Here is a 137,708-nt window from a genome sequence, read left to right on the forward strand (position 1 = left end):
AAGCGATTCTGTGCAACAATGGGAACTCTTCTCCTTCCCAGGCACAGAGAAGGTGCTAGCAGGGAATTCTCTGCCTGCCTTTCCCCAGTGCTCTGCAAGCTCTCCAGGGCAACAGCAAATGTGGGGCTCTGTGCTTTCTTTCGTTCTGAACAAGTTTTAGTGTTTTCAGCGGAAAAGCGATTCTGCGCAACATTGGGAACACTTCTCCTTCCCAGGCACAGAGAAGGTGCTAGCAGGTAATTCTCTGCCTGCCTTTCCCCAGTGCTCTGCAAGCTCTCCAGGGCAACAGCAAATGTGGGGCTCTGTGCTTTCTTTCGTTCTGAACAAGTTTTAGTGTTTTCTGCAGCGACGCAAATACGATTCTGCGCAACAATGGGAACACTTCTCCTTCCCAGGCACAGAGAAGGTGCTAGCAGGGAATTCTCTGCCTGCCTTTCCCCAGTGCTCTGCAAGCTCTCCAGGGCAACAGCAAATGTGGGGCTCTGTGCTTTCTTTCGTTCTGAACAAGTGTTAGTGTTTTCAGCGGAAAAGCAATTCTGCGCAACAATGGGAACACTTCTCCTTCCCAGGCACAGAGAAGGTGCTAGCAGGGAATTCTCTGCCTGCCTTTCCCCAGTGCTCTGCAAGCTCTCCAGGGCAACAGCAAATGTGGGGCTCTGTGCTTTCTTTCGTTCTGAAAAAGTGTTATTTTTTTTCTGCGGAAAAGCGATTCTGTGCAACAATGGGAACTCTTCTGCTTCCCAGGCACAGAGAAGGTGCTAGCAGGGAATTCTCTGCCTGCCTTTCCCCAGTGCTCTGCAAGCTCTCCAGGGCAACAGCAAATGTGGGGCTCTGTGCTTTCTTTCGTTCTGAACAAGTTTTAGTGTTTTCAGCGGAAAAGCGATTCTGCGCAACATTGGGAACACTTCTCCTTCCCAGGCACAGAGAAGGTGCTAGCAGGGAATTCTCTGCCTGCCTTTCCCCAGTGCTCTGCAAGCTCTCCAGGGCAACAGCAAATGTGGGGCTCTGTGCTTTCTTTCGTTCTGAACAAGTTTTAGTGTTTTCTGCAGCGACGCAAATACGATTCTGCGCAACAATGGGAACACTTCTCCTTCCCAGGCACAGAGAAGGTGCTAGCAGGGAATTCTCTGCCTGCCTTTCCCCAGTGCTCTGCAAGCTCTCCAGGGCAACAGCAAATGTGGGGCTCTGTGCTTTCTTTCGTTCTGAACAAGTGTTAGTGTTTTCAGCGGAAAAGCAATTCTGCGCAACAATGGGAACACTTCTCCTTCCCAGGCACAGAGAATGTGCTAGCAGGGAATTCTCTGCCTGCCTTTCCCCAGTGCTCTGCAAGCTCTCCAGGGCAACAGCAAATGTGGGGCTCTGTGCTTTCTTTCGTTCTGAACAAGTGTTAGTGTTTTCAGCGGAAAAGCAATTCTGCGCAACATTGGGAACACTTCTCCTTCCCAGGCACAGAGAAGGTGCTAGCAGGGAATTCTCTGCCTGCCTTTCCCCAGTGCTCTGCAAGCTCTCCAGGGCAACAGCAAATGTGGGGCTCTGTGCTTTCTTTCGTTCTGAACAAGTTTTAGTGTTTTCTGCAGCGACGCAAATACGATTCTGCGCAACAATGGGAACACTTCTCCTTCCCAGGCACAGAGAAGGTGCTAGCAGGGAATTCTCTGCCTGCCTTTCCCCAGTGCTCTGCAAGCTCTCCAGGGCAACAGCAAATGTGGGGCTCTGTGCTTTCTTTTGTTCTGAACAAGTGTTAGTGTTTTCTGCGGAAAAGCGATTCTGCGCAACATTGGGAACACTTCTCCTTCCCAGGCACAGAGAAGGTGCTAGCAGGGAATTCTCTGCCTGCCTTTCCCCAGTGCTCTGCAAGCTCTCCAGGGCAACAGCAAATGTGGGGCTCTGTGCTTTCTTTCGTTCTGAACAAGTGTTAGTGTTTTCAGCGGAAAAGCAATTCTGCGCAACAATGGGAACACTTCTCCTTCCCAGGCACAGAGAAGGTGCTAGCAGGGAATTCTCTGCCTGCCTTTCCCCAGTGCTCTGCAAGCTCTCCAGGGCAACAGCAAATGTGGGGCTCTGTGCTTTCTTTCGTTCTGAACAAGTTTTAGTGTTTTCTGCAGCGACGCAAATACGATTCTGCGCAACATTGGGAACACTTCTCCTTCCCAGGCACAGAGAAGGTGCTAGCAGGGAATTCTCTACCTGCCTTTAACCAGTGCTCTGCAAGCTCTCCAGGGCAACAGCAAATGTGGGTCTCTGTGCTTTCTTTCGTTCTGAAAAAGTGTTAGTGTTTTCTGGAGAGAAGCGATTCTGCGCAACAATGGGAACACTTCTCCTTCCCAGGCACAGAGAAGGTGCTAGCAGGGAATTCTCTGCCTGCCTTTCCCCAGTGCTCTGCAAGCTCTCCAGGGCAACAGCAAATGTGGGGCTCTGTGCTTTCTTTCGTTCTGAACAAGTTTTAGTGTTTTCAGCGGAAAAGCGATTCTGCGCAACATTGGGAACACTTCTCCTTCCCAGGCACAGAGAAGGTGCTAGCAGGGAATTCTCTGCCTGCCTTTCCCCAGTGCTCTGCAAGCTCTCCAGGGCAACAGCAAATGTGGGGCTCTGTGCTTTCTTTCGTTCTGAACAAGTTTTAGTGTTTTCTGCAGCGACGCAAATACGATTCTGCGCAACAATGGGAACACATCTCCTTCCCAGGCACAGAGAAGGTGCTAGCAGGGAATTCTCTGCCTGCCTTTCCCCAGTGCTCTGCAAGCTCTCCAGGGCAACAGCAAATGTGGGGCTCTGTGCTTTCTTTCGTTCTGAACAAGTGTTAGTGTTTTCAGCGGAAAAGCAATTCTGCGCAACAATGGGAACACTTCTCCTTCCCAGGCACAGAGAAGGTGCTAGCAGGGAATTCTCTGCCTGCCTTTCCCCAGTGCTCTGCAAGCTCTCCAGGGCAACAGCAAATGTGGGGCTCTGTGCTTTCTTTCGTTCTGAACAAGTTTTAGTGTTTTCAGCGGAAAAGCGATTCTGCGCAACATTGTGATCACTTCTCCTTTCCAGGCTCAGAGAAGGTGCTAGCAGGGAATTCTCTGCCTGCCTTTCCCCAGTGCTCTGCAAGCTCTCCAGGGCAACAGCAAATGTGGGGCTCTGTGCTTTCTTTCGTTCTGAACAAGTGTTAGTGTTTTCAGCGGAAAAGCCATTCTGCGCAACAATGGGAACACTTCTCCTTCCCAGGCACAGAGAAGGTGCTAGCAGGGAATTCTCTGCCTGCCTTTCCCCAGTGCTCTGCAAGCTCTCCAGGGCAACAGCAAATGTGGGGCTCTGTGCTTTCTTTCGTTCTGAACAAGTGTTAGTGTTTTCAGCGGAAAAGCAATTCTGCGCAACAATGGGAACACTTCTCCTTCCCAGGCACAGAGAAGGTGCTAGCAGGGAATTCTCTGCCTGCCTTTCCCCAGTGCTCTGCAAGCTCTCCAGGGCAACAGCAAATGTGGGGCTCTGTGCTTTCTTTCGTTCTGAACAAGTTTTAGTGTTTTCTGCAGCGACGCAAATACGATTCTGCGCAACATTGGGAACACTTCTCCTTCCCAGGCACAGAGAAGGTGCTAGCAGGGAATTCTCTACCTGCCTTTAACCAGTGCTCTGCAAGCTCTCCAGGGCAACAGCAAATGTGGGTCTCTGTGCTTTCTTTCGTTCTGAAAAAGTGTTAGTGTTTTCTGGAGAGAAGCGATTCTGCGCAACAATGGGAACACTTCTCCTTCCCAGGCACAGAGAAGGTGCTAGCAGGGAATTCTCTGCCTGCCTTTCCCCAGTGCTCTGCAAGCTCTCCAGGGCAACAGCAAATGTGGGGCTCTGTGCTTTCTTTCGTTCTGAACAAGTTTTAGTGTTTTCAGCGGAAAAGCGATTCTGCGCAACATTGGGAACACTTCTCCTTCCCAGGCACAGAGAAGGTGCTAGCAGGGAATTCTCTGCCTGCCTTTCCCCAGTGCTCTGCAAGCTCTCCAGGGCAACAGCAAATGTGGGGCTCTGTGCTTTCTTTCGTTCTGAACAAGTTTTAGTGTTTTCTGCAGCGACGCAAATACGATTCTGCGCAACAATGGGAACACATCTCCTTCCCAGGCACAGAGAAGGTGCTAGCAGGGAATTCTCTGCCTGCCTTTCCCCAGTGCTCTGCAAGCTCTCCAGGGCAACAGCAAATGTGGGGCTCTGTGCTTTCTTTCGTTCTGAACAAGTGTTAGTGTTTTCAGCGGAAAAGCAATTCTGCGCAACAATGGGAACACTTCTCCTTCCCAGGCACAGAGAAGGTGCTAGCAGGGAATTCTCTGCCTGCCTTTCCCCAGTGCTCTGCAAGCTCTCCAGGGCAACAGCAAATGTGGGGCTCTGTGCTTTCTTTCGTTCTGAACAAGTTTTAGTGTTTTCAGCGGAAAAGCGATTCTGCGCAACATTGTGATCACTTCTCCTTTCCAGGCTCAGAGAAGGTGCTAGCAGGGAATTCTCTGCCTGCCTTTCCCCAGTGCTCTGCAAGCTCTCCAGGGCAACAGCAAATGTGGGGCTCTGTGCTTTCTTTCGTTCTGAACAAGTGTTAGTGTTTTCAGCGGAAAAGCCATTCTGCGCAACAATGGGAACACTTCTCCTTCCCAGGCACAGAGAAGGTGCTAGCAGGGAATTCTCTGCCTGCCTTTCCCCAGTGCTCTGCAAGCTCTCCAGGGCAACAGCAAATGTGGGGCTCTGTGCTTTCTTTCGTTCTGAACAAGTGTTAGTGTTTTCAGCGGAAAAGCAATTCTGCGCAACAATGGGAACACTTCTCCTTCCCAGGCACAGAGAAGGTGCTAGCAGGGAATTCTCTGCCTGCCTTTCCCCAGTGCTCTGCAAGCTCTCCAGGGCAACAGCAAATGTGGGGCTCTGTGCTTTCTTTCGTTCTGAACAAGTTTTAGTGTTTTCTGCAGCGACGCAAATACGATTCTGCGCAACATTGGGAACACTTCTCCTTCCCAGGCACAGAGAAGGTGCTAGCAGGGAATTCTCTACCTGCCTTTAACCAGTGCTCTGCAAGCTCTCCAGGGCAACAGCAAATGTGGGTCTCTGTGCTTTCTTTCGTTCTGAAAAAGTGTTAGTGTTTTCTGGAGAGAAGCGATTCTGCGCAACAATGGGAACACTTCTCCTTCCCAGGCACAGAGAAGGTGCTAGCAGGGAATTCTCTGCCTGCCTTTCCCCAGTGCTCTGCAAGCTCTCCAGGGCAACAGCAAATGTGGGGCTCTGTGCTTTCTTTCGTTCTGAACAAGTTTTAGTGTTTTCAGCGGAAAAGCGATTCTGCGCAACATTGGGAACACTTCTCCTTCCCAGGCACAGAGAAGGTGCTAGCAGGGAATTCTCTGCCTGCCTTTCCCCAGTGCTCTGCAAGCTCTCCAGGGCAACAGCAAATGTGGGGCTCTGTGCTTTCTTTCGTTCTGAACAAGTTTTAGTGTTTTCTGCAGCGACGCAAATACGATTCTGCGCAACAATGGGAACACATCTCCTTCCCAGGCACAGAGAAGGTGCTAGCAGGGAATTCTCTGCCTGCCTTTCCCCAGTGCTCTGCAAGCTCTCCAGGGCAACAGCAAATGTGGGGCTCTGTGCTTTCTTTCGTTCTGAACAAGTGTTAGTGTTTTCAGCGGAAAAGCAATTCTGCGCAACAATGGGAACACTTCTCCTTCCCAGGCACAGAGAAGGTGCTAGCAGGGAATTCTCTGCCTGCCTTTCCCCAGTGCTCTGCAAGCTCTCCAGGGCAACAGCAAATGTGGGGCTCTGTGCTTTCTTTCGTTCTGAACAAGTTTTAGTGTTTTCTGCAGCGACGCAAATACGATTCTGCGCAACAATGGGAACACTTCTCCTTCCCAGGCACAGAGAAGGTGCTAGCAGGGAATTCTCTGCCTGCCTTTCCCCAGTGCTCTGCAAGCTCTCCAGGGCAACAGCAAATGTGGGGCTCTGTGCTTTCTTTTGTTCTGAACAAGTGTTAGTGTTTTCTGCGGAAAAGCGATTCTGCGCAACATTGGGAACACTTCTCCTTCCCAGGCACAGAGAAGGTGCTAGCAGGGAATTCTCTGCCTGCCTTTCCCCAGTGCTCTGCAAGCTCTCCAGGGCAACAGCAAATGTGGGGCTCTGTGCTTTCTTTCGTTCTGAACAAGTTTTAGTGTTTTCTGCAGCGACGCAAATACGATTCTGCGCAACAATGGGAACACTTCTCCTTCCCAGGCACAGAGAAGGTGCTAGCAGGGAATTCTCTGCCTGCCTTTCCCCAGTGCTCTGCAAGCTCTCCAGGGCAACAGCAAATGTGGGGCTCTGTGCTTTCTTTCGTTCTGAAAAAGTGTTAGTGTTTTCTGGAGAGAAGCGATTCTGCGCAACAATGGGAACACATCTCCTTCCCAGGCACAGAGAAGGTGCTAGCAGGGAATTCTCTGCCTGCCTTTCCCCAGTGCTCTGCAAGCTCTCCAGGGCAACAGCAAATGTGGGGCTCTGTGCTTTCTTTCGTTCTGAAAAAGTGTTATTTTTTTTCTGCGGAAAAGCGATTCTGTGCAACAATGGGAACACTTCTCCTTCCCAGGCACAGAGAAGGTGCTAGCAGGGAATTCTCTGCCTGCCTTTCCCCAGTGCTCTGCAAGCTCTCCAGGGCAACAGCAAATGTGGGGCTCTGTGCTTTCTTTCATTCTGAACAAGTGTTAGTGTTTTCTGCAGCGACGCAAATGCCATTCTGCGCAACAATGGGAACACTTCTCCTTCCCAGGCACAGAGAAGGTGCTAGCAGGGAATTCTCTGCCTGCCTTTCCCCAGTGCTCTGCAAGCTCTCCAGGGCAACAGCAAATGTGGGGCTCTGTGCTTTCTTTCGTTCTGAACAAGTTTTAGTGTTTTCTGCAGCGACGCAAATACGATTCTGCGCAACAATGGGAACACTTCTCCTTCCCAGGCACAGAGAAGGTGCTAGCAGGGAATTCTCCACCTGCCTTTAACCAGTGCTCTGCAAGCTCTCCAGGGCAACAGCAAATGTGGGGCTCTGTGCTTTCTTTCGTTCTGAAAAAGTATTAGTGTTTTCTGGAGAGAAGCGATTCTGCGCAACAATGGGAACACTTCTCCTTCCCAGGCACAGAGAAGGTGCTAGCAGGGAATTCTCTGCCTGCCTTTCCCCAGTGCTCTGCAAGCTCTCCAGGGCAACAGCAAATGTGGGGCTCTGTGCTTTCTTTCGTTCTGAAAAAGTGTTAGTGTTTTCAGCGGAAAAGCGATTCTGCGCAACAATGGGAACACATCTCCTTCCCAGGCACAGAGAAGGTGCTAGCAGGGAATTCTCTGCCTGCCTTTCCCCAGTGCTCTGGAAGCTCTCCAGGGCAACAGCAAATGTGGGGCTCTGTGCTTTCTTTCGTTCTGAAAAAGTGTTATTTTTTTTCTGCGGAAAAGCGATTCTGTGCAACAATGGGAACTCTTCTGCTTCCCAGGCACAGAGAAGGTGCTAGCAGGGAATTCTCTGCCTGCCTTTCCCCAGTGCTCTGCAAGCTCTCCAGGGCAACAGCAAATGTGGGGCTCTGTGCTTTCTTTCGTTCTGAACAAGTTTTAGTGTTTTCAGCGGAAAAGCGATTCTGCGCAACATTGGGAACACTTCTCCTTCCCAGGCACAGAGAAGGTGCTAGCAGGTAATTCTCTGCCTGCCTTTCCCCAGTGCTCTGCAAGCTCTCCAGGGCAACAGCAAATGTGGGGCTCTGTGCTTTCTTTCGTTCTGAACAAGTTTTAGTGTTTTCTGCAGCGACGCAAATACGATTCTGCGCAACAATGGGAACACTTCTCCTTCCCAGGCACAGAGAAGGTGCTAGCAGGGAATTCTCTGCCTGCCTTTCCCCAGTGCTCTGCAAGCTCTCCAGGGCAACAGCAAATGTGGGGCTCTGTGCTTTCTTTCGTTCTGAACAAGTGTTAGTGTTTTCAGCGGAAAAGCAATTCTGCGCAACAATGGGAACACTTCTCCTTCCCAGGCACAGAGAAGGTGCTAGCAGGGAATTCTCTGCCTGCCTTTCCCCAGTGCTCTGCAAGCTCTCCAGGGCAACAGCAAATGTGGGGCTCTGTGCTTTCTTTCGTTCTGAAAAAGTGTTATTTTTTTTCTGCGGAAAAGCGATTCTGTGCAACAATGGGAACTCTTCTGCTTCCCAGGCACAGAGAAGGTGCTAGCAGGGAATTCTCTGCCTGCCTTTCCCCAGTGCTCTGCAAGCTCTCCAGGGCAACAGCAAATGTGGGGCTCTGTGCTTTCTTTCGTTCTGAAAAAGTGTTAGTGTTTTCAGCGGAAAAGCGATTCTGCGCAACAATGGGAACACATCTCCTTCCCAGGCACAGAGAAGGTGCTAGCAGGGAATTCTCTGCCTGCCTTTCCCCAGTGCTCTGGAAGCTCTCCAGGGCAACAGCAAATGTGGGGCTCTGTGCTTTCTTTCGTTCTGAACAAGTTTTAGTGTTTTCTGCAGCGACGCAAATACGATTCTGCGCAACAATGGGAACACTTCTCCTTCCCAGGCACAGAGAAGGTGCTAGCAGGGAATTCTCTGCCTGCCTTTCCCCAGTGCTCTGCAAGCTCTCCAGGGCAACAGCAAATGTGGGGCTCTGTGCTTTCTTTCGTTCTGAACAAGTGTTAGTGTTTTCAGCGGAAAAGCAATTCTGCGCAACAATGGGAACACTTCTCCTTCCCAGGCACAGAGAAGGTGCTAGCAGGGAATTCTCTGCCTGCCTTTCCCCAGTGCTCTGCAAGCTCTCCAGGGCAACAGCAAATGTGGGGCTCTGTGCTTTCTTTCGTTCTGAACAAGTGTTAGTGTTTTCAGCGGAAAAGCAATTCTGTGCAACATTGGGAACACTTCTCCTTCCCAGGCACAGAGAAGGTGCTAGCAGGGAATTCTCTGCCTGCCTTTCCCCAGTGCTCTGCAAGCTCTCCAGGGCAACAGCAAATGTGGGGCTCTGTGCTTTCTTTCGTTCTGAACAAGTTTTAGTGTTTTCTGCAGCGACGCAAATACGATTCTGCGCAACAATGGGAACACTTCTCCTTCCCAGGCACAGAGAAGGTGCTAGCAGGGAATTCTCTGCCTGCCATTCCCCAGTGCTCTGCAAGCTCTCCAGGGCAACAGCAAATGTGGGGCTCTGTGCTTTCTTTCGTTCTGAACAAGTTTTAGTGTTTTCTGCGGAAAAGCGATTCTGCGCAACATTGGGAACACTTCTCCTTCCCAGGCACAGAGAAGGTGCTAGCAGGGAATTCTCTGCCTGCCTTTCCCCAGTGCTCTGCAAGCTCTCCAGGGCAACAGCAAATGTGGGGCTCTGTGCTTTCTTTCGTTCTGAACAAGTTTTAGTGTTTTCTGCAGCGACGCAAATACGATTCTGCGCAACAATGGGAACACTTCTCCTTCCCAGGCACAGAGAAGGTGCTAGCAGGGAATTCTCTGCCTGCCTTTCCCCAGTGCTCTGCAAGCTCTCCAGGGCAACAGCAAATGTGGGGCTCTGTGCTTTCTTTCGTTCTGAAAAAGTGTTAGTGTTTTCTGGAGAGAAGCGATTCTGCGCAACAATGGGAACACTTCTACTTCCCAGGCACAGAGAAGGTGCTAGCAGGGAATTCTCTGCCTGCCTTTCCCCAGTGCTCTGCAAGCTCTCCAGGGCAACAGCAAATGTGGGGCTCTGTGCTTTCTTTCGTTCTGAAAAAGTGTTAGTGTTTTCAGCGGAAAAGCGATTCTGCGCAACAATGGGAACACATCTCCTTCCCAGGCACAGAGAAGGTGCTAGCAGGGAATTCTCTGCCTGCCTTTCCCCAGTGCTCTGCAAGCTCTCCAGGGCAACAGCAAATGTGGGGCTCTGTGCTTTCTTTCTTTCTGAAAAAGTGTTAGTGTTTTGAGTGGAAAAGCGATTCTGCGCAACATTGGGAACACTTCTCCTTCCCAGGCACAGAGAAGGTGCTAGCAGGGAATTCTCTGCCTGCCTTTCCCCAGTGCTCTGCAAGCTCTCCAGGGCAACAGTAAATGTGGGGCTCTGTGCTTTCTTTCGTTCTGAACAAGTTTTAGTGTTTTCTGCAGCGACGCAAATACGATTCTGCGCAACATTGGGAACACTTCTCCTTCCCAGGCACAGAGAAGGTGCTAGCAGGGAATTCTCTACCTGCCTTTAACCAGTGCTCTGCAAGCTCTCCAGGGCAACAGCAAATGTGGGGCTCTGTGCTTCCTTTCGTTCTGAAAAAGTGTTAGTGTTTTCTGGAGAGAAGCGATTCTGCGCAACAATGGGAACACTTCTCCTTCCCAGGCACAGAGAAGGTGCTAGCAGGGAATTCTCTGCCTGCCTTTCCCCAGTGCTCTGCAAGCTCTCCAGGGCAACAGCAAATGTGGGGCTCTGTGCTTTCTTTCGTTCTGAAAAAGTGTTATTTTTTTTCTGCGGAAAAGCGATTCTGTGCAATAATGGGAACTCTTCTGCTTCCCAGGCACAGAGAAGGTGCTAGCAGGGAATTCTCTGCCTGCCTTTCCCCAGTGCTCTGCAAGCTCTCCAGGGCAACAGCAAATGTGGGGCTCTGTGCTTTCTTTCGTTCTGAACAAGTTTTAGTGTTTTCAGCGGAAAAGCGATTCTGCGCAACATTGGGAACACTTCTCCTTCCCAGGCACAGAGAAGGTGCTAGCAGGGAATTCTCTGCCTGCCTTTCCCCAGTGCTCTGCAAGCTCTCCAGGGCAACAGCAAATGTGGGGCTCTGTGCTTTCTTTCGTTCTGAACAAGTTTTAGTGTTTTCTGCAGCGACGCAAATACGATTCTGCGCAACATTGGGAACACTTCTCCTTCCCAGGCACAGAGAAGGTGCTAGCAGGGAATTCTCTACCTGCCTTTAACCAGTGCTCTGCAAGCTCTCCAGGGCAACAGCAAATGTGGGGCTCTGTGCTTTCTTTCGTTCTGAAAAAGTGTTAGTGTTTTCTGGAGAGAAGCGATTCTGCGCAACAATGGGAACACTTCTCCTTCCCAGGCACAGAGAAGGTGCTAGCAGGGAATTCTCTGCCTGCCTTTCCCCAGTGCTCTGCAAGCTCTCCAGGGCAACAGAAAATGTGGGGCTCTGTGCTTTCTTTCGTTCTGAAAAAGTGTTAGTGTTTTCAGCGGAAAAGCGATTCTGCGCAACAATGGGAACACATCTCCTTCCCAGGCACAGAGAAGGTGCTAGCAGGGAATTCTCTGCCTGCCTTTCCCCAGTGCTCTGCAAGCTCTCCAGGGCAACAGCAAATGTGGGGCTCTGTGCTTTCTTTCGTTCTGAACAAGTGTTATTTTTTTTCTGCGGAAAAGCGATTCTGTGCAACAATGGGAACTCTTCTGCTTCCCAGGCACAGAGAAGGTGCTAGCAGGGAATTCTCTGCCTGCCTTTCCCCAGTGCTCTGCAAGCTCTCCAGGGCAACAGCAAATGTGGGGCTCTGTGCTTTCTTTCATTCTGAAAAAGTGTTAGTGTTTTCTGCAGCGACGCAAATACATTCTGCGCAACAATGGGAACACTTCTCCTTCCCAGGCACAGAGAAGGTGCTAGCAGGGAATTCTCTGCCTGCCTTTCCCCAGTGCTCTGCAAGCTCTCCAGGGCAACAGCAAATGTGGGGCTCTGTGCTTTCTTTCGTTCTGAAAAAGTGTTAGTGTTTTCTGCGGAAAAGCGATTCTGCGCAACATTGGGAACACTTCTCCTTCCCAGGCACAGAGAAGGTGCTAGCAGGGAATTCTCTGCCTGCCTTTCCCCAGTGCTCTGCAAGCTCTCCAGGGCAACAGCAAATGTGGGGCTCTGTGCTTTCTTTCGTTCTGAACAAGTTTTAGTGTTTTCTGCAGCGACGCAAATACGATTCTGCGCAACAATGGGAACACTTCTCCTTCCCAGGCACAGAGAAGGTGCTAGCAGGGAATTCTCTGCCTGCCTTTCCCCAGTGCTCTGCAAGCTCTCCAGGGCAACAGCAAATGTGGGGCTCTGTGCTTTCTTTTGTTCTGAACAAGTGTTAGTGTTTTCTGCGGAAAAGCGATTCTGCGCAACATTGGGAACACTTCTCCTTCCCAGGCACAGAGAAGGTGCTAGCAGGGAATTCTCTGCCTGCCTTTCCCCAGTGCTCTGCAAGCTCTCCAGGGCAACAGCAAATGTGGGGCTCTGTGCTTTCTTTCGTTCTGAACAAGTTTTAGTGTTTTCTGCAGCGACGCAAATACGATTCTGCGCAACAATGGGAACACTTCTCCTTCCCAGGCACAGAGAAGGTGCTAGCAGGGAATTCTCTGCCTGCCTTTCCCCAGTGCTCTGCAAGCTCTCCAGGGCAACAGCAAATGTGGGGCTCTGTGCTTTCTTTCGTTCTGAAAAAGTGTTAGTGTTTTCTGGAGAGAAGCGATTCTGCGCAACAATGGGAACACTTCTACTTCCCAGGCACAGAGAAGGTGCTAGCAGGGAATTCTCTGCCTGCCTTTCCCCAGTGCTCTGCAAGCTCTCCAGGGCAACAGCAAATGTGGGGCTCTGTGCTTTCTTTCGTTCTGAAAAAGTGTTAGTGTTTTCAGCGGAAAAGCGATTCTGCGCAACAATGGGAACACATCTCCTTCCCAGGCACAGAGAAGGTGCTAGCAGGGAATTCTCTGCCTGCCTTTCCCCAGTGCTCTGCAAGCTCTCCAGGGCAACAGCAAATGTGGGGCTCTGTGCTTTCTTTCATTCTGAAAAAGTGTTAGTGTTTTCTGCAGCGACGCAAATACATTCTGCGCAACAATGGGAACACTTCTCCTTCCCAGGCACAGAGAAGGTGCTAGCAGGGAATTCTCTGCCTGCCTTTCCCCAGTGCTCTGCAAGCTCTCCAGGGCAACAGCAAATGTGGGGCTCTGTGCTTTCTTTCTTTCTGAAAAAGTGTTAGTGTTTTGACTGGAAAAGCGATTCTGCGCAACATTGGGAACACTTCTCCTTCCCAGGCACAGAGAAGGTGCTAGCAGGGAATTCTCTGCCTGCCTTTCCCCAGTGCTCTGCAAGCTCTCCAGGGCAACAGTAAATGTGGGGCTCTGTGCTTTCTTTCGTTCTGAACAAGTTTTAGTGTTTTCTGCAGCGACGCAAATACGATTCTGCGCAACATTGGGAACACTTCTCCTTCCCAGGCACAGAGAAGGTGCTAGCAGGGAATTCTCTACCTGCCTTTAACCAGTGCTCTGCAAGCTCTCCAGGGCAACAGCAAATGTGGGGCTCTGTGCTTCCTTTCGTTCTGAAAAAGTGTTAGTGTTTTCTGGAGAGAAGCGATTCTGCGCAACAATGGGAACACTTCTCCTTCCCAGGCACAGAGAAGGTGCTAGCAGGGAATTCTCTGCCTGCCTTTCCCCAGTGCTCTGCAAGCTCTCCAGGGCAACAGCAAATGTGGGGCTCTGTGCTTTCTTTCGTTCTGAAAAAGTGTTATTTTTTTTCTGCGGAAAAGCGATTCTGTGCAATAATGGGAACTCTTCTGCTTCCCAGGCACAGAGAAGGTGCTAGCAGGGAATTCTCTGCCTGCCTTTCCCCAGTGCTCTGCAAGCTCTCCAGGGCAACAGCAAATGTGGGGCTCTGTGCTTTCTTTCGTTCTGAACAAGTTTTAGTGTTTTCAGCGGAAAAGCGATTCTGCGCAACATTGGGAACACTTCTCCTTCCCAGGCACAGAGAAGGTGCTAGCAGGGAATTCTCTGCCTGCCTTTCCCCAGTGCTCTGCAAGCTCTCCAGGGCAACAGCAAATGTGGGGCTCTGTGCTTTCTTTCGTTCTGAACAAGTTTTAGTGTTTTCTGCAGCGACGCAAATACGATTCTGCGCAACATTGGGAACACTTCTCCTTCCCAGGCACAGAGAAGGTGCTAGCAGGGAATTCTCTACCTGCCTTTAACCAGTGCTCTGCAAGCTCTCCAGGGCAACAGCAAATGTGGGGCTCTGTGCTTTCTTTCGTTCTGAAAAAGTGTTAGTGTTTTCTGGAGAGAAGCGATTCTGCGCAACAATGGGAACACTTCTCCTTCCCAGGCACAGAGAAGGTGCTAGCAGGGAATTCTCTGCCTGCCTTTCCCCAGTGCTCTGCAAGCTCTCCAGGGCAACAGCAAATGTGGGGCTCTGTGCTTTCTTTCGTTCTGAAAAAGTGTTAGTGTTTTCAGCGGAAAAGCGATTCTGCGCAACAATGGGAACACTTCTCCTTCCCAGGCACAGAGAAGGTGCTAGCAGGGAATTCTCTGCCTGCCTTTCCCCAGTGCTCTGCAAGCTCTCCAGGGCAACAGCAAATGTGGGGCTCTGTGCTTTCTTTCGTTCTGAAAAAGTGTTATTTTTTTTCTGCGGAAAAGCGATTCTGTGCAACAATGGGAACTCTTCTGCTTCCCAGGCACAGAGAAGGTGCTAGCAGGGAATTCTCTGCCTGCCTTTCCCCAGTGCTCTGCAAGCTCTCCAGGGCAACAGCAAATGTGGGGCTCTGTGCTTTCTTTCATTCTGAAAAAGTGTTAGTGTTTTCTGCAGCGACGCAAATACATTCTGCGCAACAATGGGAACACTTCTCCTTCCCAGGCACAGAGAAGGTGCTAGCAGGGAATTCTCTGCCTGCCTTTCCCCAGTGCTCTGCAAGCTCTCCAGGGCAACAGCAAATGTGGGGCTCTGTGCTTTCTTTCTTTCTGAAAAAGTGTTAGTGTTTTGAGTGGAAAAGCGATTCTGCGCAACATTGGGAACACTTCTCCTTCCCAGGCACAGAGAAAGTGCTAGCAGGGAATTCTCTGCCTGCCTTTCCCCAGTGCTCTGCAAGCTCTCCAGGGCAACAGTAAATGTGGGGCTCTGTGCTTTCTTTCGTTCTGAACAAGTTTTAGTGTTTTCTGCAGCGACGCAAATACGATTCTGCGCAACATTGGGAACACTTCTCCTTCCCAGGCACAGAGAAGGTGCTAGCAGGGAATTCTCTACCTGCCTTTAACCAGTGCTCTGCAAGCTCTCCAGGGCAACAGCAAATGTGGGGCTCTGTGCTTTCTTTCGTTCTGAAAAAGTGTTAGTGTTTTCTGGAGAGAAGCGATTCTGCGCAACAATGGGAACACTTCTCCTTCCCAGGCACAGAGAAGGTGCTAGCAGGGAATTCTCTGCCTGCCTTTCCCCAGTGCTCTGCAAGCTCTCCAGGGCAACAGCAAATGTGGGGCTCTGTGCTTTCTTTCGTTCTGAAAAAGTGTTATTTTTTTTCTGCGGAAAAGCGATTCTGTGCAACAATGGGAACTCTTCTGCTTCCCAGGCACAGAGAAGGTGCTAGCAGGGAATTCTCTGCCTGCCTTTCCCCAGTGCTCTGCAAGCTCTCCAGGGCAACAGCAAATGTGGGGCTCTGTGCTTTCTTTCGTTCTGAACAAGTTTTAGTGTTTTCAGCGGAAAAGCAATTCTGCGCAACATTGGGAACACTTCTCCTTCCCAGGCACAGAGAAGGTGCTAGCAGGGAATTCTCTGCCTGCCTTTCCCCAGTGCTCTGCAAGCTCTCCAGGGCAACAGCAAATGTGGGGCTCTGTGCTTTCTTTCGTTCTGAACAAGTTTTAGTGTTTTCTGCAGCGACGCAAATACGATTCTGCGCAACATTGGGAACACTTCTCCTTCCCAGGCACAGAGAAGGTGCTAGCAGGGAATTCTCTACCTGCCTTTAACCAGTGCTCTGCAAGCTCTCCAGGGCAACAGCAAATGTGGGGCTCTGTGCTTTCTTTCGTTCTGAAAAAGTGTTAGTGTTTTCTGGAGAGAAGCGATTCTGCGCAACAATGGGAACACTTCTACTTCCCAGGCACAGAGAAGGTGCTAGCAGGGAATTCTCTGCCTGCCTTTCCCCAGTGCTCTGCAAGCTCTCCAGGGCAACAGAAAATGTGGGGCTCTGTGCTTTCTTTCGTTCTGAAAAAGTGTTAGTGTTTTCAGCGGAAAAGCGATTCTGCGCAACAATGGGAACACATCTCCTTCCCAGGCACAGAGAAGGTGCTAGCAGGGAATTCTCTGCCTGCCTTTCCCCAGTGCTCTGCAAGCTCTCCAGGGCAACAGCAAATGTGGGGCTCTGTGCTTTCTTTCGTTCTGAAAAAGTGTTATTTTTTTTCTGCGGAAAAGCGATTCTGTGCAACAATGGGAACTCTTCTGCTTCCCAGGCACAGAGAAGGTGCTAGCAGGGAATTCTCTGCCTGCCTTTCCCCAGTGCTCTGCAAGCTCTCCAGGGCAACAGCAAATGTGGGGCTCTGTGCTTTCTTTCATTCTGAAAAAGTGTTAGTGTTTTCTGCAGCGACGCAAATACATTCTGCGCAACATTGGGAACACTTCTCCTTCCCAGGCACAGAGAAGGTGCTAGCAGGGAATTCTCTGCCTGCCTTTCCCCAGTGCTCTGCAAGCTCTCCAGGGCAACAGCAAATGTGGGGCTCTGTGCTTTCTTTCTTTCTGAAAAAGTGTTAGTGTTTTGAGTGGAAAAGCGATTCTGCGCAACATTGGGAACACTTCTCCTTCCCAGGCACAGAGAAAGTGCTAGCAGGGAATTCTCTGCCTGCCTTTCCCCAGTGCTCTGCAAGCTCTCCAGGGCAACAGTAAATGTGGGGCTCTGTGCTTTCTTTCGTTCTGAACAAGTTTTAGTGTTTTCTGCAGCGACGCAAATACGATTCTGCGCAACATTGGGAACACTTCTCCTTCCCAGGCACAGAGAAGGTGCTAGCAGGGAATTCTCTACCTGCCTTTAACCAGTGCTCTGCAAGCTCTCCAGGGCAACAGCAAATGTGGGGCTCTGTGCTTTCTTTCGTTCTGAAAAAGTGTTAGTGTTTTCTGGAGAGAAGCGATTCTGCGCAACAATGGGAACACTTCTCCTTCCCAGGCACAGAGAAGGTGCTAGCAGGGAATTCTCTGCCTGCCTTTCCCCAGTGCTCTGCAAGCTCTCCAGGGCAACAGCAAATGTGGGGCTCTGTGCTTTCTTTCGTTCTGAAAAAGTGTTATTTTTTTTCTGCGGAAAAGCGATTCTGTGCAACAATGGGAACTCTTCTGCTTCCCAGGCACAGAGAAGGTGCTAGCAGGGAATTCTCTGCCTGCCTTTCCCCAGTGCTCTGCAAGCTCTCCAGGGCAACAGCAAATGTGGGGCTCTGTGCTTTCTTTCGTTCTGAACAAGTTTTAGTGTTTTAAGCGGAAAAGCGATTCTGCGCAACATTGGGAACACTTCTCCTTCCCAGGCACAGAGAAGGTGCTAGCAGGGAATTCTCTGCCTGCCTTTCCCCAGTGCTCTGCAAGCTCTCCAGGGCAACAGCAAATGTGGGGCTCTGTGCTTTCTTTCGTTCTGAACAAGTTTTAGTGTTTTCTGCAGCGACGCAAATACGATTCTGCGCAACATTGGGAACACTTCTCCTTCCCAGGCACAGAGAAGGTGCTAGCAGGGAATTCTCTACCTGCCTTTAACCAGTGCTCTGCAAGCTCTCCAGGGCAACAGCAAATGTGGGGCTCTGTGCTTTCTTTCGTTCTGAAAAAGTGTTAGTGTTTTCTGGAGAGAAGCGATTCTGCGCAACAATGGGAACACTTCTCCTTCCCAGGCACAGAGAAGGTGCTAGCAGGGAATTCTCTGCCTGCCTTTCCCCAGTGCTCTGCAAGCTCTCCAGGGCAACAGCAAATGTGGGGCTCTGTGCTTTCTTTCGTTCTGAACAAGTTTTAGTGTTTTCAGCGGAAAAGCGATTCTGCGCAACATTGGGAACACTTCTCCTTCCCAGGCACAGAGAAGGTGCTAGCAGGGAATTCTCTGCCTGCCTTTCCCCAGTGCTCTGCAAGCTCTCCAGGGCAACAGCAAATGTGGGGCTCTGTGCTTTCTTTCGTTCTGAACAAGTTTTAGTGTTTTCTGCAGCGACGCAAATACGATTCTGCGCAACAATGGGAACACATCTCCTTCCCAGGCACAGAGAAGGTGCTAGCAGGGAATTCTCTGCCTGCCTTTCCCCAGTGCTCTGCAAGCTCTCCAGGGCAACAGCAAATGTGGGGCTCTGTGCTTTCTTTCGTTCTGAACAAGTGTTAGTGTTTTCAGCGGAAAAGCAATTCTGCGCAACAATGGGAACACTTCTCCTTCCCAGGCACAGAGAAGGTGCTAGCAGGGAATTCTCTGCCTGCCTTTCCCCAGTGCTCTGCAAGCTCTCCAGGGCAACAGCAAATGTGGGGCTCTGTGCTTTCTTTCGTTCTGAACAAGTTTTAGTGTTTTCTGCAGCGACGCAAATACGATTCTGCGCAACAATGGGAACACTTCTCCTTCCCAGGCACAGAGAAGGTGCTAGCAGGGAATTCTCTGCCTGCCTTTCCCCAGTGCTCTGCAAGCTCTCCAGGGCAACAGCAAATGTGGGGCTCTGTGCTTTCTTTTGTTCTGAACAAGTGTTAGTGTTTTCTGCGGAAAAGCGATTCTGCGCAACATTGGGAACACTTCTCCTTCCCAGGCACAGAGAAGGTGCTAGCAGGGAATTCTCTGCCTGCCTTTCCCCAGTGCTCTGCAAGCTCTCCAGGGCAACAGCAAATGTGGGGCTCTGTGCTTTCTTTCGTTCTGAACAAGTTTTAGTGTTTTCTGCAGCGACGCAAATACGATTCTGCGCAACAATGGGAACACTTCTCCTTCCCAGGCACAGAGAAGGTGCTAGCAGGGAATTCTCTGCCTGCCTTTCCCCAGTGCTCTGCAAGCTCTCCAGGGCAACAGCAAATGTGGGGCTCTGTGCTTTCTTTCGTTCTGAAAAAGTGTTAGTGTTTTCTGGAGAGAAGCGATTCTGCGCAACAATGGGAACACTTCTACTTCCCAGGCACAGAGAAGGTGCTAGCAGGGAATTCTCTGCCTGCCTTTCCCCAGTGCTCTGCAAGCTCTCCAGGGCAACAGCAAATGTGGGGCTCTGTGCTTTCTTTCGTTCTGAAAAAGTGTTAGTGTTTTCAGCGGAAAAGCGATTCTGCGCAACAATGGGAACACATCTCCTTCCCAGGCACAGAGAAGGTGCTAGCAGGGAATTCTCTGCCTGCCTTTCCCCAGTGCTCTGCAAGCTCTCCAGGGCAACAGCAAATGTGGGGCTCTGTGCTTTCTTTCGTTCTGAAAAAGTGTTATTTTTTTTCTGCGGAAAAGCGATTCTGTGCAACAATGGGAACACTTCTCCTTCCCAGGCACAGAGAAGGTGCTAGCAGGGAATTCTCTGCCTGCCTTTCCCCAGTGCTCTGCAAGCTCTCCAGGGCAACAGCAAATGTGGGGCTCTGTGCTTTCTTTCATTCTGAACAAGTGTTAGTGTTTTCTGCAGCGACGCAAATGCCATTCTGCGCAACAATGGGAACACTTCTCCTTCCCAGGCACAGAGAAGGTGCTAGCAGGGAATTCTCTGCCTGCCTTTCCCCAGTGCTCTGCAAGCTCTCCAGGGCAACAGAAAATGTGGGGCTCTGTGCTTTCTTTCGTTCTGAACAAGTTTTAGTGTTTTCTGCAGCGACGCAAATACGATTCTGCGCAACATTGGGAACACTTCTCCTTCCCAGGCACAGAGAAGGTGCTAGCAGGGAATTCTCCACCTGCCTTTAACCAGTGCTCTGCAAGCTCTCCAGGGCAACAGCAAATGTGGGGCTCTGTGCTTTCTTTCGTTCTGAAAAAGTATTAGTGTTTTCTGGAGAGAAGCGATTCTGCGCAACAATGGGAACACTTCTCCTTCCCAGGCACAGAGAAGGTGCTAGCAGGGAATTCTCTGCCTGCCTTTCCCCAGTGCTCTGCAAGCTCTCCAGGGCAACAGCAAATGTGGGGCTCTGTGCTTTCTTTCGTTCTGAAAAAGTGTTAGTGTTTTCAGCGGAAAAGCGATTCTGCGCAACAATGGGAACACATCTCCTTCCCAGGCACAGAGAAGGTGCTAGCAGGGAATTCTCTGCCTGCCTTTCCCCAGTGCTCTGGAAGCTCTCCAGGGCAACAGCAAATGTGGGGCTCTGTGCTTTCTTTCATTCTGAAAAAGTGTTATTTTTTTTCTGCGGAAAAGCGATTCTGTGCAACAATGGGAACTCTTCTGCTTCCCAGGCACAGAGAAGGTGCTAGCAGGGAATTCTCTGCCTGCCTTTCCCCAGTGCTCTGCAAGCTCTCCAGGGCAACAGCAAATGTGGGGCTCTGTGCTTTCTTTCGTTCTGAACAAGTTTTAGTGTTTTCAGCGGAAAAGCGATTCTGCGCAACATTGGGAACACTTCTCCTTCCCAGGCACAGAGAAGGTGCTAGCAGGTAATTCTCTGCCTGCCTTTCCCCAGTGCTCTGCAAGCTCTCCAGGGCAACAGCAAATGTGGGGCTCTGTGCTTTCTTTCGTTCTGAACAAGTTTTAGTGTTTTCTGCAGCGACGCAAATACGATTCTGCGCAACAATGGGAACACTTCTCCTTCCCAGGCACAGAGAAGGTGCTAGCAGGGAATTCTCTGCCTGCCTTTCCCCAGTGCTCTGCAAGCTCTCCAGGGCAACAGCAAATGTGGGGCTCTGTGCTTTCTTTCGTTCTGAACAAGTTTTAGTGTTTTCAGCGGAAAAGCAATTCTGCGCAACAATGGGAACACTTCTCCTTCCCAGGCACAGAGAAGGTGCTAGCAGGGAATTCTCTGCCTGCCTTTCCCCAGTGCTCTGCAAGCTCTCCAGGGCAACAGCAAATGTGGGGCTCTGTGCTTTCTTTCGTTCTGAACAAGTGTTAGTGTTTTCAGCGGAAAAGCAATTCTGCGCAACATTGGGAACACTTCTCCTTCCCAGGCACAGAGAAGGTGCTAGCAGGGAATTCTCTGCCTGCCTTTCCCCAGTGCTCTGCAAGCTCTCCAGGGCAACAGCAAATGTGGGGCTCTGTGCTTTCTTTCGTTCTGAACAAGTTTTAGTGTTTTCTGCAGCGACGCAAATACGATTCTGCGCAACAATGGGAACACTTCTCCTTCCCAGGCACAGAGAAGGTGCTAGCAGGGAATTCTCTGCCTGCCTTTCCCCAGTGCTCTGCAAGCTCTCCAGGGCAACAGCAAATGTGGGGCTCTGTGCTTTCTTTTGTTCTGAACAAGTGTTAGTGTTTTCTGCGGAAAAGCGATTCTGCGCAACATTGGGAACACTTCTCCTTCCCAGGCACAGAGAAGGTGCTAGCAGGGAATTCTCTGCCTGCCTTTCCCCAGTGCTCTGCAAGCTCTCCAGGGCAACAGCAAATGTGGGGCTCTGTGCTTTCTTTCGTTCTGAACAAGTTTTAGTGTTTTCTGCAGCGACGCAAATACGATTCTGCGCAACAATGGGAACACTTCTCCTTCCCAGGCACAGAGAAGGTGCTAGCAGGGAATTCTCTGCCTGCCTTTCCCCAGTGCTCTGCAAGCTCTCCAGGGCAACAGCAAATGTGGGGCTCTGTGCTTTCTTTCGTTCTGAAAAAGTGTTAGTGTTTTCTGGAGAGAAGCGATTCTGCGCAACAATGGGAACACTTCTACTTCCCAGGCACAGAGAAGGTGCTAGCAGGGAATTCTCTGCCTGCCTTTCCCCAGTGCTCTGCAAGCTCTCCAGGGCAACAGCAAATGTGGGGCTCTGTGCTTTCTTTCGTTCTGAAAAAGTGTTAGTGTTTTCAGCGGAAAAGCGATTCTGCGCAACAATGGGAACACATCTCCTTCCCAGGCACAGAGAAGGTGCTAGCAGGGAATTCTCTGCCTGCCTTTCCCCAGTGCTCTGCAAGCTCTCCAGGGCAACAGCAAATGTGGGGCTCTGTGCTTTCTTTCATTCTGAAAAAGTGTTAGTGTTTTCTGCAGCGACGCAAATACATTCTGTGCAACAATGGGAACACTTCTCCTTCCCAGGCACAGAGAAGGTGCTAGCAGGGAATTCTCTGCCTGCCTTTCCCCAGTGCTCTGCAAGCTCTCCAGGGCAACAGCAAATGTGGGGCTCTGTGCTTTCTTTCTTTCTGAAAAAGTGTTAGTGTTTTGAGTGGAAAAGCGATTCTGCGCAACATTGGGAACACTTCTCCTTCCCAGGCACAGAGAAAGTGCTAGCAGGGAATTCTCTGCCTGCCTTTCCCCAGTGCTCTGCAAGCTCTCCAGGGCAACAGTAAATGTGGGGCTCTGTGCTTTCTTTCGTTCTGAACAAGTTTTAGTGTTTTCTGCAGCGACGCAAATACGATTCTGCGCAACATTGGGAACACTTCTCCTTCCCAGGCACAGAGAAGGTGCTAGCAGGGAATTCTCTGCCTGCCTTTCCCCAGTGCTCTGCAAGCTCTCCAGGGCAACAGAAAATGTGGGGCTCTGTGCTTTCTTTCGTTCTGAAAAAGTGTTAGTGTTTTCAGCGGAAAAGCGATTCTGCGCAACAATGGGAACACATCTCCTTCCCAGGCACAGAGAAGGTGCTAGCAGGGAATTCTCTGCCTGCCTTTCCCCAGTGCTCTGCAAGCTCTCCAGGGCAACAGCAAATGTGGGGCTCTGTGCTTTCTTTCGTTCTGAAAAAGTGTTATTTTTTTTCTGCGGAAAAGCGATTCTGTGCAACAATGGGAACTCTTCTGCTTCCCAGGCACAGAGAAGGTGCTAGCAGGGAATTCTCTGCCTGCCTTTCCCCAGTGCTCTGCAAGCTCTCCAGGGCAACAGCAAATGTGGGGCTCTGTGCTTTCTTTCGTTCTGAACAAGTTTTAGTGTTTTCAGCGGAAAAGCGATTCTGCGCAACATTGGGAACACTTCTCCTTCCCAGGCACAGAGAAGGTGCTAGCAGGGAATTCTCTGCCTGCCTTTCCCCAGTGCTCTGCAAGCTCTCCAGGGCAACAGCAAATGTGGGGCTCTGTGCTTTCTTTCGTTCTGAACAAGTTTTAGTGTTTTCTGCAGCGACGCAAATACGATTCTGCGCAACATTGGGAACACTTCTCCTTCCCAGGCACAGAGAAGGTGCTAGCAGGGAATTCTCTGCCTGCCTTTCCCCAGTGCTCTGCAAGCTCTCCAGGGCAACAGAAAATGTGGGGCTCTGTGCTTTCTTTCGTTCTGAAAAAGTGTTAGTGTTTTCAGCGGAAAAGCGATTCTGCGCAACAATGGGAACACATCTCCTTCCCAGGCACAGAGAAGGTGCTAGCAGGGAATTCTCTGCCTGCCTTTCCCCAGTGCTCTGCAAGCTCTCCAGGGCAACAGCAAATGTGGGGCTCTGTGCTTTCTTTCGTTCTGAACAAGTGTTATTTTTTTTCTGCGGAAAAGCGATTCTGTGCAACAATGGGAACTCTTCTGCTTCCCAGGCACAGAGAAGGTGCTAGCAGGGAATTCTCTGCCTGCCTTTCCCCAGTGCTCTGCAAGCTCTCCAGGGCAACAGCAAATGTGGGGCTCTGTGCTTTCTTTCATTCTGAAAAAGTGTTAGTGTTTTCTGCAGCGACGCAAATACATTCTGCGCAACAATGGGAACACTTCTCCTTCCCAGGCACAGAGAAGGTGCTAGCAGGGAATTCTCTGCCTGCCTTTCCCCAGTGCTCTGCAAGCTCTCCAGGGCAACAGCAAATGTGGGGCTCTGTGCTTTCTTTCTTTCTGAAAAAGTGTTAGTGTTTTGAGTGGAAAAGCGATTCTGCGCAACATTGGGAACACTTCTCCTTCCCAGGCACAGAGAAAGTGCTAGCAGGGAATTCTCTGCCTGCCTTTCCCCAGTGCTCTGCAAGCTCTCCAGGGCAACAGTAAATGTGGGGCTCTGTGCTTTCTTTCGTTCTGAACAAGTTTTAGTGTTTTCTGCAGCGACGCAAATACGATTCTGCGCAACATTGGGAACACGTCTCCTTCCCAGGCACAGAGAAGGTGCTAGCAGGGAATTCTCTACCTGCCTTTAACCAGTGCTCTGCAAGCTCTCCAGGGCAACAGCAAATGTGGGGCTCTGTGCTTTCTTTCGTTCTGAAAAAGTGTTAGTGTTTTCTGGAGAGAAGCGATTCTGCGCAACAATGGGAACACTTCTCCTTCCCAGGCACAGAGAAGGTGCTAGCAGGGAATTCTCTGCCTGCCTTTCCCCAGTGCTCTGCAAGCTCTCCAGGGCAACAGCAAATGTGGGGCTCTGTGCTTTCTTTCGTTCTGAAAAAGTGTTATTTTTTTTCTGCGGAAAAGCGATTCTGTGCAACAATGGGAACTCTTCTGCTTCCCAGGCACAGAGAAGGTGCTAGCAGGGAATTCTCTGCCTGCCTTTCCCCAGTGCTCTGCAAGCTCTCCAGGGCAACAGCAAATGTGGGGCTCTGTGCTTTCTTTCGTTCTGAACAAGTTTTAGTGTTTTCAGCGGAAAAGCAATTCTGCGCAACATTGGGAACACTTCTCCTTCCCAGGCACAGAGAAGGTGCTAGCAGGGAATTCTCTGCCTGCCTTTCCCCAGTGCTCTGCAAGCTCTCCAGGGCAACAGCAAATGTGGGGCTCTGTGCTTTCTTTCGTTCTGAACAAGTTTTAGTGTTTTCTGCAGCGACGCAAATACGATTCTGCGCAACATTGGGAACACTTCTCCTTCCCAGGCACAGAGAAGGTGCTAGCAGGGAATTCTCTACCTGCCTTTAACCAGTGCTCTGCAAGCTCTCCAGGGCAACAGCAAATGTGGGGCTCTGTGCTTTCTTTCGTTCTGAAAAAGTGTTAGTGTTTTCTGGAGAGAAGCGATTCTGCGCAACAATGGGAACACTTCTCCTTCCCAGGCACAGAGAAGGTGCTAGCAGGGAATTCTCTGCCTGCCTTTCCCCAGTGCTCTGCAAGCTCTCCAGGGCAACAGAAAATGTGGGGCTCTGTGCTTTCTTTCGTTCTGAAAAAGTGTTAGTGTTTTCAGCGGAAAAGCGATTCTGCGCAACAATGGGAACACATCTCCTTCCCAGGCACAGAGAAGGTGCTAGCAGGGAATTCTCTGCCTGCCTTTCCCCAGTGCTCTGCAAGCTCTCCAGGGCAACAGCAAATGTGGGGCTCTGTGCTTTCTTTCGTTCTGAAAAAGTGTTATTTTTTTTCTGCGGAAAAGCGATTCTGTGCAACAATGGGAACTCTTCTGCTTCCCAGGCACAGAGAAGGTGCTAGCAGGGAATTCTCTGCCTGCCTTTCCCCAGTGCTCTGCAAGCTCTCCAGGGCAACAGCAAATGTGGGGCTCTGTGCTTTCTTTCATTCTGAAAAAGTGTTAGTGTTTTCTGCAGCGACGCAAATACATTCTGCGCAACAATGGGAACACTTCTCCTTCCCAGGCACAGAGAAGGTGCTAGCAGGGAATTCTCTGCCTGCCTTTCCCCAGTGCTCTGCAAGCTCTCCAGGGCAACAGCAAATGTGGGGCTCTGTGCTTTCTTTCTTTCTGAAAAAGTGTTAGTGTTTTGAGTGGAAAAGCGATTCTGCGCAACATTGGGAACACTTCTCCTTCCCAGGCACAGAGAAAGTGCTAGCAGGGAATTCTCTGCCTGCCTTTCCCCAGTGCTCTGCAAGCTCTCCAGGGCAACAGTAAATGTGGGGCTCTGTGCTTTCTTTCGTTCTGAACAAGTTTTAGTGTTTTCTGCAGCGACGCAAATACGATTCTGCGCAACATTGGGAACACTTCTCCTTCCCAGGCACAGAGAAGGTGCTAGCAGGGAATTCTCTACCTGCCTTTAACCAGTGCTCTGCAAGCTCTCCAGGGCAACAGCAAATGTGGGGCTCTGTGCTTTCTTTCGTTCTGAAAAAGTGTTAGTGTTTTCTGGAGAGAAGCGATTCTGCGCAACAATGGGAACACTTCTCCTTCCCAGGCACAGAGAAGGTGCTAGCAGGGAATTCTCTGCCTGCCTTTCCCCAGTGCTCTGCAAGCTCTCCAGGGCAACAGCAAATGTGGGGCTCTGTGCTTTCTTTCGTTCTGAAAAAGTGTTATTTTTTTTCTGCGGAAAAGCGATTCTGTGCAACAATGGGAACTCTTCTGCTTCCCAGGCACAGAGAAGGTGCTAGCAGGGAATTCTCTGCCTGCCTTTCCCCAGTGCTCTGCAAGCTCTCCAGGGCAACAGCAAATGTGGGGCTCTGTGCTTTCTTTCGTTCTGAACAAGTTTTAGTGTTTTCAGCGGAAAAGCGATTCTGCGCAACATTGGGAACACTTCTCCTTCCCAGGCACAGAGAAGGTGCTAGCAGGGAATTCTCTGCCTGCCTTTCCCCAGTGCTCTGCAAGCTCTCCAGGGCAACAGCAAATGTGGGGCTCTGTGCTTTCTTTCGTTCTGAACAAGTTTTAGTGTTTTCTGCAGCGACGCAAATACGATTCTGCGCAACAATGGGAACACTTCTCCTTCCCAGGCACAGAGAAGGTGCTAGCAGGGAATTCTCTGCCTGCCTTTCCCCAGTGCTCTGCAAGCTCTCCAGGGCAACAGCAAATGTGGGGCTCTGTGCTTTCTTTCGTTCTGAAAAAGTGTTAGTGTTTTCTGGAGAGAAGCGATTCTGCGCAACAATGGGAACACTTCTCCTTCCCAGGCACAGAGAAGGTGCTAGCAGGGAATTCTCTGCCTGCCTTTCCCCAGTGCTCTGCAAGCTCTCCAGGGCAACAGCAAATGTGGGGCTCTGTGCTTTCTTTCGTTCTGAAAAAGTGTTAGTGTTTTCAGCGGAAAAGCGATTCTGCGCAACAATGGGAACACATCTCCTTCCCAGGCACAGAGAAGGTGCTAGCAGGGAATTCTCTGCCTGCCTTTCCCCAGTGCTCTGCAAGCTCTCCAGGGCAACAGCAAATGTGGGGCTCTGTGCTTTCTTTCGTTCTGAAAAAGTGTTATTTTTTTTCTGCGGAAAAGCGATTCTGTGCAACAATGGGAACACTTCTCCTTCCCAGGCACAGAGAAGGTGCTAGCAGGGAATTCTCTGCCTGCCTTTCCCCAGTGCTCTGCAAGCTCTCCAGGGCAACAGCAAATGTGGGGCTCTGTGCTTTCTTTCATTCTGAACAAGTGTTAGTGTTTTCTGCAGCGACGCAAATGCCATTCTGCGCAACAATGGGAACACTTCTCCTTCCCAGGCACAGAGAAGGTGCTAGCAGGGAATTCTCTGCCTGCCTTTCCCCAGTGCTCTGCAAGCTCTCCAGGGCAACAGAAAATGTGGGGCTCTGTGCTTTCTTTCGTTCTGAACAAGTTTTAGTGTTTTCTGCAGCGACGCAAATACGATTCTGCGCAACATTGGGAACACTTCTCCTTCCCAGGCACAGAGAAGGTGCTAGCAGGGAATTCTCCACCTGCCTTTAACCAGTGCTCTGCAAGCTCTCCAGGGCAACAGCAAATGTGGGGCTCTGTGCTTTCTTTCGTTCTGAAAAAGTATTAGTGTTTTCTGGAGAGAAGCGATTCTGCGCAACAATGGGAACACTTCTCCTTCCCAGGCACAGAGAAGGTGCTAGCAGGGAATTCTCTGCCTGCCTTTCCCCAGTGCTCTGCAAGCTCTCCAGGGCAACAGCAAATGTGGGGCTCTGTGCTTTCTTTCGTTCTGAAAAAGTGTTAGTGTTTTCAGCGGAAAAGCGATTCTGCGCAACAATGGGAACACATCTCCTTCCCAGGCACAGAGAAGGTGCTAGCAGGGAATTCTCTGCCTGCCTTTCCCCAGTGCTCTGCAAGCTCTCCAGGGCAACAGCAAATGTGGGGCTCTGTGCTTTCTTTCGTTCTGAAAAAGTGTTATTTTTTTTCTGCGGAAAAGCGATTCTGTGCAACAATGGGAACTCTTCTGCTTCCCAGGCACAGAGAAGGTGCTAGCAGGGAATTCTCTGCCTGCCTTTCCCCAGTGCTCTGCAAGCTCTCCAGGGCAACAGCAAATGTGGGGCTCTGTGCTTTCTTTCGTTCTGAACAAGTTTTAGTGTTTTCAGCGGAAAAGCGATTCTGCGCAACATTGGGAACACTTCTCCTTCCCAGGCACAGAGAAGGTGCTAGCAGGGAATTCTCTGCCTGCCTTTCCCCAGTGCTCTGCAAGCTCTCCAGGGCAACAGCAAATGTGGGGCTCTGTGCTTTCTTTCGTTCTGAACAAGTTTTAGTGTTTTCTGCAGCGACGCAAATACGATTCTGCGCAACAATGGGAACACTTCTCCTTCCCAGGCACAGAGAAGGTGCTAGCAGGGAATTCTCTGCCTGCCTTTCCCCAGTGCTCTGCAAGCTCTCCAGGGCAACAGCAAATGTGGGGCTCTGTGCTTTCTTTCGTTCTGAACAAGTGTTAGTGTTTTCAGCGGAAAAGCAATTCTGTGCAACAATGGGAACACTTCTCCTTCCCAGGCACAGAGAAGGTGCTAGCAGGGAATTCTCTGCCTGCCTTTCCCCAGTGCTCTGCAAGCTCTCCAGGGCAACAGCAAATGTGGGGCTCTGTGCTTTCTTTCGTTCTGAACAAGTGTTAGTGTTTTCAGCGGAAAAGCAATTCTGCGCAACATTGGGAACACTTCTCCTTCCCAGGCACAGAGAAGGTGCTAGCAGGGAATTCTCTGCCTGCCTTTCCCCAGTGCTCTGCAAGCTCTCCAGGGCAACAGCAAATGTGGGGCTCTGTGCTTTCTTTCGTTCTGAACAAGTTTTAGTGTTTTCTGCAGCGACGCAAATACGATTCTGCGCAACAATGGGAACACTTCTCCTTCCCAGGCACAGAGAAGGTGCTAGCAGGGAATTCTCTGCCTGCCTTTCCCCAGTGCTCTGCAAGCTCTCCAGGGCAACAGCAAATGTGGGGCTCTGTGCTTTCTTTTGTTCTGAACAAGTGTTAGTGTTTTCTGCGGAAAAGCGATTCTGCGCAACATTGGGAACACTTCTCCTTCCCAGGCACAGAGAAGGTGCTAGCAGGGAATTCTCTGCCTGCCTTTCCCCAGTGCTCTGCAAGCTCTCCAGGGCAACAGCAAATGTGGGGCTCTGTGCTTTCTTTCGTTCTGAACAAGTTTTAGTGTTTTCTGCAGCGACGCAAATACGATTCTGCGCAACAATGGGAACACTTCTCCTTCCCAGGCACAGAGAAGGTGCTAGCAGGGAATTCTCTGCCTGCCTTTCCCCAGTGCTCTGCAAGCTCTCCAGGGCAACAGCAAATGTGGGGCTCTGTGCTTTCTTTCGTTCTGAACAAGTGTTAGTGTTTTCTGGAGAGAAGCGATTCTGCGCAACAATGGGAACATTTCTACTTCCCAGGCACAGAGAAGGTGCTAGCAGGGAATTCTCTGCCTGCCTTTCCCCAGTGCTCTGCAAGCTCTCCAGGGCAACAGCAAATGTGGGGCTCTGTGCTTTCTTTCGTTCTGAAAAAGTGTTATTTTTTTTCTGCGGAAAAGCGATTCTGTGCAACAATGGGAACTCTTCTGCTTCCCAGGCACAGAGAAGGTGCTAGCAGGGAATTCTCTGCCTGCCTTTCCCCAGTGCTCTGCAAGCTCTCCAGGGCAACAGCAAATGTGGGGCTCTGTGCTTTCTTTCATTCTGAAAAAGTGTTAGTGTTTTCTGCAGCGACGCAAATACATTCTGCGCAACAATGGGAACACTTCTCCTTCCCAGGCACAGAGAAGGTGCTAGCAGGGAATTCTCTGCCTGCCTTTCCCCAGTGCTCTGCAAGCTCTCCAGGGCAACAGCAAATGTGGGGCTCTGTGCTTTCTTTCTTTCTGAAAAAGTGTTAGTGTTTTGAGTGGAAAAGCGATTCTGCGCAACATTGGGAACACTTCTCCTTCCCAGGCACAGAGAAAGTGCTAGCAGGGAATTCTCTGCCTGCCTTTCCCCAGTGCTCTGCAAGCTCTCCAGGGCAACAGTAAATGTGGGGCTCTGTGCTTTCTTTCGTTCTGAACAAGTTTTAGTGTTTTCTGCAGCGACGCAAATACGATTCTGCGCAACATTGGGAACACTTCTCCTTCCCAGGCACAGAGAAGGTGCTAGCAGGGAATTCTCTACCTGCCTTTAACCAGTGCTCTGCAAGCTCTCCAGGGCAACAGCAAATGTGGGGCTCTGTGCTTTCTTTCGTTCTGAAAAAGTGTTAGTGTTTTCTGGAGAGAAGCGATTCTGCGCAACAATGGGAACACTTCTCCTTCCCAGGCACAGAGAAGGTGCTAGCAGGGAATTCTCTGCCTGCCTTTCCCCAGTGCTCTGCAAGCTCTCCAGGGCAACAGCAAATGTGGGGCTCTGTGCTTTCTTTCGTTCTGAAAAAGTGTTATTTTTTTTCTGCGGAAAAGCGATTCTGTGCAACAATGGGAACTCTTCTGCTTCCCAGGCACAGAGAAGGTGCTAGCAGGGAATTCTCTGCCTGCCTTTCCCCAGTGCTCTGCAAGCTCTCCAGGGCAACAGCAAATGTGGGGCTCTGTGCTTTCTTTCGTTCTGAACAAGTTTTAGTGTTTTCAGCGGAAAAGCGATTCTGCGCAACATTGGGAACACTTCTCCTTCCCAGGCACAGAGAAGGTGCTAGCAGGGAATTCTCTGCCTGCCTTTCCCCAGTGCTCTGCAAGCTCTCCAGGGCAACAGCAAATGTGGGGCTCTGTGCTTTCTTTCGTTCTGAACAAGTTTTAGTGTTTTCTGCAGCGACGCAAATACGATTCTGCGCAACATTGGGAACACTTCTCCTTCCCAGGCACAGAGAAGGTGCTAGCAGGGAATTCTCTACCTGCCTTTAACCAGTGCTCTGCAAGCTCTCCAGGGCAACAGCAAATGTGGGGCTCTGTGCTTTCTTTCGTTCTGAAAAAGTGTTAGTGTTTTCTGGAGAGAAGCGATTCTGCGCAACAATGGGAACACTTCTCCTTCCCAGGCACAGAGAAGGTGCTAGCAGGGAATTCTCTGCCTGCCTTTCCCCAGTGCTCTGCAAGCTCTCCAGGGCAACAGCAAATGTGGGGCTCTGTGCTTTCTTTCGTTCTGAAAAAGTGTTAGTGTTTTCAGCGGAAAAGCGATTCTGCGCAACAATGGGAACACATCTCCTTCCCAGGCACAGAGAAGGTGCTAGCAGGGAATTCTCTGCCTGCCTTTCCCCAGTGCTCTGCAAGCTCTCCAGGGCAACAGCAAATGTGGGGCTCTGTGCTTTCTTTCGTTCTGAAAAAGTGTTATTTTTTTCTGCGGAAAAGCGATTCTGTGCAACAATGGGAACTCTTCTGCTTCCCAGGCACAGAGAAGGTGCTAGCAGGGAATTCTCTGCCTGCCTTTCCCCAGTGCTCTGCAAGCTCTCCAGGGCAACAGCAAATGTGGGGCTCTGTGCTTTCTTTCGTTCTGAACAAGTTTTAGTGTTTTCAGCGGAAAAGCGATTTTGCGCAACATTAGGAACACTTCTCCTTCCCAGGCACAGAGAAGGTGCTAGCAGGGAATTCTCTGCCTGCCTTTCCCCAGTGCTCTGCAAGCTCTCCAGGGCAACAGCAAATGTGGGGCTCTGTGCTTTCTTTCGTTCTGAAAAAGTGTTAGTGTTTTCTGCAGCGACGCAAATACGATTCTGCGCAACATTGGGAACACTTCTCCTTCCCAGGCACAGAGAAGGTGCTAGCAGGGAATTCTCTACCTGCCTTTAACCAGTGCTCTGCAAGCTCTCCAGGGCAACAGCAAATGTGGGGCTCTGTGCTTTCTTTCGTTCTGAAAAAGTGTTAGTGTTTTCTGGAGAGAAGCGATTCTGCGCAACAATGGGAACACTTCTCCTTCCCAGGCACAGAGAAGGTGCTAGCAGGGAATTCTCTGCCTGCCTTTCCCCAGTGCTCTGCAAGCTCTCCAGGGCAACAGCAAATGTGGGGCTCTGTGCTTTCTTTCGTTCTGAAAAAGTGTTAGTGTTTTCAGCGGAAAAGCGATTCTGCGCAACAATGGGAACACATCTCCTTCCCAGGCACAGAGAAGGTGCTAGCAGGGAATTCTCTGCCTGCCTTTCCCCAGTGCTCTGCAAGCTCTCCAGGGCAACAGCAAATGTGGGGCTCTGTGCTTTCTTTCGTTCTGAAAAAGTGTTATTTTTTTTCTGCGGAAAAGCGATTCTGTGCAACAATGGGAACACTTCTGCTTCCCAGGCACAGAGAAGGTGCTAGCAGGGAATTCTCTGCCTGCCTTTCCCCAGTGCTCTGCAAGCTCTCCAGGGAAACAGCAAATGTGGGGCTCTGTGCTTTCTTTCATTCTGAAAAAGTGTTAGTGTTTTCTGCAGCGACGCAAATGCCATTCTGCGCAACAATGTGAACACTTCTCCTTCCCAGGCACAGAGAAGGTGCTAGCAGGGAATTCTCTACCTGCCTTTAACCAGTGCTCTGCAAGCTCTCCAGGGCAACAGCAAATGTGGGGCTCTGTGCTTTCTTTCGTTCTGAACAAGTGTTAGTGTTTTCTGGAGAGAAGCGATTCTGCGCAACAATGGGAACACTTCTCCTTCCCAGGCACAGAGAAGGTGCTAGCAGGGAATTCTCTGCCTGCCTTTCCCCAGTGCTCTGCAAGCTCTCCAGGGCAACAGCAAATGTGGGGCTCTGTGCTTTCTTTCGTTCTGAAAAAGTGTTAGTGTTTTCAGCGGAAAAGCGATTCTGCGCAACAATGGGAACACATCTCCTTCCCAGGCACAGAGAAGGTGCTAGCAGGGAATTCTCTGCCTGCCTTTCCCCAGTGCTCTGCAAGCTCTCTAGGGCAACAGAAAATGTGGGGCTCTGTGCTTTCTTTCGTTCTGAAAAAGTGTTATTTTTTTTCTGCGGAAAAGCGATTCTGTGCAACAATGGGAATTCTTCTGCTTCCCAGGCACAGAGAAGGTGCTAGCAGGGAATTATCTGCCTGCCTTTCCCCAGTGCTCTGCAAGCTCTCCAGGGCAACAGAAAATGTGGGGCTCTGTGCTTTCTTTCGTTCTGAACAAGTTTTAGTGTTTTCAGCGGAAAAGCGATTCTGCGCAACATTGGGAACACTTCTCCTTCCCAGGCACAGAGAAGGTGCTAGCAGGGAATTCTCTGCCTGCCTTTCCCCAGTGCTCTGCAAGCTCTCCAGGGCAACAGCAAATGTGGGGCTCTGTGCTTTCTTTCGTTCTGAACAAGTTTTAGTGTTTTCTGCAGCGACGCAAATACGATTCTGCGCAACAATGCGAACACTTCTCCTTCCCAGGCACAGAGAAGTTGCTAGAAGGAAATTCTCTGCCTGCCTTTCCCCAGTGCTCTGCAAGCTCTCCAGGGCAACAGCAAATGTGGGGCTCTGTGCTTTCTTTCGTTCTGAACAAGTTTTAGTGTTTTCTGCAGCGACGCAAATACGATTCTGCGCAACAATGGGAACACTTCTCCTTCCCAGGCACAGAGAAGGTGCTAGCAGGGAATTCTCTGCCTGCCTTTCCCCAGTGCTCTGCAAGCTCTCCAGGGCAACAGCAAATGTGGGGCTCTGTGCTTTCTTTTGTTCTGAAAAAGTGTTAGTGTTTTCAGCGGAAAAGCCATTCTGCGCAACATTGGGAACACTTCTCCTTCCCAGGCACAGAGAAGGTGCTAGCAGGGAATTCTCTGCCTGCCTTTCCCCAGTGCTCTGCAAGCTCTCCAGGGAAACAGCAAATGTGGGGCTCTGTGCTTTCTTTCGTTCTGAACAAGTTTTAGTGTTTTCTGCAGCGACGCAAATACGATTCTGCGCAACAATGGGAACACTTCTCCTTCCCAGGCACAGAGAAGGTGCTAGCAGGGAATTCTCTGCCTGCCTTTCCCCAGTGCTCTGCAAGCTCTCCAGGGCAACAGCAAATGTGGGGCTCTGTGCTTTCTTTCGTTCTGAAAAAGTGTTAGTGTTTTCTGGAGAGAAGCGATTCTGCGCAACAATGGGAACACTTCTCCTTCCCAGGCACAGAGAAGGTGCTAGCAGGGAATTCTCTGCCTGCCTTTCCCCAGTGCTCTGCAAGCTCTCCAGCGCAACAGCAAATGTGGGGCTCTGTGCTTTCTTTCGTTCTGAACAAGTGTTAGTGTTTTCAGCGGAAAAGCAATTCTGCGCAACAATGGGAACACTTCTCCTTCGCAGGCACAGAGAAGGTGCTAGCAGGGAATTCTCTGCCTGCCTTTCCCCAGTGCTCTGCAAGCTCTCCAGGGCAACAGCAAATGTGGGGCTCTGTGCTTTCTTTCGTTCTGAACAAGTTTTAGTGTTTTCTGCAGCGACGCAAATACGATTGTGCGCAACAATGGGAACACTTCTCCTTCCCAGGCACAGAGAAGGTGCTAGCAGGGAATTCTCTACCTGCCTTTCCCCAGTGCTCTGCAAGCTCTCCAGGGCAACAGCAAATGTGGGGCTCTGTGCTTTCTTTTGTTCTGAACAAGTGTTAGTGTTTTCTGCGGAAAAGCGATTCTGCGCAACAATGGGAACACTTCTCCTTCCCAGGCACAGAGAAGGTGCTAGCAGGGAATTCTCTGCCTGCCTTTCCCCAGTGCTCTGCAAGCTCTCCAGGGCAACAGCAAATGTGGGGCTCTGTGCTTTCTTTCGTTCTGAAAAAGTGTTAGTGTTTTCAGCGGAAAAGCGATTCTGCGCAACATTGGGAACACTTCTCCTTCCCAGGCACAGAGAAGGTGCTAGCAGGGAATTCTCTGCCTGCCTTTCCCCAGTGCTCTGCAAGCTCTCCAGGGCAACAGCAAATGTGGGGCTCTGTGCTTTCTTTCGTTCTGAACAAGTTTTAGTGTTTTCTGCAGCGACGCAAATACGATTCTGCGCAACAATGGGAACACTTCTCCTTCCCAGGCACAGAGAAGGTGCTAGCAGGGAATTCTCTGCCTGCCTTTCCCCAGTGCTCTGCAAGCTCTCCAGGGCAACAGCAAATGTGGCGCTCTGTGCTTTCTTTCGTTCTGAACAAGTGTTAGTGTTTTCAGCGGAAAAGCCATTCTGCGCAACAATGGGAACACTTCTCCTTCCCAGGCACAGAGAAGGTGCTAGCAGGGAATTCTCTGCCTGCCTTTCCCCAGTGCTCTGCAAGCTCTCCAGGGCAACAGCAAATGTGGGGCTCTGTGCTTTCTTTCGTTCTGAACAAGTTTTAGTGTTTTCAGCGGAAAAGCAATTCTGCGCAACAATGGGAACACTTCTCCTTCCCAGGCACAGAGAAGGTGCTAGCAGGGAATTCTCTGCCTGCCTTTCCCCAGTGCTCTGCAAGCTCTCCAGGGCAACAGCAAATGTGGGGCTCTGTGCTTTCTTTCGTTCTGAACAAGTTTTAGTGTTTTCTGCAGCGACGCAAATACGATTCTGCGCAACATTGGGAACACTTCTCCTTCCCAGGCACAGAGAAGGTGCTAGCAGGGAATTCTCTACCTGCCTTTAACCAGTGCTCTGCAAGCTCTCCAGGGCAACAGCAAATGTGGGTCTCTGTGCTTTCTTTCGTTCTGAAAAAGTGTTAGTGTTTTCTGGAGAGAAGCGATTCTGCGCAACAATGGGAACACTTCTCCTTCCCAGGCACAGAGAAGGTGCTAGCAGGGAATTCTCTGCCTGCCTTTCCCCAGTGCTCTGCAAGCTCTCCAGGGCAACAGCAAATGTGGGGCTCTGTGCTTTCTTTCGTTCTGAAAAAGTGTTAGTGTTTTCAGCGGAAAAGCGATTCTGCGCAACAATGGGAACACTTCTCCTTCCCAGGCACAGAGAAGGTGCTAGCAGGGAATTCTCTGCCTGCCTTTCCCCAGTGCTCTGCAAGCTCTCCAGGGCAACAGCAAATGTGGGGCTCTGTGCTTTCTTTCGTTCTGAAAAAGTGTTATTTTTTTTCTGCGGAAAAGCGATTCTGTGCAACAATGGGAACTCTTCTGCTTCCCAGGCACAGAGAAGGTGCTAGCAGGGAATTCTCTGCCTGCCTTTCCCCAGTGCTCTGCAAGCTCTCCAGGGCAACAGCAAATGTGGGGCTCTGTGTTTCTTTCGTTCTGAACAAGTTTTAGTGTTTTCAGCGGAAAAGCGATTCTGCGCAACATTGGGAACACTTCTCCTTCCCAGGCACAGAGAAGGTGCTAGCAGGGAATTCTCTGCCTGCCTTTCCCCAGTGCTCTGCAAGCTCTCCAGGGCAACAGCAAATGTGGGGCTCTGTGCTTTCTTTCGTTCTGAACAAGTTTTAGTGTTTTCTGCAGCGACGCAAATACGATTCTGCGCAACAATGGGAACACTTCTCCTTCCCAGGCACAGAGAAGGTGCTAGCAGGGAATTCTCTGCCTGCCTTTCCCCAGTGCTCTGCAAGCTCTCCAGGGCAACAGCAAATGTGGGGCTCTGTGCTTTCTTTCGTTCTGAACAAGTTTTAGTGTTTTCAGCGGAAAAGCAATTCTGCGCAACAATGGGAACACTTCTCCTTCCCAGGCACAGAGAAGGTGCTAGCAGGGAATTCTCTGCCTGCCTTTCCCCAGTGCTCTGCAAGCTCTCCAGGGCAACAGCAAATGTGGGGCTCTGTGCTTTCTTTCGTTCTGAACAAGTGTTAGTGTTTTCAGCGGAAAAGCAATTCTGCGCAACAATGGGAACACTTCTCCTTCCCAGGCACAGAGAAGGTGCTAGCAGGGAATTCTCTGCCTGCCTTTCCCCAGTGCTCTGCAAGCTCTCCAGGGCAACAGCAAATGTGGGGCTCTGTGCTTTCTTTCGTTCTGAACAAGTTTTAGTGTTTTCTGCAGCGACGCAAATACGATTCTGCGCAACAATGGGAACACTTCTCCTTCCCAGGCACAGAGAAGGTGCTAGCAGGGAATTCTCTGCCTGCCTTTCCCCAGTGCTCTGCAAGCTCTCCAGGGCAACAGCAAATGTGGGGCTCTGTGCTTTCTTTTGTTCTGAACAAGTGTTAGTGTTTTCTGCGGAAAAGCGATTCTGCGCAACATTGGGAACACTTCTCCTTCCCAGGCACAGAGAAGGTGCTAGCAGGGAATTCTCTGCCTGCCTTTCCCCAGTGCTCTGCAAGCTCTCCAGGGCAACAGCAAATGTGGGGCTCTGTGCTTTCTTTCGTTCTGAACAAGTTTTAGTGTTTTCTGCAGCGACGCAAATACGATTCTGCGCAACAATGGGAACACTTCTCCTTCCCAGGCACAGAGAAGGTGCTAGCAGGGAATTCTCTGCCTGCCTTTCCCCAGTGCTCTGCAAGCTCTCCAGGGCAACAGCAAATGTGGGGCTCTGTGCTTTCTTTCGTTCTGAAAAAGTGTTAGTGTTTTCTGGAGAGAAGCGATTCTGCGCAACAATGGGAACACTTCTACTTCCCAGGCACAGAGAAGGTGCTAGCAGGGAATTCTCTGCCTGCCTTTCCCCAGTGCTCTGCAAGCTCTCCAGGGCAACAGCAAATGTGGGGCTCTGTGCTTTCTTTCGTTCTGAAAAAGTGTTAGTGTTTTCAGCGGAAAAGCGATTCTGCGCAACAATGGGAACACATCTCCTTCCCAGGCACAGAGAAGGTGCTAGCAGGGAATTCTCTGCCTGCCTTTCCCCAGTGCTCTGCAAGCTCTCCAGGGCAACAGCAAATGTGGGGCTCTGTGCTTTCTTTCGTTCTGAAAAAGTGTTATTTTTTTTCTGCGGAAAAGCGATTCTGTGCAACAATGGGAACACTTCTCCTTCCCAGGCACAGAGAAGGTGCTAGCAGGGAATTCTCTGCCTGCCTTTCCCCAGTGCTCTGCAAGCTCTCCAGGGCAACAGAAAATGTGGGGCTCTGTGCTTTCTTTCGTTCTGAACAAGTTTTAGTGTTTTCTGCAGCGACGCAAATACGATTCTGCGCAACATTGGGAACACTTCTCCTTCCCAGGCACAGAGAAGGTGCTAGCAGGGAATTCTCTACCTGCCTTTAACCAGTGCTCTGCAAGCTCTCCAGGGCAACAGCAAATGTGGGGCTCTGTGCTTTCTTTCGTTCTGAAAAAGTGTTAGTGTTTTCTGGAGAGAAGCGATTCTGCGCAACAATGGGAACACTTCTCCTTCCCAGGCACAGAGAAGGTGCTAGCAGGGAATTCTCTGCCTGCCTTTCCCCAGTGCTCTGCAAGCTCTCCAGGGCAACAGCAAATGTGGGGCTCTGTGCTTTCTTTCGTTCTGAAAAAGTGTTATTTTTTTTCTGCGGAAAAGCGATTCTGTGCAACAATGGGAACTCTTCTGCTTCCCAGGCACAGAGAAGGTGCTAGCAGGGAATTCTCTGCCTGCCTTTCCCCAGTGCTCTGCAAGCTCTCCAGGGCAACAGCAAATGTGGGGCTCTGTGCTTTCTTTCGTTCTGAACAAGTTTTAGTGTTTTCAGCGGAAAAGCGATTCTGCGCAACATTGGGAACACTTCTCCTTCCCAGGCACAGAGAAGGTGCTAGCAGGGAATTCTCTGCCTGCCTTTCCCCAGTGCTCTGCAAGCTCTCCAGGGCAACAGCAAATGTGGGGCTCTGTGCTTTCTTTCGTTCTGAACAAGTTTTAGTGTTTTCTGCAGCGACGCAAATACGATTCTGCGCAACATTGGGAACACTTCTCCTTCCCAGGCACAGAGAAGGTGCTAGCATGGAATTCTCTACCTGCCTTTAACCAGTGCTCTGCAAGCTCTCCAGGGCAACAGCAAATGTGGGGCTCTGTGCTTTCTTTCGTTCTGAAAAAGTGTTAGTGTTTTCTGGAGAGAAGCGATTCTGCGCAACAATGGGAACACTTCTCCTTCCCAGGCACAGAGAAGGTGCTAGCAGGGAATTCTCTGCCTGCCTTTCTCCAGTGCTCTGCAAGCTCTCCAGGGCAACAGCAAATGTGGGGCTCTGTGCTTTCTTTCGTTCTGAAAAAGTGTTAGTGTTTTCAGCGGAAAAGCGATTCTGCGCAACAATGGGAACACATCTCCTTCCCAGGCACAGAGAAGGTGCTAGCAGGGAATTCTCTGCCTGCCTTTCCCCAGTGCTCTGCAAGCTCTCCAGGGCAACAGCAAATGTGGGGCTCTGTGCTTTCTTTCATTCTGAACAAGTTTTAGTGTTTTCAGCGGAAAAGCGATTCTGCGCAACATTGGGAACACTTCTCCTTCCCAGGCACAGAGAAGGTGCTAGCAGGGAATTCTCTGCCTGCCTTTCCCCAGTGCTCTGCAAGCTCTCCAGGGCAACAGCAAATGTGGGGCTCTGTGCTTTCTTTCGTTCTGAAAAAGTGTTAGTGTTTTCTGCAGCGACGCAAATACGATTCTGCGCAACATTGGGAACACTTCTCCTTCCCAGGCACAGAGAAGGTGCTAGCAGGGAATTCTCTACCTGCCTTTAACCAGTGCTCTGCAAGCTCTCCAGGGCAACAGCAAATGTGGGGCTCTGTGCTTTCTTTCGTTCTGAAAAAGTGTTAGTGTTTTCTGGAGAGAAGCGATTCTGCGCAACAATGGGAACACTTCTCCTTCCCAGGCACAGAGAAGGTGCTAGCAGGGAATTCTCTGCCTGCCTTTCCCCAGTGCTCTGCAAGCTCTCCAGGGCAACAGCAAATGTGGGGCTCTGTGCTTTCTTTCGTTCTGAAAAAGTGTTAGTGTTTTCAGCGGAAAAGCGATTCTGCGCAACAATGGGAACACATCTCCTTCCCAGGCACAGAGAAGGTGCTAGCAGGGAATTCTCTGCCTGCCTTTCCCCAGTGCTCTGCAAGCTCTCCAGGGCAACAGCAAATGTGGGGCTCTGTGCTTTCTTTCGTTCTGAAAAAGTGTTATTTTTTTTCTGCGGAAAAGCGATTCTGTGCAACAATGGGAACTCTTCTGCTTCCCAGGCACAGAGAAGGTGCTAGCAGGGAATTCTCTGCCTGCCTTTCCCCAGTGCTCTGCAAGCTCTCCAGGGCAACAGCAAATGTGGGGCTCTGTGCTTTCTTTCGTTCTGAACAAGTTTTAGTGTTTTCAGCGGAAAAGCGATTCTGCGCAACATTGGGAACACTTCTCCTTCCCAGGCACAGAGAAGGTGCTAGCAGGGAATTCTCTGCCTGCCTTTCCCAGTGCTCTGCAAGCTCTCCAGGGCAACAGCAAATGTGGGGCTCTGTGCTTTCTTTCGTTCTGAACAAGTTTTAGTGTTTTCTGCAGCGACGCAAATACGATTCTGCGCAACAATGGGAACACTTCTCCTTCCCAGGCACAGAGAAGGTGCTAGCAGGGAATTCTCTGCCTGCCTTTCCCCAGTGCTCTGCAAGCTCTCCAGGGCAACAGCAAATGTGGGGCTCTGTGCTTTCTTTCGTTCTGAACAAGTGTTAGTGTTTTCTGCAGCGACGCAAATACGATTCTGCGCAACATTGGGAACACTTCTCCTTCCCAGGCACAGAGAAGGTGCTAGCAGGGAATTCTCTGCCTGCCTTTAACCAGTGCTCTGCAAGCTCTCCAGGACAACATAGAATCTGGGGCTCTGTGCTTTCTTTCGTTCTGAACAAGTTGTAGTGTTTTGTGGAGAGAAGCGATTCTGCGCAACAATGGGAACACTTCTCCTTTCCAGGCTCAGAGAAGGTACTACCAGGGAATTCTCTGCCTTCCTCTCCCCAGTGCTCTGCAAGCTCTCCAGGGCAACAGCAAATGTGGGGCTCTGTGCTTTCTTTCATTCTGAAAAAGTGTTAGTGTTTTCTGCAGCGACGCAAATGCCATTCTGCGCAACAATGGGAACACTTCTCCTTCCCAGGCACAGAGAAGGTGCTAGCAGGGAATTCTCTGCCTGCCTTTCCCCAGTGCTCTGCAAGCTCTCCAGGGCAACAGCAAATGTGGGGCTCTGTGCTTTCTTTCGTTCTGAAAAAGTTTTAGTGTTTTCAGCGGAAAAGCCATTCTGCGCAACAATGGGAACACTTCTCCTTCCCAGGCACAGAGAAGGTGCTAGCAGGGAATTCTCTGCCTGCCTTTCCCCAGTGCTCTGCAAGCTCTCCAGGGCAACAGCAAATGTGGGGCTCTGTGCTTTTTTTCGTTCTGAACATGTTTTAGTGTTTTCTGCAGCGACGCAAATATGATTCTGCGCAACAATGGGAACACTTCTGCTTCCCAGGCACAGAGAAGGTGCTAGCAGGGAATTCTCTGCCTGCCTTTCCCCAGTGCTCTGCAAGCTCTCCAGGGCAACAGCAAATGTGGGGCTCTGTGCTTTCTTTCGTTCTGAACAAGTGTTAGTGTTTTCAGCGGAAAAGCGATTCTGCGCAACATTGGGAACACTTCTACTTCCCAGGCACAGAGAAGGTGCTAGCAGGGAATTCTCTGCCTGCCTTTCCCCAGTGCTCTGCAAGCTCTCCAGGGCAACAGCAAATGTGGGGCTCTGTGCTTTCTTTCATTCTGAACAAGTTTTAGTGTTTTCTGCAGCGACGCAAATGCCATTCTGCGCAACAATGGGAACACTTCTCCTTCCCAGGCACAGAGAAGGTGCTAGCAGGAAATTCTCTGCCTGCCTTTCCCCAGTGCTCTGCAAGCTCTCCAGGGAAATAGCAAATGTGGGGCTCTGTGCTTTGTTTCGTTCTGAACAAGTTGTAGTGTTTTGTGGAGAGAAGCGATTCTGCGCAACAATGGGAACACTTCTCCTTTCCAGGCTCAGAGAAGGTAGTACCAGGGAATTCTCTGCCTTCCTCTCCCCAGTGCTCTGCAAGCTCTCCAGGGCAACAGCAAATGTGGGGCTCTGTGCTTTCTTTCGTTCTGAAAAAGTGTTAGTGTTTTCTGCAGCGACGCAAATGCCATTCTGCGCAACAATGTAAACACTTCTCCTTCCCAGGCACAGAGAAGGTGCTAGCAGGGAATTCTCTACCTGCCTTTCCCCAGTGCTCTGCAAGCTCTCCAGGGCAACAGCAAATGTGGGGCTCTGTGCTTTCTTTCGTTCTGAACAAGTGTTAGTGTTTTCAGCGGAAAAGCAATTCTGCGCAACAATGGGAACACTTCTCCTTCCCAGGCACAGAGAAGGTGCTAGCAGGGAATTCTCTGCCTGCCTTTCCCCAGTGCTCTGCAAGCTCTCCAGGGAAACAGCAAATGTGGGGCTCTGTGCTTTCTTTCGTTCTGAACAAGTTTTAGTGTTTTCTGCAGCGACGCAAATACGATTCTGCGCAACAATGGGAACACTTCTCCTTCCCAGGCACAGAGAAGGTGCTAGCAGGGAATTCTCTGCCTGCCTTTCCCCAGTGCTCTGCAAGCTCTCCAGGGCAACAGCAAATGTGGGGCTCTGTGCTTTCTTTCGTTCTGAAAAAGTGTTATTTTTTTTCTGCGGAAAAGCGATTCTGTGCAACAATGGGAACACTTCTGCTTCCCAGGCACAGAGAAGGTGCTAGCAGGGAATTCTCTACCTGCCTTTAACCAGTGCTCTGCAAGCTCTCCAGGGCAACAGCAAATGTGGGGCTCTGTGCTTTCTTTCGTTCTGAACAAGTTTTAGTGTTTTCTGCAGCGACGCAAATACGATTCTGCGCAACAATGGGAACACTTCTCCTTCCCAGGCACAGAGAAGGTGCTAGCAGGGAATTCTCTGCCTGCCTTTCCCCAGTGCTCTGCAAGCTCTCCAGGGCAACAGCAAATGTGGGGCTCTGTGCTTTCTTTCGTTCTGAAAAAGTGTTAGTGTTTTCAGCGGAAAAGCCATTCTGCGCAACAATGGGAACACTTCTCCTTCCCAGGCACAGAGAAGGTGCTAGCAGGGAATTCTCTGCCTGCCTTTCCCCAGTGCTCTGCAAGCTCTCCAGGGCAACAGCAAATGTGGGGCTCTGTGCTTTCTTTCGTTCTGAACAAGTTTTAGTGTTTTCTGCAGCGACGCAAATACGATTCTGCGCAACAATGGGAACACTTCTGTTTCCCAGGCACAGAGAAGGTGCTAGCAGGGAATTCTCTGCCTGCCTTTCCCCAGTGCTCTGCAAGCTCTCCAGGGCAACAGCAAATGTGGGGCTCTGTGCTTTCTTTCGTTCTGAAAAAGTGTTAGTGTTTTCTGGAGAGAAGCGATTCTGCGCAACAATGGGAACACTTCTCCTTCCCAGGCACAGAGAAGGTGCTAGCAGGGAATTCTCTGCCTGCCTTTCCCCAGTGCTCTGCAAGCTCTCCAGGGCAACAGCAAATGTGGGGCTCTGTGCTTTCTTTCGTTCTGAAAAAGTTTTAGTGTTTTCAGCGGAAAAGCCATTCTGCGCAACAATGGGAACACTTCTCCTTCCCAGGCACAGAGAAGGTGCTAGCAGGGAATTCTCTGCCTGCCTTTCCCCAGTGCTCTGCAAGCTCTCCAGGGCAACAGCAAATGTGGGGCTCTGTGCTTTTTTTCGTTCTGAACATGTTTTAGTGTTTTCTGCAGCGACGCAAATACGATTCTGCGCAACAATGGGAACACTTCTGCTTCCCAGGCACAGAGAAGGTGCTAGCAGGGAATTCTCTGCCTGCCTTTCCCCAGTGCTCTGCAAGCTCTCCAGGGCAACAGCAAATGTGGGGCTCTGTGCTTTCTTTCGTTCTGAACAAGTGTTAGTGTTTTCAGCGGAAAAGCGATTCTGCGCAACATTGGGAACACTTCTACTTCCCAGGCACAGAGAAGGTGCTAGCAGGGAATTCTCTGCCTGCCTTTCCCCAGTGCTCTGCAAGCTCTCCAGGGCAACAGCAAATGTGGGGCTCTGTGCTTTCTTTCATTCTGAACAAGTTTTAGTGTTTTCTGCAGCGACGCAAATGCCATTCTGCGCAACAATGGGAACACTTCTCCTTCCCAGGCACAGAGAAGGTGCTAGCAGGAAATTCTCTGCCTGCCTTTCCCCAGTGCTCTGCAAGCTCTCCAGGGAAATAGCAAATGTGGGGCTCTGTGCTTTGTTTCGTTCTGAACAAGTTGTAGTGTTTTGTGGAGAGAAGCGATTCTGCGCAACAATGGGAACACTTCTCCTTTCCAGGCTCAGAGAAGGTAGTACCAGGGAATTCTCTGCCTTCCTCTCCCCAGTGCTCTGCAAGCTCTCCAGGGCAACAGCAAATGTGGGGCTCTGTGCTTTCTTTCGTTCTTAAAAAAGTGTTAGTGTTTTCTGCAGCGACGCAAATGCCATTCTGCGCAACAATGTAAACACTTCTCCTTCCCAGGCACAGAGAAGGTGCTAGCAGGGAATTCTCTACCTGCCTTTAACCAGTGGTCTGCAAGCTCTCCAGGGCAACAGCAAATGTGGGGCTCTGTGCTTTCTTTCGTTCTGAACAAGTGTTAGTGTTTTCAGCGGAAAAGCAATTCTGCGCAACAATGGGAACACTTCGCCTTCCCAGGCACAGAGAAGGTGCTAGCAGGGAATTCTCTGCCTGCCTTTCCCCAGTGCTCTGCAAGCTCTCCAGGGAAACAGCAAATGTGGGGCTCTGTGCTTTCTTTCGTTCTGAACAAGTTTTAGTGTTTTCTGCAGCGACGCAAATACGATTCTGCGCGACAATGTGAACACTTCTCCTTCCCAGGCACAGAGAAGGTGCTAGCAGGGAATTCTCTGCCTGCCTTTCCCCAGTGCTCTGCAAGCTCTCCAGGGCAACAGCAAATGTGGGGCTCTGTGCTTTCTTTCGTTCTGAAAAAGTGTTATTTTTTTTCTGCGGAAAAGCGATTCTGTGCAACAATGGGAACACTTCTGCTTCCCAGGCACAGAGAAGGTGCTAGCAGGGAATTCTCTGCCTGCCTTTCCCCAGTGCTCTGCAAGCTCTCCAGGGCAACAGCAAATGTGGGGCTCTGTGCTTTCTTTCGTTCTGAAAAAGTGTTAGTGTTTTCTGCAGCGACGCAAATACGATTCTGCGCAACAATGGGAACACTTCTCCTTCCCAGGCACAGAGAAGGTGCTAGCAGGGAATTCTCTGCCTGCCTTTCCCCAGTGCTCTGCAAGCTCTCCAGGGAAACAGCAAATGTGGGGCTCTGTGCTTTCTTTTGTTCTGAAAAAGTGTTAGTGTTTTCTGCGGAAAAGCGATTCTGCGCAACATTGGGAACACTTCTCCTTCCCAGGCACAGAGAAGGTGCTAGCAGGGAATTCTCTGCCTGCCTTTCCCCAGTGCTCTGCAAGCTCTCCAGGGCAACAGCAAATGTGGGGCTCTGTGCTTTCTTTCGTTCTGAACAAGTTTTAGTGTTTTCTGCAGCGACGCAAATACGATTCTGCGCAACAATGGGAACACTTCTCCTTCCCAGGCACAGAGAAGGTGCTAGCAGGGAATTCTCTGCCTGCCTTTCCCCAGTGCTCTGCAAGCTCTCCAGGGCAACAGCAAATGTGGGGCTCTGTGCTTTCTTTCGTTCTGAACAAGTTTTAGTGTTTTCTGCAGCGACGCAAATACGATTCTGCGCAACAATGGGAACACTTCTCCTTCCCAGGCACAGAGAAGGTGCTAGCAGGGAATTCTCTGCCTGCCTTTCCCCAGTGCTCTGCAAGCTCTCCAGGGCAACAGCAAATGTGGGGCTCTGTGCTTTCTTTCGTTCTGAAAAAGTGTTAGTGTTTTCTGGAGAGAAGCGATTCTGCGCAACAATGGGAACACTTCTCCTTCCCAGGCACAGAGAAGGTGCTAGCAGGGAATTCTCTGCCTGCCTTTCCCCAGTGCTCTGCAAGCTCTCCAGGGCAACAGCAAATGTGGGGCTCTGTGCTTTCTTTCGTTCTGAAAAAGTGTTATTTTTTTTCTGCGGAAAAGCGATTCTGTGCAACAATGGGAACTCTTCTGCTTCCCAGGCACAGAGAAGGTGCTAGCAGGGAATTCTCTGCCTGCCTTTCCCCAGTGCTCTGCAAGCTCTCCAGGGCAACAGCAAATGTGGGGCTCTGTGCTTTCTTTCGTTCTGAACAAGTTTTAGTGTTTTCTGCAGCGACGCAAATACGATTCTGCGCAACAATGGGAACACTTCTACTTCCCAGGCACAGAGAAGGTGCTAGCAGGGAATTCTCTGCCTGCCTTTCCCCAGTGCTCTGCAAGCTCTCCAGGGCAACAGCAAATGTGGGGCTCTGTGCTTTCTTTTGTTCTGAAAAAGTGTTAGTGTTTTCTGCGGAAAAGCGATTCTGCGCAACATTGGGAACACTTCTCCTTCCCAGGCACAGAGAAGGTGCTAGCAGGGAATTCTTTGCCTGCCTTTCCCCAGTGCTCTGCAAGCTCTCCAGGGCAACAGCAAATGTGGGGCTCTGTGCTTTCTTTCGTTCTGAACAAGTTTTAGTGTTTTCTGCAGCGACGCAAATACGATTCTGCGCAACAATGGGAACACTTCTCCTTCCCAGGCACAGAGAAGGTGCTAGCAGGGAATTCTCTGCCTGCCTTTCCCCAGTGCTCTGCAAGCTCTCCAGGGAAACAGCAAATGTGGGGCTCTGTGCTTTCTTTTGTTCTGAAAAAGTGTTAGTGTTTTCTGCGGAAAAGCGATTCTGCGCAACATTGGGAACACTTCTCCTTCCCAGGCACAGAGAAGGTGCTAGCAGGGAATTCTCTGCCTGCCTTTCCCCAGTGCTCTGCAAGCTCTCCAGGGCAACAGCAAATGTGGGGCTCTGTGCTTTCTTTCGTTCTGAACAAGTTTTAGTGTTTTCTGCAGCGACGCAAATACGATTCTGCGCAACAATGGGAACACTTCTCCTTCCCAGGCACAGAGAAGGTGCTAGCAGGGAATTCTCTGCCTGCCTTTCCCCAGTGCTCTGCAAGCTCTCCAGGGCAACAGCAAATGTGGGGCTCTGTGCTTTCTTTCGTTCTGAACAAGTTTTAGTGTTTTCTGCAGCGACGCAAATACGATTCTGCGCAACAATGCGAACACTTCTCCTTCCCAGGCACAGAGAAGGTGCTAGCAGGGAATTCTCTGCCTGCCTTTCCCCAGTGCTCTGCAAGCTCTCCAGGGCAACAGCAAATGTGGGGCTCTGTGCTTTCTTTCGTTCTGAAAAAGTGTTAGTGTTTTCTGGAGAGAAGCGATTCTGCGCAACAATGGGAACACTTCTCCTTCCCAGGCACAGAGAAGGTGCTAGCAGGGAATTCTCTGCCTGCCTTTCCCCAGTGCTCTGCAAGCTCTCCAGGGAAACAGCAAATGTGGGGCTCTGTGCTTTCTTTCGTTCTGAAAAAGTGTTATTTTTTTTCTGCGGAAAAGCGATTCTGTGCAACAATGGGAACACTTCTGCTTCCCAGGCACAGAGAAGGTGCTAGCAGGGAATTCTCTGCCTGCCTTTCCCCAGTGCTCTGCAAGCTCTCCAGGGCAACAGCAAATGTGGGGCTCTGTGCTTTCTTTCGTTCTGAACAAGTTTTAGTGTTTTCTGCAGCGACGCAAATACGATTCTGCGCAACATTGGGAACACTTCTACTTCCCAGGCACAGAGAAGGTGCTAGCAGGGAATTCTCTGCCTGCCTTTCCCCAGTGCTCTGCAAGCTCTCCAGGGCAACAGCAAATGTGGGGCTCTGTGCTTTCTTTTGTTCTGAAAAAGTGTTAGTGTTTTCTGCGGAAAAGCGATTCTGCGCAACATTGGGAACACTTCTCCTTCCCAGGCACAGAGAAGGTGCTAGCAGGGAATTCTTTGCCTGCCTTTCCCCAGTGCTCTGCAAGCTCTCCAGGGCAACAGCAAATGTGGGGCTCTGTGCTTTCTTTCGTTCTGAACAAGTTTTAGTGTTTTCTGCAGCGACGCAAATACGATTCTGCGCAACAATGGGAACACTTCTCCTTCCCAGGCACAGAGAAGGTGCTAGCAGGAAATTCTCTGCCTGCCTTTCCCCAGTGCTCTGCAAGCTCTCCAGGGAAATAGCAAATGTGGGGCTCTGTGCTTTGTTTCGTTCTGAACAAGTTGTAGTGTTTTGTGGAGAGAAGCGATTCTGCGCAACAATGGGAACACTTCTCCTTTCCAGGCTCAGAGAAGGTAGTACCAGGGAATTCTCTGCCTTCCTCTCCCCAGTGCTCTGCAAGCTCTCCAGGGCAACAGCAAATGTGGGGCTCTGTGCTTTCTTTCGTTCTGAAAAAGTGTTAGTGTTTTCTGCAGCGACGCAAATGCCATTCTGCGCAACAATGTAAACACTTCTCCTTCCCAGGCACAGAGAAGGTGCTAGCAGGGAATTCTCTACCTGCCTTTAACCAGTGGTCTGCAAGCTCTCCAGGGCAACAGCAAATGTGGGGCTCTGTGCTTTCTTTCGTTCTGAACAAGTGTTAGTGTTTTCAGCGGAAAAGCAATTCTGCGCAACAATGGGAACACTTCGCCTTCCCAGGCACAGAGAAGGTGCTAGCAGGGAATTCTCTGCCTGCCTTTCCCCAGTGCTCTGCAAGCTCTCCAGGGAAACAGCAAATGTGGGGCTCTGTGCTTTCTTTCGTTCTGAACAAGTTTTAGTGTTTTCTGCAGCGACGCAAATACGATTCTGCGCAACAATGTGAACACTTCTCCTTCCCAGGCACAGAGAAGGTGCTAGCAGGGAATTCTCTGCCTGCCTTTCCCCAGTGCTCTGCAAGCTCTCCAGGGCAACAGAAAATGTGGGGCTCTGTGCTTTCTTTCGTTCTGAAAAAGTGTTATTTTTTTTCTGCGGAAAAGCGATTCTGTGCAACAATGGGAACACTTCTGCTTCCCAGGCACAGAGAAGGTGCTAGCAGGGAATTCTCTGCCTGCCTTTCCCCAGTGCTCTGCAAGCTCTCCAGGGCAACAGAAAATGTGGGGCTCTGTGCTTTCTTTCGTTCTGAAAAAGTGTTATTTTTTTTCTGCGGAAAAGCGATTCTGTGCAACAATGGGAACACTTCTGCTTCCCAGGCACAGAGAAGGTGCTAGCAGGGAATTCTCTGCCTGCCTTTCCCCAGTGCTCTGCAAGCTCTCCAGGGCAACAGCAAATGTGGGGCTCTGTGCTTTCTTTCGTTCTGAAAAAGTGTTAGTGTTTTCTGCAGCGACGCAAATACGATTCTGCGCAACAATGGGAACACTTCTACTTCCCAGGCACAGAGAAGGTGCTAGCAGGGAATTCTCTGCCTGCCTTTCCCCAGTGCTCTGCAAGCTCTCCAGGGCAACAGCAAATGTGGGGCTCTGTGCTTTCTTTTGTTCTGAAAAAGTGTTAGTGTTTTCTGCGGAAAAGCGATTCTGCGCAACATTGGGAACACTTCTCCTTCCCAGGCACAGAGAAGGTGCTAGCAGGGAATTCTTTGCCTGCCTTTCCCCAGTGCTCTGCAAGCTCTCCAGGGCAACAGCAAATGTGGGGCTCTGTGCTTTCTTTCGTTCTGAACAAGTTTTAGTGTTTTCTGCAGCGACGCAAATACGATTCTGCGCAACAATGGGAACACTTCTCCTTCCCAGGCACAGAGAAGGTGCTAGCAGGAAATTCTCTGCCTGCCTTTCCCCAGTGCTCTGCAAGCTCTCCAGGGAAATAGCAAATGTGGGGCTCTGTGCTTTGTTTCGTTCTGAACAAGTTGTAGTGTTTTGTGGAGAGAAGCGATTCTGCGCAACAATGGGAACACTTCTCCTTTCCAGGCTCAGAGAAGGTAGTACCAGGGAATTCTCTGCCTTCCTCTCCCCAGTGCTCTGCAAGCTCTCCAGGGCAACAGCAAATGTGGGGCTCTGTGCTTTCTTTCGTTCTGAAAAAGTGTTAGTGTTTTCTGCAGCGACGCAAATGCCATTCTGCGCAACAATGTAAACACTTCTCCTTCCCAGGCACAGAGAAGGTGCTAGCAGGGAATTCTCTACCTGCCTTTAACCAGTGGTCTGCAAGCTCTCCAGGGCAACAGCAAATGTGGGGCTCTGTGCTTTCTTTCGTTCTGAACAAGTGTTAGTGTTTTCAGCGGAAAAGCAATTCTGCGCAACAATGGGAACACTTCTCCTTCCCAGGCACAGAGAAGGTGCTAGCAGGGAATTCTCTGCCTGCCTTTCCCCAGTGCTCTGCAAGCTCTCCAGGGAAACAGCAAATGTGGGGCTCTGTGCTTTCTTTCGTTCTGAACAAGTTTTAGTGTTTTCTGCAGCGACGCAAATACGATTCTGCGCAACAATGTGAACACTTCTCCTTCCCAGGCACAGAGAAGGTGCTAGCAGGGAATTCTCTGCCTGCCTTTCCCCAGTGCTCTGCAAGCTCTCCAGGGAAACAGCAAATGTGGGGCTCTGTGCTTTCTTTTGTTCTGAAAAAGTGTTAGTGTTTTCTGCGGAAAAGCGATTCTGCGCAACATTGGGAACACCTCTCCTTCCCAGGCACAGAGAAGGTGCTAGCAGGGAATTCTCTGCCTGCCTTTCCCCAGTGCTCTGCAAGCTCTCCAGGGCAACAGCAAATGTGGGGCTCTGTGCTTTCTTTCGTTCTGAACAAGTTTTAGTGTTTTCTGCAGCGACGCAAATACGATTCTGCGCAACAATGTGAACACTTCTCCTTCCCAGGCACAGAGAAGGTGCTAGCAGGGAATTCTCTGCCTGCCTTTCCCCAGTGCTCTGCAAGCTCTCCAGGGCAACAGAAAATGTGGGGCTCTGTGCTTTCTTTCGTTCTGAAAAAGTGTTATTTTTTTTCTGCGGAAAAGCGATTCTGTGCAACAATGGGAACACTTCTGCTTCCCAGGCACAGAGAAGGTGCTAGCAGGGAATTCTCTGCCTGCCTTTCCCCAGTGCTCTGCAAGCTCTCCAGGGCAACAGCAAATGTGGGGCTCTGTGCTTTCTTTCGTTCTGAAAAAGTGTTAGTGTTTTCTGCAGCGACGCAAATAAGATTCTGCGCAACAATGGGAACACTTCTCCTTCCCAGGCACAGAGAAGGTGCTAGCAGGGAATTCTCTGCCTGCCTTTCCCCAGTGCTCTGCAAGCTCTCCAGGGAAACAGCAAATGTGGGGCTCTGTGCTTTCTTTTGTTCTGAAAAAGTGTTAGTGTTTTCTGCGGAAAAGCGATTCTGCGCAACATTGGGAACACTTCTCCTTCCCAGGCACAGAGAAGGTGCTAGCAGGGAATTCTCTGCCTGCCTTTCCCCAGTGCTCTGCAAGCTCTCCAGGGCAACAGCAAATGTGGGGCTCTGTGCTTTCTTTCGTTCTGAACAAGTTTTAGTGTTTTCTGCAGCGACGCAAATACGATTCTGCGCAACAATGGGAACACTTCTCCTTCCCAGGCACAGAGAAGGTGCTAGCAGGGAATTCTCTGCCTGCCTTTCCCCAGTGCTCTGCAAGCTCTCCAGGGCAACAGCAAATGTGGGGCTCTGTGCTTTCTTTCGTTCTGAAAAAGTGTTAGTGTTTTCAGCGGAAAAGCCATTCTGCGCAACAATGGGAACACTTCTCCTTCCCAGGCACAGAGAAGGTGCTAGCAGGGAATTCTCTGCCTGCCTTTCCCCAGTGCTCTGCAAGCTCTCCAGGGCAACAGCAAATGTGGGGCTCTGTGCTTTCTTTCGTTCTGAACAAGTTTTAGTGTTTTCTGCAGCGACGCAAATACGATTCTGCGCAACAATGGGAACACTTCTCTTTCCCAGGCACAGAGAAGGTGCTAGCAGGGAATTCTCTGCCTGCCTTTCCCCAGTGCTCTGCAAGCTCTCCAGGGCAACAGCAAATGTGGGGCTCTGTGCTTTCTTTCGTTCTGAAAAAGTGTTAGTGTTTTCTGGAGAGAAGCGATTCTGCGCAACAATGGGAACACTTCTCCTTCCCAGGCACAGAGAAGGTGCTAGCAGGGAATTCTCTGCCTGCCTTTCCCCAGTGCTCTGCAAGCTCTCCAGGGCAACAGCAAATGTGGGGCTCTGTGCTTTCTTTCGTTCTGAAAAAGTTTTAGTGTTTTCAGCGGAAAAGCCATTCTGCGCAACAATGGGAACACTTCTCCTTCCCAGGCACAGAGAAGGTGCTAGCAGGGAATTCTCTGCCTGCCTTTCCCCAGTGCTCTGCAAGCTCTCCAGGGCAACAGCAAATGTGGGGCTCTGTGCTTTTTTTCGTTCTGAACATGTTTTAGTGTTTTCTGCAGCGACTCAAATACGATTCTGCGCAACAATGGGAACACTTCTGCTTCCCAGGCACAGAGAAGGTGCTAGCAGGAAATTCTCTGCCTGCCTTTCCCCAGTGCTCTGCAAGCTCTCCAGGGCAACAGCAAATGTGGGGCTCTGTGCTTTCTTTCGTTCTGAACAAGTGTTAGTGTTTTCAGCGGAAAAGCGATTCTGCGCAACATTGGGAACACTTCTACTTCCCAGGCACAGAGAAGGTGCTAGCAGGGAATTCTCTGCCTGCCTTTCCCCAGTGCTCTGCAAGCTCTCCAGGGCAACAGCAAATGTGGGGCTCTGTGCTTTCTTTCATTCTGAACAAGTTTTAGTGTTTTCTGCAGCGACGCAAATGCCATTCTGCGCAACAATGGGAACACTTCTCCTTCCCAGGCACAGAGAAGGTGCTAGCAGGAAATTCTCTGCCTGCCTTTCCCCAGTGCTCTGCAAGCTCTCCAGGGAAATAGCAAATGTGGGGCTCTGTGCTTTGTTTCGTTCTGAACAAGTTGTAGTGTTTTGTGGAGAGAAGCGATTCTGCGCAACAATGGGAACACTTCTCCTTTCCAGGCTCAGAGAAGGTAGTACCAGGGAATTCTCTGCCTTCCTCTCCCCAGTGCTCTGCAAGCTCTCCAGGGCAACAGCAAATGTGGGGCTCTGTGCTTTCTTTCGTTCTTAAAAAAGTGTTAGTGTTTTCTGCAGCGACGCAAATGCCATTCTGCGCAACAATGTAAACACTTCTCCTTCCCAGGCACAGAGAAGGTGCTAGCAGGGAATTCTCTACCTGCCTTTAACCAGTGGTCTGCAAGCTCTCCAGGGCAACAGCAAATGTGGGGCTCTGTGCTTTCTTTCGTTCTGAACAAGTGTTAGTGTTTTCAGCGGAAAAGCAATTCTGCGCAACAATGGGAACACTTCGCCTTCCCAGGCACAGAGAAGGTGCTAGCAGGGAATTCTCTGCCTGCCTTTCCCCAGTGCTCTGCAAGCTCTCCAGGGAAACAGCAAATGTGGGGCTCTGTGCTTTCTTTCGTTCTGAACAAGTTTTAGTGTTTTCTGCAGCGACGCAAATACGATTCTGCGCAACAATGTGAACACTTCTCCTTCCCAGGCACAGAGAAGGTGCTAGCAGGGAATTCTCTGCCTGCCTTTCCCCAGTGCTCTGCAAGCTCTCCAGGGCAACAGAAAATGTGGGGCTCTGTGCTTTCTTTCGTTCTGAAAAAGTGTTATTTTTTTTCTGCGGAAAAGCGATTCTGTGCAACAATGGGAACACTTCTGCTTCCCAGGCACAGAGAAGGTGCTAGCAGGGAATTCTCTGCCTGCCTTTCCCCAGTGCTCTGCAAGCTCTCCAGGGCAACAGCAAATGTGGGGCTCTGTGCTTTCTTTCGTTCTGAAAAAGTGTTAGTGTTTTCTGCAGCGACGCAAATACGATTCTGCGCAACAATGGGAACACTTCTCCTTCCCAGGCACAGAGAAGGTGCTAGCAGGGAATTCTCTGCCTGCCTTTCCCCAGTGCTCTGCAAGCTCTCCAGGGAAACAGCAAATGTGGGGCTCTGTGCTTTCTTTTGTTCTGAAAAAGTGTTAGTGTTTTCTGCGGAAAAGCGATTCTGCGCAACATTGGGAACACTTCTCCTTCCCAGGCACAGAGAAGGTGCTAGCAGGGAATTCTCTGCCTGCCTTTCCCCAGTGCTCTGCAAGCTCTCCAGGGCAACAGCAAATGTGGGGCTCTGTGCTTTCTTTCGTTCTGAACAAGTTTTAGTGTTTTCTGCAGCGACGCAAATACGATTCTGCGCAACAATGGGAACACTTCTCCTTCCCAGGCACAGAGAAGGTGCTAGCAGGGAATTCTCTGCCTGCCTTTCCCCAGTGCTCTGCAAGCTCTCCAGGGCAACAGAAAATGTGGGGCTCTGTGCTTTCTTTCGTTCTGAACAAGTGTTAGTGTTTTCAGCGGAAAAGCCATTCTGCGCAACAATGGGAACACTTCTCCTTCCCAGGCACAGAGAAGGTGCTAGCAGGGAATTCTCTGCCTGCCTTTCCCCAGTGCTCTGCAAGCTCTCCAGGGCAACAGCAAATGTGGGGCTCTGTGCTTTCTTTCGTTCTGAACAAGTTTTAGTGTTTTCTGCAGCGACGCAAATACGATTCTGCGCAACAATGGGAACACTTCTCCTTCCCAGGCACAGAGAAGGTGCTAGCAGGGAATTCTCTGCCTGCCTTTCCCCAGTGCTCTGCAAGCTCTCCAGGGCAACAGCAAATGTGGGGCTCTGTGCTTTCTTTCGTTCTGAAAAAGTGTTAGTGTTTTCTGGAGAGAAGCGATTCTGCGCAACAATGGGAACACTTCTCCTTCCCAGGCACAGAGAAGGTGCTAGCAGGGAATTCTCTGCCTGCCTTTCCCCAGTGCTCTGCAAGCTCTCCAGGGAAACAGCAAATGTGGGGCTCTGTGCTTTCTTTCGTTCTGAAAAAGTGTTATTTTTTTTCTGCGGAAAAACGATTCTGTGCAACAATGGGAACACTTCTCCTTCCCAGGCACAGAGAAGGTGCTAGCAGGGAATTCTCTGCCTGCCTTTCCCCAGTGCTCTGCAAGCTCTCCAGGGAAACAGCAAATGTGGGGCTCTGTGCTTTCTTTCGTTCTGAACAAGTTTTAGTGTTTTCTGCAGCGACGCAAATACGATTCTGCGCAACAATGTGAACACTTCTCCTTCCCAGGCACAGAGAAGGTGCTAGCAGGGAATTCTCTGCCTGCCTTTCCCCAGTGCTCTGCAAGCTCTCCAGGGCAACAGAAAATGTGGGGCTCTGTGCTTTCTTTCGTTCTGAAAAAGTGTTATTTTTTTTCTGCGGAAAAGCGATTCTGTGCAACAATGGGAACACTTCTGCTTCCCAGGCACAGAGAAGGTGCTAGCAGGGAATTCTCTGCCTGCCTTTCCCCAGTGCTCTGCAAGCTCTCCAGGGCAACAGCAAATGTGGGGCTCTGTGCTTTCTTTCGTTCTGAAAAAGTGTTAGTGTTTTCTGCAGCGACGCAAATACGATTCTGCGCAACAATGGGAACACTTCTCCTTCCCAGGCACAGAGAAGGTGCTAGCAGGGAATTCTCTGCCTGCCTTTCCCCAGTGCTCTGCAAGCTCTCCAGGGCAACAGAAAATGTGGGGCTCTGTGCTTTCTTTCGTTCTGAACAAGTGTTAGTGTTTTCAGCGGAAAAGCCATTCTGCGCAACAATGGGAACACTTCTCCTTCCCAGGCACAGAGAAGGTGCTAGCAGGGAATTCTCTGCCTGCCTTTCCCCAGTGCTCTGCAAGCTCTCCAGGGCAACAGCAAATGTGGGGCTCTGTGCTTTCTTTCGTTCTGAACAAGTTTTAGTGTTTTCTGCAGCGACGCAAATACGATTCTGCGCAACAATGGGAACACTTCTCCTTCCCAGGCACAGAGAAGGTGCTAGCAGGGAATTCTCTGCCTGCCTTTCCCCAGTGCTCTGCAAGCTCTCCAGGGCAACAGCAAATGTGGGGCTCTGTGCTTTCTTTCGTTCTGAAAAAGTGTTAGTGTTTTCTGGAGAGAAGCGATTCTGCGCAACAATGGGAACACTTCTCCTTCCCAGGCACAGAGAAGGTGCTAGCAGGGAATTCTCTGCCTGCCTTTCCCCAGTGCTCTGCAAGCTCTCCAGGGAAACAGCAAATGTGGGGCTCTGTGCTTTCTTTCGTTCTGAAAAAGTGTTATTTTTTTTCTGCGGAAAAGCGATTCTGTGCAACAATGGGAACACTTCTGCTTCCCAGGCACAGAGAAGGTGCTAGCAGGGAATTCTCTGCCTGCCTTTCCCCAGTGCTCTGCAAGCTCTCCAGGGCAACAGCAAATGTGGGGCTCTGTGCTTTCTTTCGTTCTGAACAAGTTTTAGTGTTTTCTGCAGCGACGCAAATACGATTCTGCGCAACAATGGGAACACTTCTACTTCCCAGGCACAGAGAAGGTGCTAGCAGGGAATTCTCTGCCTGCCTTTCCCCAGTGCTCTGCAAGCTCTCCAGGGCAACAGCAAATGTGGGGCTCTGTGCTTTCTTTTGTTCTGAAAAAGTGTTAGTGTTTTCTGCGGAAAAGCGATTCTGCGCAACATTGGGAACACTTCTCCTTCCCAGGCACAGAGAAGGTGCTAGCAGGGAATTCTCTGCCTGCCTTTCCCCAGTGCTCTGCAAGCTCTCCAGGGCAACAGCAAATGTGGGGCTCTGTGCTTTCTTTCGTTCTGAACAAGTTTTAGTGTTTTCTGCAGCGACGCAAATACGATTCTGCGCAACATTGGGAACACTTCTCCTTCCCAGGCACAGAGAAGGTGCTAGCAGGGAATTCTCTGCCTGCCTTTCCCCAGTGCTCTGCAAGCTCTCCAGGGCAACAGCAAATGTGGGGCTCTGTGCTTTCTTTCGTTCTGAAAAAGTGTTAGTGTTTTCAGCGGAAAAGCGATTCTGCGCAACAATGGGAACACATCTCCTTCCCAGGCACAGAGAAGGTGCTAGCAGGGAATTCTCTGCCTGCCTTTCCCCAGTGCTCTGCAAGCTCTCCAGGGCAACAGCAAATGTGGGGCTCTGTGCTTTCTTTCATTCTGAAAAAGTGTTAGTGTTTTCTGCAGCGACGCAAATACATTCTGCGCAACAATGGGAACACATCTCCTTCCCAGGCACAGAGAAGGTGCTAGCAGGGAATTCTCTGCCTGCCTTTCCCCAGTGCTCTGCAAGCTCTCCAGGGCAACAGCAAATGTGGGGCTCTGTGCTTTCTTTCGTTCTGAAAAAGTGTTATTTTTTTTCTGCGGAAAAGCGATTCTGTGCAACAATGGGAACTCTTCTGCTTCCCAGGCACAGAGAAGGTGCTAGCAGGGAATTCTCTGCCTGCCTTTCCCCAGTGCTCTGCAAGCTCTCCAGGGCAACAGCAAATGTGGGGCTCTGTGCTTTCTTTCGTTCTGAACAAGTTTTAGTGTTTTCTGCAGCGACGCAAATACGATTCTGCGCAACAATGGGAACACTTCTCCTTCCCAGGCACAGAGAAGGTGCTAGCAGGGAATTCTCTGCCTGCCTTTCCCCAGTGCTCTGCAAGCTCTCCAGGGCAACAGCAAATGTGGGGCTCTGTGCTTTCTTTCGTTCTGAAAAAGTGTTAGTGTTTTCTGGAGAGAAGCGATTCTGCGCAACAATGGGAACATTTCTACTTCCCAGGCACAGAGAAGGTGCTAGCAGGGAATTCTCTGCCTGCCTTTCCCCAGTGCTCTGCAAGCTCTCCAGGGCAACAGCAAATGTGGGGCTCTGTGCTTTCTTTCGTTCTGAAAAAGTGTTAGTGTTTTCAGCGGAAAAGCGATTCTGTGCAACAATGGGAACACATCTCCTTCCCAGGCACAGAGAAGGTGCTAGCAGGGAATTCTCTGCCTGCCTTTCCCCAGTGCTCTGCAAGCTCTCCAGGGCAACAGCAAATGTGGGGCTCTGTGCTTTCTTTCATTCTGAAAAAGTGTTAGTGTTTTCTGCAGCGACGCAAATACATTCTGCGCAACAATGGGAACACTTCTCCTTCCCAGGCACAGAGAAGGTGCTAGCAGGGAATTCTCTGCCTGCCTTTCCCCAGTGCTCTGCAAGCTCTCCAGGGCAACAGCAAATGTGGGGCTCTGTGCTTTCTTTTGTTCTGAAAAAGTGTTAGTGTTTTCTGCGGAAAAGCGATTCTGCGCAACATTGGGAACACTTCTCCTTCCCAGGCACAGAGAAGGTGCTAGCAGGGAATTCTCTGCCTGCCTTTCCCCAGTGCTCTGCAAGCTCTCCAGGGCAACAGCAAATGTGGGGCTCTGTGCTTTCTTTCGTTCTGAACAAGTTTTAGTGTTTTCTGCAGCGACGCAAATACGATTCTGCGCAACATTGGGAACACTTCTCCTTCCCAGGCACAGAGAAGGTGCTAGCAGGGAATTCTCTGCCTGCCTTTCCCCAGTGCTCTGCAAGCTCTCCAGGGCAACAGCAAATGTGGGGCTCTGTGCTTTCTTTCGTTCTGAAAAAGTGTTAGTGTTTTCAGCGGAAAAGCGATTCTGCGCAACAATGGGAACACATCTCCTTCCCAGGCACAGAGAAGGTGCTAGCAGGGAATTCTCTGCCTGCCTTTCCCCAGTGCTCTGCAAGCTCTCCAGGGCAACAGCAAATGTGGGGCTCTGTGCTTTCTTTCATTCTGAAAAAGTGTTAGTGTTTTCTGCAGCGACGCAAATACATTCTGCGCAACAATGGGAACACATCTCCTTCCCAGGCACAGAGAAGGTGCTAGCAGGGAATTCTCTGCCTGCCTTTCCCCAGTGCTCTGCAAGCTCTCCAGGGCAACAGCAAATGTGGGGCTCTGTGCTTTCTTTCGTTCTGAAAAAGTGTTATTTTTTTTCTGCGGAAAAGCGATTCTGTGCAACAATGGGAACTCTTCTGCTTCCCAGGCACAGAGAAGGTGCTAGCAGGGAATTCTCTGCCTGCCTTTCCCCAGTGCTCTGCAAGCTCTCCAGGGCAACAGCAAATGTGGGGCTCTGTGCTTTCTTTCGTTCTGAACAAGTTTTAGTGTTTTCTGCAGCGACGCAAATACGATTCTGCGCAACAATGGGAACACTTCTCCTTCCCAGGCACAGAGAAGGTGCTAGCAGGGAATTCTCTGCCTGCCTTTCCCCAGTGCTCTGCAAGCTCTCCAGGGCAACAGCAAATGTGGGGCTCTGTGCTTTCTTTCGTTCTGAAAAAGTGTTAGTGTTTTCTGGAGAGAAGCGATTCTGCGCAACAATGGGAACATTTCTACTTCCCAGGCACAGAGAAGGTGCTAGCAGGGAATTCTCTGCCTGCCTTTCCCCAGTGCTCTGCAAGCTCTCCAGGGCAACAGCAAATGTGGGGCTCTGTGCTTTCTTTCGTTCTGAAAAAGTGTTAGTGTTTTCAGCGGAAAAGCGATTCTGTGCAACAATGGGAACACATCTCCTTCCCAGGCACAGAGAAGGTGCTAGCAGGGAATTCTCTGCCTGCCTTTCCCCAGTGCTCTGCAAGCTCTCCAGGGCAACAGCAAATGTGGGGCTCTGTGCTTTCTTTCATTCTGAAAAAGTGTTAGTGTTTTCTGCAGCGACGCAAATACATTCTGCGCAACAATGGGAACACTTCTCCTTCCCAGGCACAGAGAAGGTGCTAGCAGGGAATTCTCTGCCTGCCTTTCCCCAGTGCTCTGCAAGCTCTCCAGGGCAACAGCAAATGTGGGGCTCTGTGCTTTCTTTCTTTCTGAAAAAGTGTTAGTGTTTTGAGTGGAAAAGCGATTCTGCGCAACATTGGGAACACTTCTCCTTCCCAGGCACAGAGAAAGTGCTAGCAGGGAATTCTCTGCCTGCCTTTCCCCAGTGCTCTGCAAGCTCTCCAGGGCAACAGCAAATGTGGGGCTCTGTGCTTTCTTTCGTTCTGAACAAGTTTTAGTGTTTTCTGCAGCGACGCAAATACGATTCTGCGCAACATTGGGAACACTTCTCCTTCCCAGGCACAGAGAAGGTGCTAGCAGGGAATTCTCTACCTGCCTTTAACCAGTGCTCTGCAAGCTCTCCAGGGCAACAGCAAATGTGGGGCTCTGTGCTTTCTTTCGTTCTGAAAAAGTGTTAGTGTTTTCTGGAGAGAAGCGATTCTGCGCAACAATGGGAACACTTCTCCTTCCCAGGCACAGAGAAGGTGCTAGCAGGGAATTCTCTGCCTGCCTTTCCCCAGTGCTCTGCAAGCTCTCCAGGGCAACAGCAAATGTGGGGCTCTGTGCTTTCTTTCGTTCTGAAAAAGTGTTATTTTTTTTCTGCGGAAAAGCGATTCTGTGCAACAATGGGAACTCTTCTGCTTCCCAGGCACAGAGAAGGTGCTAGCAGGGAATTCTCTGCCTGCCTTTCCCCAGTGCTCTGCAAGCTCTCCAGGGCAACAGCAAATGTGGGGCTCTGTGCTTTCTTTCGTTCTGAACAAGTTTTAGTGTTTTCAGCGGAAAAGCCATTCTGCGCAACATTGGGAACACTTCTCCTTCCCAGGCACAGAGAAGGTGCTAGCAGGGAATTCTCTGCCTGCCTTTCCCCAGTGCTCTGCAAGCTCTCCAGGGCAACAGCAAATGTGGGGCTCTGTGCTTTCTTTCGTTCTGAACAAGTTTTAGTGTTTTCTGCAGCGACGCAAATACGATTCTGCGCAACATTGGGAACACTTCTCCTTCCCAGGCACAGAGAAGGTGCTAGCAGGGAATTCTCTACCTGCCTTTAACCAGTGCTCTGCAAGCTCTCCAGGGCAACAGCAAATGTGGGGCTCTGTGCTTTCTTTCGTTCTGAAAAAGTGTTAGTGTTTTCTGGAGAGAAGCGATTCTGCGCAACAATGGGAACACTTCTCCTTCCCAGGCACAGAGAAGGTGCTAGCAGGGAATTCTCTGCCTGCCTTTCCCCAGTGCTCTGCAAGCTCTCCAGGGCAACAGAAAATGTGGGGCTCTGTGCTTTCTTTCATTCTGAAAAAGTGTTAGTGTTTTCAGCGGAAAAGCGATTCTGCGCAACAATGGGAACACATCTTCTTCCCAGGCACAGAGAAGGTGCTAGCAGGGAATTCTCTGCCTGCCTTTCCCCAGTGCTCTGCAAGCTCTCCAGGGCAACAGCAAATGTGGGGCTCTGTGCTTTCTTTCGTTCTGAAAAAGTGTTATTTTTTTTCTGCGGAAAAGCGATTCTGTGCAACAATGGGAACTCTTCTGCTTCCCAGGCACAGAGAAGGTGCTAGCAGGGAATTCTCTGCCTGCCTTTCCCCAGTGCTCTGCAAGCTCTCCAGGGCAACAGCAAATGTGGGGCTCTGTGCTTTCTTTCGTTCTGAAAAAGTGTTATTTTTTTTCTGCGGAAAAGCGATTCTGTGCAACAATGGGAACACTTCTCCTTCCCAGGCACAGAGAAGGTGCTAGCAGGGAATTCTCTGCCTGCCTTTCCCCAGTGCTCTGCAAGCTCTCCAGGGCAACAGCAAATGTGGGGCTCTGTGCTTTCTTTCGTTCTGAAAAAGTGTTAGTGTTTTCAGCGGAAAAGCGATTCTGCGCAACAATGGGAACACATCTCCTTCCCAGGCACAGAGAAGGTGCTAGCAGGGAATTCTCTGCCTGCCTTTCCCCAGTGCTCTGCAAGCTCTCCAGGGCAACAGCAAATGTGGGGCTCTGTGCTTTCTTTCGTTCTGAAAAAGTGTTATTTTTTTTCTGCGGAAAAGCGATTCTGTGCAACAATGGGAACTCTTCTGCTTCCCAGGCACAGAGAAGGTGCTAGCAGGGAATTCTCTGCCTGCCTTTCCCCAGTGCTCTGCAAGCTCTCCAGGGCAACAGCAAATGTGGGGCTCTGTGCTTTCTTTCGTTCTGAACAAGTTTTAGTGTTTTCAGCGGAAAAGCGATTCTGCGCAACATTGGGAACACTTCTCCTTCCCAGGCACAGAGAAGGTGCTAGCAGGGAATTCTCTGCCTGCCTTTCCCCAGTGCTCTGCAAGCTCTCCAGGGAAACAGCAAATGTGGGGCTCTGTGCTTTCTTTCGTTCTGAACAAGTTTTAGTGTTTTCTGCAGCGACGCAAATACGATTCTGCGCAACAATGGGAACACTTCTCCTTCCCAGGCACAGAGAAGGTGCTAGCAGGGAATTCTCTGCCTGCCTTTCCCCAGTGCTCTGCAAGCTCTCCAGGGCAACAGCAAATGTGGGGCTCTGTGCTTTCTTTCGTTCTGAACAAGTGTTAGTGTTTTCAGCGGAAAAGCAATTCTGCGCAACAATGGGAACACTTCTCCTTCCCAGGCACAGAGAAGGTGCTAGCAGGGAATTCTCTGCCTGCCTTTCCCCAGTGCTCTGCGAGCTCTCCAGGGCAACAGCAAATGTGGGGCTCTGTGCTTTCTTTCGTTCTGAACAAGTGTTAGTGTTTTCAGCGGAAAAGCAATTCTGCGCAATATTGGGAACACTTCTCCTTCCCAGGCACAGAGAAGGTGCTAGCAGGGAATTCTCTGCCTGCCTTTCCCCAGTGCTCTGCAAGCTCTCCAGGGCAACAGCAAATGTGGGGCTCTGTGCTTTCTTTCGTTCTGAACAAGTTTTAGTGTTTTCTGCAGCGACGCAAATACGATTCTGCGCAACAATGGGAACACTTCTCCTTCCCAGGCACAGAGAAGGTGCTAGCAGGGAATTCTCTGCCTGCCTTTCCCCAGTGCTCTGCAAGCTCTCCAGGGCAACAGCAAATGTGGGGCTCTGTGCTTTCTTTCGTTCTGAACAAGTTTTAGTGTTTTCTGCAGCGACGCAAATACGATTCTGCGCAACAATGGGAACACTTCTCCTTCCCAGGCACAGAGAAGGTGCTAGCAGGGAATTCTCTGCCTGCCTTTCCCCAGTGCTCTGCAAGCTCTCCAGGGCAACAGCAAATGTGGGGCTCTGTGCTTTCTTTTGTTCTGAACAAGTGTTAGTGTTTTCTGCGGAAAAGCGATTCTGCGCAACATTGGGAACACTTCTCCTTCCCAGGCACAGAGAAGGTGCTAGCAGGGAATTCTCTGCCTGCCTTTCCCCAGTGCTCTGCAAGCTCTCCAGGGCAACAGCAAATGTGGGGCTCTGTGCTTTCTTTCGTTCTGAACAAGTTTTAGTGTTTTCTGCAGCGACGCAAATACGATTCTGCGCAACAATGGGAACACTTCTCCTTCCCAGGCACAGAGAAGGTGCTAGCAGGGAATTCTCTGCCTGCCTTTCCCCAGTGCTCTGCAAGCTCTCCAGGGCAACAGCAAATGTGGGGCTCTGTGCTTTCTTTCGTTCTGAAAAAGTGTTAGTGTTTTCTGGAGAGAAGCGATTCTGCGCAACAATGGGAACATTTCTACTTCCCAGGCACAGAGAAGGTGCTAGCAGGGAATTCTCTGCCTGCCTTTCCCCAGTGCTCTGCAAGCTCTCCAGGGCAACAGCAAATGTGGGGCTCTGTGCTTTCTTTCGTTCTGAAAAAGTGTTATTTTTTTTCTGCGGAAAAGCGATTCTGCGCAACAATGGGAACTCTTCTGCTTCCCAGGCACAGAGAAGGTGCTAGCAGGGAATTCTCTGCCTGCCTTTCCCCAGTGCTCTGCAAGCTCTCCAGGGCAACAGCAAATGTGGGGCTCTGTGCTTTCTTTCATTCTGAAAAAGTGTTAGTGTTTTCTGCAGCGACGCAAATACATTCTGCGCAACAATGGGAACACTTCTCCTTCCCAGGCACAGAGAAGGTGCTAGCAGGGAATTCTCTGCCTGCCTTTCCCCAGTGCTCTGCAAGCTCTCCAGGGCAACAGCAAATGTGGGGCTCTGTGCTTTCTTTCTTTCTGAAAAAGTGTTAGTGTTTTGAGTGGAAAAGCGATTCTGCGCAACATTGGGAACACTTCTCCTTCCCAGGCACAGAGAAAGTGCTAGCAGGGAATTCTCTGCCTGCCTTTCCCCAGTGCTCTGCAAGCTCTCCAGGGCAACAGCAAATGTGGGGCTCTGTGCTTTCTTTCGTTCTGAACAAGTTTTAGTGTTTTCTGCAGCGACGCAAATACGATTCTGCGCAACATTGGGAACACTTCTCCTTCCCAGGCACAGAGAAGGTGCTAGCAGGGAATTCTCTACCTGCCTTTAACCAGTGCTCTGCAAGCTCTCCAGGGCAACAGCAAATGTGGGGCTCTGTGCTTTCTTTCGTTCTGAAAAAGTGTTAGTGTTTTCTGGAGAGAAGCGATTCTGCGCAACAATGGGAACACTTCTCCTTCCCAGGCACAGAGAAGGTGCTAGCAGGGAATTCTCTGCCTGCCTTTCCCCAGTGCTCTGCAAGCTCTCCAGGGCAACAGCAAATGTGGGGCTCTGTGCTTTCTTTCGTTCTGAAAAAGTGTTATTTTTTTTCTGCGGAAAAGCGATTCTGTGCAACAATGGGAACTCTTCTGCTTCCCAGGCACAGAGAAGGTGCTAGCAGGGAATTCTCTGCCTGCCTTTCCCCAGTGCTCTGCAAGCTCTCCAGGGCAACAGCAAATGTGGGGCTCTGTGCTTTCTTTCGTTCTGAACAAGTTTTAGTGTTTTCAGCGGAAAAGCAATTCTGCGCAACATTGGGAACACTTCTCCTTCCCAGGCACAGAGAAGGTGCTAGCAGGGAATTCTCTGCCTGCCTTTCCCCAGTGCTCTGCAAGCTCTCCAGGGCAACAGCAAATGTGGGGCTCTGTGCTTTCTTTCGTTCTGAACAAGTTTTAGTGTTTTCTGCAGCGACGCAAATACGATTCTGCGCAACATTGGGAACACTTCTCCTTCCCAGGCACAGAGAAGGTGCTAGCAGGGAATTCTCTACCTGCCTTTAACCAGTGCTCTGCAAGCTCTCCAGGGCAACAGCAAATGTGGGGCTCTGTGCTTTCTTTCGTTCTGAAAAAGTGTTAGTGTTTTCTGGAGAGAAGCGATTCTGCGCAACAATGGGAACACTTCTCCTTCCCAGGCACAGAGAAGGTGCTAGCAGGGAATTCTCTGCCTGCCTTTAACCAGTGCTCTGCAAGCTCTCCAGGGCAACAGAAAATGTGGGGCTCTGTGCTTTCTTTCGTTCTGAAAAAGTGTTAGTGTTTTCAGCGGAAAAGCGATTCTGCGCAACAATGGGAACACATCTTCTTCCCAGGCACAGAGAAGGTGCTAGCAGGGAATTCTCTGCCTGCCTTTCCCCAGTGCTCTGCAAGCTCTCCAGGGCAACAGCAAATGTGGGGCTCTGTGCTTTCTTTCGTTCTGAAAAAGTGTTATTTTTTTTCTGCGGAAAAGCGATTCTGTGCAACAATGGGAACTCTTCTGCTTCCCAGGCACAGAGAAGGTGCTAGCAGGGAATTCTCTGCCTGCCTTTCCCCAGTGCTCTGCAAGCTCTCCAGGGCAACAGCAAATGTGGGGCTCTGTGCTTTCTTTCATTCTGAAAAAGTGTTAGTGTTTTCTGCAGCGACGCAAATACATTCTGCGCAACAATGGGAACACTTCTCCTTCCCAGGCACAGAGAAGGTGCTAGCAGGGAATTCTCTGCCTGCCTTTCCCCAGTGCTCTGCAAGCTCTCCAGGGCAACAGCAAATGTGGGGCTCTGTGCTTTCTTTCTTTCTGAAAAAGTGTTAGTGTTTTGAGTGGAAAAGCGATTCTGCGCAACATTGGGAACACTTCTCCTTCCCAGGCACAGAGAAAGTGCTAGCAGGGAATTCTCTGCCTGCCTTTCCCCAGTGCTCTGCAAGCTCTCCAGGGCAACAGTAAATGTGGGGCTCTGTGCTTTCTTTCGTTCTGAACAAGTTTTAGTGTTTTCTGCAGCGACGCAAATACGATTCTGCGCAACATTGGGAACACTTCTCCTTCCCAGGCACAGAGAAGGTGCTAGCAGGGAATTCTCTACCTGCCTTTAACCAGTGCTCTGCAAGCTCTCCAGGGCAACAGCAAATGTGGGGCTCTGTGCTTTCTTTCGTTCTGAAAAAGTGTTAGTGTTTTCTGGAGAGAAGCGATTCTGCGCAACAATGGGAACACTTCTCCTTCCCAGGCACAGAGAAGGTGCTAGCAGGGAATTCTCTGCCTGCCTTTCCCCAGTGCTCTGCAAGCTCTCCAGGGCAACAGCAAATGTGGGGCTCTGTGCTTTCTTTCGTTCTGAAAAAGTGTTATTTTTTTTCTGCGGAAAAGCGATTCTGTGCAACAATGGGAACTCTTCTGCTTCCCAGGCACAGAGAAGGTGCTAGCAGGGAATTCTCTGCCTGCCTTTCCCCAGTGCTCTGCAAGCTCTCCAGGGCAACAGCAAATGTGGGGCTCTGTGCTTTCTTTCGTTCTGAACAAGTTTTAGTGTTTTCAGCGGAAAAGCCATTCTGCGCAACATTGGGAACACTTCTCCTTCCCAGGCACAGAGAAGGTGCTAGCAGGGAATTCTCTGCCTGCCTTTCCCCAGTGCTCTGCAAGCTCTCCAGGGCAACAGCAAATGTGGGGCTCTGTGCTTTCTTTCGTTCTGAACAAGTTTTAGTGTTTTCTGCAGCGACGCAAATACGATTCTGCGCAACATTGGGAACACTTCTCCTTCCCAGGCACAGAGAAGGTGCTAGCAGGGAATTCTCTACCTGCCTTTAACCAGTGCTCTGCAAGCTCTCCAGGGCAACAGCAAATGTGGGGCTCTGTGCTTTCTTTCGTTCTGAAAAAGTGTTAGTGTTTTCTGGAGAGAAGCGATTCTGCGCAACAATGGGAACACTTCTCCTTCCCAGGCACAGAGAAGGTGCTAGCAGGGAATTCTCTGCCTGCCTTTCCCCAGTGCTCTGCAAGCTCTCCAGGGCAACAGAAAATGTGGGGCTCTGTGCTTTCTTTCATTCTGAAAAAGTGTTAGTGTTTTCAGCGGAAAAGCGATTCTGCGCAACAATGGGAACACATCTTCTTCCCAGGCACAGAGAAGGTGCTAGCAGGGAATTCTCTGCCTGCCTTTCCCCAGTGCTCTGCAAGCTCTCCAGGGCAACAGCAAATGTGGGGCTCTGTGCTTTCTTTCGTTCTGAAAAAGTGTTATTTTTTTTCTGCGGAAAAGCGATTCTGTGCAACAATGGGAACTCTTCTGCTTCCCAGGCACAGAGAAGGTGCTAGCAGGGAATTCTCTGCCTGCCTTTCCCCAGTGCTCTGCAAGCTCTCCAGGGCAACAGCAAATGTGGGGCTCTGTGCTTTCTTTCGTTCTGAAAAAGTGTTATTTTTTTTCTGCGGAAAAGCGATTCTGTGCAACAATGGGAACACTTCTCCTTCCCAGGCACAGAGAAGGTGCTAGCAGGGAATTCTCTGCCTGCCTTTCCCCAGTGCTCTGCAAGCTCTCCAGGGCAACAGCAAATGTGGGGCTCTGTGCTTTCTTTCGTTCTGAAAAAGTGTTAGTGTTTTCAGCGGAAAAGCGATTCTGCGCAACAATGGGAACACATCTCCTTCCCAGGCACAGAGAAGGTGCTAGCAGGGAATTCTCTGCCTGCCTTTCCCCAGTGCTCTGCAAGCTCTCCAGGGCAACAGCAAATGTGGGGCTCTGTGCTTTCTTTCGTTCTGAAAAAGTGTTATTTTTTTTCTGCGGAAAAGCGATTCTGTGCAACAATGGGAACTCTTCTGCTTCCCAGGCACAGAGAAGGTGCTAGCAGGGAATTCTCTGCCTGCCTTTCCCCAGTGCTCTGCAAGCTCTCCAGGGCAACAGCAAATGTGGGGCTCTGTGCTTTCTTTCGTTCTGAACAAGTTTTAGTGTTTTCAGCGGAAAAGCGATTCTGCGCAACATTGGGAACACTTCTCCTTCCCAGGCACAGAGAAGGTGCTAGCAGGGAATTCTCTGCCTGCCTTTCCCCAGTGCTCTGCAAGCTCTCCAGGGCAACAGCAAATGTGGGGCTCTGTGCTTTCTTTCGTTCTGAACAAGTTTTAGTGTTTTCTGCAGCGACGCAAATACGATTCTGCGCAACAATGGGAACACTTCTCCTTCCCAGGCACAGAGAAGGTGCTAGCAGGGAATTCTCTGCCTGCCTTTCCCCAGTGCTCTGCAAGCTCTCCAGGGCAACAGCAAATGTGGGGCTCTGTGCTTTCTTTCGTTCTGAACAAGTGTTAGTGTTTTCAGCGGAAAAGCAATTCTGCGCAACAATGGGAACACTTCTCCTTCCCAGGCACAGAGAAGGTGCTAGCAGGGAATTCTCTGCCTGCCTTTCCCCAGTGCTCTGCAAGCTCTCCAGGGCAACAGCAAATGTGGGGCTCTGTGCTTTCTTTCGTTCTGAACAAGTGTTAGTGTTTTCAGCGGAAAAGCAATTCTGCGCAATATTGGGAACACTTCTCCTTCCCAGGCACAGAGAAGGTGCTAGCAGGGAATTCTCTGCCTGCCTTTCCCCAGTGCTCTGCAAGCTCTCCAGGGCAACAGCAAATGTGGGGCTCTGTGCTTTCTTTCGTTCTGAACAAGTTTTAGTGTTTTCTGCAGCGACGCAAATACGATTCTGCGCAACAATGGGAACACTTCTCCTTCCCAGGCACAGAGAAGGTGCTAGCAGGGAATTCTCTGCCTGCCTTTCCCCAGTGCTCTGCAAGCTCTCCAGGGCAACAGCAAATGTGGGGCTCTGTGCTTTCTTTCGTTCTGAACAAGTTTTAGTGTTTTCTGCAGCGACGCAAATACGATTCTGCGCAACAATGGGAACACTTCTCCTTCCCAGGCACAGAGAAGGTGCTAGCAGGGAATTCTCTGCCTGCCTTTCCCCAGTGCTCTGCAAGCTCTCCAGGGCAACAGCAAATGTGGGGCTCTGTGCTTTCTTTTGTTCTGAACAAGTGTTAGTGTTTTCTGCGGAAAAGCGATTCTGCGCAACATTGGGAACACTTCTCCTTCCCAGGCACAGAGAAGGTGCTAGCAGGGAATTCTCTGCCTGCCTTTCCCCAGTGCTCTGCAAGCTCTCCAGGGCAACAGCAAATGTGGGGCTCTGTGCTTTCTTTCGTTCTGAACAAGTTTTAGTGTTTTCTGCAGCGACGCAAATACGATTCTGCGCAACAATGGGAACACTTCTCCTTCCCAGGCACAGAGAAGGTGCTAGCAGGGAATTCTCTGCCTGCCTTTCCCCAGTGCTCTGCAAGCTCTCCAGGGCAACAGCAAATGTGGGGCTCTGTGCTTTCTTTCGTTCTGAAAAAGTGTTAGTGTTTTCTGGAGAGAAGCGATTCTGCGCAACAATGGGAACATTTCTACTTCCCAGGCACAGAGAAGGTGCTAGCAGGGAATTCTCTGCCTGCCTTTCCCCAGTGCTCTGCAAGCTCTCCAGGGCAACAGCAAATGTGGGGCTCTGTGCTTTCTTTCGTTCTGAAAAAGTGTTATTTTTTTTCTGCGGAAAAGCGATTCTGCGCAACAATGGGAACTCTTCTGCTTCCCAGGCACAGAGAAGGTGCTAGCAGGGAATTCTCTGCCTGCCTTTCCCCAGTGCTCTGCAAGCTCTCCAGGGCAACAGCAAATGTGGGGCTCTGTGCTTTCTTTCATTCTGAAAAAGTGTTAGTGTTTTCTGCAGCGACGCAAATACATTCTGCGCAACAATGGGAACACTTCTCCTTCCCAGGCACAGAGAAGGTGCTAGCAGGGAATTCTCTGCCTGCCTTTCCCCAGTGCTCTGCAAGCTCTCCAGGGCAACAGCAAATGTGGGGCTCTGTGCTTTCTTTCTTTCTGAAAAAGTGTTAGTGTTTTGAGTGGAAAAGCGATTCTGCGCAACATTGGGAACACTTCTCCTTCCCAGGCACAGAGAAAGTGCTAGCAGGGAATTCTCTGCCTGCCTTTCCCCAGTGCTCTGCAAGCTCTCCAGGGCAACAGCAAATGTGGGGCTCTGTGCTTTCTTTCGTTCTGAACAAGTTTTAGTGTTTTCTGCAGCGACGCAAATACGATTCTGCGCAACATTGGGAACACTTCTCCTTCCCAGGCACAGAGAAGGTGCTAGCAGGGAATTCTCTACCTGCCTTTAACCAGTGCTCTGCAAGCTCTCCAGGGCAACAGCAAATGTGGGGCTCTGTGCTTTCTTTCGTTCTGAAAAAGTGTTAGTGTTTTCTGGAGAGAAGCGATTCTGCGCAACAATGGGAACACTTCTCCTTCCCAGGCACAGAGAAGGTGCTAGCAGGGAATTCTCTGCCTGCCTTTCCCCAGTGCTCTGCAAGCTCTCCAGGGCAACAGCAAATGTGGGGCTCTGTGCTTTCTTTCGTTCTGAAAAAGTGTTATTTTTTTTCTGCGGAAAAGCGATTCTGTGCAACAATGGGAACTCTTCTGCTTCCCAGGCACAGAGAAGGTGCTAGCAGGGAATTCTCTGCCTGCCTTTCCCCAGTGCTCTGCAAGCTCTCCAGGGCAACAGCAAATGTGGGGCTCTGTGCTTTCTTTCGTTCTGAACAAGTTTTAGTGTTTTCAGCGGAAAAGCGATTCTGCGCAACATTGGGAACACCTCTCCTTCCCAGGCACAGAGAAGGTGCTAGCAGGGAATTCTCTGCCTGCCTTTCCCCAGTGCTCTGCAAGCTCTCCAGGGCAACAGCAAATGTGGGGCTCTGTGCTTTCTTTCGTTCTGAACAAGTTTTAGTGTTTTCTGCAGCGACGCAAATACGATTCTGCGCAACATTGGGAACACTTCTCCTTCCCAGGCACAGAGAAGGTGCTAGCAGGGAATTCTCTACCTGCCTTTAACCAGTGCTCTGCAAGCTCTCCAGGGCAACAGCAAATGTGGGGCTCTGTGCTTTCTTTCGTTCTGAAAAAGTGTTAGTGTTTTCTGGAGAGAAGCGATTCTGCGCAACAATGGGAACACTTCTCCTTCCCAGGCACAGAGAAGGTGCTAGCAGGGAATTCTCTGCCTGCCTTTAACCAGTGCTCTGCAAGCTCTCCAGGGCAACAGAAAATGTGGGGCTCTGTGCTTTCTTTCGTTCTGAAAAAGTGTTAGTGTTTTCAGCGGAAAAGCGATTCTGCGCAACAATGGGAACACATCTTCTTCCCAGGCACAGAGAAGGTGCTAGCAGGGAATTCTCTGCCTGCCTTTCCCCAGTGCTCTGCAAGCTCTCCAGGGCAACAGCAAATGTGGGGCTCTGTGCTTTCTTTCGTTCTGAAAAAGTGTTATTTTTTTTCTGCGGAAAAGCGATTCTGTGCAACAATGGGAACTCTTCTGCTTCCCAGGCACAGAGAAGGTGCTAGCAGGGAATTCTCTGCCTGCCTTTCCCCAGTGCTCTGCAAGCTCTCCAGGGCAACAGCAAATGTGGGGCTCTGTGCTTTCTTTCATTCTGAAAAAGTGTTAGTGTTTTCTGCAGCGACGCAAATACATTCTGCGCAACAATGGGAACACTTCTCCTTCCCAGGCACAGAGAAGGTGCTAGCAGGGAATTCTCTGCCTGCCTTTCCCCAGTGCTCTGCAAGCTCTCCAGGGCAACAGCAAATGTGGGGCTCTGTGCTTTCTTTCTTTCTGAAAAAGTGTTAGTGTTTTGAGTGGAAAAGCGATTCTGCGCAACATTGGGAACACTTCTCCTTCCCAGGCACAGAGAAAGTGCTAGCAGGGAATTCTCTGCCTGCCTTTCCCCAGTGCTCTGCAAGCTCTCCAGGGCAACAGTAAATGTGGGGCTCTGTGCTTTCTTTCGTTCTGAACAAGTTTTAGTGTTTTCTGCAGCGACGCAAATACGATTCTGCGCAACATTGGGAACACTTCTCCTTCCCAGGCACAGAGAAGGTGCTAGCAGGGAATTCTCTACCTGCCTTTAACCAGTGCTCTGCAAGCTCTCCAGGGCAACAGCAAATGTGGGGCTCTGTGCTTTCTTTCGTTCTGAAAAAGTGTTAGTGTTTTCTGGAGAGAAGCGATTCTGCGCAACAATGGGAACACTTCTCCTTCCCAGGCACAGAGAAGGTGCTAGCAGGGAATTCTCTGCCTGCCTTTCCCCAGTGCTCTGCAAGCTCTCCAGGGCAACAGCAAATGTGGGGCTCTGTGCTTTCTTTCGTTCTGAAAAAGTGTTATTTTTTTTCTGCGGAAAAGCGATTCTGTGCAACAATGGGAACTCTTCTGCTTCCCAGGCACAGAGAAGGTGCTAGCAGGGAATTCTCTGCCTGCCTTTCCCCAGTGCTCTGCAAGCTCTCCAGGGCAACAGCAAATGTGGGGCTCTGTGCTTTCTTTCGTTCTGAACAAGTTTTAGTGTTTTCAGCGGAAAAGCGATTCTGCGCAACATTGGGAACACTTCTCCTTCCCAGGCACAGAGAAGGTGCTAGCAGGGAATTCTCTGCCTGCCTTTCCCCAGTGCTCTGCAAGCTCTCCAGGGCAACAGCAAATGTGGGGCTCTGTGCTTTCTTTCGTTCTGAACAAGTTTTAGTGTTTTCTGCAGCGACGCAAATACGATTCTGCGCAACATTGGGAACACTTCTCCTTCCCAGGCACAGAGAAGGTGCTAGCAGGGAATTCTCTACCTGCCTTTAACCAGTGCTCTGCAAGCTCTCCAGGGCAACAGCAAATGTGGGGCTCTGTGCTTTCTTTCGTTCTGAAAAAGTGTTAGTGTTTTCTGGAGAGAAGCGATTCTGCGCAACAATGGGAACACTTCTCCTTCCCAGGCACAGAGAAGGTGCTAGCAGGGAATTCTCTGCCTGCCTTTCCCCAGTGCTCTGCAAGCTCTCCAGGGCAACAGCAAATGTGGGGCTCTGTGCTTTCTTTCGTTCTGAAAAAGTGTTAGTGTTTTCAGCGGAAAAGCGATTCTGCGCAACAATGGGAACACATCTCCTTCCCAGGCACAGAGAAGGTGCTAGCAGGGAATTCTCTGCCTGCCTTTCCCCAGTGCTCTGCAAGCTCTCCAGGGCAACAGCAAATGTGGGGCTCTGTGCTTTCTTTCGTTCTGAAAAAGTGTTATTTTTTTCTGCGGAAAAGCGATTCTGTGCAACAATGGGAACTCTTCTGCTTCCCAGGCACAGAGAAGGTGCTAGCAGGGAATTCTCTGCCTGCCTTTCCCCAGTGCTCTGCAAGCTCTCCAGGGCAACAGCAAATGTGGGGCTCTGTGCTTTCTTTCGTTCTGAACAAGTTTTAGTGTTTTCAGCGGAAAAGCGATTTTGCGCAACATTAGGAACACTTCTCCTTCCCAGGCACAGAGAAGGTGCTAGCAGGGAATTCTCTGCCTGCCTTTCCCCAGTGCTCTGCAAGCTCTCCAGGGCAACAGCAAATGTGGGGCTCTGTGCTTTCTTTCGTTCTGAAAAAGTGTTAGTGTTTTCTGCAGCGACGCAAATACGATTCTGCGCAACATTGGGAACACTTCTCCTTCCCAGGCACAGAGAAAGTGCTAGCAGGGAATTCTCTACCTGCCTTTAACCAGTGCTCTGCAAGCTCTCCAGGGCAACAGCAAATGTGGGGCTCTGTGCTTTCTTTCGTTCTGAAAAAGTGTTAGTGTTTTGTGGAGAGAAGCGATTCTGCGCAACAATGGGAACACTTCTCCTTCCCAGGCACAGAGAAGGTGCTAGCAGGGAATTCTCTGCCTGCCTTTCCCCAGTGCTCTGCAAGCTCTCCAGGGCAACAGCAAATGTGGGGCTCTGTGCTTTCTTTCGTTCTGAAAAAGTGTTAGTGTTTTCAGCGGAAAAGCGATTCTGCGCAACATTGGGAACACATCTCCTTCCCAGGCACAGAGAAGGTGCTAGCAGGGAATTCTCTGCCTGCCTTTCCCCAGTGCTCTGCAAGCTCTCCAGGGCAACAGCAAATGTGGGGCTCTGTGCTTTCTTTCGTTCTGAAAAAGTGTTATTTTTTTTCTGCGGAAAAGCGATTCTGTGCAACAATGGGAACTCTTCTGCTTCCCAGGCACAGAGAAGGTGCTAGCAGGGAATTCTCTGCCTGCCTTTCCCCAGTGCTCTGCAAGCTCTCCAGGGCAACAGCAAATGTGGGGCTCTGTGCTTTCTTTCGTTCTGAACAAGTTTTAGTGTTTTCAGCGGAAAAGCGATTCTGCGCAACATTGGGAACACTTCTCCTTCCCAGGCACAGAGAAGGTGCTAGCAGGGAATTCTCTGCCTGCCTTTCCCCAGTGCTCTGCAAGCTCTCCAGGGCAACAGCAAATGTGGGGCTCTGTGCTTTCTTTCGTTCTGAACAAGTTTTAGTGTTTTCTGCAGCGACGCAAATACGATTCTGCGCAACATTGGGAACACTTCTCCTTCCCAGGCACAGAGAAGGTGCTAGCAGGGAATTCTCTACCTGCCTTTAACCAGTGCTCTGCAAGCTCTCCAGGGCAACAGCAAATGTGGGGCTCTGTGCTTTCTTTCGTTCTGAAAAAGTGTTAGTGTTTTCTGGAGAGAAGCGATTCTGCGCAACAATGGGAACACTTCTCCTTCCCAGGCACAGAGAAGGTGCTAGCAGGGAATTCTCTGCCTGCCTTTAACCAGTGCTCTGCAAGCTCTCCAGGGCAACAGAAAATGTGGGGCTCTGTGCTTTCTTTCGTTCTGAAAAAGTGTTAGTGTTTTCAGCGGAAAAGCGATTCTGCGCAACAATGGGAACACATCTTCTTCCCAGGCACAGAGAAGGTGCTAGCAGGGAATTCTCTGCCTGCCTTTCCCCAGTGCTCTGCAAGCTCTCCAGGGCAACAGCAAATGTGGGGCTCTGTGCTTTCTTTCGTTCTGAAAAAGTGTTATTTTTTTTCTGCGGAAAAGCGATTCTGTGCAACAATGGGAACTCTTCTGCTTCCCAGGCACAGAGAAGGTGCTAGCAGGGAATTCTCTGCCTGCCTTTCCCCAGTGCTCTGCAAGCTCTCCAGGGCAACAGCAAATGTGGGGCTCTGTGCTTTCTTTCATTCTGAAAAAGTGTTAGTGTTTTCTGCAGCGACGCAAATACATTCTGCGCAACAATGGGAACACTTCTCCTTCCCAGGCACAGAGAAGGTGCTAGCAGGGAATTCTCTGCCTGCCTTTCCCCAGTGCTCTGCAAGCTCTCCAGGGCAACAGCAAATGTGGGGCTCTGTGCTTTCTTTCTTTCTGAAAAAGTGTTAGTGTTTTGAGTGGAAAAGCGATTCTGCGCAACATTGGGAACACTTCTCCTTCCCAGGCACAGAGAAAGTGCTAGCAGGGAATTCTCTGCCTGCCTTTCCCCAGTGCTCTGCAAGCTCTCCAGGGCAACAGTAAATGTGGGGCTCTGTGCTTTCTTTCGTTCTGAACAAGTTTTAGTGTTTTCTGCAGCGACGCAAATACGATTCTGCGCAACATTGGGAACACTTCTCCTTCCCAGGCACAGAGAAGGTGCTAGCAGGGAATTCTCTACCTGCCTTTAACCAGTGCTCTGCAAGCTCTCCAGGGCAACAGCAAATGTGGGGCTCTGTGCTTTCTTTCGTTCTGAAAAAGTGTTAGTGTTTTCTGGAGAGAAGCGATTCTGCGCAACAATGGGAACACTTCTCCTTCCCAGGCACAGAGAAGGTGCTAGCAGGGAATTCTCTGCCTGCCTTTCCCCAGTGCTCTGCAAGCTCTCCAGGGCAACAGCAAATGTGGGGCTCTGTGCTTTCTTTCGTTCTGAAAAAGTGTTATTTTTTTTCTGCGGAAAAGCGATTCTGTGCAACAATGGGAACTCTTCTGCTTCCCAGGCACAGAGAAGGTGCTAGCAGGGAATTCTCTGCCTGCCTTTCCCCAGTGCTCTGCAAGCTCTCCAGGGCAACAGCAAATGTGGGGCTCTGTGCTTTCTTTCGTTCTGAACAAGTTTTAGTGTTTTCAGCGGAAAAGCGATTCTGCGCAACATTGGGAACACTTCTCCTTCCCAGGCACAGAGAAGGTGCTAGCAGGGAATTCTCTGCCTGCCTTTCCCCAGTGCTCTGCAAGCTCTCCAGGGCAACAGCAAATGTGGGGCTCTGTGCTTTCTTTCGTTCTGAACAAGTTTTAGTGTTTTCTGCAGCGACGCAAATACGATTCTGCGCAACATTGGGAACACTTCTCCTTCCCAGGCACAGAGAAGGTGCTAGCAGGGAATTCTCTACCTGCCTTTAACCAGTGCTCTGCAAGCTCTCCAGGGCAACAGCAAATGTGGGGCTCTGTGCTTTCTTTCGTTCTGAAAAAGTGTTAGTGTTTTCTGGAGAGAAGCGATTCTGCGCAACAATGGGAACACTTCTCCTTCCCAGGCACAGAGAAGGTGCTAGCAGGGAATTCTCTGCCTGCCTTTCCCCAGTGCTCTGCAAGCTCTCCAGGGCAACAGCAAATGTGGGGCTCTGTGCTTTCTTTCGTTCTGAACAAGTTTTAGTGTTTTCAGCGGAAAAGCGATTTTGCGCAACATTAGGAACACTTCTCCTTCCCAGGCACAGAGAAGGTGCTAGCAGGGAATTCTCTGCCTGCCTTTCCCCAGTGCTCTGCAAGCTCTCCAGGGCAACAGCAAATGTGGGGCTCTGTGCTTTCTTTCGTTCTGAAAAAGTGTTAGTGTTTTCTGCAGCGACGCAAATACGATTCTGCGCAACATTGGGAACACTTCTCCTTCCCAGGCACAGAGAAAGTGCTAGCAGGGAATTCTCTACCTGCCTTTAACCAGTGCTCTGCAAGCTCTCCAGGGCAACAGCAAATGTGGGGCTCTGTGCTTTCTTTCGTTCTGAAAAAGTGTTAGTGTTTTGTGGAGAGAAGCGATTCTGCGCAACAATGGGAACACTTCTCCTTCCCAGGCACAGAGAAGGTGCTAGCAGGGAATTCTCTGCCTGCCTTTCCCCAGTGCTCTGCAAGCTCTCCAGGGCAACAGCAAATGTGGGGCTCTGTGCTTTCTTTCGTTCTGAAAAAGTGTTAGTGTTTTCAGCGGAAAAGCGATTCTGCGCAACAATGGGAACACATCTCCTTCCCAGGCACAGAGAAGGTGCTAGCAGGGAATTCTCTGCCTGCCTTTCCCCAGTGCTCTGCAAGCTCTCCAGGGCAACAGCAAATGTGGGGCTCTGTGCTTTCTTTCGTTCTGAAAAAGTGTTATTTTTTTCTGCGGAAAAGCGATTCTGTGCAACAATGGGAACTCTTCTGCTTCCCAGGCACAGAGAAGGTGCTAGCAGGGAATTCTCTGCCTGCCTTTCCCCAGTGCTCTGCAAGCTCTCCAGGGCAACAGCAAATGTGGGGCTCTGTGCTTTCTTTCGTTCTGAACAAGTTTTAGTGTTTTCAGCGGAAAAGCGATTTTGCGCAACATTAGGAACACTTCTCCTTCCCAGGCACAGAGAAGGTGCTAGCAGGGAATTCTCTGCCTGCCTTTCCCCAGTGCTCTGCAAGCTCTCCAGGGCAACAGCAAATGTGGGGCTCTGTGCTTTCTTTCGTTCTGAAAAAGTGTTAGTGTTTTCTGCAGCGACGCAAATACGATTCTGCGCAACATTGGGAACACTTCTCCTTCCCAGGCACAGAGAAGGTGCTAGCAGGGAATTCTCTACCTGCCTTTAACCAGTGCTCTGCAAGCTCTCCAGGGCAACAGCAAATGTGGGGCTCTGTGCTTTCTTTCGTTCTGAAAAAGTGTTAGTGTTTTGTGGAGAGAAGCGATTCTGCGCAACAATGGGAACACTTCTCCTTCCCAGGCACAGAGAAGGTGCTAGCAGGGAATTCTCTGCCTGCCTTTCCCCAGTGCTCTGCAAGCTCTCCAGGGCAACAGCAAATGTGGGGCTCTGTGCTTTCTTTCGTTCTGAAAAAGTGTTAGTGTTTTCAGCGGAAAAGCGATTCTGCGCAACATTGGGAACACATCTCCTTCCCAGGCACAGAGAAGGTGCTAGCAGGGAATTCTCTGCCTGCCTTTCCCCAGTGCTCTGCAAGCTCTCCAGGGCAACAGCAAATGTGGGGCTCTGTGCTTTCTTTCGTTCTGAAAAAGTGTTATTTTTTTTCTGCGGAAAAGCGATTCTGTGCAACAATGGGAACACTTCTGCTTCCCAGGCACAGAGAAGGTGCTAGCAGGGAATTCTCTGCCTGCCTTTCCCCAGTGCTCTGCAAGCTCTCCAGGGAAACAGCAAATGTGGGGCTCTGTGCTTTCTTTCATTCTGAAAAAGTGTTAGTGTTTTCTGCAGCGACGCAAATGCCATTCTGCGCAACAATGTGAACACTTCTCCTTCCCAGGCACAGAGAAGGTGCTAGCAGGGAATTCTCTACCTGCCTTTAACCAGTGCTCTGCAAGCTCTCCAGGGCAACAGCAAATGTGGGGCTCTGTGCTTTCTTTCGTTCTGAAAAAGTGTTAGTGTTTTCTGGAGAGAAGCGATTCTGCGCAACAATGGGAACACTTCTCCTTCCCAGGCACAGAGAAGGTGCTAGCAGGGAATTCTCTGCCTGCCTTTCCCCAGTGCTCTGCAAGCTCTCCAGGGCAACAGCAAATGTGGGGCTCTGTGCTTTCTTTCGTTCTGAAAAAGTGTTAGTGTTTTCAGCGGAAAAGCGATTCTGCGCAACAATGGGAACACATCTCCTTCCCAGGCACAGAGAAGGTGCTAGCAGGGAATTCTCTGCCTGCCTTTCCCCAGTGCTCTGCAAGCTCTCTAGGGCAACAGAAAATGTGGGGCTCTGTGCTTTCTTTCGTTCTGAAAAAGTGTTATTTTTTTTCTGCGGAAAAGCGATTCTGTGCAACAATGGGAATTCTTCTGCTTCCCAGGCACAGAGAAGGTGCTAGCAGGGAATTCTCTGCCTGCCTTTCCCCAGTGCTCTGCAAGCTCTCCAGGGCAACAGAAAATGTGGGGCTCTGTGCTTTCTTTCGTTCTGAACAAGTTTTAGTGTTTTCAGCGGAAAAGCGATTCTGCGCAACATTGGGAACACTTCTCCTTCCCAGGCACAGAGAAGGTGCTAGCAGGGAATTCTCTGCCTGCCTTTCCCCAGTGCTCTGCAAGCTCTCCAGGGCAACAGCAAATGTGGGGCTCTGTGCTTTCTTTCGTTCTGAACAAGTTTTAGTGTTTTCTGCAGCGACGCAAATACGATTCTGCGCAACAATGCGAACACTTCTCCTTCCCAGGCACAGAGAAGTCGCTAGAAGGAAATTCTCTGCCTGCCTTTCCCCAGTGCTCTGCAAGCTCTCCAGGGCAACAGCAAATGTGGGGCTCTGTGCTTTCTTTTGTTCTGAAAAAGTGTTAGTGTTTTCAGCGGAAAAGCCATTCTGCGCAACATTGGGAACACTTCTCCTTCCCAGGCACAGAGAAGGTGCTAGCAGGGAATTCTCTGCCTGCCTTTCCCCAGTGCTCTGCAAGCTCTCCAGGGAAACAGCAAATGTGGGGCTCTGTGCTTTCTTTCGTTCTGAACAAGTTTTAGTGTTTTCTGCAGCGACGCAAATACGATTCTGCGCAACAATGGGAACACTTCTCCTTCCCAGGCACAGAGAAGGTGCTAGCAGGGAATTCTCTGCCTGCCTTTCCCCAGTGCTCTGCAAGCTCTCCAGGGCAACAGCAAATGTGGGGCTCTGTGCTTTCTTTCGTTCTGAACAAGTTTTAGTGTTTTCAGCGGAAAAGCAATTCTGCGCAACAATGGGAACACTTCTCCTTCCCAGGCACAGAGAAGGTGCTAGCAGGGAATTCTCTGCCTGCCTTTCCCCAGTGCTCTGCAAGCTCTCCAGGGCAACAGCAAATGTGGGGCTCTGTGCTTTCTTTCGTTCTGAAAAAGTGTTAGTGTTTTCAGCGGAAAAGCCATTCTGTGCAACAATGGGAACACTTCTCCTTCCCAGGCACAGAGAAGGTGCTAGCAGGGAATTCTCTGCCTGCCTTTCCCCAGTGCTCTGCAAGCTCTCCAGGGCAACAGCAAATGTGGGGCTCTGTGCTTTCTTTCGTTCTGAACAAGTTTTAGTGTTTTCAGCGGAAAAGCGATTCTGCGCAACATTGGGAACACTTCTCCTTCCCAGGCACAGAGAAGGTGCTAGCAGGGAATTCTCTGCCTGCCTTTCCCCAGTGCTCTGCAAGCTCTCCAGGGCAACAGCAAATGTGGGGCTCTGTGCTTTCTTTCGTTCTGAACAAGTTTTAGTGTTTTCTGCAGCGACGCAAATACGATTCTGCGCAACATTGGGAACACTTCTCCTTCCCAGGCACAGAGAAGGTGCTAGCAGGGAATTCTCTACCTGCCTTTAACCAGTGCTCTGCAAGCTCTCCAGGGCAACAGCAAATGTGGGGCTCTGTGCTTTCTTTCGTTCTGAAAAAGTGTTAGTGTTTTCTGGAGAGAAGCGATTCTGCGCAACAATGGGAACACTTCTCCTTCCCAGGCACAGAGAAGGTGCTAGCAGGGAATTCTCTGCCTGCCTTTCCCCAGTGCTCTGCAAGCTCTCCAGGGCAACAGCAAATGTGGGGCTCTGTGCTTTCTTTCGTTCTGAAAAAGTGTTAGTGTTTTCAGCGGAAAAGCGATTCTGCGCAACAATGGGAACACATCTCCTTCCCAGGCACAGAGAAGGTGCTAGCAGGGAATTCTCTGCCTGCCTTTCCCCAGTGCTCTGCAAGCTCTCCAGGGCAACAGCAAATGTGGGGCTCTGTGCTTTCTTTCGTTCTGAAAAAGTGTTATTTTTTTCTGCGGAAAAGCGATTCTGTGCAACAATGGGAACTCTTCTGCTTCCCAGGCACAGAGAAGGTGCTAGCAGGGAATTCTCTGCCTGCCTTTCCCCAGTGCTCTGCAAGCTCTCCAGGGCAACAGCAAATGTGGGGCTCTGTGCTTTCTTTCGTTCTGAACAAGTTTTAGTGTTTTCAGCGGAAAAGCGATTTTGCGCAACATTAGGAACACTTCTCCTTCCCAGGCACAGAGAAGGTGCTAGCAGGGAATTCTCTGCCTGCCTTTCCCCAGTGCTCTGCAAGCTCTCCAGGGCAACAGCAAATGTGGGGCTCTGTGCTTTCTTTCGTTCTGAAAAAGTGTTAGTGTTTTCTGCAGCGACGCAAATACGATTCTGCGCAACATTGGGAACACTTCTCCTTCCCAGGCACAGAGAAGGTGCTAGCAGGGAATTCTCTACCTGCCTTTAACCAGTGCTCTGCAAGCTCTCCAGGGCAACAGCAAATGTGGGGCTCTGTGCTTTCTTTCGTTCTGAAAAAGTGTTAGTGTTTTGTGGAGAGAAGCGATTCTGCGCAACAATGGGAACACTTCTCCTTCCCAGGCACAGAGAAGGTGCTAGCAGGGAATTCTCTGCCTGCCTTTCCCCAGTGCTCTGCAAGCTCTCCAGGGCAACAGCAAATGTGGGGCTCTGTGCTTTCTTTCGTTCTGAAAAAGTGTTAGTGTTTTCAGCGGAAAAGCGATTCTGCGCAACATTGGGAACACATCTCCTTCCCAGGCACAGAGAAGGTGCTAGCAGGGAATTCTCTGCCTGCCTTTCCCCAGTGCTCTGCAAGCTCTCCAGGGCAACAGCAAATGTGGGGCTCTGTGCTTTCTTTCGTTCTGAAAAAGTGTTATTTTTTTTCTGCGGAAAAGCGATTCTGTGCAACAATGGGAACACTTCTGCTTCCCAGGCACAGAGAAGGTGCTAGCAGGGAATTCTCTGCCTGCCTTTCCCCAGTGCTCTGCAAGCTCTCCAGGGAAACAGCAAATGTGGGGCTCTGTGCTTTCTTTCATTCTGAAAAAGTGTTAGTGTTTTCTGCAGCGACGCAAATGCCATTCTGCGCAACAATGTGAACACTTCTCCTTCCCAGGCACAGAGAAGGTGCTAGCAGGGAATTCTCTACCTGCCTTTAACCAGTGCTCTGCAAGCTCTCCAGGGCAACAGCAAATGTGGGGCTCTGTGCTTTCTTTCGTTCTGAAAAAGTGTTAGTGTTTTCTGGAGAGAAGCGATTCTGCGCAACAATGGGAACACTTCTCCTTCCCAGGCACAGAGAAGGTGCTAGCAGGGAATTCTCTGCCTGCCTTTCCCCAGTGCTCTGCAAGCTCTCCAGGGCAACAGCAAATGTGGGGCTCTGTGCTTTCTTTCGTTCTGAAAAAGTGTTAGTGTTTTCAGCGGAAAAGCGATTCTGCGCAACAATGGGAACACATCTCCTTCCCAGGCACAGAGAAGGTGCTAGCAGGGAATTCTCTGCCTGCCTTTCCCCAGTGCTCTGCAAGCTCTCTAGGGCAACAGAAAATGTGGGGCTCTGTGCTTTCTTTCGTTCTGAACAAGTTTTAGTGTTTTCAGCGGAAAAGCGATTCTGTGCAACAATGGGAATTCTTCTGCTTCCCAGGCACAGAGAAGGTGCTAGCAGGGAATTCTCTGCCTGCCTTTCCCCAGTGCTCTGCAAGCTCTCCAGGGCAACAGAAAATGTGGGGCTCTGTGCTTTCTTTCGTTCTGAACAAGTTTTAGTGTTTTCAGCGGAAAAGCGATTCTGCGCAACATTGGGAACACTTCTCCTTCCCAGGCACAGAGAAGGTGCTAGCAGGGAATTCTCTGCCTGCCTTTCCCCAGTGCTCTGCAAGCTCTCCAGGGCAACAGCAAATGTGGGGCTCTGTGCTTTCTTTCGTTCTGAACAAGTTTTAGTGTTTTCTGCAGCGACGCAAATACGATTCTGCGCAACAATGCGAACACTTCTCCTTCCCAGGCACAGAGAAGTCGCTAGAAGGAAATTCTCTGCCTGCCTTTCCCCAGTGCTCTGCAAGCTCTCCAGGGCAACAGCAAATGTGGGGCTCTGTGCTTTCTTTTGTTCTGAAAAAGTGTTAGTGTTTTCTGCGGAAAAGCCATTCTGCGCAACATTGGGAACACTTCTCCTTCCCAGGCACAGAGAAGGTGCTAGCAGGGAATTCTCTGCCTGCCTTTCCCCAGTGCTCTGCAAGCTCTCCAGGGAAACAGCAAATGTGGGGCTCTGTGCTTTCTTTCGTTCTGAACAAGTTTTAGTGTTTTCTGCAGCGACGCAAATACGATTCTGCGCAACAATGGGAACACTTCTCCTTCCCAGGCACAGAGAAGGTGCTAGCAGGGAATTCTCTGCCTGCCTTTCCCCAGTGCTCTGCAAGCTCTCCAGGGCAACAGCAAATGTGGGGCTCTGTGCTTTCTTTCGTTCTGAACAAGTTTTAGTGTTTTCAGCGGAAAAGCAATTCTGCGCAACAATGGGAACACTTCTCCTTCCCAGGCACAGAGAAGGTGCTAGCAGGGAATTCTCTGCCTGCCTTTCCCCAGTGCTCTGCAAGCTCTCCAGGGCAACAGCAAATGTGGGGCTCTGTGCTTTCTTTCGTTCTGAAAAAGTGTTAGTGTTTTCAGCGGAAAAGCCATTCTGCGCAACAATGGGAACACATCTCCTTCCCAGGCACAGAGAAGGTGCTAGCAGGGAATTCTCTGCCTGCCTTTCCCCAGTGCTCTGCAAGCTCTCCAGGGCAACAGCAAATGTGGGGCTCTGTGCTTTCTTTCGTTCTGAACAAGTTTTAGTGTTTTCTGCAGCGACGCAAATACGATTCTGCGCAACAATGGGAACACTTCTCCTTCCCAGGCACAGAGAAGGTGCTAGCAGGGAATTCTCTACCTGCCTTTCCCCAGTGCTCTGCAAGCTCTCCAGGGCAACAGCAAATGTGGGGCTCTGTGCTTTCTTTTGTTCTGAACAAGTGTTAGTGTTTTCTGCGGAAAAGCGATTCTGCGCAACAATGGGAACACTTCTCCTTCCCAGGCACAGAGAAGGTGCTAGCAGGGAATTCTCTGCCTGCCTTTCCCCAGTGCTCTGCAAGCTCTCCAGGGCAACAGCAAATGTGGGGCTCTGTGCTTTCTTTCGTTCTGAAAAAGTGTTAGTGTTTTCAGCGGAAAAGCGATTCTGCGCAACATTGGGAACACTTCTCCTTCCCAGGCACAGAGAAGGTGCTAGCAGGGAATTCTCTGCCTGCCTTTCCCCAGTGCTCTGCAAGCTCTCCAGGGCAACAGCAAATGTGGGGCTCTGTGCTTTCTTTCGCTCTGAACAAGTTTTAGTGTTTTCTGCAGCGACGCAAATACGATTCTGTGCAACAATGGGAACACTTCTCCTTCCCAGGCACAGAGAAGGTGCTAGCAGGGAATTCTCTGCCTGCCTTTCCCCAGTGCTCTGCAAGCTCTCCAGGGCAACAGCAAATGTGGGGCTCTGTGCTTTCTTTCGTTCTGAACAAGTGTTAGTGTTTTCAGCGGAAAAGCCATTCTGCGCAACAATGGGAACACTTCTCCTTCCCAGGCACAGAGAAGGTGCTAGCAGGGAATTCTCTGCCTGCCTTTCCCCAGTGCTCTGCAAGCTCTCCAGGGCAACAGCAGATGTGGGGCTCTGTGCTTTCTTTCGTTCTGAACAAGTTTTAGTGTTTTCAGCGGAAAAGCAATTCTGCGCAACAATGGGAACACTTCTCCTTCCCAGGCACAGAGAAGGTGCTAGCAGGGAATTCTCTGCCTGCCTTTCCCCAGTGCTCTGCAAGCTCTCCAGGGCAACAGCAAATGTGGGGCTCTGTGCTTTCTTTCGTTCTGAACAAGTTTTAGTGTTTTCTGCAGCGACGCAAATACGATTCTGCGCAACATTGGGAACACTTCTCCTTCCCAGGCACAGAGAAGGTGCTAGCAGGGAATTCTCTACCTGCCTTTAACCAGTGCTCTGCAAGCTCTCCAGGGCAACAGCAAATGTGGGTCTCTGTGCTTTCTTTTGTTCTGAAAAAGTGTTAGTGTTTTCTGGAGAGAAGCGATTCTGCGCAACAATGGGAACACTTCTCCTTCCCAGGCACAGAGAAGGTGCTAGCAGGGAATTCTCTGCCTGCCTTTCCCCAGTGCTCTGCAAGCTCTCCAGGGCAACAGCAAATGTGGGGCTCTGTGCTTTCTTTCGTTCTGAAAAAGTGTTAGTGTTTTCAGCGGAAAAGCGATTCTGCGCAACAATGGGAACACTTCTCCTTCCCAGGCACAGAGAAGGTGCTAGCAGGGAATTCTCTGCCTGCCTTTCCCCAGTGCTCTGCAAGCTCTCCAGGGCAACAGCAAATGTGGGGCTCTGTGCTTTCTTTCGTTCTGAAAAAGTGTTATTTTTTTTCTGCGGAAAAGCGATTCTGTGCAACAATGGGAACTCTTCTGCTTCCCAGGCACAGAGAAGGTGCTAGCAGGGAATTCTCTGCCTGCCTTTCCCCAGTGCTCTGCAAGCTCTCCAGGGCAACAGCAAATGTGGGGCTCTGTGCTTTCTTTCGTTCTGAACAAGTTTTAGTGTTTTCAGCGGAAAAGCGATTCTGCGCAACATTGGGAACACTTCTCCTTCCCAGGCACAGAGAAGGTGCTAGCAGGGAATTCTCTGCCTGCCTTTCCCCAGTGCTCTGCAAGCTCTCCAGGGCAACAGCAAATGTGGGGCTCTGTGCTTTCTTTCATTCTGAACAAGTTTTAGTGTTTTCTGCAGCGACGCAAATACGATTCTGCGCAACAATGGGAACACATCTCCTTCCCAGGCACAGAGAAGGTGCTAGCAGGGAATTCTCTGCCTGCCTTTCCCCAGTGCTCTGCAAGCTCTCCAGGGCAACAGCAAATGTGGGGCTCTGTGCTTTCTTTCGTTCTGAACAAGTTTTAGTGTTTTCAGCGGAAAAGCAATTCTGCGCAACAATGGGAACACTTCTCCTTCCCAGGCACAGAGAAGGTGCTAGCAGGGAATTCTCTGCCTGCCTTTCCCCAGTGCTCTGCAAGCTCTCCAGGGCAACAGCAAATGTGGGGCTCTGTGCTTTCTTTCGTTCTGAACAAGTGTTAGTGTTTTCAGCGGAAAAGCAATTCTGCGCAACAACGGGAACACTTCTCCTTCCCAGGCACAGAGAAGGTGCTAGCAGGGAATTCTCTGCCTGCCTTTCCCCAGTGCTCTGCAAGCTCTCCAGGGCAACAGCAAATGTGGGGCTCTGTGCTTTCTTTCGTTCTGAACAAGTTTTAGTGTTTTCTGCAGCGACGCAAATACGATTCTGCGCAACAATGGGAACACTTCTCCTTCCCAGGCACAGAGAAGGTGCTAGCAGGGAATTCTCTGCCTGCCTTTCCCCAGTGCTCTGCAAGCTCTCCAGGGCAACAGCAAATGTGGGGCTCTGTGCTTTCTTTTGTTCTGAACAAGTGTTAGTGTTTTCTGCGGAAAAGCGATTCTGCGCAACATTGGGAACACTTCTCCTTCCCAGGCACAGAGAAGGTGCTAGCAGGGAATTCTCTGCCTGCCTTTCCCCAGTGCTCTGCAAGCTCTCCAGGGCAACAGCAAATGTGGGGCTCTGTGCTTTCTTTCGTTCTGAACAAGTTTTAGTGTTTTCTGCAGCGACGCAAATACGATTCTGCGCAACAATGGGAACACTTCTCCTTCCCAGGCACAGAGAAGGTGCTAGCAGGGAATTCTCTGCCTGCCTTTCCCCAGTGCTCTGCAAGCTCTCCAGGGCAACAGCAAATGTGGGGCTCTGTGCTTTCTTTCGTTCTGAAAAAGTGTTAGTGTTTTCTGGAGAGAAGCGATTCTGCGCAACAATGGGAACACTTCTACTTCCCAGGCACAGAGAAGGTGCTAGCAGGGAATTCTCTGCCTGCCTTTCCCCAGTGCTCTGCAAGCTCTCCAGGGCAACAGCAAATGTGGGGCTCTGTGCTTTCTTTCGTTCTGAAAAAGTGTTAGTGTTTTCTGCGGAAAAGCGATTCTGTGCAACAATGGGAACACATCTCCTTCCCAGGCACAGAGAAGGTGCTAGCAGGGAATTCTCTGCCTGCCTTTCCCCAGTGCTCTGCAAGCTCTCCAGGGCAACAGCAAATGTGGGGCTCTGTGCTTTCTTTCGTTCTGAAAAAGTGTTATTTTTTTTCTGCGGAAAAGCGATTCTGTGCAACAATGGGAACACTTCTCCTTCCCAGGCACAGAGAAGGTGCTAGCAGGGAATTCTCTGCCTGCCTTTCCCCAGTGCTCTGCAAGCTCTCCAGGGCAACAGAAAATGTGGGGCTCTGTGCTTTCTTTCGTTCTGAACAAGTTTTAGTGTTTTCTGCAGCGACGCAAATACGATTCTGCGCAACATTGGGAACACTTCTCCTTCCCAGGCACAGAGAAGGTGCTAGCAGGGAATTCTCTACCTGCCTTTAACCAGTGCTCTGCAAGCTCTCCAGGGCAACAGCAAATGTGGGGCTCTGTGCTTTCTTTCGTTCTGAAAAAGTGTTAGTGTTTTCTGGAGAGAAGCGATTCTGCGCAACAATGGGAACACTTCTCCTTCCCAGGCACAGAGAAGGTGCTAGCAGGGAATTCTCTGCCTGCCTTTCCCCAGTGCTCTGCAAGCTCTCCAGGGCAACAGCAAATGTGGGGCTCTGTGCTTTCTTTCTTTCTGAAAAAGTGTTAGTGTTTTGAGTGGAAAAGCGATTCTGCGCAACATTGGGAACACTTCTCCTTCCCAGGCACAGAGAAAGTGCTAGCAGGGAATTCTCTGCCTGCCTTTCCCCAGTGCTCTGCAAGCTCTCCAGGGCAACAGTAAATGTGGGGCTCTGTGCTTTCTTTCGTTCTGAACAAGTTTTAGTGTTTTCTGCAGCGACGCAAATACGATTCTGCGCAACATTGGGAACACTTCTCCTTCCCAGGCACAGAGAAGGTGCTAGCAGGGAATTCTCTGCCTGCCTTTCCCCAGTGCTCTGCAAGCTCTCCAGGGCAACAGCAAATGTGGGGCTCTGTGCTTTCTTTCGTTCTGAAAAAGTGTTATTTTTTTTCTGCGGAAAAGCGATTCTGTGCAACAATGGGAACTCTTCTGCTTCCCAGGCACAGAGAAGGTGCTAGCAGGGAATTCTCTGCCTGCCTTTCCCCAGTGCTCTGCAAGCTCTCCAGGGCAACAGCAAATGTGGGGCTCTGTGCTTTCTTTCGTTCTGAACAAGTTTTAGTGTTTTCAGCGGAAAAGCGATTCTGCGCAACATTGGGAACACTTCTCCTTCCCAGGCACAGAGAAGGTGCTAGCAGGGAATTCTCTGCCTGCCTTTCCCCAGTGCTCTGCAAGCTCTCCAGGGCAACAGCAAATGTGGGGCTCTGTGCTTTCTTTCGTTCTGAACAAGTTTTAGTGTTTTCTGCAGCGACGCAAATACGATTCTGCGCAACATTGGGAACACTTCTCCTTCCCAGGCACAGAGAAGGTGCTAGCAGGGAATTCTCTACCTGCCTTTAACCAGTGCTCTGCAAGCTCTCCAGGGCAACAGCAAATGTGGGGCTCTGTGCTTTCTTTCGTTCTGAAAAAGTGTTAGTGTTTTCTGGAGAGAAGCGATTCTGCGCAACAATGGGAACACTTCTCCTTCCCAGGCACAGAGAAGGTGCTAGCAGGGAATTCTCTGCCTGCCTTTCCCCAGTGCTCTGCAAGCTCTCCAGGGCAACAGCAAATGTGGGGCTCTGTGCTTTCTTTCGTTCTGAAAAAGTGTTAGTGTTTTCAGCGGAAAAGCGATTCTGCGCAACAATGGGAACACATCTCCTTCCCAGGCACAGAGAAGGTGCTAGCAGGGAATTCTCTGCCTGCCTTTCCCCAGTGCTCTGCAAGCTCTCCAGGGCAACAGCAAATGTGGGGCTCTGTGCTTTCTTTCGTTCTGAAAAAGTGTTATTTTTTTCTGCGGAAAAGCGATTCTGTGCAACAATGGGAACTCTTCTGCTTCCCAGGCACAGAGAAGGTGCTAGCAGGGAATTCTCTGCCTGCCTTTCCCCAGTGCTCTGCAAGCTCTCCAGGGCAACAGCAAATGTGGGGCTCTGTGCTTTCTTTCGTTCTGAAAAAGTGTTAGTGTTTTCTGCAGCGACGCAAATACGATTCTGCGCAACATTGGGAACACTTCTCCTTCCCAGGCACAGAGAAGGTGCTAGCAGGGAATTCTCTGCCTGCCTTTCCCCAGTGCTCTGCAAGCTCTCCAGGGCAACAGCAAATGTGGGGCTCTGTGCTTTCTTTCGTTCTGAAAAAGTGTTATTTTTTTTCTGCGGAAAAGCGATTCTGTGCAACAATGGGAACACTTCTGCTTCCCAGGCACAGAGAAGGTGCTAGCAGGGAATTCTCTGCCTGCCTTTCCCCAGTGCTCTGCAAGCTCTCCAGGGAAACAGCAAATGTGGGGCTCTGTGCTTTCTTTCATTCTGAAAAAGTGTTAGTGTTTTCTGCAGCGACGCAAATGCCATTCTGCGCAACAATGTGAACACTTCTCCTTCCCAGGCACAGAGAAGGTGCTAGCAGGGAATTCTCTACCTGCCTTTAACCAGTGCTCTGCAAGCTCTCCAGGGCAACAGCAAATGTGGGGCTCTGTGCTTTCTTTCGTTCTGAAAAAGTGTTAGTGTTTTCTGGAGAGAAGCGATTCTGCGCAACAATGGGAACACTTCTCCTTCCCAGGCACAGAGAAGGTGCTAGCAGGGAATTCTCTGCCTGCCTTTCCCCAGTGCTCTGCAAGCTCTCCAGGGCAACAGCAAATGTGGGGCTCTGTGCTTTCTTTCGTTCTGAAAAAGTGTTAGTGTTTTCAGCGGAAAAGCGATTCTGCGCAACAATGGGAACACATCTCCTTCCCAGGCACAGAGAAGGTGCTAGCAGGGAATTCTCTGCCTGCCTTTCCCCAGTGCTCTGCAAGCTCTCTAGGGCAACAGAAAATGTGGGGCTCTGTGCTTTCTTTCGTTCTGAAAAAGTGTTATTTTTTTTCTGCGGAAAAGCGATTCTGTGCAACAATGGGAATTCTTCTGCTTCCCAGGCACAGAGAAGGTGCTAGCAGGGAATTCTCTGCCTGCCTTTCCCCAGTGCTCTGCAAGCTCTCCAGGGCAACAGAAAATGTGGGGCTCTGTGCTTTCTTTCGTTCTGAACAAGTTTTAGTGTTTTCAGCGGAAAAGCGATTCTGCGCAACATTGGGAACACTTCTCCTTCCCAGGCACAGAGAAGGTGCTAGCAGGGAATTCTCTGCCTGCCTTTCCCCAGTGCTCTGCAAGCTCTCCAGGGAAACAGCAAATGTGGGGCTCTGTGCTTTCTTTCGTTCTGAACAAGTTTTAGTGTTTTCTGCAGCGACGCAAATACGATTCTGCGCAACAATGGGAACACTTCTCCTTCCCAGGCACATAGAAGGTGCTAGCAGGGAATTCTCTGCCTGCCTTTCCCCAGTGCTCTGCAAGCTCTCCAGGGCAACAGCAAATGTGGGGCTCTGTGCTTTCTTTTGTTCTGAAAAAGTGTTAGTGTTTTCAGCGGAAAAGCCATTCTGCGCAACATTGGGAACACTTCTCCTTCCCAGGCACAGAGAAGGTGCTAGCAGGGAATTCTCTGCCTGCCTTTCCCCAGTGCTCTGCAAGCTCTCCAGGGAAACAGCAAATGTGGGGCTCTGTGCTTTCTTTCGTTCTGAACAAGTTTTAGTGTTTTCTGCAGCGACGCAAATACGATTCTGCGCAACAATGGGAACACTTCTCCTTCCCAGGCACAGAGAAGGTGCTAGCAGGGAATTCTCTGCCTGCCTTTCCCCAGTGCTCTGCAAGCTCTCCAGGGCAACAGCAAATGTGGGGCTCTGTGCTTTCTTTCGTTCTGAACAAGTTTTAGTGTTTTCAGCGGAAAAGCAATTCTGCGCAACAATGGGAACACTTCTCCTTCCCAGGCACAGAGAAGGTGCTAGCAGGGAATTCTCTGCCTGCCTTTCCCCAGTGCTCTGCAAGCTCTCCAGGGCAACAGCAAATGTGGGGCTCTGTGCTTTCTTTCGTTCTGAAAAAGTGTTAGTGTTTTCTGCAGCGACGCAAATACGATTCTGCGCAACAATGGGAACACTTCTCCTTCCCAGGCACAGAGAAGGTGCTAGCAGGGAATTCTCTGCCTGCCTTTCCCCAGTGCTCTGCAAGCTCTCCAGGGCAACAGCAAATGTGGGGCTCTGTGCTTTCTTTCGTTCTGAACAAGTTTTAGTGTTTTCTGCAGCGACGCAAATACGATTCTGCGCAACAATGGGAACACTTCTCCTTCCCAGGCACAGAGAAGGTGCTAGCAGGGAATTCTCTACCTGCCTTTCCCCAGTGCTCTGCAAGCTCTCCAGGGCAACAGCAAATGTGGGGCTCTGTGCTTTCTTTTGTTCTGAACAAGTGTTAGTGTTTTCTGCGGAAAAGCGATTCTGCGCAACAATGGGAACACTTCTCCTTCCCAGGCACAGAGAAGGTGCTAGCAGGGAATTCTCTGCCTGCCTTTCCCCAGTGCTCTGCAAGCTCTCCAGGGCAACAGCAAATGTGGGGCTCTGTGCTTTCTTTCGTTCTGAAAAAGTGTTAGTGTTTTCAGCGGAAAAGCGATTCTGCGCAACATTGGGAACACTTCTCCTTCCCATGCACAGAGAAGGTGCTAGCAGGGAATTCTCTGCCTGCCTTTCCCCAGTGCTCTGCAAGCTCTCCAGGGCAACAGCAAATGTGGGGCTCTGTGCTTTATTTCGCTCTGAACAAGTTTTAGTGTTTTCTGCAGCGACGCAAATACGATTCTGTGCAACAATGGGAACACTTCTCCTTCCCAGGCACAGAGAAGGTGCTAGCAGGGAATTCTCTGCCTGCCTTTCCCCAGTGCTCTGCAAGCTCTCCAGGGCAACAGCAAATGTGGGGCTCTGTGCTTTCTTTCGTTCTGAACAAGTGTTAGTGTTTTCAGCGGAAAAGCCATTCTGCGCAACAATGGGAACACTTCTCCTTCCCAGGCACAGAGAAGGTGCTAGCAGGGAATTCTCTGCCTGCCTTTCCCCAGTGCTCTGCAAGCTCTCCAGGGCAACAGCAAATGTGGGGCTCTGTGCTTTCTTTCGTTCTGAACAAGTTTTAGTGTTTTCAGCGGAAAAGCAATTCTGCGCAACAATGGGAACACTTCTCCTTCCCAGGCACAGAGAAGGTGCTAGCAGGGAATTCTCTGCCTGCCTTTCCCCAGTGCTCTGCAAGCTCTCCAGGGCAACAGCAAATGTGGGGCTCTGTGCTTTCTTTCGTTCTGAAAAAGTGTTAGTGTTTTCTGGAGAGAAGCGATTCTGCGCAACAATGGGAACACTTCTCCTTCCCAGGCACAGAGAAGGTGCTAGCAGGGAATTCTCTGCCTGCCTTTCCCCAGTGCTCTGCAAGCTCTCCAGGGCAACAGCAAATGTGGGGCTCTGTGCTTTCTTTCGTTCTGAAAAAGTGTTAGTGTTTTCAGCGGAAAAGCGATTCTGCGCAACAATGGGAACACTTCTCCTTCCCAGGCACAGAGAAGGTGCTAGCAGGGAATTCTCTGCCTGCCTTTCCCCAGTGCTCTGCAAGCTCTCCAGGGCAACAGCAAATGTGGGGCTCTGTGCTTTCTTTCGTTCTGAAAAAGTGTTATTTTTTTTCTGCGGAAAAGCGATTCTGTGCAACAATGGGAACTCTTCTGCTTCCCAGGCACAGAGAAGGTGCTAGCAGGGAATTCTCTGCCTGCCTTTCCCCAGTGCTCTGCAAGCTCTCCAGGGCAACAGCAAATGTGGGGCTCTGTGCTTTCTTTCGTTCTGAACAAGTTTTAGTGTTTTCAGCGGAAAAGCGATTCTGCGCAACATTGGGAACACTTCTCCTTCCCAGGCACAGAGAAGGTGCTAGCAGGGAATTCTCTGCCTGCCTTTCCCCAGTGCTCTGCAAGCTCTCCAGGGCAACAGCAAATGTGGGGCTCTGTGCTTTCTTTCGTTCTGAACAAGTTTTAGTGTTTTCTGCAGCGACGCAAATACGATTCTGCGCAACAATGGGAACACATCTCCTTCCCAGGCACAGAGAAGGTGCTAGCAGGGAATTCTCTGCCTGCCTTTCCCCAGTGCTCTGCAAGCTCTCCAGGGCAACAGCAAATGTGGGGCTCTGTGCTTTCTTTCGTTCTGAACAAGTTTTAGTGTTTTCAGCGGAAAAGCAATTCTGCGCAACAATGGGAACACTTCTCCTTCCCAGGCACAGAGAAGGTGCTAGCAGGGAATTCTCTGCCTGCCTTTCCCCAGTGCTCTGCAAGCTCTCCAGGGCAACAGCAAATGTGGGGCTCTGTGCTTTCTTTCGTTCTGAACAAGTGTTAGTGTTTTCAGCGGAAAAGCAATTCTGCGCAACAATGGGAACACTTCTCCTTCCCAGGCACAGAGAAGGTGCTAGCAGGGAATTCTCTGCCTGCCTTTCCCCAGTGCTCTGCAAGCTCTCCAGGGCAACAGCAAATGTGGGGCTCTGTGCTTTCTTTCGTTCTGAACAAGTTTTAGTGTTTTCTGCAGCGACGCAAATACGATTCTGCGCAACAATGGGAACACTTCTCCTTCCCAGGCACAGAGAAGGTGCTAGCAGGGAATTCTCTGCCTGCCTTTCCCCAGTGCTCTGCAAGCTCTCCAGGGCAACAGCAAATGTGGGGCTCTGTGCTTTCTTTCGTTCTGAAAAAGTGTTAGTGTTTTCTGGAGAGAAGCGATTCTGCGCAACAATGGGAACACTTCTCCTTCCCAGGCACAGAGAAGGTGCTAGCAGGGAATTCTCTGCCTGCCTTTCCCCAGTGCTCTGCAAGCTCTCCAGGGCAACAGCAAATGTGGGGCTCTGTGCTTTCTTTCGTTCTGAACAAGTTTTAGTGTTTTCTGCAGCGACGCAAATACGATTCTGCGCAACAATGGGAACACTTCTCCTTCCCAGGCACAGAGAAGGTGCTAGCAGGGAATTCTCTGCCTGCCTTTCCCCAGTGCTCTGCAAGCTCTCCAGGGCAACAGCAAATGTGGGGCTCTGTGCTTTCTTTCGTTCTGAAAAAGTGTTAGTGTTTTCTGGAGAGAAGCGATTCTGCGCAACAATGGGAACACTTCTACTTCCCAGGCACAGAGAAGGTGCTAGCAGGGAATTCTCTGCCTGCCTTTCCCCAGTGCTCTGCAAGCTCTCCAGGGCAACAGCAAATGTGGGGCTCTGTGCTTTCTTTCGTTCTGAAAAAGTGTTAGTGTTTTCAGCGGAAAAGCGATTCTGCGCAACAATGGGAACACATCTCCTTCCCAGGCACAGAGAAGGTGCTAGCAGGGAATTCTCTGCCTGCCTTTCCCCAGTGCTCTGCAAGCTCTCCAGGGCAACAGCAAATGTGGGGCTCTGTGCTTTCTTTCGTTCTGAAAAAGTGTTATTTTTTTTCTGCGGAAAAGCGATTCTGTGCAACAATGGGAACACTTCTCCTTCCCAGGCACAGAGAAGGTGCTAGCAGGGAATTCTCTGCCTGCCTTTCCCCAGTGCTCTGCAAGCTCTCCAGGGCAACAGAAAATGTGGGGCTCTGTGCTTTCTTTCGTTCTGAACAAGTTTTAGTGTTTTCTGCAGCGACGCAAATACGATTCTGCGCAACATTGGGAACACTTCTCCTTCCCAGGCACAGAGAAGGTGCTAGCAGGGAATTCTCTACCTGCCTTTAACCAGTGCTCTGCAAGCTCTCCAGGGCAACAGCAAATGTGGGGCTCTGTGCTTTCTTTCGTTCTGAAAAAGTGTTAGTGTTTTCTGGAGAGAAGCGATTCTGCGCAACAATGGGAACACTTCTCCTTCCCAGGCACAGAGAAGGTGCTAGCAGGGAATTCTCTGCCTGCCTTTCCCCAGTGCTCTGCAAGCTCTCCAGGGCAACAGCAAATGTGGGGCTCTGTGCTTTCTTTCGTTCTGAAAAAGTGTTATTTTTTTTCTGCGGAAAAGCGATTCTGTGCAACAATGGGAACTCTTCTGCTTCCCAGGCACAGAGAAGGTGCTAGCAGGGAATTCTCTGCCTGCCTTTCCCCAGTGCTCTGCAAGCTCTCCAGGGCAACAGCAAATGTGGGGCTCTGTGCTTTCTTTCGTTCTGAACAAGTTTTAGTGTTTTCAGCGGAAAAGCGATTCTGCGCAACATTGGGAACACTTCTGCTTCCCAGGCACAGAGAAGGTGCTAGCAGGGAATTCTCTGCCTGCCTTTCCCCAGTGCTCTGCAAGCTCTCCAGGGCAACAGCAAATGTGGGGCTCTGTGCTTTCTTTCGTTCTGAACAAGTTTTAGTGTTTTCTGCAGCGACGCAAATACGATTCTGCGCAACATTGGGAACACTTCTCCTTCCCAGGCACAGAGAAGGTGCTAGCAGGGAATTCTCTACCTGCCTTTAACCAGTGCTCTGCAAGCTCTCCAGGGCAACAGCAAATGTGGGGCTCTGTGCTTTCTTTCGTTCTGAAAAAGTGTTAGTGTTTTCTGGAGAGAAGCGATTCTCCGCAACAATGGGAACACTTCTCCTTCCCAGGCACAGAGAAGGTGCTAGCAGGGAATTCTCTGCCTGCCTTTCTCCAGTGCTCTGCAAGCTCTCCAGGGCAACAGCAAATGTGGGGCTCTGTGCTTTCTTTCGTTCTGAAAAAGTGTTAGTGTTTTCAGCGGAAAAGCGATTCTGCGCAACAATGGGAACACATCTCCTTCCCAGGCACAGAGAAGGTGCTAGCAGGGAATTCTCTGCCTGCCTTTCCCCAGTGCTCTGCAAGCTCTCCAGGGCAACAGCAAATGTGGGGCTCTGTGCTTTCTTTCGTTCTGAAAAAGTGTTATTTTTTTTCTGCGGAAAAGCGATTCTGTGCAACAATGGGAACTCTTCTGCTTCCCAGGCACAGAGAAGGTGCTAGCAGGGAATTCTCTGCCTGCCTTTCCCCAGTGCTCTGCAAGCTCTCCAGGGCAACAGCAAATGTGGGGCTCTGTGCTTTCTTTCGTTCTGAACAAGTTTTAGTGTTTTCAGCGGAAAAGCGATTCTGCGCAACATTGGGAACACTTCTCCTTCCCAGGCACAGAGAAAGTGCTAGCAGGGAATTCTCTGCCTGCCTTTCCCCAGTGCTCTGCAAGCTCTCCAGGGCAACAGAAAATGTGGGGCTCTGTGCTTTCTTTCGTTCTGAACAAGTGTTAGTGTTTTCTGCAGCGACGCAAATACGATTCTGCGCAACACTGGGAACACTTCTCCTTCCCAGGCACAGAGAAGGTGCTAGCAGGGAATTCTCTACCTGCCTTTAACCAGTGCTCTGCAAGCTCTCCAGGGCAACAGCAAATGTGGGGCTCTGTGCTTTCTTTCGTTCTGAAAAAGTGTTAGTGTTTTCTGGAGAGAAGCGATTCTGCGCAACAATGGGAACACTTCTCCTTCCCAGGCACAGAGAAGGTGCTAGCAGGGAATTCTCTGCCTGCCTTTCCCCAGTGCTCTGCAAGCTCTCCAGGGCAACAGCAAATGTGGGGCTCTGTGCTTTCTTTCGTTCTGAAAAAGTGTTAGTGTTTTCAGCGGAAAAGCGATTCTGCGCAACAATGGGAACACATCTCCTTCCCAGGCACAGAGAAGGTGCTAGCAGGGAATTCTCTGCCTGCCTTTCCCCAGTGCTCTGCAAGCTCTCCAGGGCAACAGCAAATGTGGGGCTCTGTGCTTTCTTTCGTTCTGAAAAAGTGTTATTTTTTTTCTGCGGAAAAGCGATTCTGTGCAACAATGGGAACTCTTCTGCTTCCCAGGCACAGAGAAGGTGCTAGCAGGGAATTCTCTGCCTGCCTTTCCCCAGTGCTCTGCAAGCTCTCCAGGGCAACAGCAAATGTGGGGCTCTGTGCTTTCTTTCGTTCTGAACAAGTTTTAGTGTTTTCAGCGGAAAAGCGATTCTGCGCAACATTGGGAACACTTCTCCTTCCCAGGCACAGAGAAGGTGCTAGCAGGGAATTCTCTGCCTGCCTTTCCCAGTGCTCTGCAAGCTCTCCAGGGCAACAGCAAATGTGGGGCTCTGTGCTTTCTTTCGTTCTGAACAAGTTTTAGTGTTTTCTGCAGCGACGCAAATACGATTCTGCGCAACAATGGGAACACTTCTCCTTCCCAGGCACAGAGAAGGTGCTAGCAGGGAATTCTCTGCCTGCCTTTCCCCAGTGCTCTGCAAGCTCTCCAGGGCAACAGCAAATGTGGGGCTCTGTGCTTTCTTTCGTTCTGAAAAAGTGTTAGTGTTTTCTGGAGAGAAGCGATTCTGCGCAACAATGGGAACACTTCTACTTCCCAGGCACAGAGAAGGTGCTAGCAGGGAATTCTCTGCCTGCCTTTCCCCAGTGCTCTGCAAGCTCTCCAGGGCAACAGCAAATGTGGGGCTCTGTGCTTTCTTTCGTTCTGAAAAAGTGTTAGTGTTTTCAGCGGAAAAGCGATTCTGCGCAACAATGGGAACACTTCTCCTTCCCAGGCACAGAGAAAGTGCTAGCAGGGAATTCTCTGCCTGCCTTTCCCCAGTGCTCTGCAAGCTCTCCAGGGCAACAGCAAATGTGGGGCTCTGTGCTTTCTTTCGTTCTGAACAAGTGTTAGTGTTTTCTGCAGCGACGCAAATACGATTCTGCGCAACATTGGGAACACTTCTCCTTCCCAGGCACAGAGAAGGTGCTAGCAGGGAATTCTCTGCCTGCCTTTAACCAGTGCTCTGCAAGCTCTCCAGGGCAACAGCAAATGTGGGGCTCTGTGCTTTCTTTCGTTCTGAACAAGTTGTAGTGTTTTGTGGAGAGAAGCGATTCTGCGCAACAATGGGAACACTTCTCCTTTCCAGGCTCAGAGAAGGTACTACCAGGGAATTCTCTGCCTTCCTCTCCCCAGTGCTCTGCAAGCTCTCCAGGGCAACAGCAAATGTGGGGCTCTGTGCTTTCTTTCATTCTGAAAAAGTGTTAGTGTTTTCTGCAGCGACGCAAATGCCATTCTGCGCAACAATGGGAACACTTCTCCTTCCCAGGCACAGAGAAGGTGCTAGCAGGGAATTCTCTGCCTGCCTTTCCCCAGTGCTCTGCAAGCTCTCCAGGGCAACAGCAAATGTGGGGCTCTGTGCTTTTTTTCGTTCTGAACATGTTTTAGTGTTTTCTGCAGCGACGCAAATACGATTCTGCGCAACAATGGGAACACTTCTGCTTCCCAGGCACAGAGAAGGTGCTAGCAGGGAATTCTCTGCCTGCCTTTCCCCAGTGCTCTGCAAGCTCTCCAGGGCAACAGCAAATGTGGGGCTCTGTGCTTTCTTTCGTTCTGAACAAGTGTTAGTGTTTTCAGCGGAAAAGCGATTCTGCGCAACATTGGGAACACTTCTACTTCCCAGGCACAGAGAAGGTGCTAGCAGGGAATTCTCTGCCTGCCTTTCCCCAGTGCTCTGCAAGCTCTCCAGGGCAACAGCAAATGTGGGGCTCTGTGCTTTCTTTCATTCTGAACAAGTTTTAGTGTTTTCTGCAGCGACGCAAATGCCATTCTGCGCAACAATGGGAACACTTCTCCTTCCCAGGCACAGAGAAGGTGCTAGCAGGAAATTCTCTGCCTGCCTTTCCCCAGTGCTCTGCAAGCTCTCCAGGGAAATAGCAAATGTGGGGCTCTGTGCTTTGTTTCGTTCTGAACAAGTTGTAGTGTTTTGTGGAGAGAAGCGATTCTGCGCAACAATGGGAACACTTCTCCTTTCCAGGCTCAGAGAAGGTAGTACCAGGGAATTCTCTGCCTTCCTCTCCCCAGTGCTCTGCAAGCTCTCCAGGGCAACAGCAAATGTGGGGCTCTGTGCTTTCTTTCGTTCTGAAAAAGTGTTAGTGTTTTCTGCAGCGACGCAAATGCCATTCTGCGCAACAATGTAAACACTTCTCCTTCCCAGGCACAGAGAAGGTGCTAGCAGGGAATTCTCTACCTGCCTTTAACCAGTGGTCTGCAAGCTCTCCAGGGCAACAGCAAATGTGGGGCTCTGTGCTTTCTTTCGTTCTGAACAAGTGTTAGTGTTTTCAGCGGAAAAGCAATTCTGCGCAACAATGGGAACACTTCGCCTTCCCAGGCACAGAGAAGGTGCTAGCAGGGAATTCTCTGCCTGCCTTTCCCCAGTGCTCTGCAAGCTCTCCAGGGAAACAGCAAATGTGGGGCTCTGTGCTTTCTTTCGTTCTGAACAAGTTTTAGTGTTTTCTGCAGCGACGCAAATACGATTCTGCGCAACAATGTGAACACTTCTCCTTCCCAGGCACAGAGAAGGTGCTAGCAGGGAATTCTCTGCCTGCCTTTCCCCAGTGCTCTGCAAGCTCTCCAGGGCAACAGAAAATGTGGGGCTCTGTGCTTTCTTTCGTTCTGAAAAAGTGTTATTTTTTTTCTGCGGAAAAGCGATTCTGTGCAACAATGGGAACACTTCTGCTTCCCAGGCACAGAGAAGGTGCTAGCAGGGAATTCTCTGCCTGCCTTTCCCCAGTGCTCTGCAAGCTCTCCAGGGCAACAGCAAATGTGGGGCTCTGTGCTTTCTTTCGTTCTGAAAAAGTGTTAGTGTTTTCTGCAGCGACGCAAATACGATTCTGCGCAACAATGGGAACACTTCTCCTTCCCAGGCACAGAGAAGGTGCTAGCAGGGAATTCTCTGCCTGCCTTTCCCCAGTGCTCTGCAAGCTCTCCAGGGCAACAGCAAATGTGGGGCTCTGTGCTTTCTTTCGTTCTGAAAAAGTGTTAGTGTTTTCAGCGGAAAAGCCATTCTGCGCAACAATGGGAACACTTCTCCTTCCCAGGCACAGAGAAGGTGCTAGCAGGGAATTCTCTGCCTGCCTTTCCCCAGTGCTCTGCAAGCTCTCCAGGGCAACAGCAAATGTGGGGCTCTGTGCTTTCTTTCGTTCTGAACAAGTTTTAGTGTTTTCTGCAGCGACGCAAATACGATTCTGCGCAACAATGGGAACACTTCTCCTTCCCAGGCACAGAGAAGGTGCTAGCAGGGAATTCTCTGCCTGCCTTTCCCCAGTGCTCTGCAAGCTCTCCAGGGCAACAGCAAATGTGGGGCTCTGTGCTTTCTTTCGTTCTGAAAAAGTGTTAGTGTTTTCTGGAGAGAAGCGATTCTGCGCAACAATGGGAACACTTCTCCTTCCCAGGCACAGAGAAGGTGCTAGCAGGGAATTCTCTGCCTGCCTTTCCCCAGTGCTCTGCAAGCTCTCCAGGGCAACAGCAAATGTGGGGCTCTGTGCTTTCTTTCGTTCTGAAAAAGTTTTAGTGTTTTCAGCGGAAAAGCCATTCTGCGCAACAATGGGAACACTTCTCCTTCCCAGGCACAGAGAAGGTGCTAGCAGGGAATTCTCTGCCTGCCTTTCCCCAGTGCTCTGCAAGCTCTCCAGGGCAACAGCAAATGTGGGGCTCTGTGCTTTCTTTCGTTCTGAACAAGTTTTAGTGTTTTCTGCAGCGACGCAAATACGATTCTGCGCAACATTGGGAACACTTCTCCTTCCCAGGCACAGAGAAGGTGCTAGCAGGGAATTCTCTACCTGCCTTTAACCAGTGCTCTGCAAGCTCTCCAGGGCAACAGCAAATGTGGGGCTCTGTGCTTTCTTTCGTTCTGAAAAAGTGTTAGTGTTTTCTGGAGAGAAGCGATTCTGCGCAACAATGGGAACACTTCTCCTTCCCAGGCACAGAGAAGGTGCTAGCAGGGAATTCTCTGCCTGCCTTTCCCCAGTGCTCTGCAAGCTCTCCAGGGCAACAGCAAATGTGGGGCTCTGTGCTTTCTTTCGTTCTGAAAAAGTGTTAGTGTTTTCAGCGGAAAAGCGATTCTGCGCAACAATGGGAACACATCTCCTTCCCAGGCACAGAGAAGGTGCTAGCAGGGAATTCTCTGCCTGCCTTTCCCCAGTGCTCTGCAAGCTCTCCAGGGCAACAGCAAATGTGGGGCTCTGTGCTTTCTTTCGTTCTGAAAAAGTGTTATTTTTTTCTGCGGAAAAGCGATTCTGTGCAACAATGGGAACTCTTCTGCTTCCCAGGCACAGAGAAGGTGCTAGCAGGGAATTCTCTGCCTGCCTTTCCCCAGTGCTCTGCAAGCTCTCCAGGGCAACAGCAAATGTGGGGCTCTGTGCTTTCTTTCGTTCTGAAAAAGTGTTAGTGTTTTCTGCAGCGACGCAAATACGATTCTGCGCAACATTGGGAACACTTCTCCTTCCCAGGCACAGAGAAGGTGCTAGCAGGGAATTCTCTGCCTGCCTTTCCCCAGTGCTCTGCAAGCTCTCCAGGGCAACAGCAAATGTGGGGCTCTGTGCTTTCTTTCGTTCTGAAAAAGTGTTATTTTTTTTCTGCGGAAAAGCGATTCTGTGCAACAATGGGAACACTTCTGCTTCCCAGGCACAGAGAAGGTGCTAGCAGGGAATTCTCTGCCTGCCTTTCCCCAGTGCTCTGCAAGCTCTCCAGGGAAACAGCAAATGTGGGGCTCTGTGCTTTCTTTCATTCTGAAAAAGTGTTAGTGTTTTCTGCAGCGACGCAAATGCCATTCTGCGCAACAATGTGAACACTTCTCCTTCCCAGGCACAGAGAAGGTGCTAGCAGGGAATTCTCTACCTGCCTTTAACCAGTGCTCTGCAAGCTCTCCAGGGCAACAGCAAATGTGGGGCTCTGTGCTTTCTTTCGTTCTGAAAAAGTGTTAGTGTTTTCTGGAGAGAAGCGATTCTGCGCAACAATGGGAACACTTCTCCTTCCCAGGCACAGAGAAGGTGCTAGCAGGGAATTCTCTGCCTGCCTTTCCCCAGTGCTCTGCAAGCTCTCCAGGGCAACAGCAAATGTGGGGCTCTGTGCTTTCTTTCGTTCTGAAAAAGTGTTAGTGTTTTCAGCGGAAAAGCGATTCTGCGCAACAATGGGAACACATCTCCTTCCCAGGCACAGAGAAGGTGCTAGCAGGGAATTCTCTGCCTGCCTTTCCCCAGTGCTCTGCAAGCTCTCTAGGGCAACAGAAAATGTGGGGCTCTGTGCTTTCTTTCGTTCTGAAAAAGTGTTATTTTTTTTCTGCGGAAAAGCGATTCTGTGCAACAATGGGAATTCTTCTGCTTCCCAGGCACAGAGAAGGTGCTAGCAGGGAATTCTCTGCCTGCCTTTCCCCAGTGCTCTGCAAGCTCTCCAGGGCAACAGAAAATGTGGGGCTCTGTGCTTTCTTTCGTTCTGAACAAGTTTTAGTGTTTTCAGCGGAAAAGCGATTCTGCGCAACATTGGGAACACTTCTCCTTCCCAGGCACAGAGAAGGTGCTAGCAGGGAATTCTCTGCCTGCCTTTCCCCAGTGCTCTGCAAGCTCTCCAGGGAAACAGCAAATGTGGGGCTCTGTGCTTTCTTTCGTTCTGAACAAGTTTTAGTGTTTTCTGCAGCGACGCAAATACGATTCTGCGCAACAATGGGAACACTTCTCCTTCCCAGGCACATAGAAGGTGCTAGCAGGGAATTCTCTGCCTGCCTTTCCCCAGTGCTCTGCAAGCTCTCCAGGGCAACAGCAAATGTGGGGCTCTGTGCTTTCTTTTGTTCTGAAAAAGTGTTAGTGTTTTCAGCGGAAAAGCCATTCTGCGCAACATTGGGAACACTTCTCCTTCCCAGGCACAGAGAAGGTGCTAGCAGGGAATTCTCTGCCTGCCTTTCCCCAGTGCTCTGCAAGCTCTCCAGGGAAACAGCAAATGTGGGGCTCTGTGCTTTCTTTCGTTCTGAACAAGTTTTAGTGTTTTCTGCAGCGACGCAAATACGATTCTGCGCAACAATGGGAACACTTCTCCTTCCCAGGCACAGAGAAGGTGCTAGCAGGGAATTCTCTGCCTGCCTTTCCCCAGTGCTCTGCAAGCTCTCCAGGGCAACAGCAAATGTGGGGCTCTGTGCTTTCTTTCGTTCTGAACAAGTTTTAGTGTTTTCAGCGGAAAAGCAATTCTGCGCAACAATGGGAACACTTCTCCTTCCCAGGCACAGAGAAGGTGCTAGCAGGGAATTCTCTGCCTGCCTTTCCCCAGTGCTCTGCAAGCTCTCCAGGGCAACAGCAAATGTGGGGCTCTGTGCTTTCTTTCGTTCTGAAAAAGTGTTAGTGTTTTCTGCAGCGACGCAAATACGATTCTGCGCAACAATGGGAACACTTCTCCTTCCCAGGCACAGAGAAGGTGCTAGCAGGGAATTCTCTGCCTGCCTTTCCCCAGTGCTCTGCAAGCTCTCCAGGGCAACAGCAAATGTGGGGCTCTGTGCTTTCTTTCGTTCTGAACAAGTTTTAGTGTTTTCTGCAGCGACGCAAATACGATTCTGCGCAACAATGGGAACACTTCTCCTTCCCAGGCACAGAGAAGGTGCTAGCAGGGAATTCTCTACCTGCCTTTCCCCAGTGCTCTGCAAGCTCTCCAGGGCAACAGCAAATGTGGGGCTCTGTGCTTTCTTTTGTTCTGAACAAGTGTTAGTGTTTTCTGCGGAAAAGCGATTCTGCGCAACAATGGGAACACTTCTCCTTCCCAGGCACAGAGAAGGTGCTAGCAGGGAATTCTCTGCCTGCCTTTCCCCAGTGCTCTGCAAGCTCTCCAGGGCAACAGCAAATGTGGGGCTCTGTGCTTTCTTTCGTTCTGAAAAAGTGTTAGTGTTTTCAGCGGAAAAGCGATTCTGCGCAACATTGGGAACACTTCTCCTTCCCATGCACAGAGAAGGTGCTAGCAGGGAATTCTCTGCCTGCCTTTCCCCAGTGCTCTGCAAGCTCTCCAGGGCAACAGCAAATGTGGGGCTCTGTGCTTTCTTTCGCTCTGAACAAGTTTTAGTGTTTTCTGCAGCGACGCAAATACGATTCTGTGCAACAATGGGAACACTTCTCCTTCCCAGGCACAGAGAAGGTGCTAGCAGGGAATTCTCTGCCTGCCTTTCCCCAGTGCTCTGCAAGCTCTCCAGGGCAACAGCAAATGTGGGGCTCTGTGCTTTCTTTCGTTCTGAACAAGTGTTAGTGTTTTCAGCGGAAAAGCCATTCTGCGCAACAATGGGAACACTTCTCCTTCCCAGGCACAGAGAAGGTGCTAGCAGGGAATTCTCTGCCTGCCTTTCCCCAGTGCTCTGCAAGCTCTCCAGGGCAACAGCAAATGTGGGGCTCTGTGCTTTCTTTCGTTCTGAACAAGTTTTAGTGTTTTCAGCGGAAAAGCAATTCTGCGCAACAATGGGAACACTTCTCCTTCCCAGGCACAGAGAAGGTGCTAGCAGGGAATTCTCTGCCTGCCTTTCCCCAGTGCTCTGCAAGCTCTCCAGGGCAACAGCAAATGTGGGGCTCTGTGCTTTCTTTCGTTCTGAAAAAGTGTTAGTGTTTTCTGGAGAGAAGCGATTCTGCGCAACAATGGGAACACTTCTCCTTCCCAGGCACAGAGAAGGTGCTAGCAGGGAATTCTCTGCCTGCCTTTCCCCAGTGCTCTGCAAGCTCTCCAGGGCAACAGCAAATGTGGGGCTCTGTGCTTTCTTTCGTTCTGAAAAAGTGTTAGTGTTTTCAGCGGAAAAGCGATTCTGCGCAACAATGGGAACACTTCTCCTTCCCAGGCACAGAGAAGGTGCTAGCAGGGAATTCTCTGCCTGCCTTTCCCCAGTGCTCTGCAAGCTCTCCAGGGCAACAGCAAATGTGGGGCTCTGTGCTTTCTTTCGTTCTGAAAAAGTGTTATTTTTTTTCTGCGGAAAAGCGATTCTGTGCAACAATGGGAACTCTTCTGCTTCCCAGGCACAGAGAAGGTGCTAGCAGGGAATTCTCTGCCTGCCTTTCCCCAGTGCTCTGCAAGCTCTCCAGGGCAACAGCAAATGTGGGGCTCTGTGCTTTCTTTCGTTCTGAACAAGTTTTAGTGTTTTCAGCGGAAAAGCGATTCTGCGCAACATTGGGAACACTTCTCCTTCCCAGGCACAGAGAAGGTGCTAGCAGGGAATTCTCTGCCTGCCTTTCCCCAGTGCTCTGCAAGCTCTCCAGGGCAACAGCAAATGTGGGGCTCTGTGCTTTCTTTCGTTCTGAACAAGTTTTAGTGTTTTCTGCAGCGACGCAAATACGATTCTGCGCAACAATGGGAACACATCTCCTTCCCAGGCACAGAGAAGGTGCTAGCAGGGAATTCTCTGCCTGCCTTTCCCCAGTGCTCTGCAAGCTCTCCAGGGCAACAGCAAATGTGGGGCTCTGTGCTTTCTTTCGTTCTGAACAAGTTTTAGTGTTTTCAGCGGAAAAGCAATTCTGCGCAACAATGGGAACACTTCTCCTTCCCAGGCACAGAGAAGGTGCTAGCAGGGAATTCTCTGCCTGCCTTTCCCCAGTGCTCTGCAAGCTCTCCAGGGCAACAGCAAATGTGGGGCTCTGTGCTTTCTTTCGTTCTGAACAAGTGTTAGTGTTTTCAGCGGAAAAGCAATTCTGCGCAACAATGGGAACACTTCTCCTTCCCAGGCACAGAGAAGGTGCTAGCAGGGAATTCTCTGCCTGCCTTTCCCCAGTGCTCTGCAAGCTCTCCAGGGCAACAGCAAATGTGGGGCTCTGTGCTTTCTTTCGTTCTGAACAAGTTTTAGTGTTTTCTGCAGCGACGCAAATACGATTCTGCGCAACAATGGGAACACTTCTCCTTCCCAGGCACAGAGAAGGTGCTAGCAGGGAATTCTCTGCCTGCCTTTCCCCAGTGCTCTGCAAGCTCTCCAGGGCAACAGCAAATGTGGGGCTCTGTGCTTTCTTTTGTTCTGAACAAGTGTTAGTGTTTTCTGCGGAAAAGCGATTCTGCGCAACATTGGGAACACTTCTCCTTCCCAGGCACAGAGAAGGTGCTAGCAGGGAATTCTCTGCCTGCCTTTCCCCAGTGCTCTGCAAGCTCTCCAGGGCAACAGCAAATGTGGGGCTCTGTGCTTTCTTTCGTTCTGAACAAGTTTTAGTGTTTTCTGCAGCGACGCAAATACGATTCTGCGCAACAATGGGAACACTTCTCCTTCCCAGGCACAGAGAAGGTGCTAGCAGGGAATTCTCTGCCTGCCTTTCCCCGGTGCTCTGCAAGCTCTCCAGGGCAACAGCAAATGTGGGGCTCTGTGCTTTCTTTCGTTCTGAAAAAGTGTTAGTGTTTTCTGGAGAGAAGCGATTCTGCGCAACAATGGGAACACTTCTACTTCCCAGGCACAGAGAAGGTGCTAGCAGGGAATTCTCTGCCTGCCTTTCCCCAGTGCTCTGCAAGCTCTCCAGGGCAACAGCAAATGTGGGGCTCTGTGCTTTCTTTCGTTCTGAAAAAGTGTTAGTGTTTTCAGCGGAAAAGCGATTCTGCGCAACAATGGGAACACATCTCCTTCCCAGGCACAGAGAAGGTGCTAGCAGGGAATTCTCTGCCTGCCTTTCCCCAGTGCTCTGCAAGCTCTCCAGGGCAACAGCAAATGTGGGGCTCTGTGCTTTCTTTCGTTCTGAAAAAGTGTTATTTTTTTTCTGCGGAAAAGCGATTCTGTGCAACAATGGGAACACTTCTCCTTCCCAGGCACAGAGAAGGTGCTAGCAGGGAATTCTCTGCCTGCCTTTCCCCAGTGCTCTGCAAGCTCTCCAGGGCAACAGAAAATGTGGGGCTCTGTGCTTTCTTTCGTTCTGAACAAGTTTTAGTGTTTTCTGCAGCGACGCAAATACGATTCTGCGCAACATTGGGAACACTTCTCCTTCCCAGGCACAGAGAAGGTGCTAGCAGGGAATTCTCTACCTGCCTTTAACCAGTGCTCTGCAAGCTCTCCAGGGCAACAGCAAATGTGGGGCTCTGTGCTTTCTTTCGTTCTGAAAAAGTGTTAGTGTTTTCTGGAGAGAAGCGATTCTGCGCAACAATGGGAACACTTCTCCTTCCCAGGCACAGAGAAGGTGCTAGCAGGGAATTCTCTGCCTGCCTTTCCCCAGTGCTCTGCAAGCTCTCCAGGGCAACAGCAAATGTGGGGCTCTGTGCTTTCTTTCGTTCTGAAAAAGTGTTATTTTTTTTCTGCGGAAAAGCGATTCTGTGCAACAATGGGAACTCTTCTGCTTCCCAGGCACAGAGAAGGTGCTAGCAGGGAATTCTCTGCCTGCCTTTCCCCAGTGCTCTGCAAGCTCTCCAGGGCAACAGCAAATGTGGGGCTCTGTGCTTTCTTTCGTTCTGAACAAGTTTTAGTGTTTTCAGCGGAAAAGCGATTCTGCGCAACATTGGGAACACTTCTGCTTCCCAGGCACAGAGAAGGTGCTAGCAGGGAATTCTCTGCCTGCCTTTCCCCAGTGCTCTGCAAGCTCTCCAGGGCAACAGCAAATGTGGGGCTCTGTGCTTTCTTTCGTTCTGAACAAGTTTTAGTGTTTTCTGCAGCGACGCAAATACGATTCTGCGCAACATTGGGAACACTTCTCCTTCCCAGGCACAGAGAAGGTGCTAGCAGGGAATTCTCTACCTGCCTTTAACCAGTGCTCTGCAAGCTCTCCAGGGCAACAGCAAATGTGGGGCTCTGTGCTTTCTTTCGTTCTGAAAAAGTGTTAGTGTTTTCTGGAGAGAAGCGATTCTCCGCAACAATGGGAACACTTCTCCTTCCCAGGCACAGAGAAGGTGCTAGCAGGGAATTCTCTGCCTGCCTTTCTCCAGTGCTCTGCAAGCTCTCCAGGGCAACAGCAAATGTGGGGCTCTGTGCTTTCTTTCGTTCTGAAAAAGTGTTAGTGTTTTCAGCGGAAAAGCGATTCTGCGCAACAATGGGAACACATCTCCTTCCCAGGCACAGAGAAGGTGCTAGCAGGGAATTCTCTGCCTGCCTTTCCCCAGTGCTCTGCAAGCTCTCCAGGGCAACAGCAAATGTGGGGCTCTGTGCTTTCTTTCGTTCTGAAAAAGTGTTATTTTTTTTCTGCGGAAAAGCGATTCTGTGCAACAATGGGAACTCTTCTGCTTCCCAGGCACAGAGAAGGTGCTAGCAGGGAATTCTCTGCCTGCCTTTCCCCAGTGCTCTGCAAGCTCTCCAGGGCAACAGCAAATGTGGGGCTCTGTGCTTTCTTTCGTTCTGAACAAGTTTTAGTGTTTTCAGCGGAAAAGCGATTCTGCGCAACATTGGGAACACTTCTCCTTCCCAGGCACAGAGAAAGTGCTAGCAGGGAATTCTCTGCCTGCCTTTCCCCAGTGCTCTGCAAGCTCTCCAGGGCAACAGAAAATGTGGGGCTCTGTGCTTTCTTTCGTTCTGAACAAGTTTTAGTGTTTTCTGCAGCGACGCAAATACGATTCTGCGCAACACTGGGAACACTTCTCCTTCCCAGGCACAGAGAAGGTGCTAGCAGGGAATTCTCTACCTGCCTTTAACCAGTGCTCTGCAAGCTCTCCAGGGCAACAGCAAATGTGGGGCTCTGTGCTTTCTTTCGTTCTGAAAAAGTGTTAGTGTTTTCTGGAGAGAAGCGATTCTGCGCAACAATGGGAACACTTCTCCTTCCCAGGCACAGAGAAGGTGCTAGCAGGGAATTCTCTGCCTGCCTTTCCCCAGTGCTCTGCAAGCTCTCCAGGGCAACAGCAAATGTGGGGCTCTGTGCTTTCTTTCGTTCTGAAAAAGTGTTAGTGTTTTCAGCGGAAAAGCGATTCTGCGCAACAATGGGAACACATCTCCTTCCCAGGCACAGAGAAGGTGCTAGCAGGGAATTCTCTGCCTGCCTTTCCCCAGTGCTCTGCAAGCTCTCCAGGGCAACAGCAAATGTGGGGCTCTGTGCTTTCTTTCGTTCTGAAAAAGTGTTATTTTTTTTCTGCGGAAAAGCGATTCTGTGCAACAATGGGAACTCTTCTGCTTCCCAGGCACAGAGAAGGTGCTAGCAGGGAATTCTCTGCCTGCCTTTCCCCAGTGCTCTGCAAGCTCTCCAGGGCAACAGCAAATGTGGGGCTCTGTGCTTTCTTTCGTTCTGAACAAGTTTTAGTGTTTTCAGCGGAAAAGCGATTCTGCGCAACATTGGGAACACTTCTCCTTCCCAGGCACAGAGAAGGTGCTAGCAGGGAATTCTCTGCCTGCCTTTCCCAGTGCTCTGCAAGCTCTCCAGGGCAACAGCAAATGTGGGGCTCTGTGCTTTCTTTCGTTCTGAACAAGTTTTAGTGTTTTCTGCAGCGACGCAAATACGATTCTGCGCAACAATGGGAACACTTCTCCTTCCCAGGCACAGAGAAGGTGCTAGCAGGGAATTCTCTGCCTGCCTTTCCCCAGTGCTCTGCAAGCTCTCCAGGGCAACAGCAAATGTGGGGCTCTGTGCTTTCTTTCGTTCTGAAAAAGTGTTAGTGTTTTCTGGAGAGAAGCGATTCTGCGCAACAATGGGAACACTTCTACTTCCCAGGCACAGAGAAGGTGCTAGCAGGGAATTCTCTGCCTGCCTTTCCCCAGTGCTCTGCAAGCTCTCCAGGGCAACAGCAAATGTGGGGCTCTGTGCTTTCTTTCGTTCTGAAAAAGTGTTAGTGTTTTCAGCGGAAAAGCGATTCTGCGCAACAATGGGAACACTTCTCCTTCCCAGGCACAGAGAAAGTGCTAGCAGGGAATTCTCTGCCTGCCTTTCCCCAGTGCTCTGCAAGCTCTCCAGGGCAACAGCAAATGTGGGGCTCTGTGCTTTCTTTCGTTCTGAACAAGTGTTAGTGTTTTCTGCAGCGACGCAAATACGATTCTGCGCAACATTGGGAACACTTCTCCTTCCCAGGCACAGAGAAGGTGCTAGCAGGGAATTCTCTGCCTGCCTTTAACCAGTGCTCTGCAAGCTCTCCAGGGCAACAGCAAATGTGGGGCTCTGTGCTTTCTTTCGTTCTGAACAAGTTGTAGTGTTTTGTGGAGAGAAGCAATTCTGCGCAACAATGGGAACACTTCTCCTTTCCAGGCTCAGAGAAGGTAGTACCAGGGAATTCTCTGCCTTCCTCTCCCCAGTGCTCTGCAAGCTCTCCAGGGCAACAGCAAATGTGGGGCTCTGTGCTTTCTTTCATTCTGAAAAAGTGTTAGTGTTTTCTGCAGCGACGCAAATGCCATTCTGCGCAACAATGGGAACACTTCTCCTTCCCAGGCACAGAGAAGGTGCTAGCAGGGAATTCTCTGCCTGCCTTTCCCCAGTGCTCTGCAAGCTCTCCAGGGCAACAGCAAATGTGGGGCTCTGTGCTTTTTTTCGTTCTGAACATGTTTTAGTGTTTTCTGCAGCGACGCAAATACGATTCTGCGCAACAATGGGAACACTTCTGCTTCCCAGGCACAGAGAAGGTGCTAGCAGGGAATTCTCTGCCTGCCTTTCCCCAGTGCTCTGCAAGCTCTCCAGGGCAACAGCAAATGTGGGGCTCTGTGCTTTCTTTCGTTCTGAACAAGTGTTAGTGTTTTCAGCGGAAAAGCGATTCTGCGCAACATTGGGAACACTTCTACTTCCCAGGCACAGAGAAGGTGCTAGCAGGGAATTCTCTGCCTGCCTTTCCCCAGTGCTCTGCAAGCTCTCCAGGGCAACAGCAAATGTGGGGCTCTGTGCTTTCTTTCATTCTGAACAAGTTTTAGTGTTTTCTGCAGCGACGCAAATGCCATTCTGCGCAACAATGGGAACACTTCTCCTTCCCAGGCACAGAGAAGGTGCTAGCAGGAAATTCTCTGCCTGCCTTTCCCCAGTGCTCTGCAAGCTCTCCAGGGAAATAGCAAATGTGGGGCTCTGTGCTTTGTTTCGTTCTGAACAAGTTGTAGTGTTTTGTGGAGAGAAGCGATTCTGCGCAACAATGGGAACACTTCTCCTTTCCAGGCTCAGAGAAGGTAGTACCAGGGAATTCTCTGCCTTCCTCTCCCCAGTGCTCTGCAAGCTCTCCAGGGCAACAGCAAATGTGGGGCTCTGTGCTTTCTTTCGTTCTGAAAAAGTGTTAGTGTTTTCTGCAGCGACGCAAATGCCATTCTGCGCAACAATGTAAACACTTCTCCTTCCCAGGCACAGAGAAGGTGCTAGCAGGGAATTCTCTACCTGCCTTTAACCAGTGGTCTGCAAGCTCTCCAGGGCAACAGCAAATGTGGGGCTCTGTGCTTTCTTTCGTTCTGAACAAGTGTTAGTGTTTTCAGCGGAAAAGCAATTCTGCGCAACAATGGGAACACTTCGCCTTCCCAGGCACAGAGAAGGTGCTAGCAGGGAATTCTCTGCCTGCCTTTCCCCAGTGCTCTGCAAGCTCTCCAGGGAAACAGCAAATGTGGGGCTCTGTGCTTTCTTTCGTTCTGAACAAGTTTTAGTGTTTTCTGCAGCGACGCAAATACGATTCTGCGCAACAATGTGAACACTTCTCCTTCCCAGGCACAGAGAAGGTGCTAGCAGGGAATTCTCTGCCTGCCTTTCCCCAGTGCTCTGCAAGCTCTCCAGGGCAACAGAAAATGTGGGGCTCTGTGCTTTCTTTCGTTCTGAAAAAGTGTTATTTTTTTTCTGCGGAAAAGCGATTCTGTGCAACAATGGGAACACTTCTGCTTCCCAGGCACAGAGAAGGTGCTAGCAGGGAATTCTCTGCCTGCCTTTCCCCAGTGCTCTGCAAGCTCTCCAGGGCAACAGCAAATGTGGGGCTCTGTGCTTTCTTTCGTTCTGAAAAAGTGTTAGTGTTTTCTGCAGCGACGCAAATACGATTCTGCGCAACAATGGGAACACTTCTCCTTCCCAGGCACAGAGAAGGTGCTAGCAGGGAATTCTCTGCCTGCCTTTCCCCAGTGCTCTGCAAGCTCTCCAGGGAAACAGCAAATGTGGGGCTCTGTGCTTTCTTTTGTTCTGAAAAAGTGTTAGTGTTTTCTGCGGAAAAGCGATTCTGCGCAACATTGGGAACACTTCTCCTTCCCAGGCACAGAGAAGGTGCTAGCAGGGAATTCTCTGCCTGCCTTTCCCCAGTGCTCTGCAAGCTCTCCAGGGCAACAGCAAATGTGGGGCTCTGTGCTTTCTTTCGTTCTGAACAAGTTTTAGTGTTTTCTGCAGCGACGCAAATACGATTCTGCGCAACAATGGGAACACTTCTCCTTCCCAGGCACAGAGAAGGTGCTAGCAGGGAATTCTCTGCCTGCCTTTCCCCAGTGCTCTGCAAGCTCTCCAGGGCAACAGCAAATGTGGGGCTCTGTGCTTTCTTTCGTTCTGAAAAAGTGTTAGTGTTTTCAGCGGAAAAGCCATTCTGCGCAACAATGGGAACACTTCTCCTTCCCAGGCACAGAGAAGGTGCTAGCAGGGAATTCTCTGCCTGCCTTTCCCCAGTGCTCTGCAAGCTCTCCAGGGCAACAGCAAATGTGGGGCTCTGTGCTTTCTTTCGTTCTGAACAAGTTTTAGTGTTTTCTGCAGCGACGCAAATACGATTCTGCGCAACAATGGGAACACTTCTCTTTCCCAGGCACAGAGAAGGTGCTAGCAGGGAATTCTCTGCCTGCCTTTCCCCAGTGCTCTGCAAGCTCTCCAGGGCAACAGCAAATGTGGGGCTCTGTGCTTTCTTTCGTTCTGAAAAAGTGTTAGTGTTTTCTGGAGAGAAGCGATTCTGCGCAACAATGGGAACACTTCTCCTTCCCAGGCACAGAGAAGGTGCTAGCAGGGAATTCTCTGCCTGCCTTTCCCCAGTGCTCTGCAAGCTCTCCAGGGCAACAGCAAATGTGGGGCTCTGTGCTTTCTTTCGTTCTGAAAAAGTTTTAGTGTTTTCAGCGGAAAAGCCATTCTGCGCAACAATGGGAACACTTCTCCTTCCCAGGCACAGAGAAGGTGCTAGCAGGGAATTCTCTGCCTGCCTTTCCCCAGTGCTCTGCAAGCTCTCCAGGGCAACAGCAAATGTGGGGCTCTGTGCTTTTTTTCGTTCTGAACATGTTTTAGTGTTTTCTGCAGCGACGCAAATACGATTCTGCGCAACAATGGGAACACTTCTCCTTCCCAGGCACAGAGAAGGTGCTAGCAGGGAATTCTCTGCCTGCCTTTCCCCAGTGCTCTGCAAGCTCTCCAGGGCAACAGCAAATGTGGGGCTCTGTGCTTTCTTTCGTTCTGAACAAGTGTTAGTGTTTTCAGCGGAAAAGCGATTCTGCGCAACATTGGGAACACTTCTACTTCCCAGGCACAGAGAAGGTGCTAGCAGGGAATTCTCTGCCTGCCTTTCCCCAGTGCTCTGCAAGCTCTCCAGGGCAACAGCAAATGTGGGGCTCTGTGCTTTCTTTCATTCTGAACAAGTTTTAGTGTTTTCTGCAGCGACGCAAATGCCATTCTGCGCAACAATGGGAACACTTCTCCTTCCCAGGCACAGAGAAGGTGCTAGCAGGAAATTCTCTGCCTGCCTTTCCCCAGTGCTCTGCAAGCTCTCCAGGGAAATAGCAAATGTGGGGCTCTGTGCTTTGTTTCGTTCTGAACAAGTTGTAGTGTTTTGTGGAGAGAAGCGATTCTGCGCAACAATGGGAACACTTCTCCTTTCCAGGCTCAGAGAAGGTAGTACCAGGGAATTCTCTGCCTTCCTCTCCCCAGTGCTCTGCAAGCTCTCCAGGGCAACAGCAAATGTGGGGCTCTGTGCTTTCTTTCGTTCTTAAAAAAGTGTTAGTGTTTTCTGCAGCGACGCAAATGCCATTCTGCGCAACAATGTAAACACTTCTCCTTCCCAGGCACAGAGAAGGTGCTAGCAGGGAATTCTCTACCTGCCTTTAACCAGTGGTCTGCAAGCTCTCCAGGGCAACAGCAAATGTGGGGCTCTGTGCTTTCTTTCGTTCTGAACAAGTGTTAGTGTTTTCAGCGGAAAAGCAATTCTGCGCAACAATGGGAACACTTCGCCTTCCCAGGCACAGAGAAGGTGCTAGCAGGGAATTCTCTGCCTGCCTTTCCCCAGTGCTCTGCAAGCTCTCCAGGGAAACAGCAAATGTGGGGCTCTGTGCTTTCTTTCGTTCTGAACAAGTTTTAGTGTTTTCTGCAGCGACGCAAATACGATTCTGCGCAACAATGTGAACACTTCTCCTTCCCAGGCACAGAGAAGGTGCTAGCAGGGAATTCTCTGCCTGCCTTTCCCCAGTGCTCTGCAAGCTCTCCAGGGCAACAGAAAATGTGGGGCTCTGTGCTTTCTTTCGTTCTGAAAAAGTGTTATTTTTTTTCTGCGGAAAAGCGATTCTGTGCAACAATGGGAACACTTCTGCTTCCCAGGCACAGAGAAGGTGCTAGCAGGGAATTCTCTGCCTGCCTTTCCCCAGTGCTCTGCAAGCTCTCCAGGGCAACAGCAAATGTGGGGCTCTGTGCTTTCTTTCGTTCTGAAAAAGTGTTAGTGTTTTCTGCAGCGACGCAAATACGATTCTGCGCAACAATGGGAACACTTCTCCTTCCCAGGCACAGAGAAGGTGCTAGCAGGGAATTCTCTGCCTGCCTTTCCCCAGTGCTCTGCAAGCTCTCCAGGGAAACAGCAAATGTGGGGCTCTGTGCTTTCTTTTGTTCTGAAAAAGTGTTAGTGTTTTCTGCGGAAAAGCGATTCTGCGCAACATTGGGAACACTTCTCCTTCCCAGGCACAGAGAAGGTGCTAGCAGGGAATTCTCTGCCTGCCTTTCCCCAGTGCTCTGCAAGCTCTCCAGGGCAACAGCAAATGTGGGGCTCTGTGCTTTCTTTCGTTCTGAACAAGTTTTAGTGTTTTCTGCAGCGACGCAAATACGATTCTGCGCAACAATGGGAACACTTCTCCTTCCCAGGCACAGAGAAGGTGCTAGCAGGGAATTCTCTGCCTGCCTTTCCCCAGTGCTCTGCAAGCTCTCCAGGGCAACAGAAAATGTGGGGCTCTGTGCTTTCTTTCGTTCTGAACAAGTGTTAGTGTTTTCAGCGGAAAAGCCATTCTGCGCAACAATGGGAACACTTCTCCTTCCCAGGCACAGAGAAGGTGCTAGCAGGGAATTCTCTGCCTGCCTTTCCCCAGTGCTCTGCAAGCTCTCCAGGGCAACAGCAAATGTGGGGCTCTGTGCTTTCTTTCGTTCTGAACAAGTTTTAGTGTTTTCTGCAGCGACGCAAATACGATTCTGCGCAACAATGGGAACACTTCTCCTTCCCAGGCACAGAGAAGGTGCTAGCAGGGAATTCTCTGCCTGCCTTTCCCCAGTGCTCTGCAAGCTCTCCAGGGCAACAGCAAATGTGGGGCTCTGTGCTTTCTTTCGTTCTGAAAAAGTGTTAGTGTTTTCAGCGGAAAAGCCATTCTGCGCAACAATGGGAACACTTCTCCTTCCCAGGCACAGAGAAGGTGCTAGCAGGGAATTCTCTGCCTGCCTTTCCCCAGTGCTCTGCAAGCTCTCCAGGGCAACAGCAAATGTGGGGCTCTGTGCTTTCTTTCGTTCTGAAAAAGTGTTAGTGTTTTCTGCAGCGACGCAAATGCCATTCTGCGCAACAATGGGAACACTTCTCCTTCCCAGGCACAGAGAAGGTGCTAGCAGGGAATTCTCTGCCTGCCTTTCCCCAGTGCTCTGCAAGCTCTCCAGGGCAACAGCAAATGTGGGGCTCTGTGCTTTCTTTCGTTCTGAACAAGTGTTAGTGTTTTCAGCGGAAAAGCGATTCTGCGCAACATTGGGAACACTTCTACTTCCCAGGCACAGAGAAGGTGCTAGCAGGGAATTCTCTGCCTGCCTTTCCCCAGTGCTCTGCAAGCTCTCCAGGGCAACAGCAAATGTGGGGCTCTGTGCTTTCTTTCATTCTGAACAAGTTTTAGTGTTTTCTGCAGCGACGCAAATGCCATTCTGCGCAACAATGGGAACACTTCTCCTTCCCAGGCACAGAGAAGGTGCTAGCAGGAAATTCTCTACCTGCCTTTCCCCAGTGCTCTGCAAGCTCTCCAGGGAAATAGCAAATGTGGGGCTCTGTGCTTTGTTTCGTTCTGAACAAGTTGTAGTGTTTTGTGGAGAGAAGCGATTCTGCGCAACAATGGGAACACTTCTCCTTTCCAGGCTCAGAGAAGGTAGTACCAGGGAATTCTCTGCCTTCCTCTCCCCAGTGCTCTGCAAGCTCTCCAGGGCAACAGCAAATGTGGGGCTCTGTGCTTTCTTTCGTTCTTAAAAAAGTGTTAGTGTTTTCTGCAGCGACGCAAATGCCATTCTGCGCAACAATGTAAACACTTCTCCTTCCCAGGCACAGAGAAGGTGCTAGCAGGGAATTCTCTACCTGCCTTTAACCAGTGGTCTGCAAGCTCTCCAGGGCAACAGCAAATGTGGGGCTCTGTGCTTTCTTTCGTTCTGAACAAGTGTTAGTGTTTTCAGCGGAAAAGCAATTCTGCGCAACAATGGGAACACTTCGCCTTCCCAGGCACAGAGAAGGTGCTAGCAGGGAATTCTCTGCCTGCCTTTCCCCAGTGCTCTGCAAGCTCTCCAGGGAAACAGCAAATGTGGGGCTCTGTGCTTTCTTTCGTTCTGAACAAGTTTTAGTGTTTTCTGCAGCGACGCAAATACGATTCTGCGCAACAATGTGAACACTTCTCCTTCCCAGGCACAGAGAAGGTGCTAGCAGGGAATTCTCTGCCTGCCTTTCCCCAGTGCTCTGCAAGCTCTCCAGGGCAACAGAAAATGTGGGGCTCTGTGCTTTCTTTCGTTCTGAAAAAGTGTTATTTTTTTTCTGCGGAAAAGCGATTCTGTGCAACAATGGGAACACTTCTGCTTCCCAGGCACAGAGAAGGTGCTAGCAGGGAATTCTCTGCCTGCCTTTCCCCAGTGCTCTGCAAGCTCTCCAGGGCAACAGCAAATGTGGGGCTCTGTGCTTTCTTTCGTTCTGAAAAAGTGTTAGTGTTTTCTGCAGCGACGCAAATACGATTCTGCGCAACAATGGGAACACTTCTCCTTCCCAGGCACAGAGAAGGTGCTAGCAGGGAATTCTCTGCCTGCCTTTCCCCAGTGCTCTGCAAGCTCTCCAGGGAAACAGCAAATGTGGGGCTCTGTGCTTTCTTTTGTTCTGAAAAAGTGTTAGTGTTTTCTGCGGAAAAGCGATTCTGCGCAACATTGGGAACACTTCTCCTTCCCAGGCACAGAGAAGGTGCTAGCAGGGAATTCTCTGCCTGCCTTTCCCCAGTGCTCTGCAAGCTCTCCAGGGCAACAGCAAATGTGGGGCTCTGTGCTTTCTTTCATTCTGAACAAGTTTTAGTGTTTTCTGCAGCGACGCAAATACGATTCTGCGCAACAATGGGAACACTTCTCCTTCCCAGGCACAGAGAAGGTGCTAGCAGGGAATTCTCTGCCTGCCTTTCCCCAGTGCTCTGCAAGCTCTCCAGGGCAACAGCAAATGTGGGGCTCTGTGCTTTCTTTCGTTCTGAAAAAGTGTTAGTGTTTTCTGCAGCGACGCAAATGCCATTCTGCGCAACAATGGGAACACTTCTCCTTCCCAGGCACAGAGAAGGTGCTAGCAGGGAATTCTCTGCCTGCCTTTCCCCAGTGCTCTGCAAGCTCTCCAGGGCAACAGCAAATGTGGGGCTCTGTGCTTTCTTTCGTTCTGAACAAGTGTTAGTGTTTTCAGCGGAAAAGCGATTCTGCGCAACATTGGGAACACTTCTACTTCCCAGGCACAGAGAAGGTGCTAGCAGGGAATTCTCTGCCTGCCTTTCCCCAGTGCTCTGCAAGCTCTCCAGGGCAACAGCAAATGTGGGGCTCTGTGCTTTCTTTCATTCTGAACAAGTTTTAGTGTTTTCTGCAGCGACGCAAATGCCATTCTGCGCAACAATGGGAACACTTCTCCTTCCCAGGCACAGAGAAGGTGCTAGCAGGAAATTCTCTACCTGCCTTTCCCCAGTGCTCTGCAAGCTCTCCAGGGAAATAGCAAATGTGGGGCTCTGTGCTTTGTTTCGTTCTGAACAAGTTGTAGTGTTTTGTGGAGAGAAGCGATTCTGCGCAACAATGGGAACACTTCTCCTTTCCAGGCTCAGAGAAGGTAGTACCAGGGAATTCTCTGCCTTCCTCTCCCCAGTGCTCTGCAAGCTCTCCAGGGCAACAGCAAATGTGGGGCTCTGTGCTTTCTTTCGTTCTTAAAAAAGTGTTAGTGTTTTCTGCAGCGACGCAAATGCCATTCTGCGCAACAATGTAAACACTTCTCCTTCCCAGGCACAGAGAAGGTGCTAGCAGGGAATTCTCTACCTGCCTTTAACCAGTGGTCTGCAAGCTCTCCAGGGCAACAGCAAATGTGGGGCTCTGTGCTTTCTTTCGTTCTGAACAAGTGTTAGTGTTTTCAGCGGAAAAGCAATTCTGCGCAACAATGGGAACACTTCGCCTTCCCAGGCACAGAGAAGGTGCTAGCAGGGAATTCTCTGCCTGCCTTTCCCCAGTGCTCTGCAAGCTCTCCAGGGAAACAGCAAATGTGGGGCTCTGTGCTTTCTTTCGTTCTGAACAAGTTTTAGTGTTTTCTGCAGCGACGCAAATACGATTCTGCGCAACAATGTGAACACTTCTCCTTCCCAGGCACAGAGAAGGTGCTAGCAGGGAATTCTCTGCCTGCCTTTCCCCAGTGCTCTGCAAGCTCTCCAGGGCAACAGAAAATGTGGGGCTCTGTGCTTTCTTTCGTTCTGAAAAAGTGTTATTTTTTTTCTGCGGAAAAGCGATTCTGTGCAACAATGGGAACACTTCTGCTTCCCAGGCACAGAGAAGGTGCTAGCAGGGAATTCTCTGCCTGCCTTTCCCCAGTGCTCTGCAAGCTCTCCAGGGCAACAGCAAATGTGGGGCTCTGTGCTTTCTTTCGTTCTGAAAAAGTGTTAGTGTTTTCTGCAGCGACGCAAATACGATTCTGCGCAACAATGGGAACACTTCTCCTTCCCAGGCACAGAGAAGGTGCTAGCAGGGAATTCTCTGCCTGCCTTTCCCCAGTGCTCTGCAAGCTCTCCAGGGAAACAGCAAATGTGGGGCTCTGTGCTTTCTTTTGTTCTGAAAAAGTGTTAGTGTTTTCTGCGGAAAAGCGATTCTGCGCAACATTGGGAACACTTCTCCTTCCCAGGCACAGAGAAGGTGCTAGCAGGGAATTCTCTGCCTGCCTTTCCCCAGTGCTCTGCAAGCTCTCCAGGGCAACAGCAAATGTGGGGCTCTGTGCTTTCTTTCATTCTGAACAAGTTTTAGTGTTTTCTGCAGCGACGCAAATACGATTCTGCGCAACAATGGGAACACTTCTCCTTCCCAGGCACAGAGAAGGTGCTAGCAGGGAATTCTCTGCCTGCCTTTCCCCAGTGCTCTGCAAGCTCTCCAGGGCAACAGAAAATGTGGGGCTCTGTGCTTTCTTTCGTTCTGAACAAGTGTTAGTGTTTTCAGCGGAAAAGCCATTCTGCGCAACAATGGGAACACTTCTCCTTCCCAGGCACAGAGAAGGTGCTAGCAGGGAATTCTCTGCCTGCCTTTCCCCAGTGCTCTGCAAGCTCTCCAGGGCAACAGCAAATGTGGGGCTCTGTGCTTTCTTTCGTTCTGAAAAAGTGTTAGTGTTTTCTGCAGCGACGCAAATGCCATTCTCCGCAACAATGGGAACACTTCTCCTTCCCAGGCACAGAGAAGGTGCTAGCAGGGAATTCTCTGCCTGCCTTTCCCCAGTGCTCTGCAAGCTCTCCAGGGCAACAGCAAATGTGGGGCTCTGTGCTTTCTTTCGTTCTGAACAAGTGTTAGTGTTTTCAGCGGAAAAGCGATTCTGCGCAACATTGGGAACACTTCTACTTCCCAGGCACAGAGAAGGTGCTAGCAGGGAATTCTCTGCCTGCCTTTCCCCAGTGCTCTGCAAGCTCTCCAGGGCAACAGCAAATGTGGGGCTCTGTGCTTTCTTTCATTCTGAACAAGTTTTAGTGTTTTCTGCAGCGACGCAAATGCCATTCTGCGCAACAATGGGAACACTTCTCCTTCCCAGGCACAGAGAAGGTGCTAGCAGGAAATTCTCTGCCTGCCTTTCCCCAGTGCTCTGCAAGCTCTCCAGGGAAATAGCAAATGTGGGGCTCTGTGCTTTGTTTCGTTCTGAACAAGTTGTAGTGTTTTGTGGAGAGAAGCGATTCTGCGCAACAATGGGAACACTTCTCCTTTCCAGGCTCAGAGAAGGTAGTACCAGGGAATTCTCTGCCTTCCTCTCCCCAGTGCTCTGCAAGCTCTCCAGGGCAACAGCAAATGTGGGGCTCTGTGCTTTCTTTCGTTCTTAAAAAAGTGTTAGTGTTTTCTGCAGCGACGCAAATGCCATTCTGCGCAACAATGTAAACACTTCTCCTTCCCAGGCACAGAGAAGGTGCTAGCAGGGAATTCTCTACCTGCCTTTAACCAGTGGTCTGCAAGCTCTCCAGGGCAACAGCAAATGTGGGGCTCTGTGCTTTCTTTCGTTCTGAACAAGTTTTAGTGTTTTCTGCAGCGACGCAAATACGATTCTGCGCAACAATGTGAACACTTCTCCTTCCCAGGCACAGAGAAGGTGCTAGCAGGGAATTCTCTGCCTGCCTTTCCCCAGTGCTCTGCAAGCTCTCCAGGGCAACAGAAAATGTGGGGCTCTGTGCTTTCTTTCGTTCTGAAAAAGTGTTATTTTTTTTCTGCGGAAAAGCGATTCTGTGCAACAATGGGAACACTTCTGCTTCCCAGGCACAGAGAAGGTGCTAGCAGGGAATTCTCTGCCTGCCTTTCCCCAGTGCTCTGCAAGCTCTCCAGGGCAACAGCAAATGTGGGGCTCTGTGCTTTCTTTCGTTCTGAAAAAGTGTTAGTGTTTTCTGCAGCGACGCAAATACGATTCTGCGCAACAATGGGAACACTTCTCCTTCCCAGGCACAGAGAAGGTGCTAGCAGGGAAGTCTCTGCCTGCCTTTCCCCAGTGCTCTGCAAGCTCTCCAGGGAAACAGCAAATGTGGGGCTCTGTGCTTTCTTTTGTTCTGAAAAAGTGTTAGTGTTTTCTGCGGAAAAGCGATTCTGCGCAACATTGGGAACACTTCTCCTTCCCAGGCACAGAGAAGGTGCTAGCAGGGAATTCTCTGCCTGCCTTTCCCCAGTGCTCTGCAAGCTCTCCAGGGCAACAGCAAATGTGGGGCTCTGTGCTTTCTTTCATTCTGAACAAGTTTTAGTGTTTTCTGCAGCGACGCAAATACGATTCTGCGCAACAATGGGAACACTTCTCCTTCCCAGGCACAGAGAAGGTGCTAGCAGGGAATTCTCTGCCTGCCTTTCCCCAGTGCTCTGCAAGCTCTCCAGGGCAACAGCAAATGTGGGGCTCTGTGCTTTCTTTCGTTCTGAACAAGTTTTAGTGTTTTCTGCAGCGACGCAAATACGATTCTGCGCAACAATGGGAACACTTCTACTTCCCAGGCACAGAGAAGGTGCTAGCAGGGAATTCTCTGCCTGCCTTTCCCCAGTGCTCTGCAAGCTCTCCAGGGCAACAGCAAATGTGGGGCTCTGTGCTTTCTTTTGTTCTGAAAAAGTGTTAGTGTTTTCTGCGGAAAAGCGATTCTGCGCAACATTGGGAACACTTCTCCTTCCCAGGCACAGAGAAGGTGCTAGCAGGGAATTCTTTGCCTGCCTTTCCCCAGTGCTCTGCAAGCTCTCCAGGGCAACAGCAAATGTGGGGCTCTGTGCTTTCTTTCGTTCTGAACAAGTTTTAGTGTTTTCTGCAGCGACGCAAATACGATTCTGCGCAACAATGGGAACACTTCTCCTTCCCAGGCACAGAGAAGGTGCTAGCAGGAAATTCTCTGCCTGCCTTTCCCCAGTGCTCTGCAAGCTCTCCAGGGAAATAGCAAATGTGGGGCTCTGTGCTTTGTTTCGTTCTGAACAAGTTGTAGTGTTTTGTGGAGAGAAGCGATTCTGTGCAACAATGGGAACACTTCTCCTTTCCAGGCTCAGAGAAGGTAGTACCAGGGAATTCTCTGCCTTCCTCTCCCCAGTGCTCTGCAAGCTCTCCAGGGCAACAGCAAATGTGGGGCTCTGTGCTTTCTTTCGTTCTGAAAAAGTGTTAGTGTTTTCTGCAGCGACGCAAATGCCATTCTGCGCAACAATGTAAACACTTCTCCTTCCCAGGCACAGAGAAGGTGCTAGCAGGGAATTCTCTACCTGCCTTTAACCAGTGGTCTGCAAGCTCTCCAGGGCAACAGCAAATGTGGGGCTCTGTGCTTTCTTTCGTTCTGAACAAGTGTTAGTGTTTTCAGCGGAAAAGCAATTCTGCGCAACAATGGGAACACTTCGCCTTCCCAGGCACAGAGAAGGTGCTAGCAGGGAATTCTCTGCCTGCCTTTCCCCAGTGCTCTGCAAGCTCTCCAGGGAAACAGCAAATGTGGGGCTCTGTGCTTTCTTTCGTTCTGAACAAGTTTTAGTGTTTTCTGCAGCGACGCAAATACGATTCTGCGCAACAATGTGAACACTTCTCCTTCCCAGGCACAGAGAAGGTGCTAGCAGGGAATTCTCTGCCTGCCTTTCCCCAGTGCTCTGCAAGCTCTCCAGGGCAACAGCAAATGTGGGGCTCTGTGCTTTCTTTCGTTCTGAAAAAGTGTTATTTTTTTTCTGCGGAAAAGCGATTCTGTGCAACAATGGGAACACTTCTGCTTCCCAGGCACAGAGAAGGTGCTAGCAGGGAATTCTCTGCCTGCCTTTCCCCAGTGCTCTGCAAGCTCTCCAGGGCAACAGCAAATGTGGGGCTCTGTGCTTTCTTTCGTTCTGAAAAAGTGTTAGTGTTTTCTGCAGCGACGCAAATACGATTCTGCGCAACAATGGGAACACTTCTCCTTCCCAGGCACAGAGAAGGTGCTAGCAGGGAATTCTCTGCCTGCCTTTCCCCAGTGCTCTGCAAGCTCTCCAGGGAAACAGCAAATGTGGGGCTCTGTGCTTTCTTTTGTTCTGAAAAAGTGTTAGTGTTTTCTGCGGAAAAGCGATTCTGCGCAACATTGGGAACACTTCTCCTTCCCAGGCACAGAGAAGGTGCTAGCAGGGAATTCTCTGCCTGCCTTTCCCCAGTGCTCTGCAAGCTCTCCAGGGCAACAGCAAATGTGGGGCTCTGTGCTTTCTTTCGTTCTGAACAAGTTTTAGTGTTTTCTGCAGCGACGCAAATACGATTCTGCGCAACAATGGGAACACTTCTCCTTCCCAGGCACAGAGAAGGTGCTAGCAGGGAATTCTCTGCCTGCCTTTCCCCAGTGCTCTGCAAGCTCTCCAGGGCAACAGCAAATGTGGGGCTCTGTGCTTTCTTTCGTTCTGAAAAAGTGTTAGTGTTTTCAGCGGAAAAGCCATTCTGCGCAACAATGGGAACACTTCTCCTTCCCAGGCACAGAGAAGGTGCTAGCAGGGAATTCTCTGCCTGCCTTTCCCCAGTGCTCTGCAAGCTCTCCAGGGCAACAGCAAATGTGGGGCTCTGTGCTTTCTTTCGTTCTGAACAAGTTTTAGTGTTTTCTGCAGCGACGCAAATACGATTCTGCGCAACAATGGGAACACTTCTCTATCCCAGGCACAGAGAAGGTGCTAGCAGGGAATTCTCTGCCTGCCTTTCCCCAGTGCTCTGCAAGCTCTCCAGGGCAACAGCAAATGTGGGGCTCTGTGCTTTCTTTCGTTCTGAAAAAGTGTTAGTGTTTTCTGGAGAGAAGCGATTCTGCGCAACAATGGGAACACTTCTCCTTCCCAGGCACAGAGAAGGTGCTAGCAGGGAATTCTCTGCCTGCCTTTCCCCAGTGCTCTGCAAGCTCTCCAGGGCAACAGCAAATGTGGGGCTCTGTGCTTTCTTTCGTTCTGAAAAAGTTTTAGTGTTTTCAGCGGAAAAGCCATTCTGCGCAACAATGGGAACACTTCTCCTTCCCAGGCACAGAGAAGGTGCTAGCAGGGAATTCTCTGCCTGCCTTTCCCCAGTGCTCTGCAAGCTCTCCAGGGCAACAGCAAATGTGGGGCTCTGTGCTTTCTTTCGTTCTGAAAAAGTGTTAGTGTTTTCTGCAGCGACGCAAATGCCATTCTGCGCAACAATGGGAACACTTCTCCTTCCCAGGCACAGAGAAGGTGCTAGCAGGGAATTCTCTGCCTGCCTTTCCCCAGTGCTCTGCAAGCTCTCCAGGGCAACAGCAAATGTGGGGCTCTGTGCTTTCTTTCGTTCTGAAAAAGTGTTAGTGTTTTGAGTGGAAAAGCGATTCTGCGCAACATTGGGAACACTTCTCCTTCCCAGGCACAGAGAAGGTGCTAGCAGGGAATTCTTTGCCTGCCTTTCCCCAGTGCTCTGCAAGCTCTCCAGGGCAACAGCAAATGTGGGGCTCTGTGCTTTCTTTCGTTCTGAACAAGTTTTAGTGTTTTCTGCAGCGACGCAAATACGATTCTGCGCAACAATGGGAACACTTCTCCTTCCCAGGCACAGAGAAGGTGCTAGCAGGAAATTCTCTGCCTGCCTTTCCCCAGTGCTCTGCAAGCTCTCCAGGGAAATAGCAAATGTGGGGCTCTGTGCTTTGTTTCGTTCTGAACAAGTTGTAGTGTTTTGTGGAGAGAAGCGATTCTGCGCAACAATGGGAACACTTCTCCTTTCCAGGCTCAGAGAAGGTAGTACCAGGGAATTCTCTGCCTTCCTCTCCCCAGTGCTCTGCAAGCTCTCCAGGGCAACAGCAAATGTGGGGCTCTGTGCTTTCTTTCGTTCTGAAAAAGTGTTAGTGTTTTCTGCAGCGACGCAAATGCCATTCTGCGCAACAATGTAAACACTTCTCCTTCCCAGGCACAGAGAAGGTGCTAGCAGGGAATTCTCTACCTGCCTTTAACCAGTGGTCTGCAAGCTCTCCAGGGCAACAGCAAATGTGGGGCTCTGTGCTTTCTTTCGTTCTGAACAAGTGTTAGTGTTTTCAGCGGAAAAGCAATTCTGCGCAACAATGGGAACACTTCGCCTTCCCAGGCACAGAGAAGGTGCTAGCAGGGAATTCTCTGCCTGCCTTTCCCCAGTGCTCTGCAAGCTCTCCAGGGAAACAGCAAATGTGGGGCTCTGTGCTTTCTTTCGTTCTGAACAAGTTTTAGTGTTTTCTGCAGCGACGCAAATACGATTCTGCGCAACAATGGGAACACTTCTCCTTCCCAGGCACAGAGAAGGTGCTAGCAGGGAATTCTCTGCCTGCCTTTCCCCAGTGCTCTGCAAGCTCTCCAGGGCAACAGAAAATGTGGGGCTCTGTGCTTTCTTTCGTTCTGAAAAAGTGTTATTTTTTTTCTGCGGAAAAGCGATTCTGTGCAACAATGGGAACACTTCTGCTTCCCAGGCACAGAGAAGGTGCTAGCAGGGAATTCTCTGCCTGCCTTTCCCCAGTGCTCTGCAAGCTCTCCAGGGCAACAGCAAATGTGGGGCTCTGTGCTTTCTTTCGTTCTGAAAAAGTGTTAGTGTTTTCTGCAGCGACGCAAATACGATTCTGCGCAACAATGGGAACACTTCTCCTTCCCAGGCACAGAGAAGGTGCTAGCAGGGAATTCTCTGCCTGCCTTTCCCCAGTGCTCTGCAAGCTCTCCAGGGAAACAGCAAATGTGGGGCTCTGTGCTTTCTTTTGTTCTGAAAAAGTGTTAGTGTTTTCTGCGGAAAAGCGATTCTGCGCAACATTGGGAACACTTCTCCTTCCCAGGCACAGAGAAGGTGCTAGCAGGGAATTCTCTGCCTGCCTTTCCCCAGTGCTCTGCAAGCTCTCCAGGGCAACAGCAAATGTGGGGCTCTGTGCTTTCTTTCGTTCTGAACAAGTTTTAGTGTTTTCTGCAGCGACGCAAATACGATTCTGCGCAACAATGGGAACACTTCTCCTTCCCAGGCACAGAGAAGGTGCTAGCAGGGAATTCTCTGCCTGCCTTTCCCCAGTGCTCTGCAAGCTCTCCAGGGCAACAGCAAATGTGGGGCTCTGTGCTTTCTTTCGTTCTGAACAAGTGTTAGTGTTTTCAGCGGAAAAGCCATTCTGCGCAACAATGGGAACACTTCTCCTTCCCAGGCACAGAGAAGGTGCTAGCAGGGAATTCTCTGCCTGCCTTTCCCCAGTGCTCTGCAAGCTCTCCAGGGCAACAGCAAATGTGGGGCTCTGTGCTTTCTTTCGTTCTGAACAAGTTTTAGTGTTTTCTGCAGCGACGCAAATACGATTCTGCGCAACAATGGGAACACTTCTCCTTCCCAGGCACAGAGAAGGTGCTAGCAGGGAATTCTCTGCCTGCCTTTCCCCAGTGCTCTGCAAGCTCTCCAGGGCAACAGCAAATGTGGGGCTCTGTGCTTTCTTTCGTTCTGAAAAAGTGTTAGTGTTTTCTGGAGAGAAGCGATTCTGCGCAACAATGGGAACACTTCTCCTTCACAGGCACAGAGAAGGTGCTAGCAGGGAATTCTCTGCCTGCCTTTCCCCAGTGCTCTGCAAGCTCTCCAGGGCAACAGCAAATGTGGGGCTCTGTGCTTTCTTTCGTTCTGAAAAAGTGTTATTTTTTTTCTGCGGAAAAGCGATTCTGTGCAACAATGGGAACACTTCTGCTTCCCAGGCACAGAGAAGGTGCTAGCAGGGAATTCTCTGCCTGCCTTTCCCCAGTGCTCTGCAAGCTCTCCAGGGCAACAGCAAATGTGGGGCTCTGTGCTTTCTTTCGTTCTGAACAAGTTTTAGTGTTTTCTGCAGCGACGCAAATACGATTCTGCGCAACAATGGGAACACTTCTACTTCCCAGGCACAGAGAAGGTGCTAGCAGGGAATTCTCTGCCTGCCTTTCCCCAGTGCTCTGCAAGCTCTCCAGGGCAACAGCAAATGTGGGGCTCTGTGCTTTCTTTTGTTCTGAAAAAGTGTTAGTGTTTTCTGCGGAAAAGCGATTCTGCGCAACATTGGGAACACTTCTCCTTCCCAGGCACAGAGAAGGTGCTAGCAGGGAATTCTCTGCCTGCCTTTCCCCAGTGCTCTGCAAGCTCTCCAGGGAAACAGCAAATGTGGGGCTCTGTGCTTTCTTTCGTTCTGAACAAGTTTTAGTGTTTTCTGCAGCGACGCAAATACGATTCTGCGCAACAATGGGAACACTTCTCCTTCCCAGGCACAGAGAAGGTGCTAGCAGGAAATTCTCTGCCTGCCTTTCCCCAGTGCTCTGCAAGCTCTCCAGGGCAACAGCAAATGTGGGGCTCTGTGCTTTCTTTCGTTCTGAAAAAGTGTTAGTGTTTTGAGTGGAAAAGCGATTCTGCGCAACATTGGGAACACTTCTCCTTCCCAGGCACAGAGAAAGTGCTAGCAGGGAATTCTCTGCCTGCCTTTCCCCAGTGCTCTGCAAGCTCTCCAGGGCAACAGTAAATGTGGGGCTCTGTGCTTTCTTTCGTTCTGAACAAGTTTTAGTGTTTTCTGCAGCGACGCAAATACGATTCTGCGCAACATTGGGAACACTTCTCCTTCCCAGGCACAGAGAAGGTGCTAGCAGGGAATTCTCTACCTGCCTTTAACCAGTGCTCTGCAAGCTCTCCAGGGCAACAGCAAATGTGGGGCTCTGTGCTTTCTTTCGTTCTGAAAAAGTGTTATTTTTTTTCTGCGGAAAATCGATTCTGTGCAACAATGGGAACTCTTCTGCTTCCCAGGCACAGAGAAGGTGCTAGCAGGGAATTCTCTGCCTGCCTTTCCCCAGTGCTCTGCAAGCTCTCCAGGGCAACAGCAAATGTGGGGCTCTGTGCTTTCTTTCATTCTGAACAAGTTTTAGTGTTTTCAGCGGAAAAGCGATTCTGCGCAACATTGGGAACAATTCTCCTTCCCAGGCACAGAGAAGGTGCTAGCAGGGAATTCTCTGCCTGCCTTTCCCCAGTGCTCTGCAAGCTCTCCAGGGCAACAGCAAATGTGGGGCTCTGTGCTTTCTTTCGTTCTGAACAAGTTTTAGTGTTTTCTGCAGCGACGCAAATACGATTCTGCGCAACAATGGGAACACTTCTCCTTCCCAGGCACAGAGAAGGTGCTAGCAGGGAATTCTCTGCCTGCCTTTCCCCAGTGCTCTGCAAGCTCTCCAGGGCAACAGCAAATGTGGGGCTCTGTGCTTTCTTTCGTTCTGAACAAGTTTTAGTGTTTTCAGCGGAAAAGCAATTCTGCGCAACAATGGGAACACTTCTCCTTCCCAGGCACAGAGAAGGTGCTAGCAGGGAATTCTCTGCCTGCCTTTCCCCAGTGCTCTGCAAGCTCTCCAGGGCAACAGCAAATGTGGGGCTCTGTGCTTTCTTTCGTTCTGAACAAGTTTTAGTGTTTTCAGCGGAAAAGCCATTCTGCGCAACAATGGGAACACTTCTCCTTCCCAGGCACAGAGAAGGTGCTAGCAGGGAATTCTCTGCCTGCCTTTCCCCAGTGCTCTGCAAGCTCTCCAGGGCAACAGCAAATGTGGGGCTCTGTGCTTTCTTTCGTTCTGAACAAGTTTTAGTGTTTTCTGCAGCGACGCAAATACGATTCTGCGCAACAATGGGAACACTTCTCCTTCCCAGGCACAGAGAAGGTGCTAGCAGGGAATTCTCTGCCTGCCTTTCCCCAGTGCTCTGCAAGCTCTCCAGGGCAACAGCAAATGTGGGGCTCTGTGCTTTCTTTCGTTCTGAAAAAGTGTTAGTGTTTTCTGCAGCGACGCAAATACGATTCTGCGCAACAATGGGAACACTTCTCCTTCCCAGGCACAGAGAAGGTGCTAGCAGGGAATTCTCTGCCTGCCTTTCCCCAGTGCTCTGCAAGCTCTCCAGGGAAACAGCAAATGTGGGGCTCTGTGCTTTCTTTTGTTCTGAAAAAGTGTTAGTGTTTTCTGCGGAAAAGCGATTCTGCGCAACATTGGGAACACTTCTCCTTCCCAGGCACAGAGAAGGTGCTAGCAGGGAATTCTCTGCCTGCCTTTCCCCAGTGCTCTGCAAGCTCTCCAGGGCAACAGCAAATGTGGGGCTCTGTGCTTTCTTTCGTTCTGAACAAGTTTTAGTGTTTTCTGCAGCGACGCAAATACGATTCTGCGCAACAATGGGAACACTTCTCCTTCCCAGGCACAGAGAAGGTGCTAGCAGGGAATTCTCTGCCTGCCTTTCCCCAGTGCTCTGCAAGCTCTCCAGGGCAACAGCAAATGTGGGGCTCTGTGCTTTCTTTCGTTCTGAAAAAGTGTTAGTGTTTTCAGCGGAAAAGCCATTCTGCGCAACAATGGGAACACTTCTCCTTCCCAGGCACAGAGAAGGTGCTAGCAGGGAATTCTCTGCCTGCCTTTCCCCAGTGCTCTGCAAGCTCTCCAGGGCAACAGCAAATGTGGGGCTCTGTGCTTTCTTTCGTTCTGAACAAGTTTTAGTGTTTTCTGCAGCGACGCAAATACGATTCTGCGCAACAATGGGAACACTTCTCTTTCCCAGGCACAGAGAAGGTGCTAGCAGGGAATTCTCTGCCTGCCTTTCCCCAGTGCTCTGCAAGCTCTCCAGGGCAACAGCAAATGTGGGGCTCTGTGCTTTCTTTCGTTCTGAAAAAGTGTTAGTGTTTTCTGGAGAGAAGCGATTCTGCGCAACAATGGGAACACTTCTCCTTCCCAGGCACAGAGAAGGTGCTAGCAGGGAATTCTCTGCCTGCCTTTCCCCAGTGCTCTGCAAGCTCTCCAGGGCAACAGCAAATGTGGGGCTCTGTGCTTTCTTTCGTTCTGAAAAAGTTTTAGTGTTTTCAGCGGAAAAGCCATTCTGCGCAACAATGGGAACACTTCTCCTTCCCAGGCACAGAGAAGGTGCTAGCAGGGAATTCTCTGCCTGCCTTTCCCCAGTGCTCTGCAAGCTCTCCAGGGCAACAGCAAATGTGGGGCTCTGTGCTTTCTTTCGTTCTGAAAAAGTGTTAGTGTTTTCTGCAGCGACGCAAATGCCATTCTGCGCAACAATGGGAACACTTCTCCTTCCCAGGCACAGAGAAGGTGCTAGCAGGGAATTCTCTACCTGCCTTTAACCAGTGGTCTGCAAGCTCTCCAGGGCAACAGCAAATGTGGGGCTCTGTGCTTTCTTTCGTTCTGAACAAGTGTTAGTGTTTTCAGCGGAAAAGCAATTCTGCGCAACAATGGGAACACTTCGCCTTCCCAGGCACAGAGAAGGTGCTAGCAGGGAATTCTCTGCCTGCCTTTCCCCAGTGCTCTGCAAGCTCTCCAGGGAAACAGCAAATGTGGGGCTCTGTGCTTTCTTTCGTTCTGAACAAGTTTTAGTGTTTTCTGCAGCGACGCAAATACGATTCTGCGCAACAATGTGAACACTTCTCCTTCCCAGGCACAGAGAAGGTGCTAGCAGGGAATTCTCTGCCTGCCTTTCCCCAGTGCTCTGCAAGCTCTCCAGGGCAACAGAAAATGTGGGGCTCTGTGCTTTCTTTCGTTCTGAAAAAGTGTTATTTTTTTTCTGCGGAAAAGCGATTCTGTGCAACAATGGGAACACTTCTGCTTCCCAGGCACAGAGAAGGTGCTAGCAGGGAATTCTCTGCCTGCCTTTCCCCAGTGCTCTGCAAGCTCTCCAGGGCAACAGCAAATGTGGGGCTCTGTGCTTTCTTTCGTTCTGAAAAAGTGTTAGTGTTTTCTGCAGCGACGCAAATACGATTCTGCGCAACAATGGGAACACTTCTCCTTCCCAGGCACAGAGAAGGTGCTAGCAGGGAATTCTCTGCCTGCCTTTCCCCAGTGCTCTGCAAGCTCTCCAGGGAAACAGCAAATGTGGGGCTCTGTGCTTTCTTTTGTTCTGAAAAAGTGTTAGTGTTTTCTGCGGAAAAGCGATTCTGCGCAACATTGGGAACACTTCTCCTTCCCAGGCACAGAGAAGGTGCTAGCAGGGAATTCTCTGCCTGCCTTTCCCCAGTGCTCTGCAAGCTCTCCAGGGCAACAGCAAATGTGGGGCTCTGTGCTTTCTTTCGTTCTGAACAAGTTTTAGTGTTTTCTGCAGCGACGCAAATACGATTCTGCGCAACAATGGGAACACTTCTCCTTCCCAGGCACAGAGAAGGTGCTAGCAGGGAATTCTCTGCCTGCCTTTCCCCAGTGCTCTGCAAGCTCTCCAGGGCAACAGAAAATGTGGGGCTCTGTGCTTTCTTTCGTTCTGAACAAGTGTTAGTGTTTTCAGCGGAAAAGCCATTCTGCGCAACAATGGGAACACTTCTCCTTCCCAGGCACAGAGAAGGTGCTAGCAGGGAATTCTCTGCCTGCCTTTCCCCAGTGCTCTGCAAGCTCTCCAGGGCAACAGCAAATGTGGGGCTCTGTGCTTTCTTTCGTTCTGAACAAGTTTTAGTGTTTTCTGCAGCGACGCAAATACGATTCTGCGCAACAATGGGAACACTTCTCTTTCCCAGGCACAGAGAAGGTGCTAGCAGGGAATTCTCTGCCTGCCTTTCCCCAGTGCTCTGCAAGCTCTCCAGGGCAACAGCAAATGTGGGGCTCTGTGCTTTCTTTCGTTCTGAAAAAGTGTTAGTGTTTTCTGGAGAGAAGCGATTCTGCGCAACAATGGGAACACTTCTCCTTCCCAGGCACAGAGAAGGTGCTAGCAGGGAATTCTCTGCCTGCCTTTCCCCAGTGCTCTGCAAGCTCTCCAGGGCAACAGCAAATGTGGGGCTCTGTGCTTTCTTTCGTTCTGAAAAAGTGTTATTTTTTTTCTGCGGAAAAGCGATTCTGTGCAACAATGGGAACACTTCTGCTTCCCAGGCACAGAGAAGGTGCTAGCAGGGAATTCTCTGCCTGCCTTTCCCCAGTGCTCTGCAAGCTCTCCAGGGCAACAGCAAATGTGGGGCTCTGTGCTTTCTTTCGTTCTGAACAAGTTTTAGTGTTTTCTGCAGCGACGCAAATACGATTCTGCGCAACAATGGGAACACTTCTACTTCCCAGGCACAGAGAAGGTGCTAGCAGGGAATTCTCTGCCTGCCTTTCCCCAGTGCTCTGCAAGCTCTCCAGGGCAACAGCAAATGTGGGGCTCTGTGCTTTCTTTTGTTCTGAAAAAGTGTTAGTGTTTTCTGCGGAAAAGCGATTCTGCGCAACATTGGGAACACTTCTCCTTCCCAGGCACAGAGAAGGTGCTAGCAGGGAATTCTCTGCCTGCCTTTCCCCAGTGCTCTGCAAGCTCTCCAGGGAAACAGCAAATGTGGGGCTCTGTGCTTTCTTTCGTTCTGAACAAGTTTTAGTGTTTTCTGCAGCGACGCAAATACGATTCTGCGCAACAATGGGAACACTTCTCCTTCCCAGGCACAGAGAAGGTGCTAGCAGGAAATTCTCTGCCTGCCTTTCCCCAGTGCTCTGCAAGCTCTCCAGGGCAACAGCAAATGTGGGGCTCTGTGCTTTCTTTCGTTCTGAAAAAGTGTTAGTGTTTTCAGCGGAAAAGCGATTCTGCGCAACATTGGGAACACTTCTCCTTCCCAGGCACAGAGAAGGTGCTAGCAGGGAATTCTCTGCCTGCCTTTCCCCAGTGCTCTGCAAGCTCTCCAGGGCAACAGCAAATGTGGGGCTCTGTTCTTTCTTTCGTTCTGAACAAGTTTTAGTGTTTTCTGCAGCGACGCAAATACGATTCTGCGCAACAATGGGAACACTTCTCCTTCCCAGGCACAGAGAAGGTGCTAGCAGGGAATTCTCTGCCTGCCTTTAACCAGTGCTCTGCAAGCTCTCCAGGGCAACAGCAAATGTGGGGCTCTGTGCTTTCTTTCGTTCTGAAAAAGTGTTATTTTTTTTCTGCGGAAAATCGATTCTGTGCAACAATGGGAACTCTTCTGCTTCCCAGGCACAGAGAAGGTGCTAGCAGGGAATTCTCTGCCTGCCTTTCCCCAGTGCTCTGCAAGCTCTCCAGGGCAACAGCAAATGTGGGGCTCTGTGCTTTCTTTCATTCTGAACAAGTTTTAGTGTTTTCAGCGGAAAAGCGATTCTGCGCAACATTGGGAACACTTCTCCTTCCCAGGCACAGAGAAGGTGCTAGCAGGGAATTCTCTGCCTGCCTTTCCCCAGTGCTCTGCAAGCTCTCCAGGGCAACAGCAAATGTGGGGCTCTGTGCTTTCTTTCGTTCTGAACAAGTTTTAGTGTTTTCTGCAGCGACGCAAATACGATTCTGCGCAACAATGGGAACACTTCTCCTTCCCAGGCACAGAGAAGGTGCTAGCAGGGAATTCTCTGCCTGCCTTTCCCCAGTGCTCTGCAAGCTCTCCAGGGCAACAGCAAATGTGGGGCTCTGTGCTTTCTTTCGTTCTGAACAAGTTTTAGTGTTTTCAGCGGAAAAGCAATTCTGCGCAACAATGGGAACACTTCTCCTTCCCAGGCACAGAGAAGGTGCTAGCAGGGAATTCTCTGCCTGCCTTTCCCCAGTGCTCTGCAAGCTCTCCAGGGCAACAGCAAATGTGGGGCTCTGTGCTTTCTTTCGTTCTGAACAAGTGTTAGTGTTTTCAGCGGAAAAGCCATTCTGCGCAACAATGGGAACACTTCTCCTTCCCAGGCACAGAGAAGGTGCTAGCAGGGAATTCTCTGCCTGCCTTTCCCCAGTGCTCTGCAAGCTCTCCAGGGCAACAGCAAATGTGGGGCTCTGTGCTTTCTTTCGTTCTGAACAAGTTTTAGTGTTTTCTGCAGCGACGCAAATACGATTCTGCGCAACAATGGGAACACTTCTCCTTCCCAGGCACAGAGAAGGTGCTAGCAGGGAATTCTCTGCCTGCCTTTCCCCAGTGCTCTGCAAGCTCTCCAGGGCAACAGCAAATGTGGGGCTCTGTGCTTTCTTTTGTTCTGAACAAGTGTTAGTGTTTTCTGCGGAAAAGCGATTCTGCGCAACATTGGGAACACTTCTCCTTCCCAGGCACAGAGAAGGTGCTAGCAGGGAATTCTCTGCCTGCCTTTCCCCAGTGCTCTGCAAGCTCTCCAGGGCAACAGCAAATGTGGGGCTCTGTGCTTTCTTTCGTTCTGAACAAGTTTTAGTGTTTTCAGCGGAAAAGCGATTCTGCGCAACATTGGGAACACTTCTCCTTCCCAGGCACAGAGAAGGTGCTAGCAGGGAATTCTCTGCCTGCCTTTCCCCAGTGCTCTGCAAGCTCTCCAGGGCAACAGCAAATGTGGGGCTCTGTGCTTTCTTTCGTTCTGAACAAGTTTTAGTGTTTTCTGCAGCGACGCAAATACGATTCTGCGCAACAATGGGAACACTTCTCCTTCCCAGGCACAGAGAAGGTGCTAGCAGGGAATTCTCTGCCTGCCTTTCCCCAGTGCTCTGCAAGCTCTCCAGGGCAACAGCAAATGTGGGGCTCTGTGCTTTCTTTCGTTCTGAAAAAGTGTTAGTGTTTTCTGGAGAGAAGCGATTCTGCGCAACAATGGGAACACTTCTCCTTCCCAGGCACAGAGAAGGTGCTAGCAGGGAATTCTCTGCCTGCCTTTCCCCAGTGCTCTGCAAGCTCTCCAGGGCAACAGCAAATGTGGGGCTCTGTGCTTTCTTTCGTTCTGAAAAAGTGTTAGTGTTTTCAGCGGAAAAGCGATTCTGCGCAACAATGGGAACACATCTCCTTCCCAGGCACAGAGAAGGTGCTAGCAGGGAATTCTCTGCCTGCCTTTCCCCAGTGCTCTGCAAGCTCTCCAGGGCAACAGCAAATGTGGGGCTCTGTGCTTTCTTTCGTTCTGAAAAAGTGTTATTTTTTTTCTGCGGAAAAGCGATTCTGTGCAACAATGGGAACACTTCTCCTTCCCAGGCACAGAGAAGGTGCTAGCAGGGAATTCTCTGCCTGCCTTTCCCCAGTGCTCTGCAAGCTCTCCAGGGCAACAGCAAATGTGGGGCTCTGTGCTTTCTTTCATTCTGAAAAAGTGTTAGTGTTTTCTGCAGCGACGCAAATGCCATTCTGCGCAACAATGGGAACACTTCTCCTTCCCAGGCACAGAGAAGGTGCTAGCAGGAAATTCTCTGCCTGCCTTTCCCCAGTGCTCTGCAAGCTCTCCAGGGCAACAGCAAATGTGGGGCTCTGTGCTTTCTTTCGTTCTGAAAAAGTGTTAGTGTTTTGAGTGGAAAAGCGATTCTGCGCAACATTGGGAACACTTCTCCTTCCCAGGCACAGAGAAAGTGCTAGCAGGGAATTCTCTGCCTGCCTTTCCCCAGTGCTCTGCAAGCTCTCCAGGGCAACAGTAAATGTGGGGCTCTGTGCTTTCTTTCGTTCTGAACAAGTTTTAGTGTTTTCTGCAGCGACGCAAATACGATTCTGCGCAACATTGGGAACACTTCTCCTTCCCAGGCACAGAGAAGGTGCTAGCAGGAAATTCTCTGCCTGCCTTTCCCCAGTGCTCTGCAAGCTCTCCAGGGCAACAGCAAATGTGGGGCTCTGTGCTTTCTTTCGTTCTGAAAAAGTGTTAGTGTTTTGAGTGGAAAAGCGATTCTGCGCAACATTGGGAACACTTCTCCTTCCCAGGCACAGAGAAGGTGCTAGCAGGGAATTCTCTGCCTGCCTTTCCCCAGTGCTCTGCAAGCTCTCCAGGGCAACAGAAAATGTGGGGCTCTGTGCTTTCTTTCGTTCTGAACAAGTTTTAGTGTTTTCTGCAGCGACGCAAATACGATTCTGCGCAACATTGGGAACACTTCTCCTTCCCAGGCACAGAGAAGGTGCTAGCAGGGAATTCTCTACCTGCCTTTAACCAGTGCTCTGCAAGCTCTCCAGGGCAACAGCAAATGTGGGGCTCTGTGCTTTCTTTCGTTCTGAAAAAGTGTTAGTGTTTTCTGGAGAGAAGCGATTCTGCGCAACAATGGGAACACTTCTCCTTCCCAGGCACAGAGAAGGTGCTAGCAGGGAATTCTCTGCCTGCCTTTCCCCAGTGCTCTGCAAGCTCTCCAGGGCAACAGCAAATGTGGGGCTCTGTGCTTTCTTTCGTTCTGAAAAAGTGTTAGTGTTTTCAGCGGAAAAGCGATTCTGCGCAACAATGGGAACACATCTCCTTCCCAGGCACAGAGAAGGTGCTAGCAGGGAATTCTCTGCCTGCCTTTCCCCAGTGCTCTGCAAGCTCTCCAGGGCAACAGCAAATGTGGGGCTCTGTGCTTTCTTTCGTTCTGAAAAAGTGTTATTTTTTTTCTGCGGAAAAGCGATTCTGTGCAACAATGGGAACTCTTCTGCTTCCCAGGCACAGAGAAGGTGCTAGCAGGGAATTCTCTGCCTGCCTTTCCCCAGTGCTCTGCAAGCTCTCCAGGGCAACAGCAAATGTGGGGCTCTGTGCTTTCTTTCGTTCTGAACAAGTTTTAGTGTTTTCAGCGGAAAAGCGATTCTGCGCAACATTGGGAACACTTCTCCTTCCCAGGCACAGAGAAGGTGCTAGCAGGGAATTCTCTGCCTGCCTTTCCCCAGTGCTCTGCAAGCTCTCCAGGGCAACAGCAAATGTGGGGCTCTGTGCTTTCTTTCGTTCTGAAAAAGTGTTAGTGTTTTCTGCAGCGACGCAAATACGATTCTGCGCAACATTGGGAACACTTCTCCTTCCCAGGCACAGAGAAGGTGCTAGCAGGGAATTCTCTACCTGCCTTTAACCAGTGCTCTGCAAGCTCTCCAGGGCAACAGCAAATGTGGGGCTCTGTGCTTTCTTTCGTTCTGAAAAAGTGTTAGTGTTTTCTGGAGAGAAGCGATTCTGCGCAACAATGGGAACACTTCTCCTTCCCAGGCACAGAGAAGGTGCTAGCAGGGAATTCTCTGCCTGCCTTTCCCCAGTGCTCTGCAAGCTCTCCAGGGCAACAGCAAATGTGGGGCTCTGTGCTTTCTTTCGTTCTGAAAAAGTGTTAGTGTTTTCAGCGGAAAAGCGATTCTGCGCAACAATGGGAACACATCTCCTTCCCAGGCACAGAGACGGTGCTAGCAGGGAATTCTCTGCCTGCCTTTCCCCAGTGCTCTGCAAGCTCTCCAGGGCAACAGCAAATGTGGGGCTCTGTGCTTTCTTTCGTTCTGAAAAAGTGTTATTTTTTTTCTGCGGAAAAGCGATTCTGTGCAACAATGGGAACTCTTCTGCTTCCCAGGCACAGAGAAGGTGCTAGCAGGGAATTCTCTGCCTGCCTTTCCCCAGTGCTCTGCAAGCTCTCCAGGGCAACAGCAAATGTGGGGCTCTGTGCTTTCTTTCGTTCTGAACAAGTTTTAGTGTTTTCAGCGGAAAAGCGATTCTGCGCAACATTGGGAACACTTCTCCTTCCCAGGCACAGAGAAGGTGCTAGCAGGGAATTCTCTGCCTGCCTTTCCCAGTGCTCTGCAAGCTCTCCAGGGCAACAGCAAATGTGGGGCTCTGTGCTTTCTTTCGTTCTGAACAAGTTTTAGTGTTTTCTGCAGCGACGCAAATACGATTCTGCGCAACAATGGGAACACTTCTCCTTCCCAGGCACAGAGAAGGTGCTAGCAGGGAATTCTCTGCCTGCCTTTCCCCAGTGCTCTGCAAGCTCTCCAGGGCAACAGCAAATGTGGGGCTCTGTGCTTTCTTTCGTTCTGAAAAAGTGTTAGTGTTTTCAGCGGAAAAGCGATTCTGCGCAACAATGGGAACACTTCTCCTTCCCAGGCACAGAGAAGGTGCTAGCAGGGAATTCTCTGCCTGCCTTTCCCCAGTGCTCTGCAAGCTCTCCAGGGCAACAGGAAATGTGGGGCTCTGTGCTTTCTTTCGTTCTGAACAAGTTTTAGTGTTTTCTGCAGCGACGCAAATACGATTCTGCGCAACATTGGGAACACTTCTCCTTCCCAGGCACAGAGAAGGTGCTAGCAGGGAATTCTCTGCCTGCCTTTCCCCAGTGCTCTGCAAGCTCTCCAGGGCAACAGCAAATGTGGGGCTCTGTGCTTTCTTTCGTTCTGAAAAAGTGTTAGTGTTTTCTGGAGAGAAGCGATTCTGCGCAACAATGGGAACACTTCTCCTTCCCAGGCACAGAGAAGGTGCTAGCAGGGAATTCTCTGCCTGCCTTTCCCCAGTGCTCTGCAAGCTCTCCAGGGCAACAGCAAATGTGGGGCTCTGTGCTTTCTTTCGTTCTGAAAAAGTGTTAGTGTTTTCAGCGGAAAAGCGATTCTGCGCAACAATGGGAACACATCTCCTTCCCAGGCACAGAGAAGGTGCTAGCAGGGAATTCTCTGCCTGCCTTTCCCCAGTGCTCTGCAAGCTCTCCAGGGCAACAGAAAATGTGGGGCTCTGTGCTTTCTTTCGTTCTGAAAAAGTGTTATTTTTTTTCTGCGGAAAAGCGATTCTGTGCAACAATGGGAACTCTTCTGCTTCCCAGGCACAGAGAAGGTGCTAGCAGGGAATTCTCTGCCTGCCTTTCCCCAGTGCTCTGCAAGCTCTCCAGGGCAACAGCAAATGTGGGGCTCTGTGCTTTCTTTCGTTCTGAACAAGTTTTAGTGTTTTCAGCGGAAAAGCGATTCTGCGCAACATTGGGAACACTTCTCCTTCCCAGGCACAGAGAAGGTGCTAGCAGGTAATTCTCTGCCTGCCTTTCCCCAGTGCTCTGCAAGCTCTCCAGGGCAACAGCAAATGTGGGGCTCTGTGCTTTCTTTCGTTCTGAAAAAGTGTTAGTGTTTTCTGCAGCGACGCAAATACGATTCTGCGCAACATTGGGAACACTTCTCCTTCCCAGGCACAGAGAAGGTGCTAGCAGGGAATTCTCTACCTGCCTTTAACCAGTGCTCTGCAAGCTCTCCAGGGCAACAGCAAATGTGGGGCTCTGTGCTTTCTTTCGTTCTGAAAAAGTGTTAGTGTTTTCTGGAGAGAAGCGATTCTGCGCAACAATGGGAACACTTCTCCTTCCCAGGCACAGAGAAGGTGCTAGCAGGGAATTCTCTGCCTGCCTTTCCCCAGTGCTCTGCAAGCTCTCCAGGGCAACAGCAAATGTGTGGCTCTGTGCTTTCTTTCGTTCTGAAAAAGTGTTAGTGTTTTCAGCGGAAAAGCGATTCTGCGCAACAATGGGAACACATCTCCTTCCCAGGCACAGAGAAGGTGCTAGCAGGGAATTCTCTGCCTGCCTTTCCCCAGTGCTCTGCAAGCTCTCCAGGGCAACAGCAAATGTGGGGCTCTGTGCTTTCTTTCGTTCTGAAAAAGTGTTATTTTTTTTCTGCGGAAAAGCGATTCTGTGCAACAATGGGAACTCTTCTGCTTCCCAGGCACAGAGAAGGTGCTAGCAGGGAATTCTCTGCCTGCCTTTCCCCAGTGCTCTGCAAGCTCTCCAGGGCAACAGCAAATGTGGGGCTCTGTGCTTTCTTTCGTTCTGAACAAGTTTTAGTGTTTTCAGCGGAAAAGCGATTCTGCGCAACATTGGGAACACTTCTCCTACCCAGGCACAGAGAAGGTGCTAGCAGGGAATTCTCTGCCTGCCTTTCCCAGTGCTCTGCAAGCTCTCCAGGGCAACAGCAAATGTGGGGCTCTGTGCTTTCTTTCGTTCTGAACAAGTTTTAGTGTTTTCTGCAGCGACGCAAATACGATTCTGCGCAACAATGGGAACACTTCTCCTTCCCAGGCACAGAGAAGGTGCTAGCAGGGAATTCTCTGCCTGCCTTTCCCCAGTGCTCTGCAAGCTCTCCAGGGCAACAGCAAATGTGGGGCTCTGTGCTTTCTTTCGTTCTGAAAAAGTGTTAGTGTTTTCTGGAGAGAAGCGATTCTGCGCAACAATGGGAACACTTCTACTTCCCAGGCACAGAGAAGGTGCTAGCAGGGAATTCTCTGCCTGCCTTTCCCCAGTGCTCTGCAAGCTCTCCAGGGCAACAGCAAATGTGGGGCTCTGTGCTTTCTTTCGTTCTGAAAAAGTGTTAGTGTTTTCAGCGGAAAAGCGATTCTGCGCAACAATGGGAACACTTCTCCTTCCCAGGCACAGAGAAAGTGCTAGCAGGGAATTCTCTGCCTGCCTTTCCCCAGTGCTCTGCAAGCTCTCCAGGGCAACAGCAAATGTGGGGCTCTGTGCTTTCTTTCGTTCTGAACAAGTTTTAGTGTTTTCTGCAGCGACGCAAATACGATTCTGCGCAACATTGGGAACACTTCTCCTTCCCAGGCACAGAGAAGGT

This window comes from Strix aluco, chromosome 5 (assembly GCF_031877795.1).
Source record: "Strix aluco isolate bStrAlu1 chromosome 5, bStrAlu1.hap1, whole genome shotgun sequence".
NCBI classification, from domain to species: domain Eukaryota; kingdom Metazoa; phylum Chordata; class Aves; order Strigiformes; family Strigidae; genus Strix; species Strix aluco.